This window comes from Oncorhynchus kisutch, linkage group LG8 (genome assembly GCF_002021735.2).
Source record: "Oncorhynchus kisutch isolate 150728-3 linkage group LG8, Okis_V2, whole genome shotgun sequence".
NCBI lineage: Eukaryota > Metazoa > Chordata > Actinopteri > Salmoniformes > Salmonidae > Oncorhynchus > Oncorhynchus kisutch.
In genome coordinates this window covers 71,047,923-71,169,818 of record NC_034181.2, presented here as the reverse complement: position 1 = coordinate 71,169,818, position 121,896 = coordinate 71,047,923, and the positions used below count along the sequence as shown (strand labels likewise).

General features: G+C 42.0%; 6 protein-coding genes across 16 annotated transcripts in view; 2 read left to right on the top strand and 4 right to left on the bottom strand.

The window, feature by feature from the left end:
• Positions 1-948: 948 nt before the first annotated feature.
• Positions 949-24,251, bottom strand: LOC109895224 (vesicular glutamate transporter 2.1). The gene is made up of 12 exons (XM_031831077.1): positions 23,734-24,251; positions 21,330-21,585; positions 20,665-20,783; positions 18,740-18,854; positions 13,265-13,352; positions 13,044-13,130; positions 10,089-10,231; positions 5,961-6,110; positions 5,650-5,782; positions 5,354-5,464; positions 3,454-3,581; positions 949-3,324 (listed from the first exon to the last, which is right to left on the bottom strand). Exons 1-12 carry the CDS (start codon positions 23,805-23,807, stop codon positions 2,983-2,985), a joined length of 1,746 nt encoding a protein of 581 aa, XP_031686937.1. The 5' UTR covers positions 23,808-24,251; the 3' UTR covers positions 949-2,982.
• Positions 24,252-27,603: 3,352 nt separating this feature from the next.
• On the bottom strand, positions 27,604-52,074 carry LOC109895340 (anoctamin-5). Of its 2 annotated transcripts, XM_020488957.2 has the most exons (21): positions 51,718-52,042; positions 41,596-41,643; positions 37,515-37,585; positions 35,625-35,732; positions 34,892-34,960; positions 33,662-33,946; positions 33,460-33,579; positions 33,223-33,338; positions 32,471-32,605; positions 31,987-32,092; positions 31,614-31,674; positions 31,345-31,496; positions 31,169-31,243; positions 30,821-31,049; positions 30,386-30,564; positions 30,150-30,247; positions 29,831-29,952; positions 29,505-29,710; positions 29,126-29,328; positions 28,825-28,930; positions 27,604-28,625 (listed from the first exon to the last, which is right to left on the bottom strand). In XM_020488957.2, exons 1-21 carry the CDS (start codon positions 51,791-51,793, stop codon positions 28,401-28,403), a joined length of 2,790 nt encoding a protein of 929 aa, XP_020344546.2. In that variant the 5' UTR covers positions 51,794-52,042; the 3' UTR covers positions 27,604-28,400. The 2 variants fall into 2 exon arrangements, with proteins under 2 accessions (XP_020344546.2, XP_020344549.2); XM_020488960.2 differs by lacking the exon at positions 41,596-41,643 and having other exon boundaries at positions 51,718-52,074.
• Positions 52,075-52,534: 460 nt separating this feature from the next.
• LOC109895341 (protein TSSC4) lies at positions 52,535-56,300 on the top strand. 9 transcript variants are annotated; one of them, XM_020488965.2, is made up of 4 exons: positions 52,535-53,130; positions 54,262-54,386; positions 54,719-54,792; positions 54,897-56,300. In XM_020488965.2, the coding sequence occupies exon 4, from the start codon at positions 54,968-54,970 to the stop codon at positions 55,901-55,903; it is 936 nt and encodes a 311-aa protein (XP_020344554.1). In that variant the 5' UTR covers positions 52,535-53,130; positions 54,262-54,386; positions 54,719-54,792; positions 54,897-54,967; the 3' UTR covers positions 55,904-56,300. The 9 variants fall into 9 exon arrangements, with proteins under 9 accessions (XP_020344554.1, XP_031686935.1, XP_031686932.1 ...); XM_031831075.1 differs by having other exon boundaries at positions 52,535-52,645; positions 54,897-56,298; XM_031831072.1 differs by having other exon boundaries at positions 52,579-52,645; positions 54,262-54,403; positions 54,897-56,298.
• A 111-nt stretch (positions 56,301-56,411) lies between these two features.
• On the top strand, positions 56,412-71,304 carry LOC109895342 (anoctamin-9). The gene is made up of 24 exons (XM_020488967.2): positions 56,412-56,885; positions 60,080-60,151; positions 60,295-60,417; positions 60,602-60,744; positions 60,839-60,888; positions 60,990-61,048; positions 61,201-61,280; positions 62,387-62,521; positions 62,669-62,762; positions 62,858-62,918; positions 63,023-63,105; positions 63,349-63,453; positions 63,572-63,736; positions 63,814-63,850; positions 65,612-65,723; positions 66,238-66,295; positions 66,423-66,520; positions 66,783-66,982; positions 67,184-67,336; positions 67,438-67,582; positions 68,614-68,736; positions 69,005-69,098; positions 69,456-69,568; positions 69,731-71,304. Exons 1-24 carry the CDS (start codon positions 56,862-56,864, stop codon positions 69,762-69,764), a joined length of 2,361 nt encoding a protein of 786 aa, XP_020344556.1. The 5' UTR covers positions 56,412-56,861; the 3' UTR covers positions 69,765-71,304.
• A 1,926-nt stretch (positions 71,305-73,230) lies between these two features.
• On the bottom strand, positions 73,231-87,809 carry LOC109895343 (plakophilin-3). 2 transcript variants are annotated; one of them, XM_020488972.2, is made up of 14 exons: positions 87,685-87,809; positions 86,090-86,267; positions 83,248-83,336; positions 82,140-82,816; positions 81,873-81,996; positions 81,432-81,636; positions 77,595-77,769; positions 77,376-77,493; positions 76,809-76,973; positions 76,466-76,648; positions 76,170-76,323; positions 75,817-76,012; positions 75,613-75,700; positions 73,231-73,972 (listed from the first exon to the last, which is right to left on the bottom strand). In XM_020488972.2, exons 1-14 carry the CDS (start codon positions 87,688-87,690, stop codon positions 73,931-73,933), a joined length of 2,400 nt encoding a protein of 799 aa, XP_020344561.1. In that variant the 5' UTR covers positions 87,691-87,809; the 3' UTR covers positions 73,231-73,930. The 2 variants fall into 2 exon arrangements, with proteins under 2 accessions (XP_020344561.1, XP_020344559.1); XM_020488970.2 differs by lacking the exon at positions 87,685-87,809 and having other exon boundaries at positions 86,090-86,816.
• A 15,702-nt stretch (positions 87,810-103,511) lies between these two features.
• The window catches only part of LOC109895345 (CD81 antigen), a 19,087-nt gene continuing 702 nt past the window's right edge, over positions 103,512-121,896 (bottom strand). The window contains exons 2-8 of the mRNA XM_020488976.2: positions 117,666-117,780; positions 107,123-107,220; positions 106,931-107,005; positions 106,548-106,673; positions 106,302-106,400; positions 106,112-106,195; positions 103,512-105,986 (exon numbers count right to left, since the gene is read on the bottom strand). Coding sequence (XP_020344565.1) covers positions 105,924-105,986; positions 106,112-106,195; positions 106,302-106,400; positions 106,548-106,673; positions 106,931-107,005; positions 107,123-107,220; positions 117,666-117,780 — 660 coding nt within the window. The 3' untranslated portion in view covers positions 103,512-105,923. The remainder of the gene's footprint in view (positions 105,987-106,111; positions 106,196-106,301; positions 106,401-106,547; positions 106,674-106,930; positions 107,006-107,122; positions 107,221-117,665; positions 117,781-121,896) is intronic.

Sequence of the window (121,896 nt, the reverse complement as noted above, 5' to 3'; positions counted from 1 at the left end):
CTCCCTGCATTATCAGCATGTCAAAGAGCTGTGTGGAGGACTCGAACTACATAGGTTTTATTTTTACAAGTACTTGTGTTTGTTCTTTTCTATATTTGATATCACAAAAAACACAGCTTGAAACGTAAAAGAAACACTCTAGTTACATATGCTAGTGTTTTACATTTTTCAATGGTTGACAACAACTGTTACCATGGATTTATTGCTTTGTACACTGAGTATGGTTAGCGCCACCTGGAGAGGCCTACAGAGGCCATGCAATGTCCAGCAATTCCCTTAGTATATAGCCCTCCTGTTCAAACCCAGCTTGACACGTTACCTTTGGTTAATTGTGCAAAGAAATTGACACATTAGTAACAGTTTGAGAGACAAAATACATTTTGTGAAAGAAATAAAAAGTACATTTAGTCTACGGCTTTGTTCCATGCATAAATACATTTCCATAAATACATTGTGAAGTGCTGACTTTAGGTCTCCACAGACAGACAGTGAAAAGCAGGTTTATGTCCCTGACACGCTACTGAAACCAATGATGTATATAAACCCTGGATTGCTGATGCTATGTGTTGGCCAATGAGAGGCTTTGAAGCCACCGGTCCGCCATATTGGCACTACCCAGTAGGAGCAGTCCTCCATTGGAATGAATGGAATTCTACAGTATTTTAATGAAATGTTTATAGGCCAAAATGTAATGTATTTAAGTATTTTTTGTTGTTGTATTGGGGACAGTAACGTTAGAACTTTCAAAACATTATACTTTTAAGGAATTTTTTTAAATATATATATATTTTTTTAAATTTTAGCTCACATAATATAATTTAAAATGACTCATTAAATGTTCTGTAATAGAATAAACGTGGCAAAAACAAATGTAGACAATAATAAATGAATTTCTATAGCTTCCAAAATATTTATTTACAATGTGCGGGAGTGCCAAGATGGAGGCACGGTGGCTTCTAAACAAGGCCCCTGTCAGTCATCGAGTGTATATATAAATCATTGACTGGAACCCAGTATCTCTACACTGGTCATTCCCACTCTATACACACTGGCTAAATCATGTCTTGCTGCTCTTTTGATTGTCTACCTACTCTTTAAGGAATGGTAACGTTAAATGTGACATACATTACATAGGCAGTAACAGCTATACTGTCATGTTTTTCAATTCTGTAATGCTCTAATGTTTTTACAAGTATGTAATATGAATCTCAATCACCAACTTGGCTAATTGTCCTCCTGGACTGCAAGGTATAGTTTTCTTTAACAACATTGTCTATCTGGATCACTATCCCAGTCTAAAAATGTTTCCTTTTCATTAGCAAAACATATCTCCTGCTGACGGACTGTCTGTACAGTACATATACTGATTGGCTACGTCTGGATCGGCTGGCTGGTCTTTCTCTGCATTGCACAGGCCCTTGATAGTGCCGGGCAGCATTTCTTTATATTGTTCATGTTATATTTCTTTAGTCACCTCAGACAAACATTTACCTTTAAACAACAACAAATCTCATTGAAATGACTTGAATTGACCAGACAATAAAACTGACATAATGATCATAAGAATTACATAACCGAGTTATGAATGTTTGTAACCTCCAATCATAAACATTTATAGATGTAACATTGTTATAGGCATGAAATCGAGAGCTTGGGACTATAAGGTTCTAACTGTAAAAAGATGATTCTTAGATAATGTAGTGTCTGCTTCCAACTCACACTCTCAAACACATAGATCCCCTGAACGAAGCTCACTCTCCAGATCCCAATCACCTGAATTCTGATCACCCGTATGTCGTTATCACACACTATTTAGTTCAGTTCTTTGCACCCCATCATTGTGAGGTATTGTTTGTTTTGTGACACACTTCTATTGGGAGCGCTGTTTTTCCCATAATGTAATCCTCCCATATATGATAGTTTTTGCCTGCCTCACTAACGATGCCTTTTGCCTATTCCCTGCCTGTACTTTAGCCTATCGGATTTCCTGTTATCAACCTTTTGCCTGATCTCCCATACGACATTACTAGCTTTTTCCCTGCCTGTACTGTTGCCTTGTTGGACCCCCTGTGTATAACCTTCTGCCTGTCCCTGGACCCAGCTACCTGCCTCCTACTGTGGTCCTTTGCAATAAACACCTGCTTGCGCCCTGCACTTGAAACCAGCTCTCTGTCGTGTTCATTACAGATAATTGGCTTGAAAGTTCCGAACCCTCAAAAAAATGCAGATAGAACCGTATAGTCCCAAGCTCTCAAAATGGCACAGTAAACACGTGAGCAACGCTTCATCATTATTTCTTCTTTCATGCATCTTAAGACTTTACATCAACTAGCGAAAGTGTTATGTTGTTCTTCAAAACATTATTGTATCTTTATGCCTCTGTGTTAAAGACAGTTATAATATTATTATACACATAATAAAAAACTAAATGATATTATGCATTGAAAGGACACTACTTTCAGTGCATTCAGAAGAGATACTGTACAACCTAAGACATACAGTCTCATTCCTGGTTAAGTCCCCTTTTTACAGTGACATGTTTCTTTTACACTGCAATGGCTGGCTCATGAGGAGTTGTAAAAAGAACCAGTTAGGCATGATGATCCAGGAAGCCAGTTAAATCTTGTCTGATCGTACGTAACAGGCTTCTCCAGAATGAAGAAGCTCAGATTGATGAGGTGGAAATGGTTCACACTTACACACAATTGCACTCCAAATAAATATATCTATAATTTATATGCATATTACATTTACAAATAGATCTGGCAATTTGATGTGCTACATCTCTATATTTTTTATTTTATTTGTACAATATAATCATCTTTTGAACAAATTTTATCTTTAGAATTAATGATTTGAATTTGTGCAAAACATACAACAATGGATTGTTATCTTTTGTGTTTGGTTTTTGACTCGTTTCGTCTAAACTGGTAAACAATACAAAATAAGTCTACCGTTTGATGGTCAGTGAGTCTCCTGTCTCTAGGAGTAGTCCTGGTCCTGCCTGTAGCCATACGGCCCTCCCTCTGCCTCTTCCTGGACAAACTCCTCCTTCTTATCCCAGCTGTCAGCCCAGCCCCCGTTCTGCGTAGTGGCACCGTACGTTTTGGCCGGACCGCCGCCCAGGGCACCGTAACTCTGGGTGATGTCGCCCGTCTCCTCTGCCAGCTCATCCTCATCGATGAAACCACACTTCTCATCGCTGGTCAGCTCTGGGTCGGCCCATGGCTGCTTCTCTCCAGAGGCAAAGATGCCATAGAAGATGACTCCCCCGTAGTGAACCAGAGCAGCGATGAGGAACACCCACTGCCACTCTTCTCGAGTCTTCATGTGGACAGATGGAATATAAAGTGTCTTATACAAAGTCACAGAGAATTGCAGTTCTATCCGATAATGAATCTACGTTTAACCATAATGTTTTATGGACTTTCCAAGGGTAACAGAATGTCTTACCTTGTTTTTTGTCATGGCACCTACGATCAATGGGCATACCATGCCAGACAGGGTGCCCACACCATTGGATATGCCCATAAGGATACTGGCATAGCGTGGAGCAATGTCTAAGTGATTGACGTTGAATCCTGATGGAAAGAACGTTCAGAATGAAATACAAGGTTTTCAGTGTGAAGTTACTCTCTATAAGACAGATCTCTAAGAAAACAATTGATTAGCACTTGATTAAATAAAAACAAGTGGTTATAGTTATTGTGGTTTAACTGATTTCACTATAACTTAGACCTTGTTTCAATCAGATCGTATCAGACCGCGTTGGCCGACATCCGCATAGCGACTGTTGTTGGATGTGTAACTGCGGTATGAACTGACAAATAGGTGAGTGGCTGCTCTTGTGTCACAAACCACTCCCTTCCTTAGTATCCCCACTGCGTTAGAAGTTCAAAACGCCAATAGAACGTGTAGGCTAATGCATGTTTTAATGTTCATTTGGATGGGGGGATTCCTAGCCTATCAGACAATAAAACATCACGCATTCGAGCGTTTGAACTTGTAACACGGCTGCATGAACTTCTAATTATAAAGTTGGATTATGAAGTCGGTTGGTTTCGTATTTTGCATCCAATGGCAGTGTCTGCGATAAGCTGACGCAAGGAGCCGCTTATGGATTTGACAGCTCTAACGCAGTTCCACCTCAGACACCGTCCAAACAACCACTATGTGGGTGTTGGCTAGCTCAGATCTGATAGGACCTAGCCCTTACGGTCTCTAGAGGTTTTGCTCATTCTTGGTAGGTAATAAAAACCACCATTAGTAATTACCTTTTTTTCTTTAATGAAGACCACAAAACTACTGAAATACTACTGAAATATCAAAACTACTGAAATACCCCAAACATAATATAAATGTAATGGAAATGAAATTGCGATGAAAATCAAAGCCCCATGCAGCCATCTTGTTGCAAAGGGAGTAGCTAGCCAGTGAATCTCCTCCCCCACACTGAGTGTCCTCTGTAGCTGCACACAGCCAGGCTGTATGGCAGCTCCTCTGGGACTTGTGCTGAATTATTAAATACTCCAGGAGAAAGCCCAAGAAAAATGAGTAGTAGTAAAACCAAGGTCTGCCTTGCAGCCACAAGCTTCAGCTGGAATAGATGTTTGAGAAATGTGAGAAATCGACCCTGTTCCCTTTGTAGCTGGATATTGCTGATTGCAAGTCCTTTTTAGACCACATCGGTGGCTGTTGAACGATAAATAGGCAAGTTGAAGTTTTCATCATGAATCTTGTTCTGGAGGCAGCTGGTGGTCACTAGCTGGCAAGGCCACAAAGTCATAAAATATGATTTAAAATCTAATCCTAACCACACTGCTAACCCTAATGCCTAACCTTAAATTAAGACCAAAAAGCTATGTTGTGTTTTCTTGAATTTTTACAATATAGCCAATTTCGATTTTTCATGTGCCCATCTAGAGGAAATCACTCAGTTCTGCCTCCATGGCAAGATTCATGCAATAAATAGTGTCCATTCTAGACAGAATCTACGGTGTAGTTGTTAGATTTGTTCTCTGTCTATGTAACAGTATTGCTTCCATCCCTCTCCTCGCCCCAACCTGGGCTCGAACCAGAGACCCTCTCCACACATCAACCACAGTCACTCACGAAGCATCGTTACCCATCGTGCCACAAAAGCCACGGCACGTGCAGAGCAAGGGGAACCATTACTTCAAGGTCTCAGCGCGAGTGACGTCACCGATCGAAACGCTATTAACGCGCTCCACCGCTATCTAGCTAGCCATTTCACATCGGTCACATCTACAAAGAGTAAGGGAGGAGTATCCTACAGGCAGCTGTGATCTATAGTGGCAGACTCTCTGATGCCATGTGTTTAACAGGTACTGACCTGATATGGCAAATCCACTGAAGCCCACAGCAAGGACCAGGAAGGAAATAGCCACCCCTTTGGTGTGGGAAAATCCCACTACCAGCAGCAGCGTAGCCTCCATGCCAAACCCTGCAGAGACAGACAGTCACACACATGCTACAGTAACCCAGGGGCTATGGGCCATCACAGTTGCAATTTAATTACAGTCCCAAAAAGTCATTGTACCACGATCATACAGATAGTGTAAAAGCAGTACTATTCTATCAAACACATCTGATATAATTGTACATATTGTGCTGAAGGGGCTCTCTCACCTCCACAGTTCATGATCTTCCTGACTGTAGTGGTAGATAGGATGTTCCTGCTGCGTAGGTAGTCAGCCAACTGCCCTCCAATGGGCACAATGATTGTCATCACCAAGTGGGGCAGGGCAGACACCATGCCAACCTAAGGACAGGAACAGTTGCAATCAACATCCACATAGAGGTATTAAAAGGTATTAAAGTCAGTTAGAGCCAAGCACAACATTTTCACACATCCCTCACCTAGGCCTCGAGTACCATACCCCAGCAACACTGTTTGGCTAGGCTGGTGCCCTATCCTGGCAATGCTCCACTGGTCTCACCTTGCTTATCTCAAACCCAAACACCTCCTCAAAGTAGGCCGGCTGACTGATAAGCAGTAGGTAGAAGGTCCAGCTTCTGCAGAAGTTGGCCACGATGATTGCATAGACAGGCATGGAGGTGAAGAACTTTTTCCAGGGGGTCTTAAATTTCTACGATGGAGCAAAAGGGAGGAAAATACATGAGTTACCGGTGAAAGGCTAGCAGTGGTGAGAAAGAGAGAAACACATACATGCAGCCTATAGAGAGTGCCTGTCCGCACATTCTGATAGATTTATTGTATATTTTAAACCATTTAAAAGTAGGCTAAATGCTACAGCCATCACACTTTTATGCAAAATACGAATTGTTGTTCAATATTTAGTTTATCATTATATCATTGGGTTTTTATGTCCTGCCTTCCTATAGGCTCTGAGTTTAAATAGGCTATGATGTTAAACTCCTATCACACAGCAATGCTGTAGCTACCCATACTGTCAAATATTTTACATAAGCTACCGGTCTATTTACTGTGTTGGCAGAATCTTTTAATCTTTAGCAGTAATTTATGCTGTAGCTGACAAAAGAACTGTCCGTTTCTGAAAGAGAAAACAATGGAAATGTTGTTGACCTGTCAGCAGAACGTTTGAATTCAACAATGTTTTGCATCGACTTTTCCCCCATCCTGTTTACGATGGTCTGCCCGCAAATTCTGAAACATTGTCACGGTGGAAAAAAAACATCCATTGCAGTACATCAACCTGGCCTTAGAGCTATATGGAATATACTTTACGTATTTCTGAGCACCTCCAAGACGTACTGTATCATACCTACTAATGGTCTAGTTACTTTGGACATAGGGAGGTTGGTCGGGGAGGATTGGTGGGCCAAAACAGTTCGGAACAGTTTGTGCATATATTTTGTGACTTTTTTCTTCATTGTGGACTGGCAAGGGTTTTTTCGGCTGTTCAGGCACACAAAACATTTTCTCAAGGCAAGCCAAAGTTGGAAGCCGAAGTGCCTGTTATCATTCATCGAGAGACAACTCGTTCTCATGCGAAAAAATACTGCACCAAACATCCTAGTCAGATGCAAAACTGCACGACTATGAAAATAAATGACAATTTCTTGAGTTATCTTTGATTAATTCTGACTATTTTGAGGAAGCGTATACTGGCTATGGCATCGCCAAATGGACAAACAGTACGACTGATGCCTTTTCTCGTTTTTCAAACAAGGGATTTTTAAAGTAGTATGTGAGCCCACGCGTTCAATTCACTTGGCCAAATTTGCCTAGGCAACAGCCAAATTGAAGCATGCTGACGTCTTAATCCACGACAGACTAGCAATCCAAAAATTGCATGTTCAAATCGCGTCAGAGACAACTCTTGTATTTTAGCTAACCCTTCACTTAACCTTTATTATAAACTTAACCAAATTCATCTAACCAGCTACATAAATTCACGTAAACTGTGTCGTTTTAGTTCTCCTAACATTTTGTCGTTAGTTACCCCACCAATTCTCTCCATAATTCTCCTTTGTTATTATGGTGGAACAAGCAACCTGATCTCAGATCAAGACGTACAATACTATACGTCATTCAAGATGAACGATAAATTAAGTCCAATTCGTATGCTATTGTATGACTGGGTAAAATGTATGATACTATACATCCTCTAATTCATAGAATATTGTACCTAACCCCCCGAGACCCAGCAATTCATCAGTTCTTGGTCCGTATCTCTAAGGCCATACAAGCCACTGTATTAAGACCTGTTGTCCCTTTGAGAGGACATTATGGGCTTTTCAATGATATCACATGTGGGGGTGTGACCTTGACAACTTTATCTTCCTGGTTCTTTAAAGAAATGGATGCCGTTCAAAATGTACACACTTTATGGTAATTTGGAAAGAAGTGTGAGTAATTATAAATTATAATTTTTGTGAGTTTGATATTCAAATTGTTTCTAGTAAGTGGATTTCTCAGGAATAGTTAAGTGAGTTGTCAGGACTTGTAATATTTTGTTCACATTAAATAAGAGCTAAACAAGAACTTATTAAAAAAAAGTGCTCTATAGTGGACCCACATGCTGCAACTATGTTTTTCATCTACTTTACCCATTGACTGTAATGTCAATTTTGTAATATTTACATCCTAATGACCGGTACAGAGGACAATTTTGCACATACAATAAAATATAAATAAACATATTTTTAGACCCCAAACAAATTCTTCCGGGTCACAGGAGGCTAACGTAACGTAACATACCATACTAAATAAGAGTGTCAGCGTGTCAGAGATTGCCCTGAGACTATGTTGTGTATTACAGTCGCCAACATAGGCCTACTTCAATGTAGAAGATCAACTGTTTACCTGTTAAATTCTACCATATACTATAAACCGTGCTGCTTATCGGATTGCATAACTTGAAATATACAGTTGAAGTCGGATGTTGACATACACTTAGGTTGGAGTCATTAAAACTTGTTTTTCAACCACTCCACAAATTTCTTGTTAACAAACTATAGTTTTAGCAAGTTGGTTAGGACAACTACTTTGTGTATGACACAAGTCATTTTCCAACAATTGTTTACAGACAGATTATTTCACTTATAATTCCCTGTATCACAATTCCAGTGGGTCAGAAGTTTACATACACTATGTTGACTGTGCCTTTAAACAGCTTGGAAAATTCCAGAAAATTATGTCATGGCTTTAGATGCTTCTGATAGGCTAATGGACATAATTTGAGTCAATTGGAGGTGTACCTGTGTATGTATTTCAAAGCCTACTTTCAAACTCAGTGCCTCTTTGCTTGACATCATGGGAAAATCAAAAGAAATCAGCCAAGACCACAGAATCAAAATTGTAGATCTCCACAAGTCTGGTTCATCCATAGGAGCAATTTCCAAATGCCTGAAGGTACGGCGTTCATCTGTACAAACCATAGTACGCAGGTATAAACACCATGGGACCACGCAGCCGCCATACCGCTCAGGGATGAGACGCGTTCTGTCTCCTAGAGATGAATGTACTTTGGTGCGAAAAGTGCAAATCAATCCCAGAACAACAGCAAAGGACCTTGTGAAGATGCTGGAGGAAACAGCTACAAAAGTATCTATATCCACAGTAAAACGAGTCCTATATCGACATAACCTGAAAGGCCGCTCAGGAAGGAAGAAGCCACTGCTCCAAAACCGCCATAAAAAGCCAGACTACAGTTTGCAACTACACATGGGTACAAAGATCGTACTTTTTGGCCCGATGAAACAAAAATAGAACTGTTTGGCCATCGTTATATTTGGAGGAAAAAGGAGGATGCTTGCAAGGCAAAGAACACCATCCCAACCGTGAAGCACGGGGGTGGCAGTATCATGTTGTGGGGGTGCTTTGCTGCAGGAGGGACTGGTGCACTTCACAAAATAGATGGCATCATTACGAAGGAAAATTATGTGGATATATTGAAGCAATAGCTCAAGTCATCAGTCAGGAAGTTAAAAGCTTGGATGCAAATGGGTCTTCCAAATGGACAATGACCCCAAGCCATCACAAAGTCCTGACCTCATTCCCATAGAAAATATGTGGGCAGAACAACAAAAAAAGGGTGTGCTAGCAAGGAGGCCTACAAACCTGACTCAGTTACACCAGCTCTGTCAGGAGGAATGGGCCAAAATTCACCCAACTTAAAATTAAACACATAGATTTTCAGAGATGTGAGATGTGCATCTGCATGGTCTAAAGTTTCCGGATAGGTTAGCACATTGTCTCAAGTTATATTTGTATAAATGTCAACTTTTTTGGCGCATGCACAATTTGTGGTATATTCTGGACATACTCACAGTTTATGCATGAGGCCTCAGGGGAGCAGAGATCAAAACAAGCCTGAGTAGGAAGTGGGGCATAGCATCATCTCCCAATTTAATATCATAGGAATCGATTTGAGGAGAAGTGGACTTTGAAGACTTTGAGAACTCTGGCCTAATATCACTAAGAAAACGTAATGGCCTACTAAAAAACTTTGTCAAACTTTCACACAGATTTGGATTATTTCACTGAAACAGAGAAGCAGGGCATGAGGTTAGTTGAGTGAAAGTTGTTTGAAACCCTTCAAACAACTTTTATTCAACCAACCTCAAGCCCTGTCCCTCACCTCAGCAGGGCCCATGAGCTTGGCACTCTCCCCGATGCTCTCCTCTATGTAGACTCGTTCCTCCTGGGTGATGGTAGGGTGCACAGCAGGACTTTCATACGACACAAGGATCCAGAACATATACCAGAAGATCCCAAAGCACCCTGCACAATGATATTGGGATTGTTACACAGGATAAATAAAATAAATCAAATCAAATCAAATCAAATTTATTTGTCACATACACATGGTTAGCAGATGTTAATGCGAGTGTAGCGAAATGCTTGTGCTTCTAGTTCCGACAATGCAGTAATAACGAACAAGTAATCTAACTAACAATTCCAAAAAAAACTACTGTCTTATACACAGTGTAAGGGGATAAAGAATATGTACATAAGGATATATGAATGAGTGATGGTACAGAGCAGCATAGGCAAGATACAGTAGATGATATCGAGTACAGTATATACATATGAGATGAGTATGTAAACCAAGTGGCATAGTTAAAGTGGCTAGTGATACATGTATTACATAAGGATGCAGTCGATGATATAGAGTACAGTATCTACGTATGCATATGAGATGAATAATGTAGGGTAAGTAACATTATATAAGGTAGCATTGTTTAAAGTGGCTAGTGATATATTTACATCATTTCCCATCAATTCCCATGATTAAAGTGGCTGGAGTAGAGTCAGTGGCATTGACAGTGTGTTGGCAGTAGCCACTCAATGTTAGTGGTGGCTGTTTAACAGTCTGATGGCCTTGAGATAGAAGCTGTTTTTCAGTCTCTCGGTCCCAGCTTTGATGCACCTGTACTGACCTCGCCTTCTGGATGACAGCGGGGTGAACAGGCAGTGGCTCGGGTGGTTGATGTCCTTGATGATCTTTATGGCCTTCCTGTAGCATCGGGTGATGTAGGTGTCCTGGAGGGCAGGTAGTTTGCCCCCGGTGATGCGTTGTGCAGACCTCACTACCCTCTGGAGAGCCTTACGGTTGAGGGCGGTGCAGTTGCCATACCAGGCGGTGATACAGCCCGCCAGGATGCTCTCGATTGTGCATCTGTAGAAGTTTGTGAGTGCTTTTGGTGACAAGCCGAATTTCTTCAGCCTCCTGAGGTTGAAGAGGCGCTGCTGCGCCTTCCTCACGATGCTGTCTGTGTGAGTGGACCAATTCAGTTTGTCTGTGATGTGTATGCCGAGGAACTTAAAACTTGCTACCCTCTCCACTACTGTTCCATCGATGTGGATGGGGGGGTGTTCCCTCTGCTGTTTCCTGAAGTCCACAATCATCTCCTTAGTTTTGTTGACGTTGAGTGTGAGGTTATTTTCCTGACACCACACTCCGAGGGCCCTCACCTCCTCCCTGTAGGCCGTCTCGTCGTTGTTGGTAATCAAGCCTACCACTGTTGTGTCGTCCGCAAACTTGATGATTGAGTTGGAGGCGTGCGTGGCCACGCAGTCGTGGTTGAACAGGGAGTACAGGAGAGGGCTCAGAACGCACCCTTGTGGGGCCCCAGTGTTGAGGATCAGCGGGGAGGAGATGTTGTTGCCTACCCTCACCACCTGGGGGCGGCCCGTCAGGAAGTCCAGTACCCAGTTGCACAGGGCGGGGTCGAGACCCAGGGTCTCGAGCTTGATGACGAGCTTGGAGGGTACTATGGTGTTGAATGCCGAGCTGTAGTCGATGAACAGCATTCACACATAGGTATTCCTCTTGTCCAGATGGGTTAGGGCAGTGTGCAGTGTGGTTGAGATTGCATCGTCTGTGGACCTATTTGGGCGGTAAGCAAATTGGAGTGGGTCAAGGGTGTCAGGTAGGGTGGAGGTGATATGGTCCTTGACTAGTCTCTCAAAGCACTTCATGATGACGGATGTGAGTGCTACGGGGCGGTAGTCGTTTAGCTCAGTTACCTTAGCTTTCTTGGGAACAGGAACAATGGTGGCCCTCTTGAAGCATGTGGGAACAGCAGACTGGTATAGGGATTGGTTGAATATGTCCGTAAACACACCGGCCAGCTGGTCTGCGCATGCTCTGAGGGCGCGGCTGGGGATGCCGTCTGGGCCTGCAGCCTTGCGAGGGTTAACACGTTTAAATGTCTTACTCACTTCGGCTGCAGTGAAGGAGAGACCGCATGTTTTCGTTGCAGGCCGTGTCAGTGGCACTGTATTGTCCTCAAAGCGGGCAAAAAAGTTGTTTAGTCTGCCTGGGAGCAAGACATCCTGGTCCGTGACTGGGCTGGGTTTCTTCCTGTAGTCCGTGATTGACTGTAGACCCTGCCACATGCCTCTTGTGTCTGAGCCGTTGAATTGAGATTCTACTTTGTCTCTGTACTGGCGCTTAGCTTGTTTGATAGCCTTGCGGAGGGAATAGCTGCACTGTGGGTGGTGGGTGGTGGATTATGTATATATTCTAGTCATTATGGAACCATGCAGCAAAGCTACAAAACCCTATTGTAAATGTGTTTTAATTGTGTCATTGTTGTATGTGAACATGTGAAAAGCTTAGATCGGCCTGTACAATAACATTATATTCTTAAAAGGCAGCCGGATCTTTTAGAAATCCCCCATAGACTAAAACCTCAGACAGAAAGGCCAAATTCATCTAGTCCAGGGAGAGATGGAAAATTATTGGAGAACAGACACACCAAAACATTGGGAAGAAATCAATGGTCTGGAGGTCTGAAAGCATCAGCATCCAGCTTTAAAATGTCCTGAAGAGGATGTACTCTACTCAACATATTTTCAATATTTTCAAATAGGTTGTTGGTTAGAATGTGATGATGATTAAAAAAATGAATTTGGAAGCTATATAAAAAGATAGAAAGAAAGTGGAAAACTATATATATGCTCCCAAAAATTGAGCGGGTAAACCTAACCAACATTTAGGCACGCAGTGACTTTTCAGGGTGGGTGTGCATCAGCTCATGCTTTTTACATTTGGAAGCTATAACATTGCCATGGAACTCTATCTTACCATAGAGATAGAACACAGAGGACCAGCCTGAGTACTGCACCAGGATCCCTGCTAGAGGCATGGCTATGACAGCACCAGCATATGAACCTGTAAGAGGAAATAGTAGAGAGGGGGAAGAGAAGGAAAAGGAAATCTAAATAGACAAAGGAAGTACAACTACTGTACCTCTTGCTTCACTACCATAGTGTGACAGATAAAATACTATTGAAAATAGCATTTACCACAGAAGGAGGTGGTGGCCAAGCGACTCCTCTCCAGAGGGGGAGCCCACTTACTCCAGATCCCATGGCAGGCTGGGTAGGTTACTCCCTGGGTAGGTCACACACACACCACAGAACCATGAAAGAGTAGGTAACTGGTAGGTAACTGGTTTAAAGTAAATCATACTGCTGCTATTATTCTTAAGTTATAATGAATAAGATGGCCAGAAAATGCTGATCATCCTGCTCCTTATGGCAATAGCAATGGATTCTAGCAACACTGCTTAACATTTAGTATTTAGCATTTTATTAGGATCCTCATTAGCTACTGCTAAAGCAGCAGCTACTCTTCCTGGAGTCCACACAAAACATAAAAGATGACTTAATACATGTACACAAGTACATCACAAGACCGAACTACATACATTGTAAATAAGTCTACACCTTTTCATACATTTATACCTTCATAATCATGTGATTCATAGACTACTGAATGCAGGTGAAACACACAACAATGGAAATACAATAACAAGGAGATGCGTTGCAAATAGGCTGACACTTTTCACTAAGTTCCCATGATGTGAATATAGCAACCTTGTTCCTCTAAATTCCCCTGACGTGAATAAAGCTACCTTGTTTCTATAGTTACCACCCTTAATAATTGATATCCTGGGGTAAAGCTAAGTATAGACTTTTTATAGTTACCACACACAATGGGTTAAAAAATCGAATACATTGTTTTAAATATACAGTACCAGTCAAAAGTTTGTACACACCTACTCATTCAAAGGTTTTTCTTTATTTTTCCTATTTTCTACATTATAGAATAGTAGTGAAGACATCAAAACTATGTAATAACACATATGCGATCACGTAGTAACAAAAAAGTGTTAAACAAATCAAAATATATTTTATATTTGAGATTCTTCAATGTAGCCACCCTTTGCTTTGATGACAGCTTGGCACATTCTTGGCATTCTCTCAACCAGTTCCCACATATGCTGAGCACTTTTTTGGCTGCTTTTCCTTCACTCTGTGGTAGCCATGCTGGTGAAGTGTGCCTTGAATTCTAAATAAATCACAGTGTCACCAGCAAAGCACCCCCACAACATCACACCTCCTCCTAAATGCTTTTCATGGTGGGAACTAAACATGCAGAGATCATCCGTTCACCTACTCTGCGTCTCACAAAGCACAGAAGTTGGAACCAAAAATCATACATTTGGACTCGTGAAAAGAAAGAACAGATTTCCACCGGTCTAATGTCCATTGCTCGTGTTTCTTGGCCCAAGCAAGTCTGTTACTTGAACTCTGTGAAGCATTTATTTGGGCTGCAATTTCTGAGGCTGGTAACTCGTATCATGAACGTATCATCTGCAGCAAAGGTAACTCTGAGTCTTCCTTAGTGATGATAGACTGTCGTTTCTCTTTGCTTATTTGAGCTGTTCTTGCCATAATATGGACTTGGTATTTTACCAAATAGGGCTATCTTCTGTATAACACCCCTACCTTGTCACAACCCAACTGATTGGCTTAAACACATTAAGAAGGAAAGAAATTCCACAAATTCACTTTTAACAAGGCACACCTGTTAATTGAAATGCATTCCAGATGACTACCTCATGAAGCTGGTTGAGAGAATGCCAAGAGGGTGCAAAGCTCTCATCAAGGAAAAGGGTGGCTACTTTGAAGAATCTAAAATCTAAAATATATTTTGATTTGTTGAACACTTTTTTGGGTTACTACATGATTCCATATGTGTTATTTCATAGTTTTGATGTTTTCACTATTAATCTATAATGTAGAAAATTGTACAAATAAAGAAAAACCATTGAATGAGCAGGTGTGTCTTTTGACTAGTACTACATGGTTTATTTGTCACATATACCTGATAGTTACAGTTTTACAGGGTCATCCAGTAGTATGACGCCCTTGGAGCAAATTAGGGTTAAGTGCCTGACTCAAAGGCACATTGACACCTTGTCGGCTCGGGTATTTGAACCAGCGACCAATCGGTTACTGGCCCAACGCTCTAACCGATAGGCTACCTTTCCTGGGGTAACATGTAATATCTTATACTTGTAAGCCTTTTGTTAGTTACCACCAGCTATGGGTTTCATTAGGTAAAATTAAACATTTATGAACATGAAATAACCACCCACTGGGCACAGACGTCAATTCAACGTTGATTCAACCAATGTGTTCCCAGTGGGCAGGCCTTGAATCTTGAGCCTTGTTACAGTCTATCGCCCTTAACGGGTTAGCTGAGATATAGTGTAACGTGTTACAGTACCACCTGTTATTGGATTCATTAGGTAAAATACAACGTTCATTTGTTATCTTAACCTTGTCTTCTAATCTTTCTTCACATGTCCTTTAAATAGCTCCCCCATTTTGGCCAAACTGATGAATACATGTAAAAAGAAAAAAATCAAAACACAAAGTTGCACACAACCATTTTAAAGACTAAATGTAGGGAACTGTGTTATTCAAATAGATGCTTTCAAACAGATTGTCACAGAATAATGGGAGAAATTGTAAACATAAGACATACTGATAATAGATTTGCCTGCACTGAGCTGACAATCACAAGAGATGATACTACCAGATATGAGCTTGCCATCGTTGTAAATCAAATATGATCACAAACAAAAACCAACATACTCTCTTCATTGCCTTTTTGATTAACATTAATAAGAGACGCAGTGCTCTGAGCTAACTGATGAGCCTCTCATTACACTGGCAATGCTGCTGCCATTAAATGTTCATTAGCTGCTAATTGGAACAGAGTGTGCTATTTGACAATGCAATCTGCATGGACATGCTAGGAGGAGATTTATCCTAGCTATCCACTGGACTGATCTGAGATCATTATATATGAATCACTTTTAGGTCCTCCTGTAAGCTCATGGAATGTGTACCACTCACAACTGAATTCATATTGCTCTATTTACTGAATATACCCAAAACACCGAAGCCTTTCCTTACAGAGACAAAAACAAGACATAACCAGATTAGCCTTTGTCATCTGATGGCTCATTCAAATCAAGGACCCACTGGGCGCAGACGTCAATTCAACGTCTATTCCACATTGGTTCAATGTCATTTCATTGAAATGACGTGGAAACAACATTGATTCAACCAGTGTGTGCCCAGATGGGAGCTACTGGCCCAGTCTCACCTCAGCCATCAATGCCAAACACGTAGATGTGCTGTTGTTATTGAATTACACCCTTCATTATCACAAGACATTCATTTGAACCCTATTTATATCACTCACAGCCAACGCAGCCTATAGACAATTATTTTAAGATAAATATTGCATTGAAAGTAGTTAGTAATGAGTCAGGCTTGTGAGAATAAATACATATTTCCATTCTCTGCAAGATAATGGACAATAAAGTATTATTCTAAAATTCCATCTATGGTGTTCAAAATGATTCTCAATGGTTGGCTCTGGTGCCAGGATGGTGTATCGGTGTAAAGTACTTAAGTAAAAATACGTTAAAGTACTACATAAGTCTTTTTGGGGGGAATCTTACTTTACTATTTATATTCTTGACAACTTTTACTTTTAATTCCCTACATTCATAAAGAAAATTATGTACTTTTTACTCCAAACATTTTGCCTGACACCCAAAAGTACTAGTTGCAGTTCGAATGCTTAGCAGTAGAGGAAAAAGGTCCAATTCACACACTTATCAAGAGAACGTCCCTGGTCATCCCTACTGTCTCACATCTGGTGGACTCACTAAACATACTATTACTCAAGTAGAATTTTACTGGGTGACATTCACTTTTACTTGAGTCGTTTAATAGGTATCTTTACTTTTACTCAAGTATGACATTTGAGTACTTTTTCCACATCTGATTCGTTTAGCTGGATGTGTTTTATTATGACACTGCCCTTCAGTATCAACATGGCATCATGTTTTACTGTACAAGGCAGCCGCTGCCAACATCTCATGTTTCAATATGCCTACTGGACAGTGGATTCATGAGCTGCTGATATATCAGCACATTGTCTTTGGGAATATGATTCTGGCTAGACTAGCATTTTCCTAACTGTGGTGTTACTACCAGAGAGCAGAGCAGATATGTTTCAGCAGGTTTATTGGTTCATTCGGATCCCTATTAGCTTTTGCCGAAGCAGCAGCTATTCTTCCTGAGGCCCACATAAAAACATAAAACATGTCAAGTAACAACCCACTGGGCACACACTGGTTGAATCAACTTTGTTTCCACTTAATTTCAATGAAATTACATTGAACCAACAAGGAATCATTGTTAAATTGCCATCTGTGCCCAGTGGGAAAACACATTGATAGAAAAGAACAGTCACACAAATTTAAAATAAAAACATATATAAACAATACAACTAAAGAATAATGTGTGTGTAGATTGTGTGTGTTAAGAGTGTGATAAGTGTGTGTGTGTGTGTGTGTGTGTGTGTGTGTGTGTGTGTGTGTGTGTGTGTGTGTGTGTGTGTGTGTGTGTAGATTGTGTGTGTTAAGAGTGTGATAAGTGTGTGTGTGTGTGTGTGTGTGTAGATTGTGTGTGTTAAGAGTGTGATAAGTGTGTGTGTGTGTGTGTGTGTGTGTGTGTGTGTGTGTGTGTGTGTGTGTGTGTGTGTGTGTGTGTGTGTGTGTGTGTGTGTGTGTGTGTGTGGATTGTGTGTGTTAAGAGTGTGATAAGTGTGTGTGTGTGTGTGTGTGTGTGTGTGTGTGTGTGTGTGTGTGTGTGTGTGTGTGTGTGTGTGTGTGTGTGTGTGTGTGTGTGTGTGTGTGTGTGTGTGTGTGTGTGTGTCATTTCACCATCCCTATTGTGCCATGAGAAGTTGTTTTATAATTTTTTTAAAGGTAATTTTGCTGTTTGCTTGAGTAATTGGAGATGGAAGGGAGTTCCGTACGATCACGGCTCTGTATAATACTGTGCTTTGCCGTCAATTCGTTTGGACTTGGGGACTGTGAAGAGACCCCTGGTGGCATGTCCTGTGGGGGATGTATGGGTGTCTGAGCTGTATGATATTTGATTATGCAGACAATCTGGAATTTTCATCTGTTAATCATCAGTTAATCTCTGATCAACCGTCAACCAGGAAAGACTGACATGTGCAGTTAAGGGCAAGGTGTGCTGCTCTGTTTTGAGCCAGCTGCTCTGTTTTGAGCCTGTACAACTACAGTTAATTTTTGTGTGAAAAACGCAGAACATATTTTTTAGAACAGACAGAAGGGACTCTCCCACAACAAATACCCAGCTGCAGATCAATACAACAGTCTCACATTTCCCCAGGGTGCATTCTGGCTGTTGTACTGCCTCTATTCCATTGCCTCTGACATACTGTAGCCTAAACATAATTGAACTGCCACAAAGGAAAACTGGCTATTTTCGAAAACTGCGCTATTGACAGGATAGGCGTACTCAATCTTAATTACAATTTGCAAATAAGATAAAAGCTCTCCAGAAATATGACTTTTGAATTAAAGAACTCCTTACCTCCACCAGCCCTTGCAATATCCTCACAAAGATGACCAGTCCATAATGCGTCCGTGCCGCCGAGGGGATTAACATATTGAGCGTCGAGGTAAGGAAAATGGCAAGACCGAAAACCCTAAAAGAAACAGAAATATACACATTTTCATATATCGTATGTCGTAGGCCTTATACATCATGTTGATAAACAATGTGTCCTGTAGGCCTAGTGATTTATTTAAGCTGTATTTATGTCTTGGCCAATTTATTATTCAAAGCAGGAAACAGTTAGTTTAGTTTAGGCCTAGGCCTCTCATCGACTTCATGTTTAATTAATTTATTAATCTCCGATTTTTTTTAAAGCCATCCGGACTAAATTTAGCAGGGACCCATCGAACAAATCACATTTCACACTCATTTACTGGCTTACTATCGAAATGGAGTTAGTCCTATTCAATGTCATTTCTCTATCCCATTCTCTAATGGTTATAAGGCCTATATTCGGCCTGCTGTTCTTCTTCTAATCAAATGGCCAAACTTACGTCCAATTTTCTTGTATCATTAAAATATTTAAGACTTTGATTTTTTTCATGTCAAGCATTGGCTAGTGCACCGTTAACTTCTTGATTTACGTTAGATAGCAATAATTAATTTGGAGAAATAAATGAAAGCGTGATGACAGGGAGTGCGGACAGCAGAGGGCATTGGTTTGAGCGCAGCTGAGCCAGTGGAGGCAATCCCAAATGAATAACCGGAACCATGGTATTTTTTAAAATTTTTGTCACGTCTTGTAAACACCCGGAGACCACGCCCCTCCCACCCAAACTCTAATCGGATTGAGGCAACTCTCTGGCATCGATTACATCTCAATGTCAATCAAGAAAACATATAGACAATAAACATATTATACATTAAACTACATTATACAAATGTAATACATCGTATATATTTAAATAGCCCGCTCAACAAATAATATTGTATTTACTCAACAAAACATATTATGATGCCAAATTGATTGTCTTTCTTCATATATAATTCAGGGTATAAATTGCGATCACCAATTATGGACACTACTATTATGAACAGTGGACCAAAGACCCACTAAAATATATAGTAATTTCCTATTATAATATCCTATATTTAAATGCTGCTCATGCCTCATGTAAGCTAGACCTAAACCTTATTTATAAGCCATGTTTAGTGTGCACCGTGCATATGAGCGTGAGTAAGCCTTCGGCGACGAGGACCGGGCTGGTCGCCATGCCCCCAGAATGCAGCAAGTTAGACACGGCTCCCCTCGGGGACCTCATTAACAGGTGGCAGAAAGCCCTGTGGACCGGAGCGACACCGTCAAATCTCAATAGCCCTGCCAGCGTCAGCGGCTGAATCGCTCCCTCCCAAATTAATTATCCATTAATGGCCTTCTCCATTGCAGTCACAATGGTTACTATGCCTACTGTCTGTTAAACCTTGGGTCGCAATACTGGCCTGCAAAGCCTCACTCTCATTTACAATAAAGGCTAAAGTCTAATTGTCATAAAGATTTGAAACGTCCAATTAAACCCTTGTGGGATGCCTTTGTGTCTGCAACATTTCCAGACCATTAAAATGTTGATTTTGTTTAAAAATTCGTTCCTCACATAATTTATTCTGACGGGAAAAGGTGTGATAATAACAAGTTGAAAACCGATAATATATCCAGGCTTCAGTAATCTACATCTACGTCATCATCCCAGTTGCTCGGATCTTACATATTGGGTACATCTCTTGATGACTAAAATAAATCGGACCTATTTAAAAAAAAAAATCTTGAGGGTCGTTCATTTCATAGTGATACATTTTAGTAACCAATTTAATAATTACGAATAGATCGCATTTGAGACTGTGAGAAGGAATACGAACTTATGTAAAAAAAAAAAAAAAAAAAAAAAAAATGAATGTAGGCCTACCTGTTAGCTGCCAGTCTCGAGCATATGTACCCTCCCGGGATCTGCGTCACTATATAGCCCCAGAAAAACGAACCATGGATCATACCGACTGTCTCTGGGTCCCAGTTGAACTTTGCTTTCTTTCCAGTGAAATAAAAACAAAGACAATAAAATAAACAATACACAATCGATGGAACATCGTAATAAATCCTCTTCACATATATAATTCCATTGTAATTCAATACAATAATTCACAAAACGTATAAAGACGTATAATAACCTTACTAACCAAAGCCTAAGGTCACATATCATAACAGGAAATAGGGATATAGTGAGAAGCAAAAATGTGAGCTATAATCATTACCATCATATACGGTACACGGTGTGTAGGATACACATACTAAATGCTGTGTTATTATGGAATACAATAGTTTATGGTTGTGGCATACCTATAATGGCTGCACTGAAAAAGCATGGAACAAAATGAATCTAGCTATGAAACCAATACATGAAGGGAAATGTTCTGTATCTGCCTTTGCTTATTTTTTATTTTCAATATAAGGTCAGGTCAAGTGTGAGAAGATTAGGAGACCTCCAACATCTGGACTATTTTTAGGGACGACAAATTATGGAGCAGGAAGGCGGTGACACGATGTTGACGTCAGTAAAGTGTGCACCACACACACCTCTGTGATGATGATCTTCCCATCTTTGTGAATCGTGCTGTTGTTGACCATTCCCACGATGGCCACGCCCAGATTGCATCGGATGCCGAAGGAGATACAGAAGCCTAGACCGCTCATGATGGCGATGATGTATCGGCGGGGCAGCCCAAAACACGTGCAGTCGCACAGGGGTGCTTTCTTCTCCTGGGCCTCAGAGGGCCTGCCGTCCTCTGTTAGTTCGATAACTTCACCAGTTCCCTGTCGCTTCTCCATCACCCTTCACACAACCAGATAAAAAAAGTCATCCAATTTCGTCGGAAAATCAGCCTCAAATTAATGGATTAACCTATGTTCGATATTTGAATGTTATGAATAATAAATGCATTTTAGTGTAGCTAAAATTCCGGCCTGTAATTAAGTTAAATGATAAACCTATACAGTTCTATATGTTGTAGTCTTCAGCCTTCAAATATAGCCTGCATCAAGTCCAATAAAAATCTTTCAAATGTAAAAGTTATTAAAAATAAAAAAGGAGACTCATTTATATTTTAAAACCATCTTCTTGGATAGCGTACTGAAACACCATTTTAGGTTATCTAGGTCTACATTAAATATCTATGCCTATTCAATCCGCTGTTTTATGAGGATAGTGTATTCGCCCCAACGACTGGGGGCGCTATTTGATGAATGATAACCAACATGATTCAGAACATGATAACTAACATGATCCAGAAAATGTTTTTGTTTTTTTCATTAAACGAAAAGTCTACTTTAGCAAGGTAACTTAGCAACTATTAATAGAAAATAGCGCTGTATGTTAGCGGCACCAGGTTCAATTTCATCGAATGCCCAAAAAAAAAGCATCGTACATTGGAGCAAGAAGCGAATGAAGATGCGCCCACTGCATTGCAGCAACCGCTCACCTTCACCCTCATTTGCATTCACGGATTTGGCTGTTGCTAATCTCTCCAGGCAAACATTCATCCTGCGGTTTCAAATGCATTATTGGCCATATGCACAATTAATTCGTTTGCCAAAATAAGCCCAAATAAAGCTTAGGCTACAGTTACAGTATTAGGCCTATACCTAAAAAAAGATGTAAAATCGCCATAAGGAAAAAATTACAAGAACTCTTATCTTATCTTAGCTAATTATGCACTCCTGTTTAGAATATACATTTGGAATATCAAAACTATTGCACATGAACTAGATTAATGTGATCATTTCGTCATGTCCAACGAAAAATACATATTTTTAACGCAACAACATGCAGCTGTTATTTCATAGAAGCTAAGTTTAAAATGGGACTTGGAATCTAAATAGGCCTATCGAAGGAAGCAACAATACATCGAAAAAAATCCAAACCAAAACGAAATAGATTAATTTAGAGGCTTCAACAAGACATTGATTGACATTAGGCTGCAACTACAAACATCAGAATAGATGTCAAATGTCATTTGTCACATACACAAGGTTAGCAGATGTTAATGCGAGTGTAGCGAAATGCTTGTGCTTCTAGTTCCGACAATGCAGTAATATCTAACAAGCAATCTAACAATTATCCAACAACTACATAATTCACACAAATCTAAAGGGGTTAATGAGAATATGTACATGTAAGTATATGTATGAGCGATGGCCGAGCGGCATAGGCAAGGTGCAGTAGACGGTTTAAAATACATTATATACATGTGATATTAGTATTGTAAGATATGTAAACATTATTAAAGTGACATTGTTTAAAGTGACTAGTGATCCATTTATTAAAGTGTCTCAATGTAGGCAACAGCCTCTCTGAGTTAGTGATTGCTGTTGAGCAGTCTGATGGCCTTGAGATAGAAGCTGTTTTTCAGTCTCTCGGTCCTAGCTTTGATGCATGAAGCCCTTGCCACTTAGCAAGACAAATCAGTTCGACGTTTAGGCTACTAGCAATAAATCGATACCCATCCCGTAAATAATGAAAGAGATGACCTCCTGTAGTTGTTGGTTTCAGTAAAATATTTTAAATATTACAGGGACCCGGTCACAAGCCAATTGCAAACGAAGACAACACTCCGTGGATTTGTATTTAATCGCATACATAGTAGGCTAGTTCACGGCAAATGCTTTTCGCAGCTATCTGTTAAATGCATTAATGTATTGTTGACTTTTTCCACATGCATCAAGGTCCTTCCTGCGCTTTCACGAGGTTATGCATAATTTTCCCACTACGTCTATTAGAGGCGTGACCATGACTGCAAGCTGTTTGAGATAAAAGTAACACACTTCTCGGCATAGGATAGGAACGTACAGTAGTCTACTACCATTACACCACCATATTACACCACCATATTGTAGGCCTATCACTTGAAAATACAGAAATCATAACCAGCCCTATGTTTAAACATGGGCTAGCCTGCATATTAAACATAATTTCAACACCTACTTGTACATCTGTCCCAGGGTCTTCGCCCCAAATTCCTTTATCCCCTCTTTGGCTCTCATCTTGACGGACTCCATATCCAAATTTGATGTTTTTCTCAAAAATGTCTACTGTTTAAGCTTCATGTTACGGTGCGTGTGACCGAACAAACCGGTGGAGCAAGAGATGTATCTGATTATTTGATAAGAAAAGCAGACAAGATCTGTAGCCTATCACGCTTCGTTCGCTGTAAAAACGCCTACATGTGAGAGAAATCAGATGAGCTCTGATTCCCCATTCCCCATATAAACTAATCGTTCACCTCACGTACAAGTGCCATCGCAATGAAAATCAACAGATAATTCCTAAAGCGAACGAAAGAGAAAAACGTTAGAAGCGTCTACGGTGAAAACCATATAATCTAAAACAAGAAACAACCAGTAAAAGCGGGAACTAGCGGTGTGTGGAGTTGCTTCTATAAACCACAGAGCTGGGCTTGCGCGTCTCAGTGGAGAGCGCCAGCTTTTCTGACGTCGCGAGAACCTCTGGCTGTTCAGCACCAAGGTCAGCGACAGCCTCGTGCACACTATCTGCGCTTGGTGCACGCCGCATCCACATAACTGATCACCAGAGTAATACTCAATATAGCCTACTGTCCAGAAAGCTATTGTTGTTACACTGTAATCGACTGTTTTAGGGAGCGGTTCAGGCTGGAATAAGAAAGGATGGTTAGATGGTTTGTTTGCATTTGGAAATCATAACCTTACAAAGTGTGAGGGCTATGCGTGGTGACATACAAACGCAAGTTATTTTCAGTTTTACAACCTTTCCCAATATTTGTTTTAATATTAGGCATGAAGTCTACATGGAGCCTACATAAAATACTGTCTTATCTTCCGGAGGGCGGTGCTATGGAAACCAGATGAGGGCTGGATTCCCCTCCTACGAGCTCTCGTGAAAACAGGAATACATCAATAATTTAGGCATCCCCCCAACACATACACTTTTACCCACTTTTCTCTTGCTTGCTCCACACACACACACACACACACACACACACACACACACACACACACACACACACACACACACACACACACACACACACACACTACTGTAACTATAGCATCAAAGGGTAGATCAAAGTTATTTTGCGGTTCCACCACAGTTCATTCTGAAATATTAAAATGTAAGAGCCGAACACCTTTGAGAGACACATGGAAATTCTTAAAGAAACTGGCAGCTACCTAATGCTAATAGAGTATAAATGGATTGGGGAACTGACGCCATCTGGCGGGCACTTAGTATAATTCCTGTCAGGTTTTGCATTAGGCCAGTGAGACATCCTCGAAGTACACTACATTTTACATGCAGTACTGGATGGGATGAAAACGTGATAATATATATATACATATTTTTAAACCATGATATTTGATTTGAAGTATTTCTGATATGAATAGGCTATTGTCATGCCTGTATCCTCCAAGATACCCTAGACCCACTTAAATTTGCATACCACCCCAACAGATTCACAGATGACGCAATCTCCACATTGCCCTTCCCCCCTGGACAAAAGGAACACATATGTGAGAATGCTGTTCATTGACTACAGCTCAGCATTCAACACCATAGTGCCCACAAAGCTCATCACTAAGCTAAGGACCCTGGGACTAAACACCTCCCTCTGCAACTGGATCCTTGACTTCCTGACGGGCTGCCCCCAGGTGGTAAGGGTAGGCAACAACATGTCTGCCACGCTGATCCTCAACACTGGGGCCCCTCAGGGGTGTGTGCTTAGTCCACTCCTGTACTCCCTGATCACCCAGACTGTGTGGCCAAACACGACTCCAACACCATCATTAAGTTTGCGATACATGTTCTATACATGTTCTTAATTATACAGTAATTGTAGTGCACACATTTAAAATCCTGAAGTATTTTATTTAAAAGGACATTATCAGAATGTTGTTAATAAGTTCAATAGCCTTTCATGCAAAACAATCAAGACACAACATATTTAGACAACACAGACTATGATTTTAAAACATATGAGTTGTGAAACATCATAGGAATAGAACAATAGAAAGTTATTGTTTTTGAAGTACATCCCAAAAAGTAAACATAGACATTTAAGGCATTGATCTACTGGTCATGTACTGTGGCTTCCACCCTGCATGCAAGAAGGACATGAGGAGTCAAGAGTCTCCCAAGGGATTTTGTCTGTATGGCTGAGAGTGGTGTTAGTCAAGCACTGGAATATTGACAAGCCTGAGATAGTGATGTAGTACGTGACTTTGAAGTTGAAGTTATACCAAGTCAAATCGTCCAGGGGTATATTTTCCACCATCAGCATGAGAGGCTATTAACATTTACAAAACAGATTAGTTCAAAACAGATGAACCTAGAAAAAGCCTACAAATAAAATCTGATCAATGTATTACATAATTAACTGCATTATAAGACCTAATCCTACATTGAGCAAACTATACTTTACAAATGTAATCTGTACAACAATCTAAATAAGTGATTTGTTTACTGAACCTAATATGGCAACTACTGTACATACCCCAACATTTTTCATGTGTATACAGGCTGTGATAAAATAGTGTGAACTGATTGCTGTAAAGGGGACATTATGCAGGTTAAATGATGCATGTTTCCTTACATTGAATGTCTATGGGACACGAGATTGTGATGCATACTCTGAGTCTATATACTGTATAGCTAACACCTCTGTTTGCACAACTCACATTACAGTAACTTGAAATCTATTCAATAAGCTACAGTTCCTTTTGAAGTTGAATTTCATAACAATTGCTTTGCAACATGTAATCTAAAGTCAACTTTCCTTTTAATATGAGACCATCCAGACATGTTGGAATGATTGACATTAAACAGTAATAATGTAGTGGGGTTTTCTGTCTGAAAGACTCATTGGCTAAATAAAACCTGTCCCATATAAGTGCTAAATCAAAATTAAAAAGAGAAGGCCTCCCATTGTGATACTGAGTACAGATATAGAGTATGACTGAAAAGCAGATAGGAATGATCAACTTAACTTAAGTGAGTAATGACTAACAGGGCTGAGGAATCTGATTTTCCTGCTTACAATGAGTTTGATAAGTGTCAAAATAAAGAGCAGATAGATACATGTGCAAGTAACACAGGCAAAAACACATTTGGGTCCCACACCAGAAGAAATCACACATACAAGTTTCATATCTCGCCATAAATCTAAACAAGGAAGCGGAATGCAACCCCAAAAACAGGGCTAATATTTTGTCTGGTTTGACTTAATATGCCACTCAAAACATTTCAAACTGAGTGTAGATTATATCCACTGGAAAGGGCTCTATCAGACCAAACATATATACAGTAGACATGGGTGTATTACCGTCTTGGACCATTACAGTATCTCTATCTATCATTACCCAGCTGAGAGAAACCGTTTTTAAAGGGCCACTACAGTCAACAGCTTTTTCCCCTGTGTTTTATATTGAAATTCTACAACAGCTGATGAAATTTACACTCTAAAAGTGTGAAAGAATGTGATCAGTGTTAATTCCTGATAATCGCCGGTTGAACATACAATCTACCCAGGACCTCCTAATCATCAGGTTTGCATGGATGGGAGTTTCAGCTTTCCATGGTGACATCACCATGTGGTAAATTGGTTGATAGACCAAAAACAAAGAGAGTTCCAAACCTCTCTGCCAATAACATCTAGTTTTGAGTTTTCCCCTCCCCACTCAGACTACTCCCAGACAGTCCTAGCAAAATTCTTGATTGAAAAAATAGTTTTTTGATAAAAAGCGATTTTAGCCAATTTTTATGGAAATCTATTACGGTAATGTACTTAATTGTTACCCAGAAATGATTTGATATTGATATACAGACGGTTGCATTGGGCCTTTAATTGACAGTTTTTACATTGACTCCCATGGAAATATTTCAAATACATGACATTAATGAAAGGAAAACACATCACATTTAATGTAGCCCAGTTACAGCCAAATTGAAGCAGATAACATGCCAACACTTGAAGGCAAATAAATTAGATTTTATATGTTACATTCTATCAAACACGCATATGACTTTAAAGGTAATTCATTAGATAGCTGCCGATAAAAGCCATGGGATATCTTTGGCAGTCTTTGTTGGATATGTTAGTAACATATTATGACATTGTGGATAAGGTGAGCATTATATTACATTTTATTCAAGAAGCTGTATATTGTCTGGTACAATATCATGAATCCCAATAGCATTTAACAAGTTGGCACATACTTTTGTAGGATTCCATAATATCCCATCACAATCAACACTGGCACTGAATGATTGAATCAGTTGCAAGAAACATCATTGTACAGAAGATATGAAGCAAGCTGAAGAATAGGAGCTTGCATTGCAACAGCATTGGACGCTGAGAAAAGGTGACGAGATGGGGTCATCGATCAAATTATTCCATCCCTGCCTCCAATGAAAGTCCTAATATAGGCGAAAAGGTTGAAATCTGCTAGCTGCTCATTAGAAAATAAACAAACAACAAAACAAAGAGAAACAGTTGATAGGATTGCCCCATTGCCAGAAGCCCTTTACTGTACGTATGTTTGCCATCAGTGGAGGAGACTTCACAGCAACACCCTCCCAGTTAGGTTAACCAGGTGGGTGTGAGTTTATTGATTTGGGGCCTACAGGCACTCTGATAACACGTCATGCTTGTCGGTGGCAGTGCAGACCTCAGGTTTGGGTTCAATGATAAAACTCTGACTCAGCTGGATCTTGAGCTTCTCAACCTCGTAGTTGTGCAGGTATTCCTGGATGAGGTAACGTTCCCGTTTGATCCGAGCCTTCACCTCGGATGGCACATCCGGGATCAGCCAGGCCACAAAGAACTTCACCACAAACACCACGTGCTGATGGGAAAGGAAGAGGGTTTTTACAGAGCATACCATTATCACACACTCACCTTATGAAGTACAGATGATAACATGTTGAAAGACAGTGATAGCAAAGATTGGACTCTGTTGCATACTGTATATAATGGAGAGAGCACCTGCTGGTTTAGAGTGGAGAGATGTGCTGTGTTCCATACACATATTTTGGATGTCTTACCTCCATGATAATGATGAAGGCCAGTTTGGCTGCCAGGATGTGCCAGAACTGCATAGTGTGGGAGTACTGCCTCTGGTGGCCTGGAGGGTAGCGGTAGTCACGGTACCTGAGACAACATATAGGACTAATGTCGGGACACAACAACTACATACACTAGTGCTAAACCCCAAGCATTGACCTGTCCTCTGTAAACATCTGGATTAATACAATCACAGCTCCATAGTCAAGACTTCAAGTGAAGTCAAGACAAAGGGTATTTAAATATGCAAGTGAGTGGCCTGGCATTGCAGTCGCTTCCCACCTGCAGGTGGTGATGAAGGAGCTGTTAAACCAGGCAGGAATCGCCCCCTCCTCGGGCGTACTGAGGAGAGGGATCTGGGAGATGTCATACACTGACAGGCTGTTGTTGATGTAGCCACTCATGGTGGCTTCAGAGCCAGGGTGGTAGGCATACAGGTAGACCAGGCGGGGGATCATGTCTGAAGTAAAGGCCATGATGAATGCCTGGGGAGATGAGAGAGCATGAGAGGGGATCCGAGACACATTGAACTATTGAATTATTGTATTTTGATTATACAGTATATATGAATTGTAAAATGGGTCTGTTTAACAATAAAGACATAGATTTGAACACTTGATAACAACGTGGCTACAGCTTAATAACATTTAATCCTACTCACATTGGTGACAACGGACAAGATGGCCACCACATTGAGGATCTCCTGCCATGCTCCGATGTTGTGGGCCTTGGCCGCCACAGGCCGGCGGAACTGGGTGGTGAACTTCCAGGCGTCCACTCTGACCTCCAGGATGTTGTTACAGAGGGCCAGCAGGGGGGCCAGGGGGAAAGAGGCCACAAACAGAGTGATGAAGCCAAACTGGATTACTGCAGAGAGAGAGAGAGAGAGAGAGAAAGAAAGAGAGAGAGAGAGAATGTTGATGAACAGCCATACATAGTCTCCTGTCTATGTGGGAAGAGAGTGAAGTGGGTTAAGGGCCTTCTTACCCATCTCCAGGTACTCATAGAACAGGCCCAGCTGGCTGAAGTTCTGCAGGTCGTGGTCCTGCTCCCAGCGGCTGTATTGGTCTTTCCGGGCCTTCCTGCTGCACCACCAGTTCCTCAGCAGCCTGACAGGATATAATATAGATCAAGAGAATACTGAACTCTGAGGAGGGCACGTGTACAAATTACATACTGAATGTCAGACATCTTTAACAAGTTCAAGCTGGTTCACACCCAATGGTGGAGTAGATATGCAACTGAAAGGTCATCGAGGTACATTTCGCAGTCTATCAGAAGGAGCACAGAGGTCAGTGAAACTCACGGCAGTAGGGCCTCCTGGATGTTCCCACACACCTGCTTCCCTGTCATGACAATCACCAGCTGGGTGGTCAGCTCAATCAAACAGCCTCCTGGGTCACACTGGGACAAGTTGCAGTGGGTGTTTAACAGTTAGGTTTGAGATCTAAACATAAATACTGTAGTTTATTCTTCAAAAGGTGTGAGTTTCATATAGTAAAATGTGTTCATATACTGTAGATGCTGTGTGACAAAGCTCACCTCCTCATTCCTCAGCCTGCTGTATTTGCCAAACATGTACGTGTAGTTGCCTGGGTAACCCACAAACTTCCCCTTGAAGAAGGCCACGTAGAAACATGAAGAATAGTAATTGACAAACTGGAAGAGGAACATCTTCATTGTCAACTTGTTTTCATACTCCAGATGTGTCTTGGGAATTTCTGTTGGAGCAAGTAGTTGGAGGTCAAAGGCATTCAAGGCACACAAGATACCTAAACTAACGGTGCAATGTACTGCTGAGGTATGAGTGAATTTCTAAAATGAGATAATTTTTTTTTTTCAATGAGCAGGAAATGGGTAGTTAATGTGACCTGGGGTAAACATCACTTTAACTTGATGTGCCATCTGTGTTCCATCTCCCTGCATTTCCTGCTCCTCCTGATCTAATCGCCATGATAGCGAGCTACTCCTCCTCACCCATATCAGTGATCCAGATGGCCACTCGCTCATAGAAGAAGTTAAGGATCATAATGATGACAAAGTTGATAAAGGAGGCGGTGACAGAGGTAGCGAGCTGCGGGGTGATGAGAGAGCCCACCAGATGGATCTTCTTAGTGGGGCTGTCCTTCATGATGCTGGCGAAAGCTGCATACACAGCCAGCCTGTAGACTATCACCCCAGTGATACAGGCCACAATCAGAAGCATCTGTGGAGAATACAAAATCCACATGCTACAGTGCACACATACAGCACACATACAGTATACTGCACACTGGCAAACAAATGCTTGCAGACACACAGAGTTGATGTAGTATGTTGGCTTACCCAGAACAGAACAGTAACACCGGAGAGGCAAAAGCGACCACACTTTTTGGGGAGGGGTAGGTATGGCTCCATTTCCTGCACAATAACAAATCATGGAAAGCCCAGTCAGTAGTTTACATTGAACACTTTAGAATTTTCACACAAGTAGTGTGTAATAACCAGCTGGCAGCCCGTACCTGGGTGATCCGGTTGAGTCTCTGGTCAGTGCACTTGGTCTCAAACTCCGGGCGGATCTGGAGCTGCTGCTGCTCCTCCTCGAAATCCACCAGGTCCCACTCATACTCCAACTGGGCCTGGCGCCGCTTCCAGAACTCCAGGAACAGAGTCACTGCAGAACCGACAGGGTCATTACACTCTAACAGTAACAGTCTGTCTCCCTCACAGGGGATGTACTGTAATTCTCCAACACGTTAATACAGTAACAACAGAGTGGACAGACACTTACCCCAGATCCCCATAAACATGGCAAAGAACACTGTCCCCTCGTTATCAAACAGATGGGATTGCTGGAAGAGGGAACATGGAACAGGATGAGCTCCTAACCACCCAGAGGAAATGACATGCTGTGCTTTGGCCACAGCAAGATGACATACTGCACACTCAGCATGGGAGATTTCACTGGCTTTGATTGACAGGATGGTTTAAACAATATAACAATAAGCTAATCACACATAATATTCACAGCCATAATTTCTTTAAGTGTGAGGAGCCATCAAGAATTAGATGTAATGGCTAATCATCAAGAGATTATGATTAGCCATTTTAGGAAAGATTACGTTGTGACTGAATGACCGAATAAAATGTGTATGTTCCTTTACCCAGGATGAGAGGCACGTGGAGTTGAGCTTCCAGTAACTACACTTCTTATCACACAGCGGACACATCACAGTCCTCCCTCCAATGCTGGGGTCACAGATCTCCTTACTGTGGGAGAGATAAATAGGAAGAATAGAAAGTGGGAAAGAACATTAATACATATGACGTGACTTTACATGTCCTGTATAGACTGACGGAGTTGTGTGATTTAGTGTACTGTTGGATGTGCAACAACAAAGATTTTTTTTTTTTACACAATTATTATTAATATACTGACTACACACCATTAGGTGTGTGTGTGTATGATAGCCCACTTAGGCATGATTCAATGGCTGTGTTTAAACAGGCAGCCCAATAATTCAATATCAGATCTTCTGCCAATAATTTGGCGAAATATTTTAATTGGGCTGCCTGTTTAAATGCAGCCAATTAACTGTTTTCCTATTTTTCAAATAAGGCACATTTCTGCCCCCTGGTGGTACTAACCTTGTTAAATTATCATCGTAGCTTAGCACACCATAGGTAAAACATATGACCCCCATGACCGCAGCAAAGAACAACATCTCTGTGTAGAAGCCCAGCCAGGCAAAGTAGATCCCAATCTTCTCCCCATAATACTTCCTGTTAACAACACAGACATAATTCAACTTATTTGGCATTAGGGAGTAGGGACACTTAGTATTTGCATGGTGCTATAGATCAGGGGTTCCCAAACTTTTTATCCCTGGGGCCCCCCTTTCCATCATTGGGGGACATCCTGCATCTCTCCTGCGCATGCACACACACCACGTCTATTTCTATGGGCACAGGGACTGTTCATGGTATAAACTGTTCACACCTCTCTTGTAGGTGGAGAGAAGGTTGCAGGTTTAAAGCAGCATTTCATGCAATTCTATACATTTTGTCATGTCTAATGTGTGTTCATGTGATATTTGAGTGACAACAATTGTTACAACAATATCTATGGGCTAAAAAAACGAAATAAAAAACTTCAGCTGACATTTCTGACAAGTTATAAATAGCTCTCTAAGATATGCAATGACTGACATGATAAGAGGAACTGATGATGTACTACCCTATTTAGAAATTGTACCTTGTGCATTCTACTATTACAACTTTCAAGAGTAAGTTTAAAGCCGGACTGAGTTCGCCCCCCCTCCCTCCCCCTGTTATAGACGTAGATCTTTGTGTCTATGCATAGGGGAAATGTAACCGACGTCCAACCGATGTTGTCTTACCTGATGAGGTTGAGGGGCTGCTCCTTGTAGAAACAGAGGAACCTAGCCCAATTCTTATAGAGGTGGTAGCGTTCGCTCTCACACTGCTCATTTGTGTTCCTCTCCCAGTATCGACACTGACAGCATATAGGACAGGAGAATAATCAGCTCTAGTTTAGAAATAAATCTGACATCCTTACATGAAATCTACTGTGAGTATGTTGATGTGATGTAGGTGGGGCGTCACCTGTTTCTTACATCATGAAGTGGGAAGGCTGAGGTGTAGGTCCCGTTGTTCAGCAACCGCTTGATACCTTTCTTGTCTGTCTCCTTGCGGTCCTCTTTATGGTACGGACAGCGAGACAGGATGTAGTACACCTGACAGGAAGGGACATCAGATCAGTGTGTGTGTGTGTGTGTGTGTGTGTCGCTGGATTCTGTGTTAAGATACTGTACTCACTATTCTGTTGCGTGTGGAGGGGGGGAAGAAGGTGTCTTGGTTTTTGATGAGGAAGAAGTCTATCTTGTCCTTATCAAATGGAGAGGTGAAGTAGTCAGGCTGTGGGCGCATCACCTTCTCTGGCAGGCGGAACGGTCGGGAGAGCCACTCCAGTGGAACGTCCTGTCCGTGGGGGATGTCGCTTTCCTTAAAGGGAACCTTGATCTTCAACACGTCAGCGTAGGTGGCCAACACCTCCCACGGGGCGTGGATCTTCAGGAAGTACGTTTTCAGATCATCTGAGTCCTAAGAGGAATGAGTTGAGAGAGGACAGAGAGAGGAATCATTGAAAATATTGAGTACATTCAATAATTATATAACATTTATAATATTTTCTACATTTTCCATTTGAATATAGTACACATTTTCACCTAAAAATTTGTAAAGAAAACAGAAACACTGAGTGTACAAAATATTAGGAACACCTTCCTAATAGTGAGTTATTTTCTTTTGTCCTCAGAACAGCCTCATTTCATCGGGGCATGGACTTTAAGTTGATTCCAATGTTCACACCTCTCTTGTAAGTGGAGAGAATTAAATTTTCATTGAATTCTATACATTTTGTCAATGTATAGACCAATTTCAGCCTTTGTTTCCATTTCTTGCAAGGACTCCAGTCAATAACAACGGAGGTGGTGGTGTAAACGTGGTGGTGTAAACGACTGCATTGTGTCAAGTTGGCTGGATGTCCTTTGGGTGGTGGAACATTCGTGATACACACAGGAAACTGTTGAGTGTGAAAACCCCTGATGCATTGCAGTTCTTGATACACACCAACCTGTGCACCCGGCACGTACTACCATACGCCATCCAAAGGCACTCAACTCTTTTGTCTTGCCCATTCACCCTCTGAATGGCACACATACACAATCCATGTCTCAATTGTCTCAAGGCTTAAATATCTTTCTTTAATTAATCTGTCTCCTCCCCTTCATCTACATTGAATGAAGGGATCATATAAGGTAAGCTTTCACCTGGATTCACCTATGTCGTGGAAAGAGCAGGTGTTCCTAATGTTTTGTACACTCAGTATACATTAAACACCCTTCTACCACTTAGGAAAGAGAACTGTTGAGTGGAATTCCCCTATAAGAAAGCTCTGCTGAGATATGCCCCACCTTGCAGTAATGTGATGTGGTGCTGCATGATGACCACTAGAGGACACCAGCGTGCCACGGCTGGGTAACTCACCGATTTGTCCTCAGTCTCAAGCTCCAGTCCAGCCTTCTTAAGGTTGGCCTCAAACTCCCTCCTCCTCTCCTGTACAAATACAGAGACAGACACACATGCACTTTAAGCAATAGCGAGGACCAGGGCAGAAAAGCCTTTTCCTTGTATCTCCCACTCTATCATCGCTGCTATCACTTTATCCTTCCATCCATCCTTGTATTCTAACTTCCCCATTAATTCTCATAATCCATTTTGTTCTTGTAGAAGCTCTGTTGAAAGACTGCCTGGCACCAGTCACAGCATTCTCAAAGTCCAAAAATCAGAAGCTAGAGGGCCTGGTAATAATGAAATGTGATCTGTCTATGGTCTGTCTGTGGCATGAAATCTTTGCTTCTCTGTCAAGAAAGAGGTGATGCAATTACCCCAACAACAAAGTTTCAACCACTGGGAACTTGTCAGCCACTTCCTTTTAGCCACCTTCTCCTCTTTACCGCCCTGATTCAGGCTGATTATGAGTCATGGTCACGTGGCCAGTTGACCCCAGACACTGTCTTTACTGTGACAAAACATTTTGCAACGGAAAACTAAAATAGCTGTGTTCTTACTGAAGCCAGTCAGGCTCAAAGCAAACCTGACCACTCCAAGGTTAATGCTCTGTGCTGTCATGTCCGTGTTGATAAACTGCCATGTGTCTCTCTGTAACCACACACTGCTCTCTGTCACGGTGTTGATGATGGTGCGTTATGCTGCTCACCTGCTTCTTCTCTCCATCCTTGTCATCTAGGTATGACAGTATGAAGTCAATCCTGCGAACCCCGTCCCTGAAGAACACGGTGTCTTTGTTCTGCTGTAGTCTGTCCGTCTGGAGGGCAGACAGAGAAGAGTGTCAGAACACTAACCCACACAAACTATTTCTCTCCTCCTCCTATGAACAGAGAACATCTGCTTACTGAATGTGACGATGTACGTTAGAAGCACATTAAAAGTACATGGTAGTAGTTTAGTATATGGTTTTGGATACGCCCATAATTAAATAAACAGATTTATTTTGTAACGATTGTGGACTTTCTCTCTTTTGTGTGGTTTGTCTTATGTAACTTGAATAGGAGTTAGGAGGCAGTGGATCCTGGACATTTTCCAGTGAAGGCATGCCTATCATTATGCTAAACGTAGCCCTCAACTATGGCAAGCAAAGAGGTACATACTGTACTAGGGCCTGAAATGAACTTTTTGTTTTTAATAATAACGTTAAACCTAGTCTTGATATTCTCAGATCATCCCAGACCAGTATACAGCCACTTCTTGATTCAAGCCCCAAACCTGGCACAGACAATACTCTTCAATCACAATGCTCCACACTTCAGTTTGCATCTACACTCCACACTCCAGTTTATTTATAATCATATTAAGCATATGCAGGAGTAAGTCTTAGTATAGAGAAACTGCACCTTTGTTAAAAAGAAAACTGCTTGTGAAATTGTATATATAGTGGGTTAAAGGCTGTTTCTCAACTAGGTTTGCTTACTCCTGGTTTTACCTGAAGGGTACAGCTAAGTATTTACAGTACTATGCTCTGCAGTCAGGACGACAGAGGGAAAAAAACCTTAGACACAGCCTTGGACCTGGAGTGGAGGAAAATGGCTTTTCTTGATCCAATCGGCGGGGTCGGTGGGGTCAGTGGGATCGGTGGGGTCAGTTTCATCATGTGACTAGGAGGAAAAGCGCTTCAGTCCAATTAGCAATAAAGCACAGGCGTGTCCCTAAATTCAGTAGTATCCTGGCTCTAGAGGACACACTGTGGTCGGGAATAGAAACAGAGCCCCTCCCCTTTTTGTTTATCAGCCCCCATAACCCACAAACAGGGAGGAAGGAAACAGGGTGTGGATACAGCATACAACTCCCAAGATCATCAACAGAATTAGGTTGGCGAAAGCATATTAGAACAATGTGAAATGTATGGCCTTCCCCCTTCATGTGTCAAAGCACGCTTGAATATGACTGAGAGAGAAAGTGTTCAAGTTCCCTCGTTCTTGAACAACAGATTAATGCTTGATAGAGAACACGGACACAGACACATAACAGACACAGTAATATTCTCTCTGTAGGCAGTATTTTAGTTTGTGCTTATTGCCTGGGGAGATCTGATAAAGAGAGGAGCTCTCTGAGAGACACTGAGGTCTTGTGACTGAACAATGAGAGCTGTAGTAGAAAGAGGTCAGTTGTTACCAACATAGGCAAGTTACACAAAGGTATGCAAAACAACCTCTTTTCAATACACACTCACTATTGATCAAGAATATTGATCACGGATGAGGATCAATCAAGCATGTGGAGGAAGACTAAAAAAAAGCACCTAATCATACATTTCTTACAGCGATGTACACACATAAGTGCAAAAATGAATCTACTAATCCAGTATACCTTCTAAAGCTTTCAATTAATTTGCCCGTTGCATTGCAGAACACTGCTGCATTACAGCACAGAGACCTTGGGAAGTCATCTAGGGCAGGGATAGTTAATGTAGAGGGGAAGGAGAGTGTCCAGGCAGGTCAACATGGGGTCATGGGACTCAAATCAGCGTTTATTTGTCACGTGCGCCGAATACAACAGGTGGAGACCTTACAGTGAAATGTGTGAAACTCACCTCTGTGTGTCCAGGTAGCTGTGTTCCTCCATCCTCTATAGAGTTATTATGACTGTGGCCATTACATTCCTCTGTGTAGAGAAAAGAAACACAAGCAGAGATGAGTTGAAAGGGGCAATCTGCAGTTGCTACAGTTGAAGTCAGAAGTTTACATGCACTTAGGTTGGAGTAATTAAAACTTGTTTTTCAACCACTCCACAAATTTCTTGTTAACAAACTATAGTTTTGGCAAGTCGGTTAGGACATCTACTATGTGCATGACACAAGTAATTTTTCCAACAATTGTTTACAGACAGATTATTTCACTTATAATTCACTGTATCACAATTCCAGTGGGTCAGAAGTTTACATACATTAAGTTGACTGTGCTTTTAAACAGATTGGAAAACTCCAGAAAATGTCATGGCTTTAGAAGCTTCTGATAGGTTAATTGACATCATTTGAATCAATTGGAGGTGTACCAATGTATGTATTTCAAGACCTACCTTCAAACTCAGTGTCTCTTTGCTTGACATCATGGGAAAATCAAAAGAAATCAGCCAAGACCTCAGAAAAATAATTGTAGACCTCCACAAGTCTGGAGGAAACAGCTACAAAATGTATCATATGTAACCATAAAATGAGTCCTAGATCGACATAACCTGAAAGGCCGCTCAGCAAGGAAAAAGCCACTGCTCCAAAACTGCCATAAAAAAGCCAGACTACAGTTTGCAACGGCACATGGGGACAGAGATCATACTTTTTGGAGAAATGTCCAAAAATGTCAAAAAATTCACCCAACTTATTGTGGGAAGCCTATGGAAGGCTACCCGAAACATTTGACCCAAGTTAAACAATTCAAAGGCAATGCTACCAAATACTAATTGAGTGTATGTAAACTTCTGACCCACTGGGAATGTGATGAAAGAAATAAAAGCTGAAATAAATCATTCTCTCTATCCTAAATGACCTAAAACAGGGAATTTTTACTAGGATTAAATGTCAGGAATTGTGAAAAACTGAGTTTAAATGTATTTGTCTGACGTGTATGTAAACTTCCGAATTCAACTGGACATACATTTTGGACTTAGGATATATAGTATAAAGATATACTGTATATGAGTCCATTGATTCTTGAAGGATATTACTTAAAAATGCCTCATGAGCTTAGTTTAACTGTCAAACCCCATCAGAACCCAAAACATAAATTAGTTTTAATCCAATGTTTGTAAGCATTGTAAATGTAAACAAACACTGTATAGCCTCATAACATGGTTAAAACTATATTGTTGATATCTTGGAAGGTCAGTCCTTGCATCTATCCCACAGGGCAAAAACTGGTTGAATCAATGTTGTTTTCATATCATTTCAAGAAAAGAAAATCTAATGTGATGACATTGAATCATCATGGAAAACTGATTGGATTTGTAAAAAGACATCAACGTAAGGGAATCTCATCACTATTTCACCTACCTTTGAACCTAAATCCAATGTCATGGTGAATTCACATTAGTTGACAACTCAACCAAATGTAAATCAAAAATGTACTATGAACTGTGGTCTGTGCCCAGAGGTCTAAGGATGGCCTCTAACAGAAAACTATTTACAATGTACAAATGGCATAGTGATATGTGTATCTACTCATTTATTTAAGAGAGAGAAAGCAATGGGTTGTTTGTCTAAATATTTTACTTCACTAGTCCAGAAGCGTAATTATTCCAGCTTCATCACACCAATTAGCCTAATAGGTCTTAATGAGATACATTTTCATATCTAGTGTATGTTGTCAAACGTGTTCACTGTGTATGATACCTTCACTACATACAGTCAACTGGCTAAATGAATCCTGGAAAAATAAAGCTATGTTATTTAACAACAATTACTTTGTAATGTCATCAGATACACTACTTGAAATCCCATATACACTACATGAAATCCCATGACCCATTCCTCTGTTTCCATCCACATTCCTTCTCTATAGATTTGCCAATGATTTTGCAGATGATAAAGTCGGTCTCCCTCCTATTACACAATAGTTCTATATTGAGAGCAGGGATTGCTGATGTGAAGAAAACAGCATTAGTCTGTCAGTGGAACTGTGTTGTGGTCAGATGTCAGAACACCCCAACACTGCGTTGACATGGACTGCCCTCAGGGCAACAGCATGGTGAAATAGACATGAAGACACTCACTCTCCCAAGAGCTCTCAGACATAAAACCAGGGGAAAGAACTAAACACATATACCTATAAAGACCCACTATCATAAAATCACACTTTCCATCTGGAGACACACAAACAGAAACACACAGCATTCCAGCAGCAGAGCAGAGCACTCCCCCAGCCTGGCAGACCCTGCTAGAGGGAATGTGCTCATGTTGCAGCGCTGCCTGCCTCCTGGTTATTTCTGAATGCTGGGAAACAAGCACTTCCCGTGGGGGAGGTTAGGCCTCTACGTGCACGGAGGGATGGGGGAGGGGGCAGCAGCCCAGTCAGAGGCCCTGTAGTTCCCTCAGACATAACACAATCTAGCTTACCACAGGAAGGACTTGTTCTGCCCTGAGCCTTTCTTCCATTGGATGAGGGGGATATTTTTTAAGAACCAGAATTTTACTGAGTGCCTTGCAAGCCAATGAGAGGCTTGAGGGAGCAGCTCTGTACAGCTGAGATGTAAATTATAGAGACAACTCATGAGGAAGGAATGATGTTGAGACTGCCAGCCAGCCAGATGAGTCTGAGCACAAGCCTCCCTAACCCCTATGAAGGTCACAGAAGTTGTGCCAAGCTGTGATGATTGTACTGCTAACAGTCCCGAGCTGAGCAAATACGGAGAGAGAGGGAGTGTGTTACCAAAGACAGACAAGGCCACTTTTATTAGACATTTACAGATAGCAGCACATCCACACACATGCAGAAACACACAGTATAGTATATGTATAGTATACATACGTTCACATACACCTCAGCACCAAAGCAACACACATTTTTCAATGTTTTCAAAAATGAATACTATGGGGGACACATATCCTCAAATAAAACTACCACAGTATAGTTTAACACATAAATACACACACAAAGGTATGTGGACACCCCTTCAAATTAGTGGATTCGGCTATTTCAGCTACACCCATTGTATGAAGTGTATAAAAATCGAGCACACAGCCATACAATCTCCAAAGACAAATTTTGGTAGTAGAACGGCCTTACTGAAGAGCTCAGTGACTTTCAACGTGGCACCATAATAGGAGGCCACCTTTTACAATTTCTGCTCTGCTAGAGCTGCCCCTGTCAACTGTAAGTTCTGTAAAGTGGAAACATCTAGGAGCAACAACGGCTCAGCCGCAAAGTGGTAGGCCACACAAGCTCACAGAACGGGACCATTGAGTGCTGAAGCACGTCTGTCCTCGGTTGCAACACTCACTACTGAGTTCCAAACTGCCTCTGGAAGCAACGTCAGCACAATAACTGTTTGTCAGAAGCTTCATAAAATGGGTTTCCATGGCAGAGCAGTTGCACACAAGCCTAAAATCACCATGCGCAATGCCAAGCGTCATTGGACTCTGGAGCAGTGGAAACACGAATCATGCTTCACCACCTGGCAGTCCGACGGACGAATCTGGGTTTGGCGGATGCCAGAAGAACGCTACCTGCCTCAATGCATAGTGCCAACTGTAAAGTTTGGTGGAGGAGGCATAATGGTCTGTGGCTGTGTTTCATGGTTCAGGCTAGTCCCCTTAGTTCCAGTGAAGGGAAATCTTAACGCTACAGCATACAATGACATTCTAGAAGATTCTGTGCTTCCAACTTTGTGGCAGTAGTTTGGGAAAGGCCCTTTCCTGTTTCAGCATGACAATGCCCCCCGTACACAAAGCAAGGTCCATACAGAAGATTGTTGAGATCGGTGTGGAAGAACTTGACTGGCCTGCACAGAGCCTTGACCTCAACCCCAGGCTGAGCAGAGTACAAGCACAGTACAAGCCTCAGAGTAACCAACAGCAGTACATACAGACACAGCCACTGACTATGAGGTGAGGTTTGGAGAGGAGATGATGAAAGGATGGATGGACAGACAGGTGTCACATTAAGCCTTTCATCTGCCAGTACCTGTTAATAGGATCATCCTGAATGCTGTCAGCATAGCAGGGCCATCTTCTTCAGAGGAGAGACAAGGGACAAAGGGGTTAGTCTGCTTAACAATATGCTGCTGGACATTGATAGATGGATTTATGATATCACAAATACACACATTCTGAATTATAACATCTAGAGAAGCAGAAAAACAATCTGCTTTTGCACCCACCACTGACACAGACATACTAGCCTCAAAGAAACAGGCCAGCTGTTAAATATGTTTGATACAGTGCCTTGCGAAAGTATTCGGCCCCCTTGAACTTTGCGACCTTTTGCCACATTTCAGGCTTCAAACATAAAGATATAAAACTGTATTTTTTTGTGAAGAATCAACAACAAGTGGGACACAATCATGAAGTGGAACGACATTTATTGGATATTTCAAACTTTTTTAACAAATCAAAAACTGAAAAATTGGGCGTGCAAAATTATTCAGCCCCCTTCAGTTAATACTTTGTAGCGCCACCTTTTGCTGCGATTACAGCTGTAAGTCGCTTGGGGTATGTCTCTAACAGTTTTGCACATCAAGAGACTGACATTTTTTCCCATTCCTCCTTGCAAAACAGCTCGAGCTCAGTGAGGTTGGATGGAGAGCATTTGTGAACAGCAGTTTTCAGTTCTTTCCACAGATTCTCGATTGGATTCAGGTCTGGACTTTGACTTGGCCATTCTAACACCTGGATATGTTTATTTCTGAACCATTCCATTGTAGATTTTGCTTTATGTTTTGGATCATTGTCTTGTTGGAAGACAAATCTCCATCCCAGTCTCAGGTCTTTTGCAGACTCCATCAGGTTTTCTTCCAGAATGGTCCTGTATTTGGCTCCATCCATCTTCCCATCAATTTTAACCATCTTCCCTGTCCCTGCTGAAGAAAAGCAGGCCCAAACCATGATGCTGCCACCACCATGTTTGACAGTGGGGATGGTGTGTTCGGGGTGATGAGATGTGTTGCTTTTACGCCAAACATAACGTTTTGCATTGTTGCCAAAAAGTTCAATTTTGGTTTCATCTGACCAGAGCACCTTCTTCCACATGTTTGGTGTGTCTCCCAGGTGGCTTGTGGCAAACTTTAAACAACACTTTTTATGGATATCTTTAAGAAATGGCTTTCTTCTTGCCAGTCTTCCATAAAGGCCAGATTTGTGCAATATACGACTGATTGTTGTCCTATGGACAGAGTCTCCCACCTCAGCTGTAGATCTCTGCAGTTCATCCAGAGTGATCATGGGCCTCTTGGCTGCATCTCTGATCAGTCTTCTCCTTGTATGAGCTGAAAGTTTAGAGGGACCGCCAGGTCTTGGTAGATTTGCAGTGGTCTGATACTTCTTCCATTTCAATATTATCGCTTGCACAGTGCTCCTTGGGATGTTTAAAGCTTGGGAAATCTTTTTGTATCCAAATCCGGCTTTAAACTTCTTCACAACAGTATCTCGGACCTGCCTGGTGTGTTCCTTGTTCTTCATGATGCTCTCTGCGCTTAACTGACCTCTGAGACTATCACAGTGCAGGTGCATTTATACGGAGACTTGATTACACACAGGTGGATTGTATTTATCATCATTAGTCATTTAGGTCAACATTGGATCATTCAGAGATCCTCACTGAACTTCTGGAGAGAGTTTGCTGCACTGAAAGTAAAGGGGCTGAATAATTTTGCACGCCCAATTTTTCAGTTTTTGATTTGTTAAAAAAGTTTGAAATATCCAATAAATGTCGTTCCACTTCATGATTGTGTCCCACTTGTTGTTGATTCTTCACAAAAAAATACAGTTTTATATCTTTATGTTTGAAGCCTGAAATGTGGCAAAAGGTCGCATAGTTCAAGGGGGCCGAATACTTTCGCAAGGCACTGTATATTCTCTGTTTGGCTCAATCACAGCAAGTGGCAGTGTGAGGACAGGAATACATTATTCAAGTTTTATTTGTGACATAAAGAAGCTGTCACCTTGATGCTGGTGAGGATCTAACAGCACCTGCGTCACCTGCTCCCACCGGTGGCACCTGTCTACTTTCCAGTGATAAAGATAAACCTTTAGACAGCCTGGTAAATTATGTATTTCATCAGACCATGCCAATCTGGTTAGTGATTTAAATGGTAATACGAGGCCTGAGCTTTAGGCTACTTTCCTCTAATGAACCTTCTCCCCTTCTGTTTCAGCTACTGGGCATCCCGTTATTCATGTTTCAAGTTTTATTAGTCGTTTGTACAGGATACACATGGCATACAACGTCCAACAAAATGTTTACTTGCAGGTTCCTTCTCGACAATGCAACAACAATAAGAAATAAGAAAAGATAAGAATATGAACATAAAGTAAATGGCTCAGTTGTCACACCCTGACCTTAGAGAGCCTGTTTATTTCTCTATTTGGTTAGGTCAGGGTGTGATTTGGGTTGGCATTCTAGTTTTCTATTTCTTTGTTGGCCGGGTATGGTTCCCAATCAGAGGCAGCTGTCTATCGTTGTCTCTGATTTGGGAATCATACTTAGGCAGCCTGTTTTCCACCCTAGTTTGTGGGATCTTGTTTTTGCACAGTTACTAGGTAGCCTGCAGAACGTTACGTTTGTGTATTCTTTTGTTGGTGTTCATCTTAATAAAGAAAGATGTACGCTTAACACGCTACGCCTTGGTCTCCTAATGACGGACATAACAGAAGATCCCACCACCAAGTGACCAAGCAGCGTGCCCAGGAGTGGAGGACATCCTGGACCTGGGAGGAGGTAATGGCAGGGGACAAGACCCTGTCATGGAAGCAGGCGGAGGCAGCGAGAGAGGAACGGCGACGACACCAGGAATATAGGACTCGACGCAAGCACGAGAGGCAGCCCCCCAATTTTTGGGGGACGGGGGCACACGGAGTGGTCGGCGGAGCCGAGGGTGAACCAGAGCCAGTCAGGGAGTCGAGTGAGGAGCTCGACACAAGATTCCGGAGAGAGGTGCTGGCGTTGAGAATGCTGCAGAGCGGGCATGCTGAGGAGCGTGACACCAGTCTGGTGTCATGTGCACCGGTTTCACGCATCTGGCCTTCGGTGCGCCTCCCCAGTCCGGTGCGTCCTGTGTCTCCTCCTCACACTCACCCTGGGGTGTGTCACTGTTCAAGCACCATGTTATGCGGTTCTACGCACCGTGTCTCCAGTGCGCCTTCACAGCCCAGTGCGTCCTGTGCCAGCGCCCCCGCACTTGCCGGGCTAAAATGAGCATGCAGCCAGGACGGGTTGTGCCAGCTCTACGCTCCAGAACTCCAGTGTGCCTCCACAGTCCAGTACGTCCTGTGCCTCCTCCGCGCACTCGCCCTGAGGTGCGTGTCATCAGCCCGGTGCCATCTGTACCGGTCCCACGCATCAGGCCTCCAGTGCGCCTCCACAGTCCAGAGCTTCCGGCGACAGTTCCCAGTCCAGAGCTTCCGGCGACAGTTCCCAGTCCAGAGCTTCCTGCAACAGGTCCCAGTCCAGAGCTTCCGGCGACGTTTCACAGTCCGGAAGAGGGTCTAGATCCTCCGGTGGCGGTCGGCGGTCTGGTTCCTTCGGGGACGATCCACGGTCCGGTTCCACGGAAGCGGAGGGATCAGCAAGCGGAGCGGGGTCTACGCCCACGAACCGGAGCCGCCACCGAGGTTAGATGCCCACTCGGACCCTCCCTCATAGAGTCAGGTTTTGCGGCCGGTGTGCTCACTGTGTGTGAGTGAGTGCATGTGTGCTAAGGTGAGGAGAGTCAGTGCAGGTGGTCAGTCCAGTTCAGGTGTTCAGAAGTCTGATGGCTTTTAGATAGAAACCGTCTCTAAGCCTGTTGGTATCAGACCTCATGCTACGATACAGTCTGCCCAATGGTAATGAAGTGAACAGCTGATGGCTGGAGTGTGTGAAGTGCTTGATGATGCTGCAGGCCTTCCTCAGGTACCATTTTGAGTAGATGTCCTGGAAGGGTGACAGCACGGTTCCAGTGATGTGCCGGGCTGTCTTCACCACCCTCTGATGGGGCTTGCGGTCTGGCCTGAGAAAATCCCGACCGTACCAGGCCATAATGCAAATAGTCAGGACGCTCTCAATGGTGCAACTGTAATATTTGGAGAGGACCCGGGGTGGCATGTCAAATTGCTTCAGCCGCCTTAGGAAGTAGAGACGCTGTTGTATCCTCTTGACAAGAGTGGTGGTGTTGTTGGTCCATGACAAGTCCTCTGTGATGTGGATGCTGAGGAATATAAAACTAGTGACTCTCTCTACTGCAGTCCCGTTGATGTGGATCGGGGAATGTTCCCTCCTCTGCTTCCTGAAGTCAAGAATCAACTCCTTTGTTTTGCTGATGTTGACAGAGAGGTTGCTATCCTGGCACCACTATGCCAGTTCACTGACTTCCTCCCTATAGGCAGACTCATCATTGAAGGTTATCAGGCCTACAACCGTGGTGTTGTCAGCAACTTGATGTTGGAGTTGGTGTCGTGCAAAACCACACTGCCGTTGGTGAACAGGAAGTACAGCAGAGGGCCGAGGACACCCCTGGGGGCCCCCATGTTAAGAGTCAGTGAGGATTAGGTGTTGTTGCCTATCCCCACAACCTGTGGTCTGCCCATCAGGAAGTCCAGGATCCAGTTGCAGAGGGTGGTGTCCAGACCCAGGGCTCTGAGCATCATTATCATATTACAGTTGGCTCTACCAGAGAAAGCTTATTGATGAAGGAGAAATTGTTCTCTGATGAACTAAAAAAGTGCTTCAGTCTCATCTCATGTTAGGCCAGGGATTCTCACAGTTTATAATAGATAGAAGGACAGTTTATAATAGATAAAATGGCAGTTTATAATAGGCATTGTGATGCTGCACAGTGATGCTGTACCCTGTTGCTAGCTATTTAATTAGATGGATCTCTAGACTAGAGGTTAAAGCATTCCAATATGTCTGTATATACTGTAAGTCAATAAGTACTAAATGGAAATCAGTGGCCCATTATGTGTCATTCATCCCCCACATAACTAGAGCTGATTAGTTTATCAGGGAAACACTGTAGGCCACATACATTCACAACATTCTCATTCACTCCTGACCAACATGGTAAGATAACCTTATGGCCCTACATACAGCAGATGGATCATCTAGAAGGCCAGCATGTGAGGCTTGTGCTACATACATCCTATTGTTGAAAGATGTTAGTGTTTTAGGAAACACAATAAATACACAACAATGTCACTATGTTGCTACCATGGCCTGATGTGACCTATTATGTCTAAACTATTATCATCCTTGTAGCTCCAACTAAAAATAGCACCATGATATATCAGACTGGCTTCTTTTGACTGACTCAAAAATACATGACTCCTGGCTCCAATAGCCTTACTATTGACATCATCCCCAAGTTCCTTTTCTCAGGGGAAAGACAACATACAGGATACCTCACTGAAATTACATTGGTTTCCTTACCCTGTAGGAAGAGAGACCAATCCAGGCTTTGCCTTTGTTTACCTTGCCGAAGTCACCAAATGCTAACTTCAGGATTTTAAGTACATTTTATTTAGCATGTTTTAAATTAAGCAGCATAGGGTCTATGTTTAGGGGGAGGACATACTTCCAGTGCTAAAGGTAGAAACCCACTGGGTGCAGACGTAATTTCAACATCTAGTTTTGATTTACATTTGGTTGAGTTGTCAATTAACATGAATTCAACAGTGAAATCAACAAAACACCATATCATTGGATTTAGGTTGTAAATTCAATGAAAAAAATATTAAATTCCCTTTTGTTGATGACTTTTAAAAAATCCAATCAGTTCTCCACGTTGATTCAGAGTGACCACATTACATTTTTTTGTTGAAATGATGTGGAATCAATGTTGATTCAACCAGTTTTTACCCAGTTGGAAAGCTGTTTTGTATCCCTATTCTCACATCGTCTGTTGATGACTTTCTGCACATGGAACAAACAAAATCTCCTTTCTTATCTCCAGGATACAATAGGCCTTGTCCCAGACGGGAACTGTGCCTTGACAAAACCCTGAAAGTTAGATCAGTAGAGTGGACCAATACCCCGGTGCCCCTCCCAGCGAGGGATCGTGGGCAGAGCAGATAGCAGAATTCATACTTTATCTTCTCTAAAACAGACATGAAATGTCATCCTTCTAATAGTATACTGTTTGAATGAGGCATTATTGCATAAGGAGGAAGGGTAGAAATGTTAGAATATTACAGATTTTGTCCTTCCCCTAATTCTCCTCATCTGCACCGTTTGGCCTTGTTGCTTACTGCATAATCGCCACTGAGGATATGGCAGAGTACATGAAAACAAACTGTTGTTCTTTGTTCTTCGTAGCTTGTTGCCTGTTAGCCTAATCAGATGTGATGCCCAGGTTAACCCAGAGATAGAACATGAAATGCTTTGGCACAGAGCTTCCTAAACCCACAAAGCAACACAATCACAAAGCCCACTGTGATCAAGTGCATCGATCAATGTTAATCAAGATGTATATATTAATCTGCTCATGGCCATTGAAATGTAATTGTGGAAGACCAAAGAAGGGATAATAACCAAATGGAGGTGAAAGGAGAAAAGTCCAGACATATAATCTTTCTTATCATCCAGTGCACTAACAGAAATGAGAAGTGGGTTAACCCTCACGCCAATATTCAGATTTTCAGATTCTGCCCACAGTCTGTCTAACTCAGCTATCAAAGAGAAAATATAATTGCTCAGCTAGTTTCCATGGCAACACCGGGGCTCCCCCTAGTCTGTGAGCCAAGATGAATTCACTGGCTTGCCCTCCACACAACTATCTAATACGTTTCTTTTAGATCATCAATGATTAAGGGTGAGTGCTGTAATGCAAAGATGATTATTTAGGCCTAGTTTGTGCCGGACTGCCCCTGATCAAGACCAATTAGGCATGCAGAATTGGAAACACACTATGAAAGACTTCGGTCTCATCACTTGAAGCATTGAGTTTGAATGATTAGAGGTTTTACTGTGATAGTGAGAGATGTTGTTTGTAGAATAGCAGGCCTGGTATTTGATAATACTACAGTGCCTTATCAGAACCTTTCAGTACAACTCTTTTGACTATTTAAATGATTTAGAGCCATGAGAGCCATAACAAGGCAGCCAGTGTGAGCATGTGGGTAATATAACTATCAAAATAAATGATTCTGTAATAGAACTGTACTATAGATGCAGATGAACCTGAAGTCTATTCACGTTCAGTCCCTACGTAAAACTGTCAACATGGTGATCCACAACACAGACGCACATATAAATAGATATTTTTTGTTATTGTGCAGGAAGGGTTTACCTGATAACACCCAACACAAATTCGTTGGTGTGAAAGGGCAGTCTATCAACACAGAACTCCACACTATCTAGACCCACTGTGGGTAGTCAGCCATACTGTGGATCTTTACTAACAAGGAGCCTTACCACCAAAGGGCAAGTGACAGATTGTCCTTAAATGAACCTGCTCAGTCAACTTACTTCACATTAAGAGCATAAATGCCTATTGCTCAGAGATAGTGGAACCACATCGCTTGGCCTTGTTTCCGTACTACCAAAATAAGTAAAATGGACAGCAGAGTTTGTTTGAGGAATCTTCTATTTACGGTTTCCATTCACATTTTAGAAGACCCGCTTATCCAGAGTGACTTACAGGTGCAATTTGAGTTAAGTGCCTTGCTCAAGGGCCCATCAACAGCTTTTTCACCTAATCAACTCGGGATTCAAACCAGCAACCTTTCAGTTACTGGCCCAACGCTCTTAAACACTAGGCTACCTGCCGCCCTATAGGGGTGAGATGCTTAAGAGGGATGTAAACAGTGTGAGAGAGGTTGGAGGGATGCCGGACTGTTTCCATCCATCGATGAAAAGAAGACGGAGGAGAGACGGCTGTAACAATATCTCAAAACCATATTTACTGTGGCATTATTGAAACTGCTTTACTGTCGACATTATGAATGCTCAAGTACTTTTCTTTCTGTGAAGCCATACATAATAAATTGTAGCCTACAAAGTAATTTTAACAAAAGGAACATTTGTAATTGTTCAATATATTTATTACCCACAGCAGCTCTACATTTTCTGAGCTATCTCTCAACCAGCAACATTTCATAGAGGGACCCTTACTACCATGACAGCTTAACACATTATGCAGTGGATGGCTGTATTTGGAGACCAAGTTGGGTCTGTGGGCAACTCTGTAGGCATATTGCCACATTCTCACAAATTGTGAGAAAATGTGACATTTTTGTTATAACAAATGTGATCTTGTAATATATTCTGCATATATTCTGACATGTATGTCTATTTGTCACTAAGCACAATTGGAAAAAGAGTAGTACTGTTACAGTCCAACTCCTCCCTACAGATCTCTTCAGTGAGTGACTGCTCAGTCAGTCCATAGCATCATGGTATATTCCCTGTCTAGATAGTCTCTCTACCTTGAGTGCCAATCAGCAGATAATTGTGTTTAAGTGTTCATGCACTTAATGTTAACAACTATCTGGTCTCTAGCGTGTAATTATGTGAGTATTACCTTGGGACAGTGTGGCACCACACAAAGCAAAGGTTATAGATATGGATTAGAGGTCTACTGACACCCTTTGACACATCCTGAAACTAGGGAATAACTGAAAACAATTAGCAATTCAATTTGTGTTGGATTTTACAAATCCATGATTAGACAGTTAAGGACAACCCCATGCCATGTATTGGGAATGTCTGTTAGCACACCATTGCAGATGTCTACCTATAACTTGTTTCCTTTTTGCCATGAAATCTTACAGAAAACATGAACATAGGACACAGCTTATTCACACAGGAGCACATTAAGGGGAGACGTAGGGGAGCAATACTGAGAGCAATACTGAAGTTATGGGGCAGTTAATGGTGTTTAAAAGGGAGGGCATAGACACAACAATGGCCAGTTTCAAGCGACATTCCTTGTGCAGTGTGGAGTGACAAATACTGTCAATTTTCAATAAAGGGATATAGATAAGCAGAGTGCCGCTTGCATCAGCTTTACTAGGCCTATACATTAGCACAACAGACCAACCTTCCATCGAATAAGACATCCATCTGCAATTTTAAAAAAAAATCACAAACCTGCTTGGAAACTACATCATTATGAATAATATTGAACTTATTTGGGGTCAATACTGATCACTTTGAATGCTGATGTATAAATCAACAAAGAAATTGCCAAATACATGCCATTTTACAGACTTCTGCAATGGGCTTTAAGTAACTGTCCAGTAAAAATCTCTTTAAAAAGGTCATATTCTGATAACTCATACCCAAATAATGTTGCTGACTCATATTTGTGGCCAAAGCATAAATTGGAGAAAAACCACTATGAAAACACCCCACCTCAAACCTGTATCTCAAACAGACGTTTCAAAAATGCATGTTATTTCCTTACAGAGGATGATGTCATCCTAGATGGCCAATCAGCAGTCTACTAGTGTAAATATGTTTTGGGACCGGTATATGCCCACACCATTCTGTTGTTGGGCTATGCCCACACCATTCCAACACAGAAAACATAACACACTTAATTGCCATTTTTTGGAAGGACAACTATTTCACTCATATTGCAATTAATTATTGGTCATATTTCATATAAAGATAGAGACACTGGACAGTTACTTTAATTTGTCAGTTTCTCAAACTTCAAATTTGTCTCCCAGTAGACCTGTCAGCATGTGAATGACGTCACCGCATGTATTTTCAGTCATTTCAGAACTATACATTTAGTTGTACAATTGTACAAACACATGGAACTGTTCCCGAAACATAATCTGTTATAAATAACATGTAAATTCCCTGAAATGTGCTCATCTTTAGGCTAAACATTGTATGTGCCTCTCATCTAGGTAGCACAATAACATATGGCACAGACACAAGTAAACCATTAGCCAAACATTATTCCAAACCCAAATAATAGACCGTGGTAGTTCCAGTCACAAAACTGATAGAACCAACCTTTAGTTGGTTGTGTTTCCTTGAACATTTTCTGAAAGCGCAATAGTAAACTTGTTAATAGCCAATGAAAACAAAGATTATGGTATAGCCTACGTTTACCTTGTATATTACCAAAATCGGCTAATCTCTGAATGTGCTCTTTACCTCCAATCTGCGAATCCATTGCGCTCTTCATTTCGATCAAAGTTTCTTCCCTTGCCATTCCCGTTATTCTTCTCATCTCCACCGACTACAAGGAAGGAGCTGATTTTTCAGGAAAGTGAGGACGGAGAGAGGATGCCACCCCACAACTCGATCCTCGCCACACTGTATTTGAGTTTGAGGCTTGGGTTTCACACTAAAATCAACGTTTCGGGCATTTATTGGCTGAAAGAATGCCCCGAAATTGTCTTGACATATCCTATCATATTATGATTGCACTCATACTGCTTCTCTAGCCACTATACATATTTTAAGGGGAGTGGCAAAACCAAGCACATTCTGTCGGCAAATCATTGTGCATAAAGAAGTAGCCTATTCACACAAGTAGCGCTTGGGAATTAGTGCATCATGCATTGGAATTCTGTCTGTGAGGGTTATGCTACCCATGTGAATGGCCTCAAACTTGATGTTTGGCAATTTTGTATGGTTTTGAAAACCCTTCAAATCTCACCAAATGAATTTATATTTTGTACAGCCTAACCATATGAGCCTAATTGACTAGCCTACTCAATTCCTTCAATTTGAGCTATGTGAAGAAACACAGAAACAGCACAGAAACTGCTATATATATATATATTATTTTTGAAATCTTTCTCTTAGAATTAGGACAAATTGATTTATAATATAATTATATTTGATTCAAGAGATGTTCTCTCTGACAGATTACAGTACTAATTGAAGATGGGTGATGGTTCTTAAAATGTAACCTACTTTCTATCGTTATTTTTGTAGAAAAAGGGGGAAACACTGGAAGATGTTCATCGGTAGTTTCGGTGGAAAAGGTTGTGTGTCAACTGTAGGGGCGCCCATGTTTTACTGGGGATCGGGAGTGTCGGTGCCAGAGTGGCAGGTTAAATTGGCCAGGGTCAGAGTAAGTAGTACAGAAGGTGTTTTATGCTGAGGCAGTGAAGAAAGTAGCGGAGGATGGGTCAAGGGTGAGGGATCCTGAGAGAATCCCTGTGAGTAGGCCTAGTAGATCTGTGACAGCACAGAGGGATAGGTCAATGACTGATGTATGCTTCATAACGATGGTTTTAATGAGTGTAGGGTTAGATGGTAGGGTCAGTTAAATGTTTTTACTTTCCCAATTTGTGGATCAAAATATAATTAATTTATACCCCAGTCTTGGTGGCGGTAATGCAACAGACATTGAATGCCATCCACCGTTAAACCTCAGCGAATAAGATAAAGGTTTAGCAACTCTGATGTAGGCCTACATTTACAATCCAGCAGACTATGGCGATAGGGTATCGAAGATTGGGTTATTTGCCCACCAAAGGTAGGAGCGGGGAAAACTACCCTACCCAGCATACATTGCAGCATGCAAACCGAAGTTGCAGCGCCAGCGTGAAGAAGGTAAAGCCGGAGATGTAGCTAGCAACACAGATCAGCTTTGAACGCTTTATTTAGTATCTAGATAGTTTAATGAACACATCCCAACGTATCAATGAAGTATTGTAAGATATAGAATGATTATGTGGTTGTGGTGTGTTCCTCCCTTTATTCAAAGTCAGCTAGCCAACCAGGCTACTAGCTAACGTTAGCTAGATATCTAACGTGGATTTCCATAACCGGTTTACTTCGTGGTGGACTACTCAACCCTCCATGTTTTTCTGCTGTCTTCCCGTCAAATACCATGACAAACAAAAGCTAGCTAGGATCGCTGAGAGATGCTCGAACTAGCTACTAATGTTGGGGGGCGTAGTCGCTGTGTTAGCTCTTGTCCGTCGCACGACGACGAGGTGCCCATGTTCTGTCGTTTTCCATATTTTTTTTCATCGTAACTCACCAAAGTAAACATTTAGAGTGCGGGATTACTTTTCTCTGTATGTGCCGGGTGTAATTTCTCCCAAAATATGAGTACTTTGATTACCGTTAAAATACTGATCCACGCGTATGCGTGGGATCTGCACTACGAGCTGCGTGGACAAGAGCGGTATCATTGAGCTGGATGGAGGACTTAGGCCCGTTTTAGAATGGCAGCGCCATTGAGGTTTTTAAACATTTTAAGTAGTGAACTGAGTGGGACACCCTATAGGTTAAGGAAGGATCACATAATTCCATCCAGGTCATCATGATCGGCCAATTAATTATACACACGAGCAAACATCCAAATCGCCAACCTTGGCTATATACCTGTTCAAACAACACTCTGGGTGGCAATATGACTCCTTTCAGTTTGTTTACACACTCCATAGTAGTAGAAGGAGAACATTGACTACTTCAAAATGGAGATGGCCTCAGTGGCATCGCCCATGCTCTAGCAGATTTCATAATGGGACAGATACAATGTTGCGTCCTCTAACTACAATTTCTCTATGGGTGGTATACAAGGCAACTCATAGTCGTTGCGTGATGGACCAGAGCTACTGTGTTGTATTTAGAACCATCTATATGACTCTGTAATCACTATTTACATAAATGCAGTGAGTGGGTAACAGACTGTAATCTGCGTGTATTTATTATTATTATTATTATTTTTTATAGATTGTCGCTACACCATTTCACTCTGGTATTGGTCACACCATGGCAAAAGTTGGAGCTGTCATCTATCCCCACACGTTTGTTGTCTTATCTGAGCTGAGCAGAATTCCAACCAGCTCCCACAACCTGTGAGTCTGCAACTCCAGTAAGATACGTCCTCACACTAACGGTAACATTGCGTAGGATGTCAAACATTAAATTATCTGAAGGCCCTCGGTACTTACAGTACTCAATGTTCACACGACGCTGCAGAGGACTTATAGGCCTACTCCTCTGCAGTTGACTCACCACACCTGATGTCACACTTGACATCTTGTGTTGATGTTGTGCAACTGCTCTGAAATGAGTTTAATTGTTTTTAGCTGTCAATGTACTTATTATTTACAGTATAGGCCTAAGCTTTAAATGGCTAGATCCGTATGGCTGTTTTTAATGCATATCTTTCTGTGTGTCTGTTAAGGGTGGAAGGACTGCCACCACCATTGAACCTCACTGATACAGAAAGTGGCGGTGTTGCAGCTCTACCAGGCTAAGGTCAGTCATTTCTTGACAAAGTGAAAATATTATAATGCATGCTATATTACCATACATATTATATGTTTCAATTACCACTCAGAACAACCCTCATACTCTTCCAGGCTCTTGACCCCTTGACTGTGTGAAAGTCGTCATTTCTTCCTGTGGTATCAGACCCAGGCCCTTGAGAGCAATGTGTGAGCAAGAGGACCATGGAGACGGTGGCCGTAACAAGCTGTCCAACAGTGACGCCATCAAGCTGACAGATGACCTCTCTCTGAGTGACTCCGACCCTGAAGAGCGTAATGAGTCCATAGACCCAGAGGTGGAAGACTTGTCCTCATCTGATGATGAAGTGCACCAGAACTCCGGTCCCGGTCCCAAGAAACCCGCATTCAGTCTGACAGGTGGCAGCTCAAGCTTCTCCAACCGCAGCCGAAGCATCTTTGATTGCCTGGAGAGTGCCGCTAAGCTGTCCTCGTCCAATTTGGGACAGGACAATGTCATTGACGGGGTCTTTGCACGTCCCCCTCCACCCCCACTGCTGCCGAGTGGAAAGAAGTATGGGGAGAAGGTGGGGGAATTGGTCAGCAAGCCTCCTCAGAAGAGAGGAGTGCCAGATTACCTGGTGAATCCTGAGCGCTGGACGCGCTACGACCTGGAGGATGTGCCAGAGACCAGTGACAGCAAGAATAGCATGGTGGCTCAGCAGTACATACAAAGCCTGCAGCAGCAGAAGAAGGAGAACACGATGGAAGATGATCCTGAAGAGCCTTTTATACCTACTTTCAACCAGGGCCAGAGCAGTAGCTCAGAGCATAAGATCGTGTTCTCCAGGCCTAGCCGGCCACAGAAGGATGACGCTGAAGAAGTTATCAAGCCTGATCGAACCAAGAAGGTAGGGATGGGTCTCTGTCACTTAGATGATGATGAAGAAGAGGAAGGTATAGGCCTAGTAATCGCCCCCCAACGCCCAAAGGAGAGTGAGCGGAAGAGGAAGTGGACCCCGGTGGGGGAAGAAGAGGGCGCGCTGAGTGATCGGAAGGATCAACCACCTATTGGCTTCGTCATTAATAGGAACGTCAACAGGAAGAACTTCCGCAAGACATCAGAGAAAGAGGAGGACTGAGAGTACACATACTTGACCTCAATCAATTGAAGTCCTCTGGAAATAATGGAGGACCCTAAATATGGACAGTATTTTAGTGCTTCCCTGTAGAACCTCAAGCAAAGGAGTTTTTTTCCTAATCAAGGGAATGGTTTCGGCCTCTTGACTTTTCATCAGAATTAATGTAAAATGTGTATTTTGAATATAAACTTCAGACATGAAAATCACTTGTCAGTAATGCTAATGTATATTGCTGTTTCGAAGTCCAAAGAATATTGAATTTAGCTGTCAATTATATTGGTGGAAGTGTAATGTAAACAATTGTATTTGTAGTAGACCCTTGTAAGTGGCATCATTTTTCATATTGCTGTAACTATTATTGATTATTGGAGCAGTAAAGTCTTCCCACAACTAAATAGTTTCTTTGTCACTTATGAATCTTTGTTCCTGTATTTTCTGTGACTGATGTGAAGCCAATAGGTTATATTACAGTATTTGAAGAATGTGCTTATGAGAATCATAGACATTGCTACGTTCATATCAACTAATTAAATGCATTCGTTGGTTTCACAGATAAGAAAAGCCCATCATTTGCATGCACTTTCAGGAGTAGAGAGATATAAAGAGACTCAGTTTTGGTCACTAACTGTAGACCTATTAAACGATTGCGACTGTCCGATTATGACCAGATGGCCGCATTACTAATCCACCCGAAGCGCTCAATATCAGCGCCTCACCTTTTGAGAAGCATGACGCTACCTACCTGAAAGTAATTGACTCAGAAACGCGGAAGTGAAGTCAACTTATTTTTTTTTAGCTCAGTACAGTAGTTTTTCATATTTTTAGTATAATTAGAGCTCCCCGTCTGAAGTAGGGGTGAACGTTTCGTGAGTAATGAAGACAACGGCGCTCGAACGACAGAAGATGTGAATGGGGATTTTCAATATTCTCTCAATTTGGATAACGAGCGTATTGCAACATGTACTTAATGGATCCAGAGCAGGTGAGGAAGATTATTTATAAACAACTCACCTGCAAACAGTTTAGGAAACATGTTTTCATGTAGCCTACAGTATTTTGCATAGAAATTGTTTGACTGAATAATGTATTTTTAAAATGTTATGCTCATGGATAATGGCAATGAAACTGTTTTTTTAGATACTTTGAGGTGACGGTCATAGCAGGTTAAAATCTATTTCCGTATAGCTATAACCTGTATCAGACATCTATCTATAAGTTTGTGTGCAAGTATGCTGAGTTGTGTTATGTTACCGTACCAAAAGTGATCTACAGTGCTTTATCTATGAACTAGATGTGGGTCAAACATCAAAACACACCCTAGATCTAGATCGAATCCCTGAGCTGACAAGGTAAACATCTGTTGTTCTGCCCCTGAACAAGGCCGTTAACCCACTGTTCCCAGGCCGTCATTGTAAATAAGAATTTGTTCTTAGCTGACTTGCCTAGTTAAATAAAATATTACAGGTGTTTTATTTGGACTGAGAACACATGACTGTAGCTGACGTTCCCTGAAACTATTTTCTGCCTCACCATGTGCAGTGCCTTTGAAAAGTATGCAGACCCCTTGACTTTTTTTTACACATTATGTTACGTTTCAGCATCGAGTCCTCTTAGGTATGATGCTGCAAGCTTGGTACACCTGTATTTGGGGAGTTTCTCCCATTCTTCTCTGCAGATCCTCTCAAACTCTGTCAGGTTGGATGGGGTGCGTTTCTGCACAGCTATTTTCAGGTCTCTCCAGAGATGTTAGATCGGGTTCAAGTCCGGGCTCTGGCTGGGACACTCAAGGACATTCAGAGACTTGTCCCAAAGCCACTCCTGTGTTGTCTTGGCTGTATGCTTAGGGTCATTGTCATGTTGGAAGGTGAACCTTCACCCCAGTCTGAGGTCCTGAGTGCTCTGGAGCAGGTTTTCGTCAAGGATCTCGCTGTACTTTGCTTTGTTCATCTTTGCCTCGATTCTGACTTGTGTCCCAGTCCCTGCCGCTGAGAAACATCTCCACAGCATTTTTTATTTTTATTTCACCTTTATTTAACCAGGTAGGCCAGTTGAGAACAAGTTCTCATTTACAACTGCAACCTGGCCAAGATAAAGCAAAGCAGTGCAACACAAACAACAAAACAGAGTTACACATGGAATAAACAAACGTACAATCAATAACACAATAGAAAAAAAATCTATATACTGTGTGTGCAAATTAGGGAGGTAAGGCAATAAATAGGCCGTAGTGGAGAAGTAATTACAATTTAGCAATTAAACACTAGAGTGATAGATGTGCAGAAGATTAATGTGCAAGTAGAGGTACTGGGGTGCAAAGGAGCAAAATAACAATATGGGGATGAGGTAGTTGGATGGGCTAGTTACATGCATGATGCTGCCACCCCCATGCTTCACCGTAGGAATGGTGCCAGGTTTCCTCCAGATGTGACCCTTGGCATTTAGGCCAAAGAGACCAGAAAATCTTGTTTCTCATGGGGTGAGAGTCTTTAGGTGCCTTTTGGCCTACTCCAAGCAGGCTGTCATGTGCCTTTTACTGAGGAGTGGTTTCCTTCTGGCCACTCTACCGTAAAGGCCTGATTGGTGGAGTGCTGGTTGTCCTTCTGTAAGGTTCTCCCATCTCCACAGAGGAACTCTAGAGCTCTGTCAGAGTGACCATTGGCTTCTTAGTCACCTCCCTGACCAAGGCCCTTCTCCCCCCAAGTCTTGGTGGTTCCAAACTTCTTCCATTTAAGAATGATGGAGGCCATTGTGTGCTTGGGGACCTTCAATGTTGCAGACATTTTTTGGTACCCTTCCCCAGATCTGCGCCTCGACACAATCCTGTCTCGGAGCTCTACAGACAATCCCTTTGTCCTCATGGCTTGGTTTTTGCTCTGACATGCACTGTCAACTGTGGGACCTTATAGACAGGTGTGTACCTTTCCAAATCATGTCCAGTCAATTGAATTTACCACAGGTGGACTCCAAGTTGTAGAAACATCTCAAGGATGATCAATGGAAACAGGATGTACCTGCTCTCAATTTCGAGTCTCATAGCAAAGGGTTTGAATACTTATGTAAATAAGGTATTTCTGTTCAAATGTTTTAATAAATTAGCAAAGAATTCTAAAAACCTTTGTCATTATGGGGTATTGTATGTAGATTGCTGAGGAATTGTTTTTATTTAATCCATTTCAGAACAGGGCTGTAACGTAACAAAATGTGGAAAAAATCAAGTGGTCTGAATACTTTCCGAAGGCACTGTATAAGCTAGATTCATTGCAGCAGCTAAATAAATAAATAATTTAAAAAACCCAGACCAACTTAAAATATTTCACAGATTTAAAGGTCGCTTATCTGGCCTTTTGTGTTTTAAAGCATAACTTCACCTCATCTAAAGCATGCAGATCTTTGAGAAATTGTCAGGTCAGCTTTTTACCTTGGACCATGCTTCTCTGAAGAGTGTCTATGATTTATGTGATGCTGAGGCCTGATGTATGACACCATTCCTCTGGCAACCCATGCCATATCCACTACACAGTACCCTACATCAGAGCCAGCCTCCTTTCAACATTTGCCTGGTCTTCTTGGCTGTGCTCCTGGTGAAACAGGTTATCTCATTAAATCTTATGCAAACTGCACTAAAGAGGGTAATAGTGGCACACCTCCAAAATATAATCAGTCAAGATTGGATCATATCTCTTGAGACATAGCAGAGCATAGAACTCCCACCCACTGAGTATGAGGAGCAGTCTATGGGATATTTTCACTGACGGGCGTGTTGGAGCATGTAATCTGGAAAATTCTGTGGGAGTCTGGAAGAATGAAAGTGAAAGACTGACAGGCTTTAGAGAGAAACCTGCATAACAACAGAGATGGCAAGAGGGATGGCCCAGTTGCCTTTATTTGTTTTACCCCTTTGCTTAGAGATGTGTGTTATTGACATGTGACTGTAACTGTAAAAAGGAATTTGCCTAGTGTCCCTTTTTTCGACACAGGATAGTGAAGCCACAATTACAATTTGTCTGTAGTGAATGAAGGCACATCATTGACCATTATGTTAGCTGAGAGGTTCCTTGTAGTCCATGTTGACTGGCACATGCCTGGCAGACCACTTCAGTGAGGTGGGGAGGAGGGACAGCCCTTGTATCACAAGAGACATGTCAAATTGTCCCTCTTTGTTACCCTGTGTTTTAGGATGGTATTGAGCTGCAGGAGAGAAACACGGATGGCTTTGACAATACCATGGAGGCATTACTCCCAATTCTGGTGAGACCGCACAACACACACCATCTATTCATTTCACTGCATTCATAACTTAGAGACATACATAGTCATACAGGTGATAATTATTCAAGCTGTTTGTATGACACAGTCCCTAGAATACAGAAAAGTTTGTATGTCTCCCATAGCACCAGCAGAGGACATATGATTATGTTCTAGTTGCTGATAAAGTTGAGGACCAGGATCACCCAAAGTTTCTGAAGCAGGTGGCTTTTATTGACCACCTGAGGAAGAAAAACATGAAAGTGACAGTGAGTTTGTTACTTGATTAAATCACGTTTAAATTCCATATGGAGCGTTGTTGAGGCAAGGTTACTTTATTGGGTTGTGTACAACTGTAGAGAATGTGTGACATTTATACTGTAACATCATGGCCAATCCTCCCAAAATGAACCTGGTTCAATGCTCATCATGAACTTTGCCTTTTTGTGTCAGAAAATCGTTCATGTTGACAAGGTGTTTTATGGTGTCCGGGCCCCGAAGGAGATCTTTGACAAGTACAGGTACCTACTTAAGGTGTCTGATTCTTGCAACTGGAGCGGCGACCGGAAATGTGGCAGGGTTCCTCACTCAACCAGGTGAGATGCATTGAACTCTCACTCTTGCCATTCCATATGCAAATAACGTTAACTTCCAACATGTCCTCTTACCTTGTTCCTGTTTTTCTTTCAGAATCAGAGTAGTGCATTACATCCTACACCACACCCATATCAACACAGGAGGTATGTGAAGTGCTCCCTCCATTGATCTCTTTAGCAACATATTTGTCCCTGACTTCAATTGTTCTGCACTCCTAAGCCTCTTTTTAATTTAAACACAACAGAGAACCTCAGAGAGCTCCAGGAGAAGGGTGTCTTTGAGGCCGCGTTCTGCCTGCATGAGGTAAAAAAAATACATCATTATTTGTATACCTGATTACTTGTTCAATTTTGAGGGGCATTGTAGCTGTTTGTCTTGTATGATCGTAAGTAGCCCATATGAAATTCATTGATGTGAAATACGTCTACAGTATGAGCCTCTTTCTATTTTTATAGAGGAACAAGCAAAAGGTGTTGAAACAAAAGTGGGCACGATGGTCTGCTCTCTGTACGACCCAGCCTGTCGATGATGTCAGGTAAGACCTTCTATATATCCAGCTGTGTTTCTGTGTCTTTTGGTTTCACAGTGGCCTTTCCTCAATTGGATTTACTCAACTCTTGCATCCTCTCATCTCCATTCTCTCTGGCCTCCTTTTGAAAAAGGTCATAGGTAATCAAGGAGACACGTCGAGAAGGGGAAAAGTGGACAAAATTGTGCTTGTAATTAATGAGACTCCTTGTCCAATAGCACATTGACGAAAATTACGTTTACAGGGTGGAATCCCCAAGTAAATGTATACAGTGATAAAAACAAATGTAGCTAGCTAGTTGTGCAAGACATGTTGTAGATAAATGATCAATATAATATTGTTATGAAATGTTTGTATGCTTTTCTCCTTCAAGAAAATAGCTGATTTCAAAGTGGGTGTGGAAGATTAAAACTCTTCCGCAAAGGAATCATGTAGGATTCATTTGTGCTTCCATTACAAAAGGAGGCTATCGAGGAAGGGAAGACCATCTTCAGTTTGCCTACAAAAAATTGTCGCTCTCCTTGACCACTTAACGGTTTCCAGGTCAATGAGGAGTGAGGACTGGGGAGAGAGGGTGGAGAACAGACTTTTGCCCAATGATGAAAAGGCCTATCTCTCTCGCTTTCAAAGCAATTAACTCTGTTACCAAGAAGTATGCCAGCTAGTGGTTATATCCACACAGAACTTTGGGTTTGCCGATGCAGCTAAACGTAATGTGCTTACCTAAAGCAGGATTTCCCAAACTCGGTCCTGGGCCCGCCCCGGGGTGCTCGTTTAGTTTTTTCCCCTAGCACCACACAGCTGATTGAAATAACCAACTCATCATCAAGCTTAGTTTAAACCAGCTAAGAACAGCCCTTAGCTATGGTATATTGGCCATATACCACACCCCCTCATGCCTTATTGCTTAAATATACAGCATGCAAATAGCAATACAACATGTCATTTACCTCAGTCATGTGAAAGGGAAATTATCAAGATAAACTACATGTTAATTAAATATTAATTTTTATCCCCCCTGGAAACCTAGTAAGGGGTGTTAACTGAAAAGAAATGTCATTTTCCTGGTTTGAATTTGAACATGCAAACTGAAATGTATCTATGTCTGTCAGGAGTTACTTTGGAGAGAAGGTGGCTCTGTATTACCTGTGGTTGGGCTGGTATACCATCCTGCTGGTCCCTGCAGCCATTCTGGGTGTGATTGTGTTCCTGTATGCACTGGCTTTCTTCAACACCAGCCCCCTCATGTGAGTTGACAGGCCCACTGAGCTAAATTCTTTATTAAGCTGATTGGTGCTAACATTTTAGTAGGAATAAAACATTGGTTACATGGTGTTGCTCCTCTTTAAAACTCATGTGTTTCTGAAGGTGCATTGTGTGTCTTCATATTACAGAAAGGAGGTCTGTGAGTCTGACACTGTTATGTGCCCGAGGTGTGACAAATGGTGTCAAGTATGGCAGCTGCGTGACACCTGTACCTATGCCAAGGTAACTCATGTCATTCTACCATACTGCATTGCAAACTTTACAATTTAAAAAATAGTTAATAAAGTTTGTATGTTCAAAATGTGTCTTGTGTGCAGGTGAGTCCTCTGTTTGACAATGAGGGGACGGTGTTCTTTGCTATGTTCATGGCAGTGTGGGGTAAGTCTCTCACACAGGATAAAACTGATTCTTTCCACCCAATACATTTTTAATTCAGATAAATCTAGACATTGTTATGACTCATGCCCTTCTTATTTTTCCAGCTACCATTTTTCTGGAGCTGTGGAAGAGACACAAAGCAACGTTTGTGTCTAAATGGAAAGTATTTGACTGGTGTGAGGAAGAGGTATGGCTTCACTTAGGCTTAAGAAACCATTATATGTCTGGATATACTGTATACTATAGGATGGTTTTAGCATGGTTTAGGTTGTCTGTTACTCATTCATATTACCCAATCATATGCTCTTTCAAATAACTAAAATAATGTCCCATTGATTACTGTCATCTTATGGTAGTGATCCATTGTGTGATTGATATGACCACAGACCTCTTTGGTATAATCCTGAATATTGTTCCATCTGGCCTGCAGGAGGAGCTCATCCTGGGAGTAGTCAATGATCCAGACTGCCATCCCAAAGAGTTTCGCCATTCTTATCTGCGCAGCACTCTGGTTCTGGTGCTGGTCACTCTCATGGTCAGTCACTCAGTACCATATTGAAACAGACGTAGCAATTTTCATCCTGGGCTATACCTGTGTTTAGCTCCGGTTCAGTCATTGTTGTCCTCTCACTGTGTGTGTGTTCTTTTACCAGTTGGTTCTGATCATCGGGCTAACCCAGGCTCTGGTGGTGTTCCGTGTGGTTGCTGCTGTGCTGTTGTCAGAGGGAACATGGGAGTTTGTAAGGGACCATGCCAACACTGTAGCAGTAATGCTGGGTGCTGTACTACACTACTTCACCATGCAAGTTATGACCAGAGTAAGTTCAACCAGCAACCCCTCTAAGTCATGTAGACCTGCACAGTCCCTAACTCTTCTCCTGTCTTACCCGGATAGGTCAACAAGGCTGTGGCCTTCAAGCTGTGTGAGATAGGTGAGTCTGAAGAGGGAACATCTTCAGAACATGTGTTTGCATTGAACATTTTCATTTACAATCAAACATGTACAGTTGAAGATGGAAGTTTACATACACCTTAGCCAAGTACATTTGAACTCAGTTTTTCACCATTTCTGAATTTAATCCTAGTAAACATTCCCTGTATTAGGTCAGTTAGGATCACCACTTTATTTTAAGAATGTGAAATGTCAGAATAATAGAGTGATTTATTTCAGCTTTTATTTCTTTCATCACATTCCCAGTGGGTCAGAAGTTTACATGCACTCAATTAGTATTTGGTAGCATTGCCTTTAAATTGTTTAACTTCGGTCAAGTGTTTCGGATAGCCTTCCACAAGCTTCCCACAATAAGTTGGGTGAATTTTGGCACATTCCTCCTGACAGAGCTGGTGTAACTGAGTCAGGTTTGTAGACCTCCTTGCTTGCACAAGCTTTCTCAGTTCTGCCCACAAATTTTCTATAGGATTGAGGTCAGGACTTTGTGATGGCCAATACCTTGACTTTGTTGTCCTTAAGCCATTTTGGCACAAATTTGGAAGTATGCTTTGGGTCATTGTCCATTTGGAAGACCCATTTGCGAGCAAGTTTTAACTTCCTGACTGATGTCATGAGATGTTGCTTCAATATATCCACATCATTTTCCTGTCTCATGATGCCATCTATTTTGTGAAGTGTACCAGTCTCTCCTGCAGCAAAGCACCCCCACAACATGATGCTGCCACCCCCGTGCTTCATGGTTGGGAAGGTGTTCTTCAGCATGCAAACCTCCCCCTTTTTCCTCCAAACATAATGATGGTCATTATGGCCAAACAGTTATATTTTGTTTCATCAGACCAGAGGACATTTCTCCAAAAAGTACGATCTTTGTCCCCATGTGCAGTTGCAAACCGTAGTCTGGCTTTTTCATGGCGGTTTTGGAGCAGGTCTTTGCTGAGCGGCCTTTCAGGTTATGTCGATATAGGACTTGTTTTACTGTGGATGTAGATACTTTTGTACCTGTTTCCTCCAGCATCTTCACAAGGTCCTTTGCTGCTGATCTGGGATTGATTTGCACTTTTCGCACCAAAGTATGTTCATCTCTAGGAGACAGAATGCGTCTCCTTCCTGAGTGGTATGACAGCTGTGTGGTCCCACGGTGTTTGTACTTGCGTACTATTGTTTGTACAGATGAACGTGGTACCTTCAGGCGTTTGGAAATTGCTCCCAAGGATGAACCAGCATTGTGAAGGTCTACAATTTTGGCTTGGCTGATTTCTTTTGCTTTTCCTGATGTCAAGCAAAGAAGCACTGAGTTTGAAGGGTAGCCCTTGAAATACATCCACAGGTATACCTCCAATTGACTCAAATGATGTCAATTAATTACTTCAAAAGCCATGACATCATTTTCTGTAGTTTTCCAATCTGTTTAAAGGCACAGTCAACTTAGTGTATGCAAACTTTTGACCCACTGGAATTGTGATACAGTGAATTATAAGTGAAATAATCTGTCTAAACAATTATTGGAAAAATTACTTGTGTCATGCACATAGTAGATGTCCAAACCGACTTGCCAAAACGATAGTTTGTTAACAAGACATTTGTGGAGTGGATGAAAAATAAGTTTTAATGACTCCAACCTAAGTGTATTTAAACTTCCTACTTCAACTGTATATGTTCATCACTGTCATTCTATCAGATGGAATTGTACTTAACTTCTTTCACTGACTCACTTAGCTAATGTTGCTGCTTTTGCCTGCAGAGAAGACACAGTCGCATGCAGCCACTGAGAGGAGCTTCACTGTCAAGATGTTTACCTTCCAGTTCTTCACCCTCTTCTCCTCGCTCGTATATGTGGCATTTTTCCTGGGCAGGTACTGAGTGCAACGTGTGTGTGTGTGTGTGTGTGTAGTATTAATATTTGATCGGGCTGACGGTACATGGGGCTCCCGAGTGGCGCAGCGGTCTAAGGCACTGCATCTCAGTGCTAGAGGTGTCTCTACAGAACCTGGTTTGATCCCATGCTGTATCACAACCGGCCATGATTGGGATTCCCATCTGCGCGGCGCACAGCGTCATCCAGGTTAGGGTTTAGCCGGGGTAGGCCGTCATTGTAAATAAGATTTTTTTTTCTTATCTGACTTGCCTAGTTAAATAAATAAAAGATTGCAGACTAGCCTAAAACCAAGGGGAAAACTGTTGATAAGGTACTGCTCTGTGTCAGCTGTCTTGGGCATCCTAGCTGTATGGAGAAGGTGCTTTCTGTATCCACAAGTATCCATGTATCTTGAAATGTTTGAGTCCTGAACCATAAATGTGTAAGTATTTGAAATGTTTATGCATATGTGCTTACATTTAATGAATCTAACACGTTGTTCTCGTGCATAGGATAAATGGTCGCCCAGGCAGCTATGTTCGTATTTTTGGTAAATGGAGATTGGAGGAGGTGGGTAGCTCATCACTATATATATATTTTTTTTTAATGTATTACTTAACATGGGATTATGACATGGTTGAATGGTTTGGATTGTCTTTAGACTGTTGCCATATCTGCCTTTTCCTGTCCTTGTCAGTGTCATCCCAGTGGCTGCCTCACTGACCTCTTCATTCAAATGGCCGTCATCATGGTGCTCAAACAGACACTGAATAACATCTTTGAGTTTATTGTGCCGTAAGTACAATATATAGCTATGGTTTTCTACCTGCTTAACATAGATACATTCTGAGGAAATACATAGGTTGAATAAGCCCTTTGATGTGTTGAACAAGCTTTTGGTAACTCAAATAAACGTTTGACTGTCAGTCAGATGATAAAACCCCATGTAAATATGAATTCTAGTTAATGAATTGAATTAATTCTAATGAACCGAATTGGACATCCAAAGTGGAGCATCATACTTTCTCACTTTAGGTTGTCCTATGTTGTTGTGCAGCTGGTTCAAGAGTTACTTCAAAAGGACTACAACTAAGAAGCTGGAGAGGAAGTGTGGCGACTGCTACAAAAATGCATGTCGCGAAGAGGAGAGGAGGGGCCATGACCCATGTGATATCTGCAAGCTGCATGATTGGCTGCGCAACTACGATCTGAATGACGTAAACTTTTTCAGTCTCTTCAATGAGTTTCTGGAAATGGGTACGTCACATTAACAAGTCACTACCTTCCATGGATGTCTCTACGTCCAAAGTCTTTATTTATTTCACAGAAGTGATTCTATCTCTCTCTTACACTGTGATTCATGGTTTCTTTTATGGTCATTGATTCTGCCCAGTTGTTTTTATTGACTTTTGATTGAATATTAAATCTCTGTTGTGTTATTACACTCTTCTCATGCAGTTCTTCAGTTCAGTTTCACCACCATCTTTGTGGCGGCCTTCCCTCTGGCCCCTCTACTGGCCCTCATCAACAATATCTTTGAGATCCGTCTGGATGCCATCAAGATGGTCAGCTTGGAACGGAGATTAGTCCCCAAGAAAACCAATAATATTGGTGAGTTAAACAGTATATGCAAAAGCTTGTGCTTCTCTGGTAAACTCCTTACCATGTTTTTGTTGGGGCTTGTATGCTCATCCTATAATATGATTTCTCAGGTATATGGATCAAAGTTCTGGAAGCTATTGGTGTTCTGGCTGTCATTGCCAATGGGCTAGTCATTGGGGTGTCTTCAGACTTCATCCCTCGGCTGGTCTATCGCTATCACTACGGACCCTGTGCCAATGGAGAAGAAAATGTACAGTAAGTTCTACTGTAGCACATTGTGCAGTGACTGGTGCATGAGTTGTACCTACAGTAGAGTAGACCTCTCACACATGGTCTGGACTCTTAAAACAATGAATGCCATAGTAATAATGTAGATAATGTCATCTGATAGACTACATTTGAGCCTCCTGAGTGGCGCAGTGGTCTAAGGCACTGCATTGCAGTGATTGAGGGGCCACTACAGACCCTGGTTTGGTCCCGGACTGTGTCGCAGCCGGGCCGCGACCGGGAGACCCATGAGGCGGCGCACAATTGGCCCAGCATCGTCCATGTTAGGGGAGGGTTTGGCCGGCCGGGATGTCCTTGTCCCATCACGCTCTAGCGACTCCTGTGGCGGGCCGGGCGCATGCACGATGACACGGTTGCAAGTTGTACGGCGTTTCCTCCCACACATTGGTGCGGCTGGCTTCCGGGTTAAGCGAGCAGTGTGTCAAGAAGCAGAGCGGCTTGGCAGGGTCGTGTTTCGGAGGACACATGGCTCTCGACCTTCGCCTCTCCCAAGTCCATACGGGAGTTGCAGCGATAGGACAAGACTGTAACTACCAATTTTGATATCACGAAAATTGGGGAGAAAAATAAAGACTACATTCGCTACTGTCTCTCTATTGAAACTGTTCCAAAGGCAGAGTTCAACAGTTCTCTAGTTTAGTCTTTATTGGCGTAAGTAACCATGCTGTGGGTAAACACTGGTGGCAGATGTCAAGGACATCCTAAAGTTGTAATAATACTGACTTGCCATGTTATCAGGTGACTATTTGTTTGCCCTTCAAGCTGGTTGTGAAAAAGCCTCGCAATTTAATTCTATCTCCAAATTCCAAGACAAATTAATATGGAAATGTATTTCCAATTATGATTTTGTAAGCTAAGCTTAGTTGCTAAATTGTATGTTTTGTGTTGATTCATGGGGCATTACTTTTTGGGTTCTCTAAACGGTTAGCTGCATAAAACCTCATGAGTTGGAGAAGGGTTTGTTTTTATATGACCATAATCTCTTTTCCCCCTTATAGCTGTATGAAGGGCTATATCAACGACACCCTATCCACTGCTCAGATAACAGACCTGAATGTGCGGAAGGACTTTTTCCCCAGTCAACTGATCACAGAGAGCGGCTTCAATGTTACACAATGCAGGTGGGCATCTGTGAGGCACAACTAGGTCACTACGGAAGCTACTATTTACCAAAGCCTGGCTCAAACCTTACTGCCCATCTCTGAATTTCACTGTTTATATTAACGAAGTGTTTGAATAATAATCAGAAACCAAAGCAACCAATTCTCCTCAGGCATCCATACATGTAGCTTGAGTCTATGCAGTCACAAACAGAAAAAGAAAACAGTCCATTGATACCAGTAGTTGTTGAGAGAGATTGTTGATGGTGAAACTGGCGTGTGTTCCCAGCTATAAAGACTACAGAAATGATGTTGACTACAGCCTCACCTCCCAGTTCTGGCTCATCATGGCTGTACGCTTTGCCTTCGTCGTCCTATTTGAGGTATGTCTTTCTTTGCATCTGAATATGTGTATTTATGTCAAACTACATTATTTTCAGTTTAGTTTTGGCACTTCAGGAATCACTGAATTCCATGTTATTGATTTTAATTGAGCTTTGCACCCATGATCCAATCAAACATTATTTAAAATTGTGACACTTTACAATAAAACTATAGATGTAAAAGCAAAAGCAAAGGATGTCTAAAACTATAAAATCACTTGTTAAAGGCCAAGCTAAAAAGATGAGTTTAGGGTTTTGTCAAAACCTTATCCTTGCAACTCCAAATGGCCATTGAGCGATACCAAATATCATGGATATGATTGAACAAGCCTGTCTGTCTTTCACCTCTATCTGTAGCATGTAGTGGTCATCTTTAAATGCATTGCTGCCTGGTTTGTGCCTGACTCCCCCATGCTGGTGAAGAATGACAGACTGAAGGATAAACTCAGTAGGCTCAAAGAGGAACTGCAGTGAGTTAAAACATATGGTTATAGACCACCACAATATTCCTTGTATGACCATGTATTATAAAGTGTTACCTTTGGTGTTGCCGTACTTCATCTGCATGGAACTTATTATCACCATAGTGATTTCCATGATCGGATTAAAAGGAATGTTGTCTGTGTTGACAGGGATATGAAGTACAGCCAGTCCACAGATGTGTGATGACCACAACGGAGGGACATCCTGAGGCATGACACATGACTTTGAAGCCTTGAAAAAGACACACTGACGTGAGATCAGCATCTTACAGAATAGTTAGCGCCTGGTAATTATGAGAGGTAGGACAGGCCCATCTCCCAACACCTCTGCGCTTTCTTCCACATGGTCAACGCACTGTTTATACCTGTGTGATTAATGGCCACCCGTGGCGCATGCGAGGATATCTTGATAGCCGGTCGGGGCGACAAGTTTCTACGAGGATTAAACGGCTCCAAACTGTATTTCACATATAAGCAAGTGTACCCCAATATAAATGAAGCAATATACTGACAGATTAACCCCAGATACCAGACGCCAAACCACAACTGGGGTTCATAAGAAGAGGTCCATATAACATTGTATTTTCTTGAATGACCGATGACCCAGCAGTAGCCTCAGCCGAGTCCCCAACAACCAGATGTTCCAGTTTTCAGGGGAAATGGAAAGAGAGCCTGTGACGCAACTTCCGCTTTTGGACGTTAACAAGGCGACACTCCATCTTAACTCCTCCACATTTACCGGATTGGTTGAACAGTGCAGAAGATAATGTTTTTTTTTCTTCTTCTCGTCAAGACCAGTATGTAGGGGATCTAGTTTCAGGCATTTATTTTTCCTAATCAAAAGGGGACCATCGCAGTCTCTCAGAATTTTGGTTGGTGTGTAAAACGTGTGAATTCAGATAAATAAGAAGGTGTGATGGGTCCGTACACCAAACATGTTTTGACTGCATCAGGGATAGCGTACAGGCTTTTCAACTTTGCAGCCTTCTTCAGTGTGTAGATGTATTTTATGCCTGTTACATTAGGTTAACCTAGCAGGGATACCTATACAGTAACAGAGTTGGGGTTAATTTTGTTTCACAAACTGTACGTGCTATACAAATGGAAAACCTGAGTTGAAATGTATTGTCTCCCTTACTCTGGCCAATATTAATGTTTTACAAAGAACTGAGGTAGTTTTATTTTTGGTAAGGGTGTAACAACCTGTTTTGCAAATACTGTACTGATGTTTCCTGTTTACATGCTTTTAGTAACCTCAATGTTCTCTCAACATAAAGAATCACAAAGTGTGAATAATGTAATTTATCTTTGAAATATGAATATCTTTGTTATATAATTATGCATCTCTTAACTTTACTTTTAATCCACTGCATTAATTCTTTATTTGAAATGATATTTGGGAAAATTGTGTTATCGCTTTTTAAATTCAAACATAGGGTTGCTTCATGTTGTGTGTATGAGCAAGAGTTTTTGTAAAAACATTTGAAGTATAATTCAGAAATGACTTGAGCCAATACCTATGGATATTGTATTGTTGTTGGAAAGGTGTACATTTTGAGTTGCTTTATAGTTTTTTTTACTGTACATTGTACATACAGTATGTGACAGGGTTTTGCTCATCAGTATCACCTGCGTGAAAGTGCATTATCATTTTTGTCCTTTTGCCTCTCACTTTTGATGGACAGATGGGACAAAGATTAAAGCTTGCAGTGATTTTACTCTCAGCTGAATGTGTACTTGAGGACTTTTTTTTGGTTAGCTAAGTCGATACAATTAACTGCCATTTGGTGGACCACACCCTGTCTATTTCTCTAACAAGTTAAGCCTGATCAACAACAAAATACTTTTTACATTAGGTCAGGTAAATAAAATAAAGAGAGAGATGTTATAGAGACAATTGGTCAATTCGACGGTTGCTATGAAACAACCCTCTTTGACCATAATGTCTGTATACCACAAGAGGGCAGAGTGGTCTTCTCTCCTACAGCCCAAAGTTATATACAGCACTAAACTACATAACCTACCTTGTGTAAACAGTTTTGGTGAAGGAAAATGAAAGGGCTCATCTACATGGTCTGCTAAAAGCAGTTCCTAACTACGTCATTTTATTGTAGATAAAACTATTCTATCAATATCCCCTGGCCTGCCATTTCATTGAGAGTTCCTCCCCTCTATTAGAGTTAAACCAAAAATATTCTCAGTATTCCAATAACATAAATCCTCTTAGTGGGTTCACTTCATATCTGGAATGCATTCAGTGAGGTTGCAGAAATACTAACGTAACACAGCATATAAAATACTTTTGTTGTCATTTTAAAAACGGCATGTTTGTGTGGACATATCAGACTAACTCATGGTTGAACAGTTCATCACAATCTTCCTTTCTCTATTCTTAACTTTTGTTTCTCACTAAAACTCTCTAAGCCCCCTCTCTGCTGACTCTCTCTGGTCTCTCTCTGCTGACTCTCTCTGGTCTCTCTCTGCTGACTCTCTCTGGTCTCTCTCTGCTGACTCTCTCTGGTCTCTCTCTGCTGACTCTCTCTGGTCTCTCTCTGCTGACTCTCTCTGGTCTCTCTCTGCTGACTCTGATCTCAGAGGAGATAAAAACCAAGCCAGATCCTACTGTCTGCATTCCAAGGCTTTCTCCATTCCCTTTATAAAGAGGGTTGTTAGCCTGTGTCTTTGCTCTTCATCTGGTCCTTTTACTCCCCCACCATTTCCCATGACTTCCCGGAGAACCTTACCCTCTCACCACAGTTCATACCTCATAGTGTGCTGCCAGACTGAGGAACAGTATCTGTAAACTTAAACACGCCCTGTTTGGCCTGCCGCCAATGAGAACAATTCCTCCCACAAGAAAAGGCAGAGTACAGGGAGCCCAAATGCTTCAGAGGAAACTCCGTACTATGTGCATGTAATTCAAATTACCAAGTAAAAAAGTGAAAACAGAAGTTCCCTTGAATTGGATTGTATCTTTAGAATGCAATCATGTATCATGCCAAATCATTTAAACTAAACTATTACTTATGAGAAGCAATCAACTCACATACTGTAACCTAACACCTCACATACTGTAACCTAACACAGTCGGAGCTAGCCCACGTAGATGAATAATGCAGAGAAGTAATGACCTGTGTGTGCAGTGGTCTCAGAGTTGGGATAACTCCCTGTATCAGACACCTCCAACTCTTCTATGCTTCACTCAGACATACATCAATGGGTCAGAGGTCATACTGGGTAGTACTGTAAAGTCTGTTTCCATATTCAGCACTTTATTTATGCGTCATTATTACAAATTGTTTCTTAGTCATAAATGAGACAAGTGAGAGTGAATTTCAGAGGCAGGGAACGTTTACAATTAGTAACCATTATTATATTATTTTTTTATTTAACTAGGCAAGTCAAGAACAAATTCTTATTTATAATGACAGCCTAGGAACAGTGCGTTAACTGCCTTGTTCAGGGGAAGAATGACAGATTTTTACCTTGTCAGCTCAGGGATTTGATCGAGCAACCTTTCGGTTACTGGCCCAACACTCTAACCACTAGGCTACCTGCTACCCAAACAATGTAGCACAGATCTGTGAGGGAGGGGTAAGATAATGAGAAGTTTATTTTCATTCTTAAATGACACACTGGGGACAACTGTCTGGTCATGTCAGATGCTGTTTATTGTTAGTTACTTGGGGTGAAAATAAGCACAGAAAAGCCTCCTTGGATGGAACAGGAAAACAATGTATTACCATGAAGTGGAGACTGGGGTGATTAAAAGCAGGGTCTCTTTAAATTGCTCTGGTGATTATTAGTTCAAAGGGGAGTTTGGAGGCCACCCATCCTGTATCTTGTCTTTCAGTGAAGCATCCATGTACTGTAAAAGTAACAATATAGAGGATTGTATACACAGTATGTCTGTAGGAATGGCAAGTTGAGCCCATATGGTACCAGAGATGAAAAGAGGCATCCAATGCCTTTTACAGGACGAGTCCACTAAGTCCAAACATTCACACACATGCATGCACACAGGCATGCACCACGCACACACACCGTCCTGAAGTGAAGATTCCTCAGTCATCCAAAACACTCTCATGGCAATACAAATATTAAGCTGGTAAAGCAGTCCATTTTGAAAGACCAATAAAATGTGATAAAATCGAAAAAATATTGAGTAAAGAAAAGCTGCTTCTCCTCCGTCCTTAAATACATTCGGTAAATACATTCCTCAGAATTCTTCAGGTTCCATCAATGCATCCATTTGAGACCAGATGTGTCAGGTTCATTGTGGGGGTCCTCCTGCTGGCTCTACCAGCAGGTCCAGAATATGAATCCAGTAAAAGGCCCAAGCAGTCTGCTCTAAATGGCCGTGTCGGTGAAGTCACACCTCGTGAACCCTTTCTGTAAAACACAAGGGAGAAGGCCACTTAGATAGAGCAGTCTGTTTTTAGCAAGGGTAAATAGTAGGCCCAGGACTATACCAGTATCACAATATTTTGTTCCATGGCAAAAATGAAAACACGAAGCAGATCAAACTCTTTGCTCCTTTAAAAACCTGCTGTCTGTGAAATAGTGTGTGCTATAGCTGGGAAAATCAATACATGTGACTGGATGACAACATCCTGATGTTTGTTTCCAACATTAGGGCTAAAGAAGTTAAATCCACTTTTTTGTTTTCTTGCCACGATACTAAAAAGTATCAAATAAAAAAATCGAATCAAATGTTATTTGTCACATGCCTGAATACAACAGGTATTTACAGTGAAATGTTTACATACGAGCCCTTTCCCAACAATGCAGTTAAAAATGTGTTTAAAAAAATGACTGCAAAAAAAAAAAAAAGGAAAACAGTAACACCATAAAATAACATAAGGAGTATCAGTACAAAGTCAATGTGCAGAGGTACATGCAGGCCAGTGGAGGCTGCTGAGGGGAGGACGGCTATTAAATAATGGCTGGAATGGAGTCAATGGAATGGTGTCAAAACACATCAAACGTGGTTTCCATATGGTTGATACCATTCCATTAGATCAATTTCAGCCATTATAATGAGCCATCCTCCCTCCTCAGCAGCCTCCACTGATGTAGGTAGTGCAATGTTTTTTTTCTAAATAAAGGTGTCAATGTAAATAGTCCGGGTAGCCATTATATTAACTGTTCAGCAATCTTATGGTTTGGGGGTAGAAGATGTTCAGGAGCCTTTTGGTCCCAGAAGCTCTTGTACCACTTGTCGTGAGGTAGAGGGAACAGTCTTATGACAATTTTTCACGATTCTGGTATCGTTCCGGCCCTAGTAAACAGGCCTAAATATTCTACAGTGTGAAGAGGGCACATACAAGGGACAAACAGTGTTTACAAGTGTCAACTGAAGATTGATATTTAGCACAGAGAAAAAACAGACAGCCGTTATCTTGCAAGAGACAATCAATGGCTGCTCCCAGCATTCCACTGCCAGATTCCAAACATACCATTTAACTGACCATCCAAGGAAACACAAGACACTGCACTACAAACTCAAGTAGCACTATAGCACAAAGAAGAGGACTGTCCAGTTGCCAACCACCAAACCAAGGTGTTTTACTGGTCCTGTTCAATAAACACCAAAGCAACTCAAGCAAAGAAAACCATGATATAAAAGATAGTCTAAATATATAACTGATAACAGATAACTAGATTGTATAAACTTGAACTGATAACTGTAGTACCTGCACAGAATAAGGATTCCTAAGGGCCACGAGAAAAATTCACTTCCATGAAAATGTAATACCTAACAGCTTTAGTGAAAATATTTATATTTGCTGTGCCAAAGAATTATGGGGGATATCAGTCGATCCAGGGGAGGGGGAGGGGAGAATTCTTAGAACTGATAAAAAAAAAGAGTTAGACTAACCGTTAGAGGCCATAAAGAAAATAAAGAACCATCTGGACCAAGACAAGAGGTTAGAAGGCCATGCACAATGGAAGAGGCCAAACGACCCCCCCGTTTCCTGCTCTCCAAGCCCATCTATCACAATGTCTATGTTAAATGGTGTTAGCCTCACCTGTTTATAATCTTTATGCAGCTTGTTGTACTGGAACATGTTGAAGAGTACTGTGGAAGCAGCCTTGGCAGCCTTCAGCTTCCCTGAGCTATAGTAGGAGAAAAACACAGTCAAACACAACAGGAGCCAGACAGGAAATTGGAAATAAAAAGCAGACACAATGAATAACAAAACCAAGAACACTGAGAGACAAGATTCACTAACCTGTTGTCGTGGGAAGACTTAATTGCAACAAGTTTGGGGAGTCCATCAAAGAAGGCGATGTCTCTCGCTGCTAGTGAGCTGCCTGCAACCAGGTTATTGAGGGTCCCACATATGTTGACCACCACTTCACTCGATGGTTCCTTCTGGTGGCCATCACTGGGGAGCTTGGTCACCAGAATGTTCACTACCTTCGTAGCTAGAGGTCAGAAGGGAGAGAAGTAGCCATTCTTTAAAGTCTCCTTATAAGGGGAATTACTGTGATTAATATGCATGGAATGGATGGATACAAGGTTGAGGGCAGGAGAGACAGAGGTAGAAATTAACAGCGTGGGGTACTGGGGGTTGAGTCTCACCCATGTCGTCCTTGTTTCTGCTGTGTCGGGACAGGTTCCTCAGGAGGCCAGTGAGGGAACGCATCTCCTGGTCGCTTTGTGTCTGCAGGAGGTCCAGCACCACAGGCAGCATCCGCTCCTGCTCTAAAGCCACCCAACTCAGCACTGACGCCCACTGATACACAAGGAGGAAGGGGAATTCAACACTAGTGTTGAGTACATTTTCATTGAACTGTAAATGTGAATGAAGCATAAGTAGCCTGTCATGGTGAAAGTGATGGCTAGGTCAGCCAGTGGGGGAGAGGAGTGGGACCTACCCTGGTCTCTCCGGCTGTGATGTTCTGCAGGGCTCCTGCTGCAGCCTCTCGTGTTGCCGTGTTGGTCTCATAGTGCTGAAGCACGCGGTTATACAGCCCCACCACCTGGGGGTGCCACAGCCACTCCGCCCCCTTTGGCTGCTTAGCCACCTCTGAGAAGGTGGACAGTTCCTGGTTCTGTCGCTATAGAGATCAGGGGAATAGATTAATTACAGAAAAAACATATCATGGTCCCATGTCAATCAGGATTGTATGACGACATACTGTATAATGTTTCAGTGTCTTGAAGTTTAGCCGTAATTTGATATTTCCTTTGGGTTTGCCTTGGGTAAATGACACCTACCTCCTTTGCCTTCTTGCTCTGTGGGGTGAAACAGCCAATGGACTCAGTCTCAGTAGTGGCTCTGGCCCGCGTAGGCCCCTCCAGTCGCAGTAGGGTTGAGGGAGGGATCTCACTGTACAGCTGATAAGACAGGTTCCTCAGGACACACACTGCATTCTCTACACCCTGCAAGCACAGACAAAGATTGAGGGAGGGGGGGGAAGAGAGAGAAAGAGAGAGTGAGAGAAGGGGTGAGGAGAGGGTGAGATGGAAACATAGGTGGCCATTGTGTCTCTCAAAGCAGCCTGCATTACATACAGCAGATAGGCCACAGCATGACCAGTCTGGCTGTCTGGTAGATAATACAAACAGTAACACTAATGATGAACTGTACAGATACAATGATTGGCTCTCACTCTACTCCAGCTGAACCCATGAGTTGCTGAAGACTGTAGTATATGAGATCAAATCAAATGAGATATTAAAATTGGGAAAAGGGTTTGACCTGAAAGAACATGCCCAGAAAAATAATCAAGTTGTGAAAGAAACACACAATAATGTGACATAAGTAGAACAGTTGAGGCGTACTTTGTCCTCTGCTTTCTCATCCTGAAGGGAGTTCTGGATGTAGGCCACCAGCGAGTCCACCAGCCCTCGCATGTCTCTCATCTGCTGCCTCGTCCTCTCGTTCACTGAGCTCAGGTTCCTGAACAGAGGAAGAGAGTACAGAGAAGTTGTATACAGTACATGTATCAGTCCTTGTACAGTGTGTATGTATACAACATGTAGGCAGATAGGTATAGCTACCTCAGGCAGCCTGTGGTGTTGTAGAAGATGTCTGCCTCAGATGGACTCTGACGGATCAGCTCTGAATCTACACCACTGCACAGGGGCACCAGCACCCTCTCTGTGAGCTCACTCAATGTCTCTCTGGCCAACTTCTCCTTCAGACTGTCCTTAGAGGACATGTTCCACAGAATACCTGCAGGACAGACAGAGGAGAGAGAGGGTTTATTGAACCACTCTGTCGGATACACAAAACAGCCTCTATGACCAGGATAGAGTGTGTGCTGATAACCTGACATCCAAATGATTTAACTTCAATAGGTCTAAATAATCACTATTATCACAGTGGGATTCATGTCATATGATTCCAAAGTAAACCCTGGGAATCCTATTTTCTATTTTCAATGTGGCCAATAAATAATATCTGATGTATCAATATCAAATCAAGTGTTATTTTGTCACATGCGCCGAATACAACAGGTGTAGGTAGACCTTACAGTGAAATGCTTACTTAGAAGCCCTTAACCAACAATGCAGTTTTAAGAAAAAATAGTTTTTGGACAGTATTTACTCAAATAAACTGAAGTAAAAAAATAAAGAAATAAGAAATAAGAAAAATAGAAAAAATATATAATAATAATTAGGAAGCAACAAAAACGTTACTGTAGCGAGGCTATATAAAGGGCGTACCAGTACAGAGTCAATCTGCGGGGGCACCGGTTAGTCGAGGTAATTGAGCTAATATGTACATGTGTAGGTAGAGGTAAAGTGACTATGCACGTAAAAAATGAGGGGGGGGGGGGGGGGCAATGCAAATAGTCCGGGTAGTCATTTGATTAGCTGTTCAGGAGTCTTATGGCTTGGGGGTAGAAGCTGTTAAGAAGCCTTTTGGACCTTCTACGGATCTGTAATGGGAAATATAATTTCTATAATACATTAACTATCACAGTATGATAAGAATTTCAGGGAAAGTATTTACAGAGCATAAGTGACACATCTATCGCCCCCACACACTAGTTTATCTAATGGCCGAGGCTGCGGATCCGTAGGTCATTCCGCCCCATCCCCCTGGATCCTTTTTCCCCAGCGCTGAAGATCCCAATCACGTTCTGCTCGTGTGTTTCTTTACCTCTACTTTACTCACCAGTTTTTGTGGTCACCCTCCCTTCACATTTCTCACTGTCAGTCGTGAATTATAATAATTTTACAGGTGAAGTTCACAGGCGAAATGCCATGCAGCGTCTGCATGCCAACCATTTGATCTCAATCCAATTCATGGGGATATGCATAGACAGTTGAAGTCAGAAGTTTACATACACCTTAGCCAAATACATTTAAACTCAGTTTTTCACAATTCCTGACATGTAATCCTAGTAAAATGCCCTGTTTTAGGTCAGTGAGGATCACCACTTCATTTTAAGAAAATGAAATGTCAGAATAATAGTAGAGAGAATGATTTATTTCAGCTTTTATTTCTTTCATCACATTCCCAGTAGGTCAGAAGTTTTCATACACTCAATTACTATTTGGCAGCATTGCCTTTAAATTGTTTAACTTCGGTCAAACGTTTCGGGTAGCCTTCCACAAGCTTCCCACAATAAGTTGGGTGGATTTTGGCCCATTCCTCCTGACAGGGATGGTGTAACTGAGTCCGGTTTGTAGGCCTCCTTGCTCGCACACACTTTTTCAGATCTGCCCAAAGATTTCTATAGGAGTGAGGTCGGGGCTTTGTGATGGTCACTTTGTTGTCTTTAAGGCATTTTCCCACAACTTTGGAAGTATGCTTGGGGTCATTGTCCATTTGGAAGACCCATTTGCGACCAAGCTTTAACTTACTGACTGATGTCTTGAGATGTTGCTTCAATATATCCACATAATTTTCCTTTGTCATGAGAGAGAGACGCTCGGGAATTCATCTCAGCCTGCTCGGTCTGTGCCCGGAAACAAAACCTCCATCAAACCTACATCCAGTCGGCTTCGACCTCTTCCCGTACCCAGCCGCCCCTGGTCACACATAGCTCAGGACTTCATCACTGGCCTTCCTCCATCTAACGGTAACTCAGTCCAGGACCACAGGAGCTGTTGTCATTGCACAAGCTGTTTAAAGGCACTGTCAACTTAGTGTATGTAAACTTCTGACCCACTGGAATTGTGATACAGCGAATTATAAGTGAAATAATCTGTCTGTAAACAATTGTTGGAAAAAATACTTGCGTCATGCACAAAGTAGATGCCAAAACTATAGTTTGTTAACAATAAATTTGTGGAGTGGTTGAAAAATATGTTTAATGACTCTAACCTAAGTGTATTTAAACTTCCGAGTTCAACTGTAGATCTTCTTGAGCTAAACAGTGAAGAATCAAGCCTACAGTGTTGTTTTCAATTATGTACAGTGAGCAACAATTTTAGCAGATGGTGTTAACAAACTGTAGCACTAACCTGTGTTTAGTTTTTATCAAAGCACATATTTTTCCTAGTGGTGTGCATTGCTGAGTTTTGGCCACATGAGAGAAAAATCCAACCATTTGCACAATCATCCTAAAATCCTTTATTATTTTTTGTCTTGCTATTATATTCAGTTCTGTTATGTAGAATACTAGCATTATGTGATGTTGCAGACATTTATTCCCCAGACTACTTTGTTCTCTGGGCAGCCTAACAGTGGAGCAGAGACTGTGCGTAAAGTAGAGAATTCCGCACATTCGCAGAAGCTTCGGACCTTTAGCTGTCGGGAAGTGGGGTCCAGAGAAGTCGGATCCACAGCTACTCCGTTATCGTATTAGCCAATGAAATGTCAGTGGCTCCATATACCCTCCAATCAACTGATCAGAGCAGCATGGCCCTCTCTCTCTCTCTCTCTCTCTCTCTCTCTCTCTCTCTCTCTCTCTGTGAAGTGCAGTTGACACAGGGGAGGGTTCAAATACATACAGGGTCCAGGAATCTCAAGGACTATTACTCAGAGGAGGAGGCAGCCAAGCATGAACAAAGCACAAGAGACTGCTGGGAAATTAGGCTGCCCCTTTCAATGGGCTGAGGGATTTGAGTGTCCTCAGGTTACAGGGCATTCTTCATTCCCAGCTTGACCCATTTACAAAGGGAACCTCTATTACATAGTTACTACCGGTCCACATGCTCAACCTGTGTACAGACAGATTCTATCTCTACAGACTACAATTAGGCTGTTATATTTGACAGAATCTTTAGCACGTGAATGATAAAAAATATATAGCCTAAACTTTTGTGGTGGGCAACAATATTGAAAAACCTATATTGATATCAAATTGAATCATGATTGCTGTTACCTTACAGAATTATGTAAAAAAACAAACATACATGAATATTTCTGCAAGCACAACGTAACTGCCTGCTGATGGGGCATCAACTGGCTTTTCATTGTATCCAAAGTGGTTGGGTAGGTTAGGCCCCTAGAACATTCACACAGCAAGCAGTTGTCTGTACTTCTCAAAGCCGTAGAAGTAAACAGAAAATATAACATTCACACAGTAGCTATGTTATTCATAAAATGATATAATATTGATATCGGTTAGAAAAAAGCAAATGGCATTGATATATAGATTTTCCATATCGGTGCCCATCACTACTAAAAATATATTATTTTGGTTGGGATTCTATTTGGGATTTGAACTTTATTAACTTTATGTTGGACTCTAATTGAAAGAAAGTGATTACTTGAATCTCTGATTGGTGACAATATACTGTATGCTTCTTCTCCTCACCTCATGTCACGTTGACTGTTTTGCTTTTGTTGCTCTCATATTGACAGTATTTCCTTGAACTTTAAAATTGTAACTTAGTTTGAGATCCAAGCTGATTGTTAAAGTATATAGATGATCTTACCAGTGATGTTCTTGCGAAGCTCCTCATCTGGTTCTTTCAGGACACTGATGAGCTTGGCTACTCCCCCAGCCTCAATGAGGGCCGCCTTGTTGTCCATGTTCTCATAGATGAGGTTGCGTGTAGCGCCTGTAGCGTAGCGCTGGACCTCCTGGCTGTCACTGCTGAAGAGCTGCACCAGGGCTGGGACACCCTTCAGCAGACGCACCTGTTGTCGACATCGCGGGTCAGGGGGTGACAGACAGGTGGATGACTGACTAGTCTATATGACTATCAGGCTGACTTACTAAGCCATAACAAGACAACAAATTCTATATTACAATGGCATTTTTGATAAGATCACGGAAAACTCAGTTTAGTTTAAACAGTAGGGCTGTAAATTCTATTTTGGGCAATGAAGTATGTTTCTGTATATGGCTATTTTTATTGAGAAGGATCTGTTACCTGGTTCTTGGCATCACTGCTATGGTAACATTGGTGCTGGACGTAGGCTGCTCCCAGCACCTGCATGGCTGTGTCGGACATGGAGAGGTAGTTGACCGCGGTGGGCATGTCTAAACTGTGCATTCTGTCCACAAACACCAGGAAGACAAAGGAGAGTGAGGTTCATCTGAAGCCTATAACAGTTATGTATGAAGAACAGAATGTACCTAGGGCTAAGTTTGTTCGTTTGATATTCCAGGAGATTTTAACAGTCTATGCATCTCTCACCCTCCGAGTTTCTCGTTGCTGTCAGCTGAATCCCTGCCCCCATCAGGCACGTCCATGCCTTTCCCCATACTCTTCATGCTGTTCAAGGAGGCCGGTCGGGGCAGGGAGTTCTGGTACTGCCCCCAGCCTCCGTACACACTGCCACCGCCCCCGCTAGACACCTGCTGCCACTGCTGCAGCCCCGACGCTGAGCTCAGATGTTGCTGCTGCTGTTGTCTGTTGTTGATGCGACTAATGGTACGGTGGGCGGGGCCTTTGTAGGAGTGCTGGTAAACTAGCTCTGCCTCTCTCCACCCACCGCTACCACCCCCCGCCAGGGTTCCACTGAGTGTGCGCCTCATCGTTGCTGGGGCAGGTATACCTCCACCATGGTAGGAGTGGAACTCTGTGGCCATGCCATCACGGGCCACCCAGCTGGCCACTGGGTTTTGCTGCTGGTGGCGCAGGGTGAGCAGGCCTCCCACACCCTGGACCACTGCCTCTTGGTCAGCCTGACAAACTGATCTGGACCTGGTGGTCCTCGTCCGGTTGGTCTGGTAGCCACCTAGCTGGATGTCGTCATGGTGGAGGTAGCTAGTGTTGACTGGAGGCTGGCTGATTCTGTATCTGGGTCCTAACTCCACCGCTGAGAGAGACGAGTACCTACCTCCCAAGTACTGCTGGGATACCGGGGGCATCTAGAGGCCATACAGAGAGGACACTGTTACACTTAACTATCTACACTACAATAATACCCAAAAAGCAAACATTGGCCAAACTGTCTAGTCTAAAAACGAGGTCATGGTTAAGATGTTTTTAGACTCTTTGGGCAGTAGAATCTTGTCCAGAGATTTTTGTTCCTGTGTCTCATCTAAACATAGTTATGGTAGGATCCTGGGAAATACTGCATGTATGTGTTGTGAGGGTGCAGCTGTGAAGTGTGTCACTGTGGTAGGACTGTGGAGTTTCTTTTTTTAACGCATATCTCTCCTGGTTTAGATAAGGGACAAAGGTGGCATGGCAATCAGCTAGAAAAGCAGGACTTTGGGGCTTTTAGATTAGGGATTATCATGAAGGCAAAAATAAACACAACTGAACATTAGAAAATATGAAGTCCTACAGTACTCACCTTCATGGTCCTACTCCCTGTGTTATACACCATTGACTTTGAGCTGAATCCGGGGTTGTACGTGTTATATCTCATTGTGCCACCATGGTCTACATGTGGATAGAGAAAGACGTTGTCTTAGACAGAGAATGCAACCACAACTTTCTCCTGAGATTACAATTTCACAATTAGTCTAATTACATATTAATGAAGCTATAACCTGTCCTGCAAAGCACTTGTTCTTGTTACTAAAAAGTGTAACAAATGATGACTCTGATTAGCTTCTTGCCACTTGCTTTGCTATTTGGACTCATGGTTACTATGTTTGTGCATGAAAAACAACAACAATACCAGCCTCAGCTGTACACCAAGACAAGCAGCAAACATGTAGAAATGTAAACACACACCCAGGGAGATATTGCACAATACCTCATGTTTTAGAGGGGATTAGCCTAAAACTGGAGCTGCACTGTAGGCAAGGTAGTATACCTTTGGGAGATTCTTTGTTTTGTGAGAGTGCATTAAAACAGACCCTGGCATTTCATACTGGACCAGCTAAACACATAAAGACCACTAGAAAGTAATGCTGACACTATAGCTTAACTAATATTGTATAGTTAGGGTTAACTGAGTGGATATGTCCCAGTGAGGCTGACTCCTGGCAGAGTGACCTAGCAGGGGTTGAGAGAGGCCAACTGAACCGTGTGGGAGGATTCCATGCCTGAGGGTTGACACTGAACAGGACAATTCTGGTCAAAAGAGAGTCTACTTACTCACAGGAAACGGCTACAAAAACATTGATTTACGCTGACTACAGACGCTCACTTCAATCTGATATTAATACTAGACCTTTAATAGTGATATAAAAAAAAACTAAACAAAGGGGAGGTTTGTTAAACTAATTCCCTGCATGTACAAAGTTGTCTCTGCACTGTGTGAGAGCTGAGCTCTGTCCACTACTTTGCAGGTCAAGTGTTACTCTACCTTTAGGTCTGAACATTAGGTCATAAAAATCTACTTTTCTTACTGTGTATACAAATACTGTATGTTTTGACTGTATAACCATGGCAACAATGTGATAATATGGTGTTGTAAGTCATTTGAGACAGTATTATCTATAGCCCCCTGTTGAGTTTGAATAGGAGTTGCAATAACATAAGCTTTTGTCAAATAGACTATGCATTAAATTCCCAATATCCCCTCAATTGTGAGTTTTAGACACACACGCACGCACACACGCACACACACACACACACATACAAATATAATCAATTGTTGGGGATGTACTTCACTGCTGAGTGAAATAGGCCCACTGTCACTGTATGTTTTCAATCAAAATACCTATCTTAATTACAGTTTGTAACAGCACTATAATTAACAGTATAGTTTTCCCAACTCAAGTTGTTTGCCTTCTCATTGCAAAACACAGGCAGCTGACTGATTTATGTGTTGGTTTCACGTAGTTCTTTCGGAGACGCCATCTGACCACAATATCCAACCCAACCCACTCAACCCTGTCCAAAATAGAACATGAGCTGAGCAGCTTGGTGCTACTGATAACCCATTCTGAAGAGCTGAATGGATTGACAGGAATGTTCCATACATCAGAGGGTCCCGTTTTTTATTTATCTGAGCTTTATGTTATCAATAACCACCATGACTAGCAGTTCAAAACTACCATTATACTTTATCATAATATACTGTATTGTGCATCATTTTCCTCCCCAATCCTGTAAAAAATTATGTCATAAGGTGTCAACTATCCGAAATGGACATGGTCAAAACATTGCCTAGTAAACTAGCTACCTAATGATATCATTCTAGTGTTAAACAAATTAACATTCTCCAACTGTGTAACCATGTTCTATTAGTATTGGGCATGAAATAATCTTTAAACCCTTAAGTGTTAAATCAGTCAGCACAAGGATCAAAAGCTCAGAGACTAAATACTAACCTTTTCTTCGATTCGAGTTTATCTTCTGTCACTTATGAGCCGTGTGACTGTTACTTGTTCATACTGTATAGGCATCAAACTTCTGCTAAAATCTAAAGCCTTGGGTGTGACAGCCAAGGCTGTCACACCCAAGACGCAAATGACAAATCCATGAAAAGGAATCTGTCACTCACATAATATGGTTCATTGCCACATGCAGTGATAATTCCTGGCTGTGACTAAATGTTCCGATTTTTCAGAATATCACATCTTCTGTGTAAAAGCATCTGTGTATAAATAACGTTTTCTATACAGAATTACTGTGAAAGTTTGGCATCTGGCAAGACAGACTGAACGCTTTCCTGGTTTGGCGTAGCATCTGTAGACACCATGACTGCAGATGTGAGAACCATCTGTCAGATCACTCAGATGTGTTACCTTGCCCCCTGCATGTTATGAAATACCTGCAGGGCTGCATTTTTATGGCATGTAGGAGAGAGTAATATAGCCTAGATGGGGAGGTGGTCTTAGGGGAAACCGCTGTACCATAATATGACTACTCACACCACACTATAAACGCTTAACCCCATCTGGTACCAGCAAGACCAGTCTGCCAAGACAAGGACTAGTTTCACTGATTACAATACAATAATAATCTATCAATATTGACAAGTCTTTAGGCTACCAATGATAAAATGACCTTTTCCATGTTTTGTATATCAAAGGAAAACGGATCATAGTAAATTTGGACTGGACTTATGTTGAAAGAGTACGGTTGAGCCATCTTCCCTAAGGGTGTAATTGACAAATTTAATGAGTATTTGGTCTGGTCTACACACAGCCGGTAATTCGTTTGTTCGTTTGTTGAAAAACAAATGCCTCACATTTCTAAAATAGCACACAGGCTAAAATGTATAATAAGTTGCCCACCTGGGGAAATGCAGTTCGAGCCGTTCAGCCGTGTGAGGGATGAAGACCTCTTTTCGGCGAGGCGCAGATGGACTTGTTGTTGAACCCTCTTAGCCCTTTCCACCTCGTCCATTATGGAACCCCTCGGTCCCAACTGCACATCGGACGGGACTGCATAAGTGGTGACCGCGGTGTTGGGCTGTAGGGCGGACAGAAAGCAGCTCTCTGATGCAACGGTCGCACTCATTGCGATAACCGCAAATTGAAACAATCCTTTAAAATTGACAATTAAATAGAGTCCCTATTCGTTATTATGTGTAAATGACGCCCAGCTCCTATGTATAAAGTGGCAGAGTCATGCATTCAACTCCTATAATTCCCAAAGGAATGCAGACCACCCTGCTGCACTTCTTTCCCGTCAGTGACAACCTTCTCTCTGAAATGATGCTTGCCTCCTCGAGCCAAACGCTAGGAGGAGTTATTTGATGTTACGCAGTCTCACATTGGCCACTTGGAGAATGTTTCAATTAAAGCTGGAATCCTTAGTTGCAACATACATGTTTGGTCATAAATTAAAGCACCTGTTCCAGTGAAAATCGAATTTGTAAAAGTTAATATTTTGTTAACTCATATGTTGTTGACTCATTCTATTCTCGTATATACTCGTACGTGTGGCCAAAGCATAAAACACTTCAAAAACCCCACCTCAAAGTTGTAGGCTATCTCAATGCTTGCTAATCAGCGGTCTACTGGCATGATTTTTAATGACCGGTATATGCCCACAACGTTCTGTTGTTGGGGTACGCCCACACAATTTCAACACAGAGAAGCTGCTTTTTGACTAACATAATGAAAAATGTTTGGAAGCAAAACTATTTCAATCATATTTTAATTTATGTAACATGCAAAATAAATCTGGAAACAAACACTGTATAGCCTCAAAACGTGTTTAAAACTATAATTTTGAGATCGTGGATGGTCAGTCGTTGCATCCATAGCACTTGTCTATGAATTTGAGAGTGGTTACATTTCTCCAGGCCCATCCCTCGATCTTTGACCACAAACACAGACCCGATGACCGTTTTGTTATTGTTTTAATGAACGATTCTAGCTTTAAACCAAGGCAGGCAGCATACTTTATTATCTTGTTTTTCCCTCACTACTGAATTGATGTGAAATGATTCTAAGTTGTTATTTAGCCTATTAATTAGCTATGAAAAGACAGGACATCATTTTTAAAAATTGTATCTTTATTTAACTAGGCAAGTCAGTTATTTTCAATGACGGCCTAGGAACAGTGGGTTAACTGCCTTGTTCAGGGGCAGAATGAGATTTTTACCATGTCAGCTCGGAGATTTGATCTTGCAACCTTTCGGTTACTATTCCAACGCTCTAACCACTACCTGCCGCCCCATTTGAGACCATGTCATCTCCTTCTGAACCAACATTGTATACCTTACCATCTTTGACTCATGCCCAGTTTTAGGTACCTAATGTAGGCGATGTACATGGTACTGCGTGGTGCAAGATACAATAGGATACTCAAAAGGTTTACATGTATCATTATCCCATCAGATAATCCAATCACCCCAACATAGTCAGATTAAGGGACTCACCATCATAATAGGTTTTATTATCCTTTGCCAGAGTGTTTAAAATATTTTCTGTATTCTTTCAGTATTCCTTCTTTCTGTCCTCTTCAGTTAGCTCTAGTCCGTCTGTTCTCTTTTCCTGAAATCTCAGCTCTTTTAGGGAGGCGGTGTGGTTTTAGACTAAGGAGTGCCGGGCTCTGAGGGCTCACCCCTGACTTAACCCTTCCCTAATACTCCACACCCTGGCCCAACGTAGATGAAGATGGGAGTATGGGAGAGTGATAAAGACAGAGAGAAAGTTGAGTCAAAGAGCATAGGCTAGGTTAGAAGTGAAGATATGAGAACATATTTTACCTGAATGTGTCAAAATGAATCACTAACTGTCAGGGCCCAAAATTGTTATGGTGATATCAATGGGTTTGATGTCAGTGTACTGGTTCTATTTGGTGAAGATTTTGTATGAGTGTGTGGTGACATCAGAGGGTTGGACCAAAGGAGTAAAAGTGTTGAACACTTTGGTTGACCTTAGCATAGTCTGTACTGTATGTCATTAAATCAAATCAAATCAAATGTTATGTGTCACATACACATGGTTAGCAGATGTTAATGCAAGTTTAGCGAAATGCTTGTGCTTCTAGTTCCGACAATGCAGTAATAACCAACGAGTAATCTAACCTAACAATTCCAAAACTACTACCTTATACACACAAGTGTAGAGGGATAAAGAATATGTACATAAAGATGTATGAATGAGTGATGGTGCAGAACGGCATAGGCAAGATGCAGTAGATGGTATCGAGTACAGTATATACATATGAGATGAGTAATGTAGGGTATGTAAACATAAAAGTGGCATAGTTTAAAGTGGCTAGTGATACATGTATTACATAAAGATGCAGTAGATGATATAGAGTACAGTATATACATATACATATGAGATGAGTAATGTAGGGTATGTAAACATTATATTAAGTATCATTGTTTAAAGTGGCTAGTGATATATTTTTACACCAATTTCGATTATTAAAGTGGCTGGAGTTGAGTCAGTGTGTTGGCAGCAGCCACTCAATGTTAGTGGTGGCTGTTTAACAGTCTGATGGCCTTGAGATAGAAGCTGTTTTTCCAGTCTCTCGGTCCCTGCTTTGATGCAGCTGTACTGACCTTTTTGTATTCTGTGATTGACTCTAGACCCTGCCACATACCTCTTGTGTCTGAGCCGTTGAATTGCGACTCTACTTTGTCTCTATACTCATACTTAGCTTGTTTGATTGCCTTGCAGAGGGAATAGCTACACTGTTTGTATTCGGTTATGTTTCCGGTCACCTTGCCCTGGTTAAAAGCAGTGGTTCGTGCTTTCAATTTCACGCGAATGCTGCCATCAATCCACGGTTTCAGGTTTGGGAATGTTTTAATCGTTGCTATGGGTACGAGATAGTCAATGCACTTTCTAATGAACTCGCTCACCGAATCAGCGTATTCGTCAATGTTGTTGTTGGACGCAATGCGGAACATATTAACGTTATCTCATGAACATGCTGCTGTCATTGATTATGTAATGTAGGGACCATGCCAAGGTCTGTCAAGGTGATGCAGGAAGGTGGCACCGTAGAGACGCTATAATTCATAATGTGATTCTATGTGTGGCAATGTGTGTCACAAAGTCATTCTCAGGAACAGATTGCTTGTCAATGATTCCCGTTGGACGACCGAACCTGTCATGATCATCGGCAGCTAGCTGACACAGGTTGAGGGTGGTTGCAGGTACACACACACTGAGGTCTTGACAATAACTTTATCTGTTGGGGGGGCATTCAACCTGAAAGCAGCTCTTGTTTTCCCTTCCGGCTGTCTCCAGATATATGTCTACAAGCTAGTTCAGCTAGTTCAGACACCGTACCTTCAAACTCACCATTGGCCTGAAATTTTACTGAAATTAAAGAAATGATTGAAAATCATTATTGTGATTGAAAAGAAGCCCATTGGATAAGAGACATTTATATTGCTGGTTGCATTTTTGTATGAATGAATACATTCAAAGCGTTTGTTTGAAAAAGTCCAATAATTTGTTTCCACTGTGTTTCATTAGGACACAAGCTAAACTGATTTCAGTCCCAAATTGCATAGTTTTGAGTGAGAACAAAAACAAGTATTAGTGAGGTCATCACATGTGCCTTTCCTTACTCTGAAACAGTGACATCACTTTGGGAGTCTGTTCAGAATCCATGGCTACTCATTACAGGCTGTGGTAACACTTTATTTGGATAGATAATCAGTAAAATGTTCAGCTAACTAACTATCTCCTAACCTTAACTTTGACCTTTGTTATAAACCTAAACCAAACCCTGACTGTAATCTTAGCAAGCAGTTGCTTACCAGCAGATAATTTGTTGATAGTATGACCATCTGTAGAGATTCTTCAGATGGAAAAGCTGGATTATACAAAAAAAGTGTGACACAGTGTAACGTGTACGCTAGGAGTCGGGAAGCAAGTACAGGGAGTGAATATTTAATAAATAAACGAACATGGAACAATACAAGAAACACAATTAGTGTACAGACATTAAACACAGGAACAGAAACAATAACACCTGGGGAAAGAACCAAAGTGAGTGACAGTTATAGGGAATGTATTCAGGAAGGTGATGGAGTCCAGGTGAGTCTGATCAGGCACTGGGGCACGTAACGATGGTGACGGGTGTGCGTAATTATAAGCCACGTAACGATGGTGACGGGTGTGCGTAATTATAAGCAGACTGGCGACCTCGAGCGCCCGGAGAGGGAGTATACGTGACAGTACCCCTCCCTGACCTGTGGCTCCAGCAGCAGTACGCCAACCAGAGGGACCAGAAGCGGGCTGATCGCTTCTGCTGAGGCACGGAACCTGTCGATCCAACCGAGTCTTGTTAACCTGTCGAGCTAGCTGAAGCATGGGAGCCTGACGAGCCGGATGAGGCATGGGAGCCTGCCGATCCAACCGAGTCTTGTTTAACTGTCGAGCTAGCTGAAGCATCGGAGTCTGATGAGCTAGCTGAGGCATCCTCGGTAGCGTCGGCCATGGACGCTTGACAGAACAACCGAGACTTGAGAACCTGTCGAGCCAGCTGAGGCATCCCCGGTTAATTTTTTGTCAACGATCTACACAAAAATAGTTTGTCAAGTCAAAGTGGAAGAAAAATTTGTAAAGAATATTTTAAAAATAAACCACAAATATATTATCATTACATAAGTATTCAACCCCCTGAGTCAATACAGTATAGAATCAGAGTAAATATATATATTTTCCTCACCCATCTACACACAATACTCCATAAAGACAAAGTGAAAAGACGTTTTTAGACACGTTTGCAAATGTATTGAAAATTAAATACAGAAATATCTAATTTATGTAACTATTCACACCCCTGAGTCAATACTTTGTAGAAGCAGCTTTGGCGGCTGTGAGTCTTTCTGGGTATGTCTAAGAGCTGTGCACGTCTCTAAGAGCTGTGCACACCTGGATTGTACAATATTTGCACTTTGTTATTATTTTAATTCTTCAAGCTCTGTCAAGTTGGTTGTTGATCATTGCTAGACAGCTATTTTCAAAGTCATGCCGTAGATTTTCAAACCAGTTTAAGTCAAAACTGTAACAAGGCCACTCAGGAATGCCATCTTGGTAAGGAATTCCAGTGTATATTTGGCCTTGTGTTTTAGGTTATTGTCCTGCTGAAAGGTTTTGTCTCCCAATGTCTGTTGGCACGTAGACTGAACCAGGTTTTCCTCTAAGATTTTTCCTGTGCTCAGCTCCATTCAGTAAATTTTTTTATCCTGGAAAAACACCCCAGTCCTTAACGATTACAAGCATACCCATAACATGATGCCATGATAACATGATGCCACCACTATGCTTGAAAATATGGATGGTATTGGATTTGTATTCAGGACAAAAAGTGAATAGCTTTGCCACATTCTTTGCAGTATTACTTTAGTGTCTTGTTGCAAACAGGATGCATGTTTTGGAATATTTTTTCCACTCTGAGTGGAATACTTCTTTCCACTCTAATTTAGATTAGCATTGTGGAGTAACTACAATGTTCTTGATCCATCCTCAGTTTTCTCCTAACACAGCCATTCAACTCTGTAGCTGTTTTAAAGTAACCATTGGCCTCATGGTGAAATCCCTGAGCAATTACCTTCCTCTCCGGCAACTGAGTTAGGAAGGATGCCTGTATCTTTGTAGTGACTAAGTGTATTGATACAGCAACCAAAGTATAATTAATAACTTGTTCAAAGGGATATTCAGTAACTTTTCCATGGACAAAGGGACGGATATTCAATGTCTGCCCTACTTTGCGAGGCATTGGAAAACATCCATGGTCTTTGTGGTTGAATATGTGTTTGAAATTCACTGCTCGTCTGAGGGACCTTACAGATAATTGTATGTGTGAGGTACAGAGATGAGGTAGTCATAAAAAAATAATGTTAAACACTAATATTGCACACTGAGTGAGACCATGCAATTTATTATGTGACTTGTTAAGCACATTTTTACTCCTGAACTTATTTAGTCTTGCCCTTACTGTAAAGGCTGTTGTCGGTGGAAGAAGGTGAGGACCAATGCGCAGCGTGGTACGTGGTCATCTTTTTAATAAAGTAAACTGAATAACAAAACATCCGGAACAGTTCTGTCTGGTGAAGACACACAAAAACTGAAAACAACCACCCACCAAACACAATCGAAAACAGGCTACCTACATATGGTTCTCAATCAGGGACAACGATTGCTGCCTCTGATTGAGAACCATACCAGGCCAAACACAGAAATAGAAAATCATAGAAAAACTAACATAGACAACCCACCCAACTCACGCCCTTACCATACTAAAACAAAATACAAAACAAAGGAACTAAGGTCAGAACGTGACAGTACACCCCCCCCCCCCTCCCCCCTCCCCCAAAGGTGCGGACTCCGGACGCAAAACCTAAACCTAGAGGGGAGGGTCTGGGTGGGTGTCTGTCTTCGGTGGTGGCTCTGGCGCGGGACGTGGACCCCACTCCACCATAGTCCTTCTCCGCCTCTCTACCTGCCTCCGTGGCCACTTTAACGCGGCAACCCTCGCTGCTAACCTCGGACCCAAGCCACGGGTTCCGAATGGACGGGAGATTCCGGCAGCACCGGACGGACGGGAGATTCCGGCAGCACCGGACGGACGGGAGACTCCGGCAGCTCAGGACAGACGGGAGACTCCAGCAGCGCTGGGCAGGAGGAAGGCTCTGGCAGGGCTGGACAGGCGGGAGCACCTGTAGGAAGGAGACAGAGACAGCCTGGTGCGGGGGGCTGCCACCGGAGGGCTGGTGCGTGGGCTGGTGCGTCTCAGAATGATAGAAACCCAGGGAAAGTGATTGAACAGTCCACTCTGTCTTAGACAATGAAACCACAGGATCTTCTGAAATAAGACAATAACAACTCAGTTGAGTTCTTGGATTTCATAGCTCATCATAGAGAAACAGGAATCTAGCCTCTCTGAGTAAACAGATTCAAGACAGGTTGAACAACACCAAAACCATTCTTATGAGTTTTAAATAGCAACTGAACCAGGTTATGAAAAATAAGAAGTGAAGGCTTTCGACCCCTTAGAAACACTGGGGGATTTTTTTGGAGCCCCAGTAAGGGCTCATGCAGATAAACCCAGGGTTAGTGTTTGACAGGCCGGTGGGGAATGGGCTGCTAGCCACTACATTCTCACACTCCCCTGTGTATTTCTGAGTGTACTAACCAAAGCATAAAACAGCAGTTATACCAGATGTTAGTCTCACATATCGTAGAGATAGCACAGCACTGGGAGATGTTGGCAAGGTTGGATGAGCATTACATCTTTCTGCTTGCTTCATCAATACATTTAGTTCTCTAGAATACAAAACTCGGTTTTCTCAGTGTACTGCTGATGTAGCTGATTACTGCCAGGCAGAAAGTACTTGGCTTATTTTGTCACACAAATTCATTGGTTTTCATATTTTAGATCAGATGTTTGAATGATTAATCTGCTTGGTGTTAAGATCATGATTGCCAAAGCCACAGTTTAACATGAGGGACAGATAGCAGGGGTCTATAAATCAGGCATGACTGTGTGCTTGTGCTCAGGATGGTCATAACAGCTGTCACACAACTGTCAATCACATCAGGACTCTCAATCAGTGACCCAATCAAATCGTCTCCTCGTCATTCTTTCACAGTCAGTTCCAACAGGGCTGTCACTGTCAGAGACATATCGATTGTCTTCTTCTCTCTCCCATTCCTAATGGAGAACACAACCATCCCATCCTTCCAAAACAAAAACAGAATGTGCTTGCTGACACCCACCTCCTTTCACTTCCCAGCCAGCCACACCCTGTAATGTCAGAAATGTGTGGCATTTGTCACACCAAGCCTTTAAAAAAAAGTCATGACCAATGTGAGTATTTCACAACCATCATCTCAGGGACTAGAGAGGTCTTAGGCCCACGGCTAGGCTGCTTGGGTTTGACACAGATTATTTTGTACAGGACCTTTGTCATTTTACCAACGTAAATATGTCAGTGAGTGCTTCCCAATAATTGAGGTGTAACAAGTTTTGACATTGAGTGAATTAGTGATGTGACATTGGTATGGAAGCTGTGCCACTCCCCCCACTCCAGTGTCACAATACCAACAAGAATCAAGAAGCATTTTGTGTGTACAGTATCTAACAGCTTTGGTATATTCAGAAGGTAACCGTGTTAGGACCTAGGACACATGGTCTCAAAGGCATCTTGAAAACCTATTGGTACTGGACCATGTTATGCGTGGGTTATAAAGAGACCCTGTAGTCCAAAGAGACCACTGAGAGAGGGCTTTGATGGATACACTTTATTTGAAGTACAAAAACAAAACACTATGGACACCAACCATACACACTCCTCATGAGATTTGCGCCACAGCAATTGGCTAAAAAAGGCTGAGAGGTACAAAGCGAGGCACATATATAGAGCCTTCATTGAGGTGAGAACTAAACAAGAAAAACACTTTGTTGGGACAGATCCACTGCAGTGTGTACAGACAGTAATGGTAAAAAGCCATGGCCCCAAAGCCATGAGCGCATGAAGCCAGCTTGGTTCCCATTGTTACCTTTAGTCTTGGAGTTTGATTAATGGTAGGCATTGTCCCCTTTGTGCAGGTCCAGAATCTATAATTCCCGACCCTTGTCTATGATTATAATTTACTATGAAATGGACCCAAAACATAAGATGGACGAAAGACATTGTACTCTGATAAGGTGAGATACTTCAGTACAACATGGACCACATAGAACCTTGTCCAGATACAGTATACTGTCTGCCCTCTCTTAGGTAGTGTTAGAGGTTTTCTTGGAGTTTGCCTGGTCTTTATTCCCTAATGGGTCTGGTTGTAAGGTTGTTAAACTGTTCTGGTATGTGAAGAATCTGTGCAGCACTGTCGGGTCAGGGGAGTGGCCTCTTCATCCTTACAGTGAGGCCTTAAATCCGGGCTGAGGACAGCCAAAGTGCCTCGCCACAAGAGGGTGAGTTGAGGTGTCCTAATGACAGAGGTGTAAAGTAACTAATTAACTACTCTCGTTACTGTAATTGAGTAACTTTTCTGCTTGTACTTTTTTCAGTATTTTTCCAAATCAGTAGTGTTACTTCTACTTGAGTCAAATTTCATTCAAGTAACGGTACTTCTACTTGAGTAGGATATTGCAGTACTCTTTCCACCCCTAGTGAGTAAGTGAAAGAGTGGTTTCTTGAGTCAGTGAGTGAGTTAGTGAGGAAAGAGGGACTGAGTTAGTGAGGGTGAATGGGTGAGTGAGTGAATGTCAGTTGGTCACATGGACAAGTAATGAGTAAAAGAGGGGTGAATGAGTAATTGAATGGGTGAAAGAATTAGAAATGTTTATTTCTGCAGTCTGGCAACATTATTATTTATTCACTTAATTTTGTATTGCTTTTTATTTTATGTTTAATTTATTTTCAAATGTTAAAAGTATATTTTTTTACGTACAGATGTGCCTTGTTGCAACTCATAAAATGAATTAATGTAGTTATTTCCTCTCTTCCTTTTAAAAATGTTACGCATGGAAAAGCTCATGTGTAACAACATTTGCGAAATTAGCTAATAATATTTTTATTTTAAAATTAACTCCATTTTTTAAATGTCACGTTTATTTAACCAGGTAGGCTAGTTGAGAACAAGTTCTCATGTTCAACTGCGACCTGGCCAAGATAAAGCAAAGCAGTGTGACACAGACAACAACACAGTTACACATGGAGTAAACAATAAACAAGCCAATAACACAAACAAGTCAATGACACAGTAGAGAAAAAAAAGTCTATATACAGTGTGTGCAAATGGCATGAGGAGGTCAGCAATAAATAGGCCATAGGAGCGAATAATTACAATTTAGCAGATTAACACTGGAGTGATAAATGAGAAGATGATGATGTGTAAGTAGAAATACTGGCGTGCAAAAGAGCAGAAAAGTCAATAAAAAATAAATAAAAATACTTTTACTCTGAGTACCTTTTACTTTTACTCTGAGTACCTTTTACTTTTACTCTGAGTACCTTTTACTTTTACTCTGAGTACCTTTTACTTTTACTCTGAGTACTTTTTACTTTTACTCTGAGTACCTTTTACTTTTACTCTGAGTACCTTTTACTTTTACTCTGAGTACCTTTTACTTTTACTCTGAGTACCTTTTACTTTTACTCTGAGTACCTTTTACTTTTACTCTGAGTACCTTTTACTTTTACTCTGAGTACCTTTTACTTTTACTCTGAGTACCTTTTACTTTTACTCTGAGTACTTTTTACTTTTACTCTGAGTACCTTTTACTTTTACTCTGAGTACCTTTTACTTTTACTCTGAGTACCTTTTACTTTTACTCTGAGTACCTTTTACTTTTACTCTGAGTACCTTTTACTTTTACTCTGAGTACCTTTTACTTTTACTCTGAGTACCTTTTACTTTTACTCTGAGTACTTTTTACTTTTACTCTGAGTACCTTTTACTTTTACTCTGAGTACCTTTTACTTTTACTCTGAGTACCTTTTACTTTTACTCTGAGTACCTTTTACTTTTACTCTGAGTACCTTTTACTTTTACTCTGAGTACCTTTTACTTTTACTCTGAGTACCTTTTACTTTTACTCTGAGTACTTTTTACTTTTACTCTGAGTACCTTTTACTTTTACTCTGAGTACCTTTTACTTTTACTCTGAGTACCTTTTACTTTTACTCTGAGTACCTTTTACTTTTACTCTGAGTACCTTTTACTTTTACTCTGAGTACCTTTTACTTTTACTCTGAGTACCTTTTACTTTTACTTGAGTAGTTTTTTTACACCAGTAATTTTACTTCTACTTGAGTCAAATTTAATTAAAATAATTTTTATTTATTTATTTATTTCACCTTTATTTAACCAGGTAGGCAAGTTGAGAACAAGTTCTCATTTACAATTGCGACCTGGCCAAGATAAAGCAAAGCAGTTCGACAGATACAACGACACAGAGTTACACATGGAGTAAAACAAACATACAGTCAATAATACAGTATAAACAAGTCTATATACAATGTGAGCAAATGAGGTGAGAAGGGAGGTAAAGGCAAAAAAGGCCATGGTGGCAAAGTAAATACAATATAGCAAGTAAAAACACTGGAATGGTAGTTTTGCAATGGAAGAATGTGCAAGGTAGAAATACAAATAATGGGGTGCAAAGGAGCAAAATAAATAAATAAATTAAATACAGTTGGGAAAGAGGTAGTTGTTTGGGCTAAAATAATATAATAGTACTTCTACATGAGTATGTTAGTGGTGGCTGTTTAACAGTCTGATGGCCTTGAGACAGAGGCTGTTTTTTAGTCTCTCTGCCCCAGCTTTGATGCACCTGTACTGACCTCACCTTCTGGATGAAAGCGGGGTGATCAGTCCGTGGCTCGGGTGGTTGATGTCCGTGATGATCTTTTTGCCCTTGCTGTGACATCGGGTGCTGTAGGTGTCCTGGAGGGCAGGCAGTGTGCCCCTGGTGATGCGTTGGGCAGGCCACACCACTCTCTGGAGAGCCATGGGGTTGCGGGCGGTGCAGTTGCCATACAAGGTGGTGATAAAGCCCAACAGGATGCTCTCAATTGTACATCTGTAAAAGTTTGTGAGGGTCTTAGGGGCCAAGCCAAATATCTTTAGTTGAATAGGCACCTTCTTCACCACACTGTCTGTGTGGGTGGATAATTTCAGATTATCAGTGATGTCTATGCAGAGGAACTTTAAGCTTTTCACCTGCTCAACTGCGGTCCCGTCGATGTGAATAGAGGCATGCTCTCTCTGTTGTCTCCTGATGTCCATGATCAGCTCCTTCATTTTGTTGACGTTGAGGGAGAGGTTATTTTCCTGGAACCACTTTGCCAGGGCCCTCACCCTCTCCCTCTAGGATGTCTTGTAATTAGGCCTACTGAAGCCCCCCATCTAGCTTCAGAGTTTGTTCTGTTAGGTGACCTAAACTGGGATATGCTTAACACCCCGCCAGTCCTACAATCTAAGCTAGATGCCCTCAATCTCACACAAATCATCAAGGAACCCACCAGGTACAACCCTAACTCTGTAAACAAGGGCACCCTCATAGACGTCATCCTGACCAACTGGCCCTCCAAATACACCTCCGCTGTCTTCAACCAGGATCTCAGCGATCACTGCCTCATTGCCTGTATCCGCTACGGAGCCGCAGTCAAACGACCACCCCTCATCACTGTCAAACGCTCCCTAAAACACTTCTGTGAGCAGGCCTTTCTAATCGACCTGGCCCGGGTATCCTGGAAGGACATTGACCTCATCCCGTCAGTTGAGGATGCCTGGTCATTCTTTAAAAGTAACTTCCTCACCATTTTAGATAAGCATGCTCCGTTCAAAAAATGCAGAACTAAGAACAGATACAGCCCTTGGTTCACCCCAGACCTGACTGCCCTCGACCAGCACAAAAACATCCTGTGGCGGACTGCAATAGCATCGAATAGTCCCCGTGATATGCAACTGTTCAGGGAAGTCCGTAACCAATACACGCAGTCAGTCAGGAAAGCTAAGGCCAGCTTCTTCAGGCAGAAGTTTGCATCCTGTAGCTCCAACTCCAAAAAGTTCTGGGACACTGTGAAGTCCATGGAGAACAAGAGCACCTCCTCCCAGCTGCCCACTGCACTGAGGCTAGGTAACACGGTCACCACTGATAAATCCATGATTATCGAAAACTTCAATAAGCATTTCTCAACGGCTGGCCATGCCTTCCGCCTGGCTACTTCAACCTCGGCCAACAGCTCCGCCCCCCCCGCAGCTCCTCGCCCAAGCCTCTCCAGGTTCTCCTTTACCCAAATCCAGATAGCAGATGTTCTGAAAGAGCTGCAAAACCTGGACCCGTACAAATCAGCTGGGCTTGACAATCTGGACCCTCTATTTCTGAAACTATCTTGTCGCAACCCCTATTACCAGCCTGTTCAACCTCTCTTTCATCTCGTCTGAGATCCCCAAGGATTGGAAAGCTGCCGCAGTCATCCCCCTCTTCAAAGGGGGAGACACCCTGGACCCAAACTGTTACAGACCTATATCCATCCTGCCCTGCCTATCTAAGGTCTTCGAAAGCCAAGTCAACAAACAGGTCACTGACCATCTCGAATCCCACCGTACCTTCTCCGCTGTGCAATCTGGTTTCCGAGCCGGTCATGGGTGCACCTCAGCCACACTCAAGGTACTAAACGATATCATAACAGCCATCGATAAAAGACAGTACTGTGCAGCCGTCTTCATCGACCTTGCCAAGGCTTTCGACTCTGTCAATCACCATATTCTTATCGGCAGACTCAGTAGCCTCGGTTTTTCGGATGACTGCCTTGCCTGGTTCACCAACTACTTTGCAGACAGAGTTCGGTGTGTCAAATCGGAGGGCATGCTGTCCGGTCCTCTGGCAGTCTCTATGGGGGTGCCACAGGGTTCAATTCTCGGGCCGACTCTTTTCTCTGTGTATATCAATGATGTTGCTCTTGCTGCGGGCGATTCCCTGATCCACCTCTACGCAGACGACACCATTCTATATACTTTCGGCCCGTCTTTGGACACTGTGCTATCTAACCTCCAAACAAGCTTCAATGCCATACAACACTCCTTCCGTGGCCTCCAACTGCTCTTAAACGCTAGTAAAACCAAATGCATGCTTTTCAACCGGTCGCTGCCTGCACCTGCATGCCCGACTAGCATCACCACCCTGGATGGTTCCGACCTAGAATATGTGGACGTCTATAAGTACCTAGGTGTCTGGCTAGACTGCAAACTCTCCTTCCAGACTCATATCAAACATCTCCAATCGAAAATCAAATCAAGAGTCGGCTTTCTATTCCGCAACAAAGCCTCCTTCACTCACGCCGCCAAGCTTACCCTAGTAAAACTGACTATCCTACCGATCCTCGACTTCGGCGATGTCATCTACAAAATGGCTTCCAACACTCTACTCAGCAAACTGGATGCAGTCTATCACAGTGCCATCCGTTTTGTCACTAAAGCACCTTATACCACCCACCACTGCGACTTGTATGCTCTAGTCGGCTGGCCCTCGCTACATATTCGTCGCCAGACCCACTGGATCCAGGTCATCTACAAGTCTATGCTAGGTAAAGCTCCGCCTTATCTCAGCTCACTGGTCACGATGGCAACACCCATCCGTAGCACGCGCTCCAGCAGGTGTATCTCACTGATCATCCCTAAAGCCAACACCTCATTTGGCCGCCTTTCGTTCCAGTACTCTGCTGCCTGTGACTGGAACGAATTGCAAAAATCGCTGAAGTTGGAGACTTTTATCTCCCTCACCAACTTCAAACATCAGCTATCTGAGCAGCTAACCGATCGCTGCAGCTGTACATAGTCTATTGGTAAATAGCCCACCCTTTTCACCTACCTCATCCCCATACTGTTTTTATTTATTTACTTTTCTGCTCTTCTGCACACCAATATCTCTACCTGTACATGACCATCTGATCATTTATCACTCCAGTGTTAATCTGCAAAATTGTAATTATTTGCCTACCTCCTCATGCCTTTTGCACACATTGTATATAGACTCCCCCTTTGTTTTCTACTGTGTTATTGACTTGTTAATTGTTTACTCCATGTGTAACTCTTTGTTGTCTGCTCACACTGCTATGCTTTATCTTGGCCAGGTCGCAGTTGCAAATGAGAACTTGTTCTCAACTAGCCTACCTGGTTAAATAAAGGCGAAAAAAAAAAAAAAAAAAAAGAAAAAAAAATCTACAAACTTGATGATTGAGTATAGGCGTGTGTGGCCACACAGCCATGGGTGAACAGGGAGTACAGGAGGGGGCTGAACACACACCCTTCTGGTACCCCTGTGTTGAGGATCAGCATAATGGGGTTGTTGTGCGAGTCGCACCGGTTTGTGTCAAGAACTGCAATGCTGCTGGGTTCAACAGTTTCCCGTGTCTATCAAGAATGGTCCACCCCCCGAATTAACATCCAGCCAACTTGACACAACTGTGGGAAGCATTGGAGTCAGCATTGGAGTCAGCATGGGCCAGCATCCCTGTGGAACGCTTTCAACACCTTGTGGAGTCCATGCCCAAACGAATATTAGGAAGGTGTTCCTAATGTTTGGTATACTCAGTGTACATGTAACTATTGATAATCTATACTGACCAAAAATATAAATGCAACATGCAACAATTTCAACGATTTTACTGAGTTACAGTTCATAAAAGGAAATCAGTCAATTTAAATAAATCATTAGGCCCTAATCTATGGATTTCACATTACTGGGCAGGGGCGCATCCATGGTTACCCCACAAAATGGCTTTATTACAGACAGAAATACTCCTCAGTTTCGGCAGCTGTTTTCAGAGGATCCCACAGGTGAATAAGCCGGATGTGGAGGTCCTGGCATGGCATGGCATGGTTACATGTGGTGTCACGACCTGACCTTAGAGAGCTTTTTATGTCTCTATTTTGGTTTGGTCAGGGTGTGATTTGGGTGGGCATTCTATGTTAATTTTTCTATGTTTTGTATTTCTTTGTTTTGGCCGGGTATGGTTCTCAATCAGGGACAGGGACAGCTGCACAAACCATCCAGCCAGGACGGGTTGTGCAGGCTCCTAGCTCGAGACCCCCAGTGCGCCTCCACGGCCCAGTGTATCCGGTGCCTCTGCCTAGGACAGGGCCTCCTGTATGTCTCTCCAGCCTGGTGAGTCCTGTGCATGCGCCTAGAACTAACTCTCCCATATGTCTCCCCAGCCTGGTGAGCCCTGTGGCAGCTCAACGTACCAGGCTGCCCATACGTCTCCTCCCTCCAGGGATGATCCATGGCAAGAAGCCTCCAGTGATGATCCATGGCACGAAGACTCCAGTGACGATCCATGGCAAGAAGCCTCCAGTGATGATCCATGGCACAAAGCCTTCAGTGATGATCTATGTCAAGAAGCCTCCAGTGATGATCCATGGCACGAAGCCTCCAGTGATGATTCATGGCAAGAAGCCTCCAGTGATGATCCATGGCATGAAGTCTCCAGTGATGACTCATGGCAAGAAGCCTCCAGTGATGATCCATGGCAAGAAGCCTCCAGCGACGTTCTCCAGTCCGGAGCCTCCAGCGACGTTCTCCAGTCCGGAGCCTCTAGCGATGTTCTCCAGTCCGGAGCCTCTAGCGATGTTCTCCAGCAACGAGGATGCCCAGTCCGGGGCCTCCAGCAACGAGGATGCCAAGTCCGGGGCCCGCTGCGAGGGTCCCCACACCAGATGCGCCACCTAAGCGGGGTGAGCCAGAGGAGCAGCGGGGTCTACGTCTCGCACCAGAGCAGCCACCGAGGATAGATGCCCACCCAGACCCCCCCCTATAGATTCAGGTTTTATGGCCGGAGTCCGCACCTTTGGGGGGGGGGGGGGGGTATGGTTCTCAATCAGGGACAGGTGTCTATCATTGTCTCTGATTGGGAACCATACTTAGACAGCCTTTTCCCACCTGTGATTTGTGGGTAGTTATTTTGTGTTTCTGCACCTGACAGAACTGTTCGTTGTCGTTTTGCTATTTGTTATTTTGTTCAAGTGTTTTGAAAATAAATAATGAACACTTACCACGCTGTGCTTTGGCACCACTCCTTCATCAGACGAGTGTGACACGTGGTTGTAAGACCAGTTGGACGCACTGACAAATTCTCTAAAACGTCATTGGAGGCAGCTTATGGTAGAGAAATTAACATTCAATTCTCTGGCAATAGCTTTGGTGGACATTGCTGCAGTCAGCATGTCAATTGCACGTTGGCATGTGTGACAAAACATCCCCATTTTAGAGTGGCCTTTATTGTCCCCAGCACAAGGTGCACCCGTGTAATGGTCATGCTGTTCAATCAGCTTCTTGACATGCCACACCTGACAGGTGGATGTATTATCTTGGCAAAGGAGAAATGCTCACTATAGGGATGTAAACAAATGTGTGCAAAAACATATATAGAACATTTCTGGGATATTTTACATATTTATATGTATTATATTTTTGTTGCATTTATTATTTTCTCCTTACAGAGTTTGATCATATATCGATTTCCTGTCTAAACCTGCTGACCAAATACAAATTACGACCAATGATACTGACTTTTGAATCCATAGATATTTTTTCTCTATATCCATATAATTAGGCAACTTTGTAATATGGGAAAAATATTTGTATGAAATTAGGGTGAAGAAAGAAAACCCTGGTTTAAAACTGCCTCTCTAGCCTAGAATAGAAAACACTGCCACATAGGGCCTACCTGGTTATGATTAAGGTTATGTAAAGGATTTGAACATCAACTCGTCTACTATATAAGATGTGAAAAAGACAGGTTATTCCTTTATTATTTGTCAAATACATTTAATCCCTTAATAGTTGGGCAACAAAACCAAATCAAAATCTAAAACAGGAGAGAAAGGGCACAGATTTGGGCAGCAGTGGGCTATTGCGTCTCAGTCACTACATTGTGTATAGTGTTTTTACAGTAGGGCAGTGACATAGATACTAAAGAGAGACACGCTTTTGCTGGCATTGTTCTTCACCTTTGTGTTGTACAGCATATACAGCCATGTTGCTAATCTTCCCAACCTTTAGTAACTCAATTGATTTCTCAGTCCTGCACACTGCCACTGAAGCCGACACCCATTTTTCTTTTGACAACGTACCAGACAAAATATCACAATGAAAGGCATAGCTACATTGTGTTTACATGGTCATTAGTACAATAATATATAGCTGTACATGTTACAAGACACTTAACCATATCAGCATAGGCATTGTGTTAACAAGACTAGGTTTTGGTTGGCTTAGAAAGCCATACAATCTATTATGTAGGACTACACAAATGATGATGGAGTGAGTATGTGTGAGTGTTTAAGTGCTTATGTGTGTATATAGGTGAATGTTAAGGGCCTGGTTCCACTTCAGTCCCTAGGCCCATACCCCTTTTGTGTTAACAGATCTGAAAGGACTGGATGGGTGTAGATAATAGGGTGATAGCTCCACCTCGCCCTCTAATGGATCAGATTCAAATCTGTAAACTCTGAAGGGAAGCTGAAGATTGAAATGGAACCAGCCGAGAAGTGCTTTGCAGTTGAGCATGCAACCCTAGTCAGAGTGGAGAAAGAACGTATGACAAGTGCTCCCCCTGGCTTTGGAACCATAGCCATGGAAGACCATGAAGCATCACAACACGTCTGCCCCCTAGTGGTTGGTTGGTTGTGGACTTGACTTGTTGACATGGCCAGGATTGGACTTTCTGACACACAAACACAAACTCTCACAACTGCATGGTCAGTGGTATTATACAGTATCATCATACAGCACAGATACAACACTGTCTGGCAAGTCCCAGCATAATAAGATGTTTGACTGTCAGAGTATAACAAGTAGGGCAATTTTTTAAATTTTAAAATAAAATAGATTAGTCTGAAGAGGTGACGTTTTTTTTGCGTTTATGGCACCTGGTATTCCCAGGCGGTCTCCCGTCCCAGTACTAACCAGGCGTGTTCAGGGTGGTATGGCCACAAGCATATTTTTTACCCCGTATTAGGTCCTTTGGCTCATCTCTGCAACAGTCTTAGGAGAGGCGAAGGTTGAGTCATGTGTCCTCCAAAACATGACACATCTGACTGCCTACTTCTTATCATACTGCTCTCTTAACCCGGATGTCAGCCGCACCAATGTGTCGGAGGAAACGCCATTTGACTGATGACTGGAGTCAGCTTGCAGGCGTCCAGACCAGTCACAGCGAGTCACTACAGCAAGATGAGCCAAGGAAAGCCCCACCAGCCAAACCTTCCCCTACCCCGGACGGCACTGGGCCAATTGTGCGCCGTCCTATGGGGATCCCGGTCATGGCCGGTTGTGACAGTCTGAGATCAAACCCCATGCTGTAGTGGCGCCTCAGCACTGCGGCGCAGTGCGTTTTACCGCTGTGCCAGCTTAGGACCCCAAGAGGTGAGGTTTCTGTAGGTATGCACAGTACACAGCAATAGGTTAAGGATAGAACATTCAATGTAGTTTAACAGGAACAAGGTGTTGTTGGGGAGGATGGGTTATTCCACTCATAAGGCTTGGAGGCATGGGGTCTCTTTATGGCTTGGTAGGTGTTATAAAAGCACAGGACAAACTATCACTTCTATCATCTTGGTTTTAGATGGGACAGACAAATCAATAGTGTCCATTCACTGTTAGTGGTTGTTCTCTATGGAGAAAACTCAGGCAGACAAGCAGTGAGTGCAGAAACATGTGGGGAGAAGGGATTCAATACATTACCCATGCTTGACAGTCATAAAGCACTGCAAATATATACAGTTTATACATATACATTTGAAAAGAGATTGCTAAACCAACAGAATACAATGTTTTGGACTCCAGCATAACATATGGCAATACTTCACAATTAACACGAGAATTCCAGGATCTGTAGTTGTGTGTGTGTGTTTAAAAGCCATGCCAATGTAAACCTCAACATTTTGTACAGACTAACATTAGTCAAAATATTGAACAGCTATCTGTGCCTGACAAGAATAGTTGGTACTGTATTATCAAAAACTGTGTGAGAAGATGCATTTTTGATCTTGTACAACTGGCAAAATTAGCAAGCAACTATTTGAGGAAATGACAGGCTATAAAAACTAAATAAAGGAAGATAAATATTTTCCTTCAGTCATTGGCTAGTATCTCCAGAGGTCACCAACCCTTGCTTCTCCCCCCTGGACTTTAGTACACCGGGCTGTTGCGGATCCCACAGCACAGGACCATACTAAAGGTCATCTCAAAGATCTGGCAGGAGAGAACAAAGAAACAAGAGGGGCATTATGGGTCTCTTCATAGAGAGACCAAGGATCCTTTATCTTGTATGAGCTACACTTCCACACAAGCGACATACTCTCTTTCATGATACTCACCATAATAATAGCAATTATCAGGGCAGTGATGCCAATCAGGTAAACCTTCTCGGTAAAGAGCTCAGTGATTTTTCCGTGACAGTCCTGTCAAACAAAAAAACACATTTGAGTCGAAATTGTACTTTGTGGTTTATGTACTATATAACCAACATTCTGTATTGTCCTCATAGTTGGACATAAGAGTACTTACTGTAGTGGAAGCGGAGACTGACTTGGGGCAGATGTCTGTAAAACCTTGGGTGATTAACGTAGTGAACGGGTTGCTGAAGCCCCTACCACAGCATTCCAACTAAAAGAAAAAAGGCACGTGTTAGTGGAGCTGTATTAGTTGTATTAGTGAGATGTTGATATGAAATTCACTTTGCTGTGTTTGAAATCAGCCTACAAGTGAGTTTTGGACAGTTATGCTTTTAGTTTAAGTATGAGCTTGACTTACCGTCTTATGGAAGACCTTCAGCACAGCAGCTGCAGCCTGTTTCTTGTCCTTGTCCTGGTCTGTTAAAGTGGTTGCTACAGAGTTCTCGTACACATTGTCATAGAAGGTAATCAGCTCTTTGGAAATCTACAACCAAAAGGACAGGATGTGTCTGGTCAGGTTATGACAGATATGGAACGCTGAAGGAAAAACTGAATGTAGTTATTCCGCCCTCAGTTACTCATGATCACATTAATGCCACACTATGACATTATCAAATGGAGTTTAACTCTATCATGTAGTACTGTATAATACACTGTGTGTTTCAACATACATTGTTTTTTTTGTGCATGTGTGCAATGTGTTTCTGTGTGTGTAAGATCAGAGTTAGTATGTTTCCTCACCGAATCTTTGTGCATGAATCCAAAGATTCCAGCTGCCACCTCACAAGCGAACAGGATCACCAAGCAGGCAAAGAACTGGAGGAAAACAAAGTAATTCATTCAGTGGACAATTTAGGGGATAGTGGGGAATGGGCTGGCTAGACCACATACAAGTGACTCTTTGCTGCATTGTGTTCTGTCTGTATGACTCACTGTTCCAAGAAGACACTGAGACTCCTGAATGGCACCATAGCAGCCGAGGAACCCGACAACCATCATCACTGCGCCAACAGCAATCAGGATGTGAACACCTAAAATAGAGATAGAGAGAGAATAAACAAAGACAACTTAGTCAATATTCTGCAGAACATTGCTAGTGTGTCTACTACCTTATGATGAGTGCAGTCATCTTAACAACCACCAGGTGGCATGAGTTGGTGTTATTTATTTGGTTTAGCATGTTTTAATTCTGCCTAAATATGGGAACTTTGCGGTTATATTTACACAATGTGGCTCTCAATCCAATGCAATAAGCATTCATGTCTCATGTTAAGATGCATCCAAACATTGTAGATAAATGTTGTTCTTATCAAGAACAGTTGGCATAAGAATTTAAGAGAATGCAGGAGTGAGGAAGGATATTTTGTTTTCAGCTGAAAGGTTTTTACAGCTCCTTGGTGTGGTCAGATTTCATTAGCCTCTCCCATCATGCCTTGTTTTCATCCATCAGATGCTCACACAGGGCTAGCATGGTAACCATGGAAACCCATGGTAGCTCTGCTGACCTTGGTGTGCTAGATTGATTTCACCCATAAATTCAATCATAAACAATGCGCTTAGAAATAGTCCAACTATGCATAAGACCATATAATGCCTATGGCCTCACACTGAATGTCAATCAGTGTCTGTTGATATTTTCAACAGGTGGGTCCAATCCTGAATGCTGATTGGTTAATTATCTTTTGTTCTGACCCACCATCCTTCTTTCTTCCCCTCTCTTCCTGTGACCTCAGACTTTAGCATGTGGTCCAGAGCAACAGCTGCTGAGCCACCACTTCCCAAGGAACGTAACATTATTGTTCACTGCTGTTTCCATGACGATAGCCCTAAGGTTTTGCGGGGACAGTAGTTCCGAGAAGATAGGGTTGGTGTGAGGTGAGGTGTGTGGTGAATCTGTGTGGCACCCTTTTATCGGCTGAACAGTGAATGCAGCCCGGGGTAGAAATGACTCACTAACCACAGACAATATGTCACTTTTTAGCTCAAGAAAGATCTTTCTTTATGCTTTAGTCTACAGGCCTCTTCTTTTTCTTGTCCCCTTTCTCTTTCTGCAACCTTTCTCTATATCTCTCAGATAAATTCAGTTCATGGGACCTTTATGCAAAGTATTACGGTACCAATTTTTATAAACCAACTTGGGGAAAAACACACCCTTTGTCTTGCTTGAAACACTATACAGGGCTTTAAGTAGGGGTACTGTATGCCACTGTATGTCTCCTATGATCTCTCCCTCTCCCCATCCATCATCCTTAAGACCTCCAACCACACCCCACAGACTACACTGCTATCCCATCCCTCTACCCTGTCCTTGATAGATACAAGGAGGGGCCTGGTCACGATTTGGGTTAATGTATTTTTTGTCCTACATATTGTAATCGCAAAGCTTATTGGATTCTCGTCCTCTCCCAGCCCCTCATATTCCAGTGAAGGGACACAGACGGCCAGGACAGCGCCTCTCTCCTGCCTGCTCGCCTGGTTTATTTAAAAATCGATGGCTTGGAGGCTGACCAAGTGCTCCTTCTATTTCCTTGATTGTGGCTGTGCGGCAGGGGGAATTGAATCACGGATGGGGAGCTTTTTACGAGCGCTGCTCAGCCATCCCTTACCATGACATCATCAGAACAAAACAGGGGCGTGACCGGCATGTTTAGCAGTGGGTCGATGCAGTATCACACGCGTCTCTCGCGCTCTTTCTTTCTTCCTTACCACATGTTTGAGCTATATCCATCCATTCATGCATTTGACCAATCTATGTGTGATCAACAATTTATTTCCTTTCAAATTAGTTTTCATCTGTATACAAATTCAAAAAAAATTTGCCCCGAGAGTCAACTGGTTGGCTAAAACATCAGACTAGTCTGGAGGTCTCAGTCAGTTAATCCGAAAAGCATCAGAGGAATATCAACATTTTTGTCTTTGTGACCCAGGTGCTTCCTGTGGTGAGCAGCAAAAACAACATTTTCCTGTGGGAAGCGGTGGCATTGATGACACACAGTAGCTGTCTAGATTTCTTATGACCAACGTTTGAATCATCCATCCTACCTCACTCGTGTACTTGTGAGAACATGGTTGCTACCATACGACATCGTTGGATACCACTAGATTTGAGGGAAGAGTGAACAGAGCCTACACAGTCTTTCCATTGGGTAGAAAAGGACATTTCAACCAAACTAGATGTTTTTATTATTACCAAAAAAGTAATGTTAGAACACAAATAATGTGTGTAATAACACAAATATGGTGAAATAATGTAGGCTTTGGTCTGAGGTAAACAGTATTTCTGCTGGTTGATTAAGCCGGAGGTTCCAAACATAAGAGCCCCTGATGTGACCTTCTACTCTGACCTCACTCACTCTAAGACCTACACTCTTAGACAAAAAGTGCTATCTAGAACCTAAAAGGGGTCTTTGGTACCCTTTGAAGAACCCTATTTGATTCCAGGTAGAACCATTCTGGTTCCAGGTAGAACCCTTTTGGGTTCCATGTAGATCCTTTTCCACAGAGGGTTCTACATGGAACCCAAAAGGGTTTTACCTGGACCAAAATGTGTTCTACCTGGACCCAAAAACGGTTCTTCTATGGGGATAGCCGAAGAATAATTTTGGAACCTTTTTTCTAAGAGTGTAGTGCCCTGAAGAAACCCGGGACCCCATTCTAAGGATACTATTCAGTCTTCGCCTTTTGTACATATCATTTGACTTCTTTAGGGAAGTTTGATTACTAGAGGCATGGAAGAATATTCTGAAAACGGCACTTTGTCAAGTACGGTATGTGTTAAATCCTTCAGGTAAAGATAGAGAATACAAGTTGCTTCAAATGGATCTTATGTTTATTTGAAGCACATACATTGTTCTTGGGTGCGTGACCAAGGATATACAGTATAATGGATTTCCACTGAGTCATCACCAGTCATTACTTGTACGGAAATTATATGACAAACAGGGAGAAGTCCTGACCACCCCCAGATCCTCTAAAAAAAAGGAGGACTCCTTACCGCATTGTGTTTCAGTTCTTTTTTTATTTAAACTATTATCGGCCTCTCTGGAGGATACACTTTCTTTGCGTGTAATAAACACTAAACTTGGAGTTAGATTCCAATGTACACTAAATTGAATTCAATATAACATAGACTACATTCTAAACTTAATAGGTACGGGTGTGACATGAATTACTGTACTGTTCCGCTACCTTGTACAAACCGAAATTACACTGCTTATGTCATTCAAATAGTGTGTCTTTGGCTATGGAAAAACCTGTAGAGGCTGTGCGCATGAAAACTGATACAGCACTGTGGTACTGGATAGTACATTATTATCCAGAAAAGGTGTGTATGTGCTTGTGTGTGTCCATGTGCGTGCGTATGTGCACGTCAGTGAATTGTAATGCCTAATGCAGCTGTTAGTCTCATTAACTCCCGGGGCAGGCAGCTGGTTCAGAGCCAGGGGGGGAAAGACCCTTGAGTGAGAGGAGACATAAGGCCCAACACCAGCTCTGGTACCAGTGCAGTCTATGACATCAAGCTCTCCACACCACGGTGCTAGAGTGCCCAGTCTATGACATCAAGCTCTTCACACCACGGTGCTAGAGTACCCAGTCTATGACATCAAGCTCTCCACACCACAGTGCTAGAGTACCCAGTCTATGGGCCAGGAGAGAGAGATGTGCTGTGTGGAGCCTATCACATGAGGAGAAGGTATAGGCATGAGGGAAAGAAATGAAAAAGAGAAGAGAGAAAGGAGAGAGGAGGAGGATACCAGAGCAAGAGAGAGAGATGGACAGAGCAAGAGAAAAACAAGAGGATTGAGATAAGGATAGAGAGAGTGGTAGGGAGGTGGATGGAGGAGTGACAAAATCAAAGGAAGGAGAAGAGAAAAGAAAGGACAGAGAGAGGTAGACAGAGCTGAAGACGAGGGAGAGTGTAACACAGATGTTAAACACAAACAGATGGGGACAAAGTTGAACTTCAGTGGAAAGTAACAGGCTAAAGGGGAAAGAGGGTGGGGAAGTATGAGGGAGGAGAGGGGGAGACTGGTGAGGAATTTTTTCCTTTCGTTTAGAAAAAAAAGCAACAAGGACCATGCTCTGGAGAGAAAAACACTTTATGTAATGGGCAGGCTGTGATTATTTTTAAACAAGCGAGTAAATTGTTGAAGGACAGTTGCTGAAAAACAACCACAGTCTCTTGGTTTCTCTTAACCAACTTTAAAGAATACATTTGAGAATGAATGCCCTGAAAACGTCCACAACATCATTGGAAATCCCCTGAGGATGGACTGTGCTCCAGTTGGCTACTGTTTATTACATTTGCGTCTTCATCCGAATCAAGGGTTCTAAACTACAGCCTAAATGGCTGTAGTTTCCTCTACTGCAAGTTCACTTCCCCCTCCATTTTACCTCCTTTCTTAACGTGATATCTGTTTACCCTTCTGACCTGCATTCATGAATGATAAAATGAATGACTGATAACAGGGAAGGGGATTCATGAGGCCAACACGGAATGCAGATTTTTAATGCAGCTAGTGAATGTTTAGGGGAGAGAGAGGACGTTTATGAAGGAAGTTGACCGCACAAGGAAGGAATTTGTGTTGTAAACAAAAGGGCAAACAAGTTTGGCCCCCCGAGAAGCAGGACAAATCCTTTGCTGATGTTAGTAACCTCAACCTAAGATTAAAAAACATGAGCTGGCACACACCCAGAAAAAATGAGTTTGTCTGGAGGTGCTGACTAAAGGCGAATAAACTAGAAACTATCAAAATAAAGAAAGTCGCACACTCCATGTATAAACTCCCAGTAATTGAATGGGTATTTACCAACGTTTCGGCATCACTGTACCTTCCTCAGGGTCCTCAACCTAGTCACATAACTACGGGCCAACTACACAGTATCTGACAGTGAAGTGTGAGTGATGCTACACTAGAACTGAACATGACAGAGGAGTGCATCTGGGGGTCATATAGTGGAATACCAGCTTTTTAAGACACGCCGAGTCCAGACTCTGGAAGCAGCTCAGTATTACATTAACCATTGAGGCTCATTTAATGTTCTATAATATCTCTACCTAAAGGACATTATCCAGAGGAAGTGGTAGGGAGAGGTATGAGTGAGAGTGCAAATTTAGACTCCTGGGGCAGGGGTGGTGCTAATAAGCATCTTCTGACTCTTTACTGGAATCTATCAACAGAAAAGTGGACATAGTGCCATGTGTTTACTCCCACTGAGTGTTTAATGGACCAGTAGAATTACCCTCTTACCTCTGTCCAACCTCACAAGGCACGAGAGGAACCTGAGTACCACCCAAGTCCTGACAAAATTGGTGGTTTTATTAGTTGTAGTTAATGTAAAATGTATTCACACTTATTTTAATTTGAGATCCGCTCTATGTCCCTCAATATGGGTTGATGCGTAATGTAAGGTCATATGGGTTATGTTGGTAATGTGGTTATAGGTCAAAGGAAATGTCTATGTTTGTATTTTCCTGTTTGGCTGGGTGTCTCTAACCTCATGTGCTCGCCACATAGGTTCTTGCTCTCTGCAATACAATGCGTGTTGTGGTGAGGCGCCCAGTTCCATCTGAACATAACCAGACTTTTGTCTCATAAAACATTTACACTTTGGACCAGAATTGTTCAAACTAGCAAACATAATACACTGGATCTGTTCTCACTGACAGACTTCACTGGAGCAAAAGGCAAGTGCAACTCCCTTAACTTTCCCAATCACTAGCTGGGCAAGTTGCTTTCAGAACACAGAGCTACTATTTCACAAAGTTCCAATGAATCAACATCAATACAATATCACCATCTTTCAAGCTATGACAAGCACGATAAAATTGAGTCCTTATTTGCTTATTTTCCCCATGTATAACATTCCTACAATATACATCCAATATCAAGATGCAGTTGTACAGTAGCAAGGCTGCAGTACTTCCTACTGCAACTCCCACAAAGCAGATCAAAAGCCTTATGATATCCCCTTGCACAGAGGTGGACAAACTACAGCCCATTCAATCAGGCCACTGTTGGATGTTTAAAACTAGATAGAAATTAGAGGTTGACTGATTAATTAGGGCCGATTTCAAGTTTTCATAACAATCGGGAAACTGCATTTTTGGATGCCGATTATGGCGGATTACATTGCACTCCACGAGGAGACTGTGTGGCAGGCTGACCTGTTACGCGAGTGCAGCAAGGAGCCAAGTTAAGTTGCTAGCTAGCATTAAACTTATCTTATAAAAAACAATACATCTTAACATAATCACTAGTTAACTACACATGGTTGATGATATTACTAGTTTATCTAGCTTGTCCTGCATTGCATATGATCAATGCGATGCCTGTTAATTTATCATCGAATCACAGCCTACTTCAACTTCACCAAACGGGTGATGGTTTAACAACGCATTCGCAAAAAAAGCACTGTCGTTGCACTGTCACACCCTGACCATAGTTTACTTTGTATATTTCTATGTTTTGGTTGGTCAGGGTGTGAGCTGAGTGGGCATTCTATGTTTCATGTCTAGTTTGTCTATTTCTATGTCTGGCCTGATATGGTTCTCAATCAGAGGCAGGTGTTAGTCATTGTCTCTGATTGGGAACCATATTTAGGTAGCCTGGGTTTCACTGTGTGTTGGTGGTTGATTGTTCCTGTCTCTGTGTTTGCACCAGATAGGACTGTTTCGGTTTTCGTTACGTTCATTGTTTTGTAGTGTTTGTATTGACTCGTGTTTTTACGTTTGTTTATTAAACATGGATCGCAATCTACACGCCGCATTTTGGTCCGCTTCTCCATCACAACAAGAGAACCGTTACATGCACCAATGTACCTAACCATAAACATCTATACCTTTCTTAACATCAATACACAAGTATATATTTTTTTAAACCTGCATATTTGGTTAAAATAAATTAATGTTAGCAGGCAATATTAACTAGGGAAATTGTGTCACTCCTCTTGCGTTCTGTGCAAGCAGAGTCAGGGTTTATGCAGCAGTTTGGGCCACCTGGCTTGTTGCGAACTATGTGAAGAACATTCTTCCTAACAAAGACTAATGAATTTTCCATAATTATGACATTACATTGAAGGTTGTGCAATGTAACAGCAATATTTAGACTTAGGGATGCCACCGTTCGATAAAATACGTAAAGGCTCCGTATTTCACTGAAAGAATAAACGTTTTGTTTTCGAAATGATAGTTTCCAGATTTGACCATAATGACTTAAGGCTCGTATTTCAGTGTTTATTATTGATATTTGATAGAGCAGTCTGTCTGAGCGGTGGTAGGCAGCAGCAGGCTCGTAAGCATTCATTCAAACAGCACTTTCCTGCGTTTGCCAGCAGCTCTTCGCAATGCTTGAAGCACAGCACTGTTTGTGACTTCAAGTCTATCAACTCCCGAGATTAGGCTGGCAATACTATAGTGCCTATAAGAACATCCAATAGTCAAAGGTAAATTAAATACAAATGGTAGAGAGAGAAATAGTCATATAATTCCTATAATAACTACAACCTAAAACATCTTAACTGGGAATATTGAAGACTCATGTTAAAAGGAACCACCAGCTTTCATATGTTCTCATGTTCTGAGCAAGGAACTTAAACGTTAGCTTTCTTACATGGCACATATTACACTTTTACTTTCTTCTCCAACACTGTTTTTTGCATTATTTAAACCAAATTGAACATGTTTCATTTTTTATTTGAGACTAAATTGATTTTATTTATATTAAGTTACAAATAAAAGTGTTCATTCAAGTATTGTTGTAATTGTCATTATTACAAATATATATATTTGAAAATAATAATATAAAAAAATACATTATAATAATAAAAATAAAATAATACAAAAAAATGGTCTGATAAAATCGGTATCGGCCTTTTCTTGTCCTCTAATAAATCGGTATCGGCCTTTTCTTGTCCTCTAATAAATCGGTATCGGCCTTTTCTTGTCCTCTAATAAATCGGTATCGGCCTTTTCTTGTCCTCTAATAAATCGGTATCGGCGTTAAAATCAGAATCGGTCGATCTCTAATAAAATCGGTAAAAAACATGTTTATTCTGTACGGCCCTCTGTTGAATTTCAAAATCCCGATGTGGCCCTCGAGACCAAGTTTGCCCACCCCTGCAGGTATTGTTATCATGGCTGAGCAGCTCCTTCAGCTGTCCCCAGCCATCGATGGCAACCCACCGGGCAAGGACAACGGGTGCTGTGTCCATGGAGCCCCATGAGGTCATGGGTCAAGGCCTGCCCAGGCCATTACACTGGAACTTCCCTTCTATTACAACTTCACAGGCCATGGCCCAAATGGCATCCTATTCCTTTCAAATTGCATTACTGTTGGGCCCTGACCAAAAGTAGTCTACATATTATAGAGAGTATGGTGCCATTTGGGACACATCCCGTCTCTGTGACTGTGTGAAACACCCCCAACGGAACACACAAAATGGAAGCTGATAATGCGTATGAGTGACCTACTAGTGTCACTTCCACGAGCAATATTGTACTACTTGAAAACATTTCACACACCATCACTTCCCACAAGAAGAATATCATAAACACTATTAAATGTATGCACAAAGGGAGTGGGGTAATGCCTCCCTCTAACAGACTATTTCAGGATATTTTAATGAGCCTTCACTTTGCCGTAATCGCTTAACTGTTGAGACAGTCGCATTCAAAGAGTTTTGTCTTACATTTGAAGCTATGCCTTGTAATGACTGGGAATTTACAATCTTGTAGATGATTATAATGTCATGCATTATACAGTTAGATATCACTTGAGTAAGATAGATATTAGCCTACTAACATCCATGTTAATAACGTCTGGTTAATCATGACAGGCGAATGACCACAGTGATAAAATGGAGAGCTTTTGTCTCTTATAAAACAACAATTAACCTTGTGTAAAAATGCACAAACTACACAAGGCTGTGTTAATCATTGTCTTATTCACAAAAATTACTTAGGAAAGTGTTTTGACTGATTTTAATGTCGTACCCTTAAGAAAGAGAGGATGTGATGATTACTCCATTTCCTGATGCTATTTACTCCCTTTCCTGCTGCCACGGGATTTCCATTAGTTCGGAAATATAATCATGGTCAGCATTATGCCAAGATCCCTTTAAGAACAGGGAGGGAAGAGGACCCAGAGAGAGAAAGAGGCCTAGTGAGAGACGAGGAGTAGTGGGGGGGTGAGACAGGAGAATATCAAAGTGGACATAATAGTGCAACTGAAAACCTGATCCACTTGGTGTGTGGAATCATTGTCATGGTCAGAAAAACAGACAGTTGATCCTCTCTGGAGAATTGTCCAAGCCTCCAAAACAAGAAAACATGTCAAAGCCTTTATGTAGACTAGGAAAGTGACAACATAAAAATGATGTTTACAGTTTTTAGAATAAGAAATGTGTGTGTGCGCAACAGAAATACTGCATAAACACTGCTATGGCTGCTTCTACTTGAATTCCTCCCTACTGTTACATGGGTATAACTTGCAGGATGTGATGATGATGGAGAATATTTTATATAGCTGGTCTGTTGTGACACTTGAACAGTTGGGGTTAGAGTGCTGTGACCCTTGTTTAGGGTGCTGTTGGTCCAGTTGTTACCAAGTACCTCTGTCAGACAGAAATAAAGACCTCAGCTATAGAACGCTTGGTCATAGCCCATAACACCCAGCTGCTAACTAAGAATAACATGATTACCAGACGGTATCTCCCTTTTTAGTGCAATGGGAAAATCCCTGGCAACCTCAGTCCAGAATACACACATAGTGGACTGCCACAAGAAAGATACTTTTCAGTGAATTGTGAGGTATAAACCCAATGTCGCAGTATTGTACTAAACAAAACTCCCAAAATACCTTAGGGTACTATACCTGTAAATGTTAGGTAGATACACAAGTTTTATTCTGAAACTGGAAGTATGTGTGGGTTGTAGTTGTCTAAAAGATATTGGATAAACATTGCACTGTTCTCAACATGTGAGCAACATAGGCTACATTCTTCCTAATAACACATGGGACTTTTCATTCTGTAAACCCCTCCATAAAAAGGTTAACTGAGGGAATTTACAATTCATCACTGATGGCATTCATTTCCCCAAATGAACACACACCCCTGCTTTTGACAGAAATCATAGGAATCCCTATTTTTAATAATTGAATTAAACTACTTAAGTAACCCTAGAGGAACTACGTTTGATCACTTTGGCCATAATAGTAGAAAAGTGGAATCTGCCATTTTAGAAGACACTGAGGGGTCAGTGGAGCATTGGGATACTGTTTGTTCTGCTTGACCTTGTCCCTGAGCACTCCAGGGGAGTACAACTACACAATGGACCAGGTGTCAAATAGAGATCCCAGCTCACAACATCACGTTTATGGAACATCGATAAAATGTTTCTAACACATATTCACCATGTTAAATGCATGTTACAGTATAGTCTGAAGACAAGGAGGGAGACTGTTAAAGTACTTACTGTTTAAGAAGGTGGTTGGTGCTTGTTGGCCGTCAAACTTCAACTCTAGCAGGCTGCTGGTGTGGCCGTCATGTCGAAGCCATAGAGCCACGCCCAGAACCACACCTCCTGCAAGCTGGACAGAAGAGAGGGAATGAGAAAATTGAAAGAGTTAAGACACATGGACACACATAGAAGAACCAACATTAATTTACCTTTTGCAAAATTCACTTGAAAGTCTTATTTTGTTAGGTGTAGCGAATAGAACTTCAGTGTTGTTTATGTTCTTAGCAGACTGAACATAGAGAAGAGGGTGGTGGAAGTGACTAAAGCAACAGTGTCTCTGGCTAATCTTGATGCCAAAGTAGGAGTCAATAGTGGAATCCCTGTGACTCCATGCTTTACCAAAACGGACAACTTTTATACAGCCCAGGTTTCTATTTCAGCAGTGTCTGGTTTCTCCCTGAATTTGGATGAACAGTGAAGTCTTTTCTACCATAGCCTCCATTTTGGCTCCAAGAATGGGGGACTTCTTGGCCCCCTGTCTAGTGCCTCTCCAGAAACTGCACAGAGCTGAACATTGGAGGACAGAAGAAGTGGGGAAAGTGAGGCCTTATTCAAATATTCATTTCTGCATACATGTTTGATTCTATTCAGCAGTATAGCAGCTGGGGATCTGCATACATTTCTGCATACATGTTTGATTCTATTCAGCAGTATAGCAGCTGGGGATCTGCATAAATTTCTGCATACATTCTTGATTCTATTCAGCAGTATAGCAGCTGGGGTTCGCCAAGAGTGGATTGGTGTTGACAGATCTTTACGGTTGCTATTAGGATGGGGAGCGTTGGTGTTAGGTAATTAATCTACACAGCACCGCTTCTGCCGCAGTCCCAACAAACACAGGCAGCACAACTCTGACTAACGATTGTCCAGACAAGTGGAGGAAAAAGGAGGCTCTGCTCATATATGTAATATATCTAACTCATATCTTCCCCGCAGGAATATGTTAAGACTTAACCTAAGTTAGCTGTATAATAATCATGATCCCTCTAGTTGAGTTCATTCATGGAGACTATCAGAAATTCTGCCTGAAAATAGCCTCCCCTACCCAGCCTCTCTGCTCTTCTCTCCTCCACATCTCCCTCAGCAAGGTCCATTCCACTGCTGAGGCTCGCTGCTGCCTGGCAACAATATCAACACTGCAGCCTGCCAAAGGGTGAGGCTCCTGAACAGTTGCATTCTGGAGCAGCCAAGAGAGACATCTGAACAGTCGTCTCTCTTGGGATTTCTGTAATTTGGACATTAATATACTGTATCTAGTACTTGAGAGACACAGACCCCGAGACACACATAAATTACATTAATATGATCCTGTACTGTATCATACAATGTTTAATATAAACTTGTTATTAACTTTTTTTCTTCTCACAAATGGAAAGAGTCCATACTTATTTCCAAATTCTATACTGAGGCCTAATGGTTCCATAAAATAGAAAGCTAAATTCAAATTCCTTAGGTGTTGCTAGAGAAAGAAATATGAATAAGAATAGTGGACAGAAATTAAGTCCAGTGACTGGGAAGGCATGCCAGTTCTCTGCAGCCTTATTGTCACCCTCCTCTTTCGGGTGTCTTCCCTCACCCCTGTCAGCTGTTGCTGTTCCCAGTATGGGCAAAGGGCTGCTCTGATGTCTACTGTAGACACAGTATGACTGCCCTCCCTCCCTCCACCTCCTCAATAAGTCAGGTTTCCCCTGCCTTTCCAACATGCTGGCCTGAGAGCAACCTGCAGGGACAAATAACAGAGGTAGCATGTGTCAGTGCACAGTCATTTGTTTGCTTCCACACCAGGGGGTCTCATTGAAGAAGGGAACTTCAGACTCCTTTTCCTATCTGGACACAAAAGCCCTATAGTCCACTGTGTTTGATTCTCTGTGTGGTTTTTGGGGCAAGATTCAACTGTAGGATGGTAAACAGTTTGGAAAGTATTTCATGGTTCTATCCCAAGTACAATGCTTCTTTCAATTGCCTCATTCCATCCATATACTGATCAAGCCCCAATCTAACAATACACCAAAACAGCTACTATCTTCAAGTACACATCATGAACTGCTTATCTCATTTCCCTCAACTCTTGCCTGGGAAAGAGCATTTTCAGCATGTTCACCGAGTTCGAGAGATAAAATGTGTCACTTATCTGTGTGAGAAAGTCCAGTACATGTTCTTCCTGTACTATGACTGGCAAACACAACATAGTGCCAGAACCCCAGTGTTTCCCCTTTGCTGTATTAGAACTGTATCCTGATACTACAGCACTACATTTTTACTGCAGTCTAGTGAGAGGGCTATTTCTGCTACATGCCTTGTATGCAGGGGGTTGTAAAATGCTTGGCGCACTGGTGCTGCTGATGGGAATGGCTCAAATGCAGATCCTGTAAACCACGGGTCAGCCACCGGCCCCTTCCCACTCAACTCTGATTTCTGTTCTGAGAGGCCCACGAGTCTTGTCCTTCGAATGCGGGTGTACAAGAGGACACTGACTGACATTATTTAAATCAGAATTGTATTTGATACATCTCAATGACTTGGTGTCCCGGCTCAAAAGGCAATCCACAGGAATGAACAAAGTGATTGAAAGGTTTTCATGTGAAAGGATGTGTTCAAACTAAAGGTAATTAGACAGATCTTTCTTTTTTTTGCCAGCTTGTTCTTGAAGTGATTTGCCACCTGTTATGCAAAATGGCATGGGTAGCAACCCTTAATCAAACGTTTTTGGGGGAAGGCTTTTAGTTTAATTCACAATGACAACGTTTGGATGAATTATCCTTGAGAGAAAAAATAATGGATGATATACATTTCCCGACTAATGGATATGGTCATTGAGCAAGCAAAAGACCCTGACACATCAATCCATGCAGCCACTTAAGCAATCATGAATCTTAAAATGAGTATCTCTCAGTCTCCACAGATGACTGCTATGCCACACCCCAGTCCCTACTATAATTAATCATTTCCTTCTTCATGACTGAGCCAAGGCTCACAATGAATTTCACTCCCACATTACAACCAACATGAACAAGTGCGGGTCTTGGCACAGTCAATGATTTCTCAAGTTCAGTGCCCTCACCTAATCTGGGGTCACCTAAAGTAGCCTTGGGGATGTGCTTACAACAATAGTCCAGAGGTCTACCAATACATGTCCTTCTGGTTATTGTGGTTCTATACGCGCCCTTAAGAATACTTCTGCCTAATCATCAATCAATAACATATCCCTAAAATAAAAATATACATCTCGAAACAGAAGAATATGGAATAAGCTGAAACAAACACTCAAACTGGACAGTTTTTATCTTCATTCAAAGACTCAATCATGGACACTCTTACTGACAGTTGTGGCTGCTTTGAGTGATGTATTGTTGTCTCTACCTTCTTGCCATTTGTGCTGTTGTCTGTGCCCAATAATGTTTGTACCCTGTTTTGTGCTGCTGCCAAGTTGTTGTCATGTTGTGTTGCTACCACACTGTGTTGTCATGTGTTGCTGCCATACTAGGTTGTTGTCTTAGTTCTCTCTTTATGTAGTGTTGTCTCTCTTGTCATGATGTGTGTTTTGTCCTATATCTTATTTAGGCGTTTTGCCTTTTGGTAGGCCTTCATTGTAAATAAGGATTTGTTCTTAGCTGAATTGCCAGGGACATAAAAAGACCAAGGAACATTTCACTTCCACTAATGAAAGGATGGTGTGACAATCTGTTTGGTTTTGAAAAGATTGCTTAAAAGTTTGTGGTCTTTTAGTCAAAGTTTCCCTCCATCCCAATGAGTTATCCATAATTAAAACATGTACCCAATGAATCAGAGGCAAAGGCATTTCTGGGGATTTACACAACTTCACAATGATTAACGGGCCTCTTTTATTAACATAAATTCCAGAATTTAATCAAGTTCATTGGAGGCAAAAACACCACTGAAAATGATGGGTGTATGTATGAGATTACCGAGGGACAACTTCGAGGTATTCCAATCTAAACAATGACTGAAATGTGATTTGTAGTCGAAAACGGACCCCAATCTATGTACTGGAATACACACTATGTTCTTAGTTCCTGCACAGTCATATTCCGGTCAATCATATCCTGCACTCGGTTATTATTTATATAATTCTTTACTTAAGTCAGCAACATAATTTCAAATCTTCACATATCATGACTGTCTGTTCCCGATGCAGTCACTAAAATATGGCTGCTCTTGTACAGCT

Excerpts from the sequence above, each read along its gene's own strand:
- LOC109895342 (XM_020488967.2), top strand. The coding sequence starts at position 56,862 with ATGTACTTAATGGATCCAGAGCAG. Across the intron at positions 61,281-62,386 it reads CAGCCTGTCGATGATGTCAG|GAGTTACTTTGGAGAGAAGG; the intron begins GTAAGACCTTCT and ends TATGTCTGTCAG. Across the intron at positions 69,569-69,730 it reads AGGCTCAAAGAGGAACTGCA|GGATATGAAGTACAGCCAGT; the intron begins GTGAGTTAAAAC and ends CTGTGTTGACAG.
- LOC109895340 (XM_020488957.2), bottom strand. The coding sequence starts at position 51,793 with ATGAGAAGAATAACGGGAATGGCAAGGGAAGAAACTTTGATCGAAATG. Across the intron at positions 32,093-32,470 it reads TACGATGATAATTTAACAAG|TAAGGAGATCTGTGACCCCA; the intron begins GTTAGTACCACC and ends TCTCTCCCACAG. Across the intron at positions 30,248-30,385 it reads GCAGGCTGAGGAATGAGGAG|TGTGACCCAGGAGGCTGTTT; the intron begins GTGAGCTTTGTC and ends AACTTGTCCCAG.
- LOC109895343 (XM_020488970.2), bottom strand. The coding sequence starts at position 86,315 with ATGAGTGCGACCGTTGCATCAGAGAGCTGCTTTCTGTCCGCCCTACAG. Across the intron at positions 77,770-81,431 it reads GCTTCGCAAGAACATCACTG|GTATTCTGTGGAACATGTCC; the intron begins GTAAGATCATCT and ends TCTGTCCTGCAG. Across the intron at positions 76,974-77,375 it reads ATGAGAAAGCAGAGGACAAA|GGTGTAGAGAATGCAGTGTG; the intron begins GTACGCCTCAAC and ends CTGTGCTTGCAG.
- LOC109895341 (XM_020488965.2), top strand. The coding sequence starts at position 54,968 with ATGTGTGAGCAAGAGGACCATGGAGACGGTGGCCGTAACAAGCTGTCC.
- LOC109895224 (XM_031831077.1), bottom strand. The coding sequence starts at position 23,807 with ATGGAGTCCGTCAAGATGAGAGCCAAAGAGGGGATAAAGGAATTTGGG. Across the intron at positions 13,353-18,739 it reads TATTGCAAGGGCTGGTGGAG|GGAGTAACCTACCCAGCCTG; the intron begins GTAAGGAGTTCT and ends TGACCTACCCAG. Across the intron at positions 3,325-3,453 it reads GTGCCATGACAAAAAACAAG|ACTCGAGAAGAGTGGCAGTG; the intron begins GTAAGACATTCT and ends GTCCACATGAAG.